This window comes from Nuphar pumila, chromosome 1, assembly GCF_984573655.1.
Source record: "Nuphar pumila chromosome 1, dmNupPumi1.hap1.1, whole genome shotgun sequence".
NCBI lineage: Eukaryota > Viridiplantae > Streptophyta > Magnoliopsida > Nymphaeales > Nymphaeaceae > Nuphar > Nuphar pumila.
This window is the reverse complement of record NC_143249.1, coordinates 55,976,075-56,120,253: the sequence shown is the minus strand read 5'-3', so window position 1 is coordinate 56,120,253 and position 144,179 is coordinate 55,976,075. Positions and strand designations below refer to the sequence as shown.

Here is a 144,179-nt window from a genome sequence, read left to right as displayed (position 1 = left end):
TGATTACTTATAACCATACAATTGTGGAATTTTGAATTTAATAATTAATTAACCATGCATGAAATAACTCAAAGGTCCACACATGTCTAAAATCAATTACATTTATTATTCAATTAAAATTTAAAGATTAATCAGATTCCAAAACATCTTGAAGGCAAAAGAGAGGTAGGCTCAGTCCGCGTCACAACCTTTCACCTTCACATATAAGTAGCTACTCGTTACCTAAAAAACATTAAATCATATAGAATCAAACAAAACATTGAAATTCCACTAGAGGGGGGGTGAATAGTGAAATTCGATAAAGATCGATAAAATAAAATAATCAGGCAATAAGGCACAACACATAAAAACACAGAATTTATACTGGTTCGGTCAATACCCAGACCTACATCCAGTCCCCAAGCAAACCACTTGAGCTTTCCACTATAACATCCGAGTCACCGGATAAATAGTACAACACCTTCTTCCTCAGAGGTCTTCTTCTCTCAACAGAGAAGGGGCACACCCTCTTCCACAAAGGTCTTCTTCTCTCAACAGAGAAGGGCAACACCCTCTTTCACAGAGGTCTACTTCTTTCAACAAAGAAGGAAAACAGTGAATAACAGAGTTACAATACTTCCTATAGGACCTTCAGAATGATATGAATGCACGAATGAAGGATTCTCAGAATGTTTTGTTTGTCACTCCGAGGATACTCTTTGTCAAAGAGCTGGACTTGACTTTTTTTTTTCTCTTTCTTTTCTTTTTCTCTTTCTTTTTCAAGGCTCTCTTTTCAAATATCGAATAGGAATTTTTCTCGTTGTAAGCTCACATGTTCATTCCATTCCATGTTGAATAATTTATTTGAGTGTGTTTATATAGCTTATAAAAAAGTAGTCGTTATATTTTGAAATCGTAGCCTTCTTGAGATGTGAAATGATATGTCATTTCAAAAACATCTTTAGAGAAATTCGAAAAAGTCTTTTTCCATAAAAGCAAAATATAGGGTACACTAGTCGTTGTAATATTTTAGGTAATACATATTTTATGTAAAAGTCTATTTCTTACAATAGTACATTGAACGTTGGATAGTGGTTTTGTCTTTATTCTAATTAATGATTTGAGGTACATAAGTACTTCTTTACTTTAAATGAGTGTAAGTACAATGAGTGCTTTGAGATATTTATTTGTACATAGTCATGTCAAGTGTTTTCTTTATGTTGTGGTTTTCAAAGTCTTCAGAGAGAATGAGGACTACAAGAAAGTCGACATTCTTGAGAAGGATATTTAACAAGGATTTCTTACAGGAGGTATTTAATGCTATACAAAGAGAATGATAACTTCAAGTAAGTCGACATTCTATGGGTTTGTAAAAAGGTAACTAGAGTCTTTTCAAAACCTTTATTATATTTGTTTTCTTTGTGTAGTCGATTTTCATGTTTTGTCTTTTACCCATATTTGAAATCATTTCTTTAAAGATGCTAACTAGAGTCTTTTCAAAACATATTATATTTGTTATGTAGCCGATTTCATGTTTTGTCTTTTTCCTATATTTAAAATAATTTCTTTAAAGAAGGTAACTAGAGTCTTTTCAAAAACATATTATATTTGTTTTTCTTTATGTAGCCGATTTCATGTTTTGTCTTTTTCCTATATTTCTTTTCATGTTGTCTTGTATATGATGTAAGGTACAATTATTACATTTTGAAATCATGTCAAAAGACCTTTTTCATAAAGGGTTGTAAGAAGGTACAATTATTAGTTTTCAAAAAGGAGCTTTTTGAAACTATCGTATACTTTTATGATATAGTTTTTATGAATGAGTATGTAATATGCAATATGCATGTTCCTGAAGGTTCTGTTACATATGACTCTAAAGAAGAAAAAAATCTTCATCTTGAGGTAGCCGATCTCTTCAGTTGAACTTTAGGAATGCATGGCTCATCAAGTTTTTTCTTCAAGAAGTATGATTGCACTGGTTGTACTTGAACAGGAAGTCTCCATCCTTTTTGGGTGAGATATCTTTGCATCAAATACTCGTTAGATTTATGGCAAAACATATTCAGTCATAATATAACATTTTTCAAGAGGACATATTATCATATCATATAAAATCAAATACGACAGTGTATTATATTATGTGACATCAAAATAGAAGATAGGAGATTTTGTTAGCTTTCCAATGCAATAAACCGCTTATCAAAACTTCTTCAGACGAGAAAGTTATAAGCGTTTTACTGGTCGGATGTCTGATCATGAAACTGTAATTTTCTGGTCTATGCATTCAGGGGGGCCCAAATCGGGTCACTCGAATCCGTACACCCAAAGCTTTTTTAATATAATTTATTTAAAAATAATAATATAAATTCACATCTAGGTTTTATCTATTTTAGATGAGACAAATTATATTTTTTCTCAGTTGTTTGGTCGAAAAATTGACTTATCTCTCACATGCACTATTTTCTTAGAAATTAATTCGGGAGAAATATGAAATAAACAAGTAAATCATGAAATTTATAGGCAATTAAAATTCCAAAAAATCTATAAAATTTACATTATATCCACATGGATATATTCTACCATCTACATAAAAAAATTTCATGATTTTATTTACAAAATTCATGATTTCTCTAATTTACCAAAATCTTCTCTAAACAACCTAATTTAACTAAAATTCTAATATCTCAAAATTCTGATCATGGAAATTCATAATTTTTTTTATAGAAGGTCTAAAACATCATATACTACTAACCCAAATCGAAATTTGCATGAAAATATTAGCCTAGTCTTTGCATTAGAAAATTTTATGGTTTTATTTTCTGAGAAACTATTTTTTAGGCAAAACATGTTTTTAAGAGGTATTTTCTCTCAGAAATCTGTTATTTTTCCATGGTTTGATAGCTCTACACCAAACCCACATGTGTGAGGATTTGTTTAGGGTCTATTTTAATGAAAAATCCATGGAATTCATACCACGGATTCCATTTTACGAGCAGAGTATAAATCACCTACATTTTTCATCAAAAAATCACACCTATGTATGTCAATGGGTCTTTTCTCACAATCCGATCTCTATATGCACACTACAACACCATAGACTCCTTACTTAAGCGCTCTTTAGTCACATGAAGCCTTTCTTGTAGACCCAAGAGAGAAAAAGCTATGGGTTTGGGTGAGAAAAGGAGAAAAAACAAAGGGGAAAAAGAAGAGAATTTGGGGGAGAGAGAAAAGCAAAAAAAAAACAAAGGGGTTCAAAATGGGGGGGAGGGGGGGGGGGGCATGAGCCCCTCTCCTCTTTTATAGACTTTAGTATTTGGTCAAGGGCTCGGATAAGTCCTATCCCTTGATCTAATCTAAAAAAATTTCCAAATCCCCATGTCTTCTTCTTGCCTTTTCTTTCTTTTTTTTATATATGACATAATATAATATATTCTTTTCAAACTCTACCTAGTATAATATATGTATATCATATTATCATTATGTGAGGAAGGGTTGGTAGACCCCTCTAGGGGAGCCAAACTTTCTATTTTGCAGGAATTAACAACTTGTTTGCTTGGCAAGCAAGTTGACTAATTCAACCCCCTTTTTTTTGTTTTTTAACCCTTTTTTTCTCTTATTCTTAATTTCCTAATCCCTAAAGGGAGGTCTGGTCCTTTCTGTACGTTTTAGGGTCTTCCAAAATTAATGCCCCACTTATGGGTTTCTTTTAAAAAATTTGGTAAGTTTTGACTTTTCCAAGCTTTGCTTTGATTTTTGGAAACTTTTGATTTTAACCTTAATTTCAAGTTTGTTTTTTGTTTTTAACATTGTAAAACTTTAAATAGGATGCCACATAGGATAGGAGGGCCAAGCTATGGACTCCTACCATTTTATAAATTCTAATTAATTTTTTAAAATCCATTCCATGAAATTCAAGTTAAATTCTTTCTAAATTAAATTTAAAATGCCTTATAAATTAATTCAAAATTCACACAAATTCTAATGAATGTAATTTAAGTAAATTCACACCTAACTAAATTTTATGAGTTTATTTCAAAGTTTTAAGCATCTAAATTATTCCTTTTGATTAATTCCTCTAGTGTAAAAATTTGAATTTTACCGAATTATGACTCGAATTTCCAAAAGCTCTAGGCGTGTAGGGTTAAACTTGTTTTAAATATTTTTTTTCATTCTTAACATTTCTCAACTAACTTCACAAACCCCTTTAGTGCATTTCTAGTTAAACATTTAGAAATTTAAATTTTAGTACATAATACAAAAATTCACAAAAATGTCTCAAAAAAATCACAGATATTACAATACTAGGGGTTAGACCCAAACCAAAATATTGAATATTCTCCCACTTGACCCATTGACATGAAAATGCACAAAATCGAGGTTCATACCGTTATCTCGATTTAGTTCTTCATGTGGGTTCACATGCTATCCGGTATTACAAGATTGAATCGTATGAGTCATGGAGATGAACACTTCGTTATGAAATATCATATTTTTCTATACTATAATATAATTTATTTTCAGTGCTTTAGCATATTATGATTACCTTTATGAATAGGTTGGTCTTTAACCTATTCTATTGGTCCTTTAATATTGTCATTATGATATTCTCTCTAACCAAGTTAGAAATCCTTTATGCAAAATCAATAATACACAAAGCCATAGAGAATAAATTTAGTTTTACAAATGTGATCATATATAACCATAATGTATTATCATACATCAAAAGGAATCAAACAAACCAATCCCCTTTGCATGTTGGGAATACAATCCCAGTGCTAACCCTTTAGTAAGGGGATCCACAATCATTTTCTTCGTATTGATTGTTTCAATACATACTAGATAATTCTCAGTTCTTTCCTTAACAACAAAGTACTTTAACTCCATATGTCAACATGAGGTTGAGCTCTTATTATTCAAGAAGAACACGACTGCTTTATTATCATAAAATTTTTTTAGTGGTCTCTCAATATAGTCCATAATCCCAAGACCCATAATGAAGTTTCTTGTCCAAATAACCTGAGATAAAGTATCGTATAGAGCAATGAATTCTACCTTCATGGTATGATCAATAGTTATAGATTACTTTTTACTTCTTCATGAGACGACACCACCTGCTAGTAGAAAGATGTATCTAATTGTTGACTTTCTACTATCGAGACATCCTCCCAAGTTTGCATCTGAGTATCCAATGGCCTCTAGGTGGTCAACTTTTCTGTTGGTCAACATATATTACTTCATTCATTGCAAATAACACATGACCTTCTTCACTGCCTTTTAGTGCATAATACCTAGATTTGATTGATATCTATCAAGCATTCCTAAAAAAAATGTGATATCAGGTCATGTCCAGGTTTGCACGTACTATAAACTCCCAACCGCAGAAGTATATAGGACAATTGCCATCTATGCATTTTCGTTATCATCCTGAGGACAGTCTTTTAGGCTTAATTTATCCCCTTTCACTATGGGTGACAAACTAGAAGAACAATTCTCCATCCTATATCTTTTAAGAACCTTAAGGATATTGGATTTTTGAGAGTGGCCAATGACACCCTTAGTTCTATTATGATGGATCACAATTCCAAAGATATATATATATATGACCTCACCTATATCCTTCATGTCAAAATAAGAGAAAAGAAACTCTTTTGTCTCATGTATTAGACTCAAATCATTAGTTACAAAAATAACATCTTCAACATATAAAACCAAAATTAATAACTCACTCCCACTAGCCTTAAGGTATGTACATTGATAAACAATGTTTTCAGTGAATCTAAAGTTCATAATTACCTCATTAAACTTTTTATACCTTTGGTTTGAGGCTTGTTTAAGTCCATAAATTGACTTCTTTAATTTGCAAACCAAATGATTTGAGTCATCTATACTGAAACCCGAAGGTTGTTGCCTATATATCTTCTCTTCTAGATCCCCATTTAGGAAAGCAGTTTTTACATCCATTTGTTGTAGCTTTAAATCAAAATGATCTACGAAGGCTAGTCTCATTATAATTAATGCCCTCTATCTGTGTAAAAGCCTTTGCAACGAGCCTAGCCTTGTACCGCTCCACTTGACCTTTGAAGTCTGTCTTGGTCTTAAAGACCCACTAACAACCAATAGGTCTGACTCCATCAGGTCGAGGTATAAGATACCACACTTGGTTCTTTACCATAAAGTCAAGCTCTTCTTTCATGACATTGATCCAATATGTTGATATTTCACTTTCAATGTCTTTTGTAAAGGTGAAAGAATCATCATCAATATCTATGAAATCATTGGGCTCTTACAAATACACCACATAGTCTTGATGGATAGCAGACTTTCTGGTCCTCATAGACCTCCATACAGGTGCTACAGGTGGTTTAAAATGAACTTTTGTAAACTGTTATTGTTGTATATCCACATCAACAATTTATTCTATTTAGGATTGATGTTCATTGATCAAATTTTCTCTGACATTTTTCAAAGGGACAATGATAGGAAAAACTAAGTCTTTATCCTTCGTAGGTATAGAATCTGAATCCTGCATTTTCTCAAATTCAATATTTTGAGATGCATCTATCAGAATAGAACTATTTTCAAAAAATCTTGCTTTATCTATTTCCACTATATGTGGTGTATAAGATGAACAATAAAACCTAAAGCCCTTTTTTCTTTCTAGATAACTAATGAAAAATCCTCTAGTCATCCTAGTATCAAAGGCTTTTATTTGTGGGTTATACAATTTAGCTTTAGCTGGACATCCCAATATGCGAATATATGATAAAGAAGGTTTTCTACCAGTCCATAACTCGTAGCGAGTCTTTTGAACAACCTCTGTAGGAGCCTTATTCAAAACATGCATTGTTGTCCTAAGAGCTTCACCTCACAAGATCAAGGAAAGGTTTGAGTGATTCAACATCATAAGGTTTTTTCTTTAGGCATAAGGTTTTTCCTTTTAGCTACACCATTCTAGTATGCACTACTAGACATGGTATACTAAGGTACAATACATTCTTCTTTTAGAAACTGCGCTAATGGCCATTCTTTTTTTCCCATATCAGTGAAACGATTATAATATTCATCACCTCTATTAGACCTAACCACTTTAATAACATCATTGGTTTTTTCTCTACTTCTTTCTTGAAGTCCACAAAAACCTGTAAGACTTTTGATTTTTTAAATAATAAGTAGAGTTACATATACCGTGAGTAATTGTTTATAAAGGTGACTAAATACTTTTCGCCCGTATAACATGGTGAAAAAGGCCTGCAAATATCCGTATGCACTATCTTCAATCTTCCATTATTGTGTTTGACATCTTTCTTATACATGTTAGATTTCTTAGCCTTTATACAGTCAACACATGGTTCTGTATCTGTAAAATCAAGGGATCCAAGAATTCCTTTTTTCATAAGTCTTTGGACTCTCTCTTTTGAGACGTGTTCTAACCTTCGATGCCAAAGCAAATATGATCGGTCCGCCTTTAGGCCACATTTATTGCTAATTATTATATTTTCAATGAAGTGAGATTCTTGAATTTAGAATTTAGTTTTCAAATGATACAATCCATCACACACATATGTAGAACCTACATGATTTTTTTTAATAATAATAAGCTTAGAGTTTTTAAATTTAAAAATAAAACCAAACTTATCAAGTTTTAAAATTAAAATTAGGTTCCAATTATAGGATGAAATATAAAATGTATCAACCAAATCCAAAATGAATTTCGATTCCAACACAACTCTGCACGTCCCAATGTTCTTGACATGCAAACACATCTTATTTTCTGAGAAGATATTTCTTTCATGCTCTGTTGGTTTCCTTTTGTTTAGAAATGCTTGCAAAGAGTTGACAATGTGCACCGTGACACCTGAATCAATCCAACTATGCAATATAACATTGATCAAATTGCACTTATGAGAAATAAATGACTTATTACCTTTATTCTCGAGCAATTTATTATGCTTCAGGCAGTCACCTTCTTTTGTAAGACCCACAAATTTTTTGGTATTTTAATATGATTCTTAATATGAAAATGTTGATTCTACCTATTACTTATATATCTAGAGTATATAATGCTAAGTTGGTAGGACTAATTAAATTGGATTAGTCATTTTAAATTTTTAGAAAAATATAGCCTTGAAATAAAATTTTGGAAAAATATAACCTTGAAATAGAATTTTGAAAAAATATAGCCTTGAAATAGAATTTTAGAAACATATAGCCTTGAAATAGAATTTTGAAAAATATAACCTTGAAATAAAATTATGAAAAATTATAACCTTGAAATAGAATTTTGGAAAATTATAGCCTTGAAATAGAATATTGGAAAAAAGTTGCCTTGAGATAGAATTTTGAAAAATTAAAGACTCAATATAGTATTTTGAGAAAAATAATATCTAATATAGAATTAACATTAATTGAGGTTGTTAAATGAAATATCTAAGAAATGATAAAATAATAATTAGTTAAAGTAAATAGAAAAGACAACTAAGTAGTAATGATAGTTTGAATCTAAGCAAATGAAATAATAAAGTACTAATTAGTCAAAGTAAATAAAAAAGATAACTAAGTAGCAATGACAAATTTGAATCTAACTATATGCAAGTACACTAGAGAGAGGCAATTTTTTGTAATGATTAGATATTGGATTTTTGAAATCCAAGTAAGATGCACTAAATCTCATGTGAATCTCCAAATATATCATAGGTGAAACAAATAAAGTAAAAGAGTTAGAATCTCTAACTTGCATAGGTTTTCATATTAGAAAAATTCAACATGTGATATGAAGGTCAAGGGTTATGCTTGAGAGAAAATTGTTGAGAATTGAGATGATTTAATCTCAACCCTTTATTCCTTGTATTTGATCCAAGCCCCTGATCTTGGATGCAATCATTGCCTTCTCCCTATAAATATCCAATCAATTGGTGAGGTTGTAGCATCCAAGAGTTCTTCTACTCTTCCTCTCTCGTGTTCTTCAATCCCTTTCATGTTTTTAGTGTTTTCTTCTTTCTTTACTTAAGAGTAGTGAAGGATGCCTCTTAGGAACTCTTCTCTACCCTTCTAGTGACTTAAAAGATTTAAGAGAAGGAGAAACTCAAGCCTAAGTTCTCAAGTCAAGGTAAGTGAATTTATTATTTATGCATCTTGATAATTATTCAATTTTTTTATCTCTCCTAATCTCTCTTTTTCCTCTACTATATAAACATGTGTTTCCATAACACAAGTGGATATGACAAAGGGATATGCATATGATAATTTCTTTCCCTCTTATGTCTCTTTCTTGATCCACACTATTTTGGTATTGTTCATGCTTAATATGGAGAAACACCAATTTCAATGGTATTTTCTCATTTCAAGAACCATGATCAACTATAGTAATTAGCTGAGCCTTATGAAATTTTCATTCTTAAGGAATTAAGCCTCTCACAAATTTTAATTTCACATAAGCCTACTTAAGAAAATAATGCTACTCTCTAAATTAGAAGATTCTTGGAAATCCACGTGAATATGAAAATTTAAAACTTGATTTCATAAAAAATCGTGTAAAAAAGATGAAATTCATGTAAGAGGAATGCTTTCTTGAAGATAAGTAATGTGTGTATGAAAACTGGATTTTTGATCCTCTAAATTTGTGTGAAAGTGATGAAATCCATGCGAGAAAAATGAATTATTGAGATTCCATATGAATATGATTGAATTTATAATTTGGGAGTTGATGTTTGTGTAATTCGTGCATGAGCTAGGATGCATCAATTTATCATTTGATTTCTAAGGTAGCTATATGAATGTGATATGAGCAATTATTTCATGAAGATTAAAAATGGATATGTTAAGATTTACCTATTTAGAATGCCTTCTTAAAGATTTTTCAAAAAAAAGAGGAGAAAATGCTTTTAAAGAATTTATTGATCTTTTGAGGAATTCGTGTGATTAGAATATGATTCATCAAATGAAAATGCATTTAGAAAATTCGAAAGACTATGATTCACTCAATGAAAAATGGATTTGGAAAATTTAGATTGCTATGATTCACTCAATAAAAAATGGATTTGGAAAATTTGGCACTCAATGAAAAATGAAATTGGAAAAATTTGGATAATTATGAGTAACTCAATGAGAATTTTGTGTGAATATGATTCACTAAATGGAAAAGGAGTTTGGAAATGAGTCACTCAACGGAAAGAAGATTTGGAAATGATTTTCTTAATGAAAATGAAATTGTTGGAAATTTGGATGAATATAGATTTCCATAATGAGAAGTGATTGTTTAGAAATCAACTACTCGAATTCCAATTTCAAGTTAAGCCAAACATAAAGGATTCAAGGGATAAAAGACACACTCAACATATTGTTTATAAGATAATTGTAGGTTTATATTGAAAAAATATAAAACTGCAATTAGGAGTTTGCAAAAGGATATGTAGAAATTCGAAAGTGGTTGAATGTATGTACACGACTAGACAAGACCCAGTCCGGACCAGCATGGATCAGATTCAGTTCAGACCTGGATAAGTTAAATGGTTGGCACAGCCAATCGAACCAAATTCAGTTGGTCTGTGCCAGATTGGGCCAAAACTGGCTGGACCAAGTGACTCGATCCAACCATGATTCAAAGGAAATACTGACCTAGATTATCGTGGAAAGACCAACAACCTTTTTGTTTGACCTTGAAGAAAACCGAAATAAGGAAAGGAAAAGAAAAAGAATAAAAAAGAGAAAGAAACCAACATTCGGTTTTGAGAAAATCGCTTTTATAGAATACAAAGGGTTTCATTGCGAAATCCTATAAGATTTTTATTCGAAACTCATACACACTTTAAAAACAAAGTGATACAACCACGAAGAAAAGAAAGAAGCTCGTATTCAATACTCGATTAGGCCCGGGTAACTCGATATAGCATGATCAAAATTCTTGTGAGTGCATAATGTGTTTCCTTCGAAAGACTAGACACATCTATACTAGACTTGCAAGACCCGCAAATATTTTGAGAAAAATTCAATACAAGATGAAATTTTGTAATGCAATTATCTATGTATTTGTATATATATATAGATGCATATGCATGCGTGCACATTCGTCTATATATACATATATATGTTGGAAACCCTAGAATATATATATATATATATATATATATATATATATATATACATGTGAGGATATTACATTGAGTCCGTACATTTTATTCAAAATACATAAAATCACTTGAATTGCACATCAAAATTTTCAGATGCTTAAATTCGTTTCATTATAGACATTTTTACATCAAATGAGGTTTAGAAATGTTTAAGTGGTGTAGGAATTTGTGAAATAAAATAAATTTGGAATTTTGGTCATGCTTGGGCTTAACTTAGAAAAAAAAATTTCGGACCAAGTCGATGCCAACACCTAGCTTGGGCGCACTAGGTGCAACCTTGTAAACACCCCAAAATTTCCACATCCATTCTCAAACAATCCTCCTCAGGCAGTGTCAACCCTGTTAGGTCAGTGTAGGAGTCAAACTCCGAGTCAGTTTCAGAAAATCACCATTTTACCCATTTTTATTAGGAAAATTACCATTTTACCCCTAGGTCATCCCGGACCCCAGTCAGTCGGAGTCAACAAAGCTCACTGGTCAGTTCAGAACAGTTAAAATATCAGTCATCTTAAGCTCATCTGAGCTCACAATGAACAAACCATTTTCATTTCTGAGCATTCCTGCCAAAGTGGGATCATTTCTTCAGAAATGAGCTCATTTCTCACTCAAATCCAAGTCAATTGTCTCCAAGTCAGTCATTCACAGTCAGTCATATTCCCCAGAGTCTAACTTGAGCTCACCAGAAGTTCAAGCACTCTAGTCTCAGTTCAAAACCATTTCCAAGTATCCAGGAGCCCATTTTAGCTCTTTCAGCTGAAATTGAGCTGAGTTCAGTCAATTGAGCTAGTGTTCGAGCTTCGATTTTAGTTCATGTTAGTATTACTGACCTTTGTTTTAGCTCAAAGTCAACTCAGGTTCGTAATTCACTTCGCTTCAGTGACAATTCTGTACTATTTCTCTAAAAATGGCAGCTTTTCTTAAAAATTTAGTCGGAAAGGTTAGTTGAGTCAGTGTCTGGTAAGTTCACATGAGTTCTGAAACTCTAAAACCCAGCTCAATCCAGCTCATTTCAGTTTAATTCAGCTCGAACCCCAATTTTCAGTGTCACTCTAGCTCGGTGGAGCCTGAAAACCATTTCCTCATTCATTTTGCAAATTTTATCAGTTTTTATGCCTTTTGAACTGGTAAAGCTGTCAATCAGGGTTTAACATCCAAAGTTCTTCATTCAGGGTCTGCATTTCGCATGTCATTTCTCATTATTTCATATCATTTCTCAGCATTTCATAACATTTCATCATATTTCATTTCATTTTTGAAGTCCAGAACTCCAATTTTATAATATTCAATCCAGATTGAGTTTTAAAAGTTTTCAGAAATCAATTTCAAACCCCGGGTTTCCAAAATTGACTAGAGAAAAACAATCTGGATTTCTTTCAAAATTACATTTTAAAATTCTACATTGGATTTGCTTCGCAATGGGGTATTGAACTTCAAAATCCGAGCTCATTTCAAAAACTGCCAAAAATAGCTAGTTTCGTCTATAAATTTTTTGAAAAGACTATTTTACCCCTCTAATCGTCAAAATGAATTTCAAAAGTGGAATTTGGACCCACTCTGAGATGGCCCACTCATTTACATTTCCGTTTTATTAAAAAAAAAATTCTTTTATTCCTTTCAATTTTCTTTTTATTTGTTCATTTTTGTTTTTTTTATTTATTTTGCGTTTTAGAGAGGTGGGACCCACAAGAGGGTCAACCAAGCCTCCAGCCCCACTTTCCATTTTTTTTCTCATTTTTCTTTCCCTTTTCCTTTTTCCCTCCTTTTCTTTCTTTCCTTTCTTTTTCCCTTTTCTTCCTTTTCCTTCCCTTCCTTCTTTCCTTCTTCACTTACTTCCTTCTTTTTCCCTAGCCTCCAACCCATTCACGTAAAGGGTGGGATCTTCTTTTTCATTAGGTTATCAAGACTTAATTTGAGGAGAAGATAAAGGCCTAAGTTATCATAAAAGAGAAAAAAAGGAACGGCTGCTCCCCTATCTCTCATCTCACGTCTCTCTCTCTCCCTTTAGCTATATCCCTCTCTCCTTTGCTGCTATACACACAACAACTCCTCCCTTTGTGGCAGCCATTGCTCCACCTTTAAGCACCAGCCAACAGTCATCTTCTACTTCCAGCAGCCTCCACCATCAGCACGCCATCCTCAGCAGGTCTGCAACACCTCCGACACCTCCAGCACTATCTCTAAGGCAGCCTTCAACCAACAAAGAGGCTGCATCTTTTCCATCCCCTCTACAGCAAGAACAACAACCTCCACCTCCAGCTAGCAGCAGCCACCCGCTGCATCCCAGCCATCGGCGCAAACCACCACTACAGCGCCACCTTCAGCTTCTGCAGCGACTCCTTCTCATGCACAACCTTCTCCTATCATCCATTGCAGCAAGTCCAACTCCTCCAAGACCTCCAGCCAACGCTCCATAGCCTCTTCCTTCAGCCGGTTCAAGTAAGGCCACCCTTCCTAAGGCAAATACCGATTCTTCTCATTGTTTGATTATTGTTTTCTTGCTGAATAATAATATAAGGTTCTTCGGTATTGTGTTATGAATACAGTGAGAAATCAAAAATGAAAATTGGATTGACCTTGCATTATAGGTTTAAGCCACATGAAATGTTGGTATGACAAGGCTATACGAATGAGGCGATTCATCCGTTCAAATGGATTGAATCCCTCATTTCAATAGCTAATATAAATATAAAAATTCATATCTCCATGATTTTCTGTTATTTTATTATTGTTTTCATATAGATTACATACTCTAGATACCATACTTAGTTTATGTTATTGTTTTATAAGTATCTTGTTTAGTTTCATTAATATGTATCTTTTAGTTTGTAGAGGTTAGTTTTGGTGTCTAATCCAGTCAGCATTTCATATTTGATTTCTTGCCCATAAATCCTGATAATTTCTTATTAAATGCATCTATGTGTTCCTATTTTCCTATGAAAGACCCAAGTCAAATCGGGTTTTGCAACTCCATTCAATAAATCGAGTCCTAAACTGGATTTTAATCCTTTGGAATTTTCAATTTTTGTTTTATCAGACACAAACCTTCGGATTCACCCTTGTAGGGGATTTGAAGCATTCTCCAAAAATCACAGTGGATTCATAATTGAGTCTACTAATGATCTGGAAATTTTGAGATTTTTCCAATTAGTTTTGGCTTCTGTCAAAAATCAGATTTCCCAGCTCTTTGGGAAAATCTCGATTTTCCTTCATCAGGGTATAGACAGACCCTAATGCACTGAGTCCACCCAATCCATAGCCCTTCCGCAAAAACTTTCAACATGAAAGTTGTTGCTAACATGTTTTTCTGTCATTTTCCAAAATTTTGTAATTTTTAGAAATGTTTCAGTATTTTTCCTAAAATTTTATTTTCTGTCTGACAAATTTCAATATCCCGAAATTCTAGAGATTTAGGTCTCTGTTAACAGCGTGCCCTTTTCCAAACTGTAACCCTAAAAAATACATTTTTTTTTCTGTTTGTCAGGGACATTTTCCCACAATTTCAGACTTTTTCCCATCTGTTTACTATTTTCCCCACATTTTCTACTGAAACCTGTCTGTTTCCTTCATTTACTGGAGTCGTCGGATTTTGATCCGACTTGCCGGAGTTGCACAGCTCCGACCATAGGTCAAAACCAGAAAGTGTAAAATACAAAAATCCTTGCCTTACTGTCCTCTATCACCCCAAAAAATTTGGGAAATTTGTATGAAAGTTTGATATCCTAAATCCCCTTTAGAATCAGCATTTTAGGCAAAAATCACAAAATTTAGGGTTTTTACTTAAATTTCCACATTTAAAAATATAAAAAAATTAGATTTTCGAGCTCCATTCTGTTTCTAGGGTTATTTTAGGTGTCCTTGCCAAATTTGGTTTAATTCCAAGTTTATTTTCTCCATGTGTTAGTTTATCTTTAAGTTCAGAAGCGAAAATCAGGTTAAATTTGATATTTTATGATATTTTCGTCATTTTAAGGTTTTTATCATGTACATGAGCATATAAAATTATATTAGGGTTAATTTCAATGTCATTTGTTTTTCACATTTTTCATTTTTGCAAAATTTATTTCAGAAAACCCTGGTTTCAAGGACATAGTCTTGTTATCAGGGGTATTTTGGTCATTTTGACATAAATTTCGAAATTTCAATTTCTAATTCTCCAAAATTTCATGCATATCATCATATTTTATCATATTATGTTTGACTTATTTCATTTGATTTTCAAAATTCCAAAATTTACAAAAATTCTTTCAGAAAACCCTGATTTCAAGGTCATCATGGGTATTTTGGTCATTTTGACCCCAATTTTGAATTTTCAAGTTTATTTTCGAAATTTATTCATTATTTATCATGTTTATATCAAAGGGAGTATGATTTTGGGTTTATATCTGAATAATATCTGATAATTTCCCATATTTTCGGATAAATTCAGAAAAACCTACATTTTTGTGCTAACCTTGTTTTCTAGTCTTGCATGAACATTCAAGAAGAAGATTTATCTTTTATTTCTTTTATTTCAATTCAATGTAAAAATCAATGTAATATTTGGAATAAGAGTTACTTTTTTGCTTAGAATAGGGCTGCATTGCATATAGTTTAATTTCTGCAAAATTCCAATATCTGATGTATGATCCTTGTGCATTTATTTCAAATCCACTATGGTTTACACGAATGGCACGTGCACAAGCTTTTATGGAGTTTCTAAACTCGGTGGGATTCGTATTTATGGCCATAGTCAGAATACGAAGAAAACCAAGATTTATGATCTTTATATCAGCCACATTCAACCTACACACTTAGGCTAACTTCAAAAATGCACTGCATTTCTCAAAGTTTCAAAAGAATTTTCCAATTTCTCAATGAAATTCCCTTTCAAATTCATATTCATTCATTCACATCATTCAAATTGCATTATTTTCAAATTCATTTTTCAATTTCAATTTCAAAAAAATCAATTTTCCCAAGAATTTCCAAGTCTTTCTCAGGATTTGATTTTCTCAAAATTCTAAATTTTCAAATGAGATTTCAAAGCATTTCTCAAGTTTAAATCAATATTTTCCAATGTTTTAAAATTCTCAAATTTCAAAATCCCAAGTTTTCAGAAATCGATTTTCTCAGATTTTCCAGTTTTCCTGAGAATTCATTTTCCATTTCAAAAGTCATTTTCCAATGAATTTCTTAGATTTTCTCAAAATTCTCAAATCTATTTTCTTATATAAACAAATTTCAAATCTCAAAATCGATTTTCCAAAGTTCAAGTTTTCCTGAGAAATCACTTTCTAATACAAATTTCTGATTTCTAATAAAATTCAATGATTTTCCCAGGAATTCCAATTTCAAACACTTTTCAATCATTTTTCAAGCATATTTCAATTTTCCAAAGCAAACATCTTATTTTCTCAAACTTGCATATTTTTAAAATTTCATAGCACAAGCCTGATTCTTTGTGCATTCTAGAAAAAATAAAGCATAATTTAGATATTTGAGTCAAGTTAGAGCCCATAATTGATCCTTGGTTCAATTACCCCTGGTAAAGGCGCCAGGAACGGTTGAACCTCGTACCGACAGGCGGATCCAATTCCACGGAATTTTTCCGCAAATTTTCAAAACGGAGGCGAGTAATTTTCAAAACCATTTTCAAAACTTTGGTCGAGTTTGACTCGCGAAATTCGTTTCTCTCTCGCAAGAGAGGGAAAAATTTTTGCGATGATAACAGATTTGGCGACCATGATGGGACCTGTCTTCGCCTGATCAATCGTGTGCTTGACTTAGTTCAATTATCAAAATCTTGCTCTATAAAGTGTCAGCTTTTAACTTCTGATATCATGTGAACCTAGGAGCCTAGATCTGAACCTAGCTGACATAGATTGCATGTAGACTAGGCATGGTTTGGTAGGACCATATTGAGGAGAATTATTCATGCTCACTTAGACTTAGGTCTGAAATGCAACACTCCTTAATCTAGGAATTGTATGAAAACAATGTTTGCTTCTTCAAAAATTTTCAAAATTCTATCTCTTTAGGACTTAGAGCCATCTGTTTGCCTGCATGTGCTCATATTTTAAAAACCACCCCACCTATGTCTACCCGATCTTCACGTTGCTGGGCTCTCTTCCAGAACCATAGTTCGGGACAAAGCCTTACAACTGGGCCACTTATTTGGGCTAACGCCCCCCTGCCACGTACCAAGGGCCATAGTCCAACGTATATCGGCAAACACTCAAGGATGTTGGGAAAACACAAGCTTAGAACCGAAGATGAATTTTTATGCCACGTACATCGAGTCTCGGTTCGAGTATATCAGCATAACATGATTGGACACAGTTGATCTGAGCCTAGAGTCAGGATTAGTCCTAAAACTCTTTCAAAATTAATGCATTTAGAGTCAGCTTCTTAGGGAATGTTGTATGTGCATAATTGTTTGTGATTGAATGTATGATATTCATTTCCATCTTATTTTCCCATATTTTTCCCAGTTTTTCCAAAATACTGGATAATTTGCCAAAATACTTCATTTTTCCATTTATAAAGCATTTCTTTGTAAACCCTGGACGAATTTTCCAAATTATTCACTTTTTCTTCAAAACTCTAGGTGATTTTTCATTCTTTCGTTCCTCTGGACTTTGAATTTTCAGCATTTCACTTTATCCTGCCTGAATTTTCAAAATTCTTGTATTTTTTTCAAAGTCTAATTCCAATCTTCTTATCTTTCAGTTTAATGGCATTCAGTCAGTTCGACTCTGTCTTTCCTAAGGGTCACATCTCCTACGAGGTGCGACAAATTCTTCCCGAGCATCAAGCTCTCAGCACCGGACCCTTCCTCCCCCGATGGTACTATATTTGGTTCAAAAACTTCTTTCGTATGTTTCCGGACCATTTTAGCGACTGTGGGTTAGAACTGACATCTACAATGGGAAAATTGACAGTCAACGACAATCTGATCCATGCACTGGCAGAGCGGTGGAATCCGTGCACTTGCACGTTCTGGTTCCCATGGGGCGAGATGACCTTGTTGATGGACAAATTTTTAGAGATTATGGGACTGCACGAGCCAGCCGGTCAGCCTGGAGATCCATTGGAGCAACAATTTTTTGATCAATGTCAAGGGTCTGGACCCTAAAGATGTTGTAGCTCGCATGACAGGATGCAAGTCTTTGCCACTGATTGAAGAAAATGGAAATGACTATGTGAAACTGATCGAGATCTACCGACAGTATGGGGCATTTGCAGAAGTCAGCTCATTATTCAGAACAACTCGAGAAAGAATTCAGTATGCGATGGTCATATGCACTGAAGGGCTCGCTTTCTTCCTAGATATACATATGTGTATGGCAAGCAGTTCAAGCTACTCGGCTCATTTTCCTGTACCTACTACTATCCAGAGCAATGCGTCAGGCAATTTTCTCAAAGACAGAAGCGCGTAGAAGCTCGACTACTATCAGGGGTTATACCAGAATTCAACCTTGCATCAACGCAATGGTCCAGAACATACCATTCTGCCAGATATGGCTGAGATTCTTTCGTCACTCTCACTCTTTTCTCCGGTCCTCGTGTCTCTGCTAATCGTTAAAAGTGATGGCAGACTGTCTATATGCCCCCTCTTTCTCAAGTCTACTATTAATGCAATCAAATTTTTCCTTCAATAAAGAAAAATCCTTCAATTTTCATGGCTTGACGACCTCGCCTAGGTGACAAGGCATATTTGCAATTGTTCGTTGTCCTCGCAAAGAATGGCAACACAATTGTAGTGACTCCAGCGGTGACTCAATCCCTAGCAATGGGATGTTCTTCCAATTATCTACCAAATTCTCATCAAATATTTTTCCTATATTCATTTCTATCCTGAATCTTCATCATCGAAATTTAATCATCGATCTCATTCTGTAGAAAACATCAGTATTCCCAAGTGGTTCAGATCAGATCAAGCAAGAAGACACCACTATGTCAGTGCATCAATGATTTTAGAAGCAGGCAAGAAGAAATGGATTCTCCAAGATATGCCAGAAGATAGATTCCGAATGATAGGGATGACATCAATCCTGTTGCATATCAGATGTTTAAGAAAATGATGATTAGGATGATGTCTGAGTAGGATGAAGGCAGTCTCAGAAAGGCTCTCATCAAGGAGAAGACATTTGCCTCCTTTTCTCAGAATATCACTGGCAAGAGCAACAAGTGATTCGGCTCATGTCAGCCGGATATTTTATTCTCGCCGATGTCCTCTATCATCGTGGATTCAGTTTTGAATATTTCAACTGCCTAGACGAAGATGAAGCCAAAGAAGTTATGCAGAAGGTACACAAAGGCATTTGCGGTGGTCACGTTAGCTACCAAACTTTTATCAAGCAAATCATCCGAGCAGGATATTACTGGAAAACTATGCAACAAGATTGCTATCGTTTTGTGAAGAAGTGTGCTCTATGCCAGATACATGCACCTTTCGTTCATGCGTCAGCTACATATTTGCAATCTGTTATCTCTCCATGGCCGTTTTCTATATGGATCTTTAATGTTGTGGGCCCTATCACTCCTTCTGCTTCAAACAACTACAAATATTTTTTTGCCGCAACAGAATATTTTACTAAATGGGTCGAAGCTATCACTCTACGCATAGTAGAAGGTCGACATGTGGTCTCGTTCATCCACAAGAATATTCTATGTCATTTTGGCATACCGCATGATATTGTGTCAGATAATGGCAGCCATTTCAAGAATGAGAAAATGAGAATTTTCTGTTCGAAGTTCAAAATCCATCATCATTTCTCTGCTCTTTATTATCCTCAAGGGAATGGTCAAGCAGAGGCCACCAATAAGATTTTTGATTCGAATCCTGGAGCAAACTTTGGAAACAGGCCGTGACTGGCATGAGAAGATTCATGATGCATTGTGGGCGTATAGAACCACCATTCGAACTCCAACTAATGCTACTCCGTCAGAACTTGTCTACGGAACTGAAGTAGTACTGCCTCTACATGTTCAGAAACTTGCCTTGAAGTTCGCATCACTGCTGGAGTTATCGCTTGATCAATATCAGCAACAACGACTGATACAACTTGATTTGCTCAATGAAAGAAGGCTCCGAGCAGCAGATCATGCTCAATCATATCGGCAGAGGGTAGCCAGCAATATGCAAAATTTGTCATTGAAAGGAAATCCTGAGTCAATGATTTAGTGCTCATATCAACGACCTATCTCAAGCACCGCCTGGGTGGCAAATGGTCGCCGAATTAGGAATGTCCCTATGTTGTCAAAGAGGCATTACCTCGTAACTCATATCGGCTCATCAATCCTGACAGAGTGAAATTACCAGATCCCATCAATGCTCAACATTTAAAAAATTTCTATACTTAAATTCTCTATTCCATCCTTTATAATTTCTCAATATATTTTCTTCAATAATGGTCAAATTCTTCTTTCCCTATTATATTGGGGCATTATTTTGAAAATTGTCTTCAAAACATCCTATATGCAGGCAGGATCACACAAATCTCTCATTTTGCATGCATGTGCATCCATTTACATCATTTTGCATTCATTTGCATACATTTACATCATTTTGAAATAATTTGCATTCATTTGCATACATTTGTATTTGCATGCATTCATTCACATTCATTTGCATCCATATATATCAAATTCATTTTCCCTTCCAGTTAAGGGATAAACCTGAACTTCCGCTTCAGGTTAAGGGATAAACCTGAACTTCCCCTTCAGGTTAAGGGATAAACCTGAACTACCCATTCAGGATAAGGGATAAATCCTGAGCCCCCGACAGTTGTCTAAGTCATCGTGAGGATGAAGACTGAAAATCTCTCATCAGACTCAGTTGGGTAAATTTTCAAAAATCCAGTGTTCATGCTGGTAAGATTTTCAAAAACCAGTGTTCGTACTAGTAAAATTTTCTAAATCCAATGTTCGTGCTGGTAAATTTTAAAAAATCCAGTGTTCGTGCTGATAAGATTTTCAAAAGCCAGTGTTCGTGCTGGTAAATTTTCAAAAATCCAGTGTTCGTGCTTGTAAGACTTTCAAAAATTCAGTGTTCGTGCTGATAAGATTTTCAAAATCCAGTGTTCGTGCTGGTAAAATTTTCTAAATTCAGTGTTCGTGCTGGTAAATCTTCAAAATCCAGTGTTCATGCTGGTAATTCTTCAAAAACAGTATTCGTACTGATCCATTTTCAAAATCCAGTACTTATACTGGTTCATTTCCAAAATTCGGTATTCACACTGGTACATCTTTCAAAATCCAATTGTTATTGGTCGGACTTTCAAAATCCAATTTTTATTGGTCAAACTTTCTAAATCTGGTTACTGGTTAATGTTTTCAAACCTAATTCATGCTAGTCTAGTTTTCCTTCGGGATTCGAGTTTCGACTAAAATTTCCTTTCCTTCTAACCGGTCTAGTTTTCCTTCAGGATTCGAGTTCCGACTCGAATTTTCTTTTCTTCTAATTAGTCTAGTTTTCCTTCGGGATTCGAGTTCCGACTCGAATTTCCTTTCGTTCTAATCGGTCTAGTTTTCCTTCGGGATTCAAGTTCTGACTCGAATTTTCTTTTCTTCTAATTAATCTAGTTTTCCTTCAGGATTCGAGTTCCGACTCGAATTTTCTTTTCTTCTAATTAGTCTAGTTTTCCTTCGGGATTCGAGTTTCGACTCGAATTTCCTTTCTTAGTTTTCCTTCGGGATTCGAGTTCCGACTCGAATTTCCTTTCCTTTTAACCAATCTATTTTTCCTTTGAAGATTCGAGTTCCGACTCGAATTTCCTTTCTTAGTTTTCCTTCGGGATTTGAGTTCCGACTCAAATTTCTTTCCTTCCAAGTTGATCTACTTTTCCTTTAGGATTTGAGTTCCGACTCAAATTTCTTTTCCTTTCACAATGGATCGAGTTTTCCTTCGAAGATTCGAGTTTCGAGCCAAGTTTTCTTTTCCTTCTGAATTGGTCTAGAAAATTAGAGTTCCGACTCAAATTTTCTTCCAAATCCAAATCAAATCTCCTAGAATTGGTCTTGAAAATTAGAGTTTCGACTCAAATTTTCTTCCAAATCCAATTCAAATGCCCAGAATCAGTCTAGAAGATTAGAGTTCCGACTCGAATTTTTTCCCAAATTTGATTTGTTTAGCTTTCCTTTAAAGGTTTGAATTCCTACTCAAACTTTTCTGCAATTTAGTAATTGGTCTAGAAGATCGAAGTCCTGACTCAAATTTTCTTTCAAAACCCAATTCATTTAGTTTTCCTTAAAGATTTGAATTCCGATTTGAATCTTCCCTCAAACCCCAGTTTAGCACCTGGTCCATTCAAAGCTCACAAGTTGAATCCTTCCTTTTTAAACTATGGTCCTTAGGTTAAATCCCTATGGAATTGATAGTTCGGAGGTTGAACCCCTGCTGAACCGATATGATCCCTAGGTTAAATTCCTATGGAATTGATAGTTCTTAGGCTGAATCCCTATTGAACCCATGTCGTTCCCAGTGAACCAGTGTCGTTCTCAATAGAACCAATGTCGTTCTTAGGCTGAATTCCTATTGAACCCATATTGTTCACAGTAAACCAATTCTCAATTTCGGCCTCAGGTCAACCAAATTCCAATTTCCAATTTTCAATTTTTCAATTTCCAATCCCAATTTTGACCTTCGAGTCAATCGAATTCCAGTTTCGGCCCTCGGACCATCCAATTACCAATATCGTCCCTTGGGCCATCCAATTACCAATTCGGCCCTCGGGCCACCCAATTTCCAATTCCAATTTTGACCTTCGGATCACTCAATTTCCAATTTCGACCTTCGGGTCAATCAATTTCCAATTTCCAAATATCAATTTCCAAATTCCAAATTTCCAATTTCCAATTTCAAATATCAATTTTCAAATATCAATTTTCAAATTTTAAAATTTTAAAATTTCAAAATTTCAAATTCCAACTTCGACCCTTTTGATCACCCAATACCAATTTCAGTCATTTCCTTTTGCGTGAGACCCTTTTTACAGGGAGAGTTCAAGGAAGCTCGTTCTTTTCGCATGCTATCCTTTGTTCACCTAGCCCTTTTCAGGGAGAGTTTGAAGGGACTCGTGTCTATGTGAACCGTTTGCAAAACAAAATTCCAATTTCATACAAGGAACCCTTAGTTCAGGGAGAACTTCGACGGAAGTTCGCTTTCCTTGTGACCATAATTTCGTACTAGGCCATTTCATCGTGAATGACCCTCTTTTCAGGGAGAGTGTGATGGACTCGCTCCTTCATGACCAATTCACCGACCTCACCATTACCGACCCCCTTTCCATAAGAGAAGCCTAATGTTAGGAAGTTTTGACGAAAGCTTAATTTCTCTGCGAAAGTTCATTTTGCAAATACCTCCTCTTCAGGGAAGAGAGGAGTAATTTTTATTTCCCATTTCTGAATCTTCTCCTTTAGGGAAAGGAGAAGAAAATTTCTGTCATGGATGCGTTGCGTTGTGCTTCAAATACTCGCTTCCACAAATGATTTCAAGAAAATCTTGCCAATTTGTCATTAATTATTTGTTGATTTCAAAATTTTTATTGCAGAAAAACATTACCTCAGAATACCTTCAGTATTATTTCCGAAAGGTCAAAGCTTTCATGAAAAAGGACTCAAAATTCAAATTCTTTCTATTGGCCAACCAAAAGGATGAAGAATAAATCCTCGATATCGCCAGCAAAAGGAAAATCAATGTTGTTGCAAAGCCATAAGTGATCGGTATTGATCGCAGTCAATGGCACATTTTTAAAGATCATTCTTGGAAAATAAAGCAGTCGAAATATCATGGGTGATACAGAAAAATCTATTAAATCCCTATATCTCCTCAATCATCTAAGCTGCAATTAAATATCTGCAAAAGAGATCTCTCAATTGTCGTCAATATGAAGGCGAATTAGGCGAGTAGACCCCCGGGGCCAAAGAAGATTTGAATCATCTCCAAGATGACGGAGTTTGTGACGGATCTTTCCAGGGAAAGTTCAGAGCACCGTCAAGATGAAGGCGACTGCGATGAGCCTCCCGACAAACCCTAAAAGATATTTAATTTCCGCTATCATCAAGAGATTTCCAAACAATGAGCCAATAACCGTCAATATAATCCCTGAGAGAAAAGAAGGATCAGATCATCTCCAAGATGAAGGAGTTTGTGACGTACCCTTCCAAAAAAAAGAGAGAGAAAAGTCAGGACATCTCCAAAATGAAGGATGATGTAATAAAATCCCCAAAAGCCCAAGAGAGCTCTAATTCTGCCAATAAAAAAAAAAGTGGGCAGAAAGATCATCATGAGAAAGAATCCCAGGATATCAGACTGCCGAATTTTCCAAAGAATCTTCTTTAAATTTGTGAAATTCTACTATCAATATTCTTTCACCAATTGCTTTCACAATATCAAGAATACTCGCTTTTCTGTTCATATCAAGGAAATTGATAGCTTCCTTGAAAGAAAGTCAATTGTAAGAAATTTGAATTCGAATCTTGATTCTACGGAGTTAAGCCCAGGCAGAGGTAATACTTCAGGTGGAAAAGAGGGAATACTTTCAAACCAATGTGCATCATTTCCAATTATTTTGAATCAATAAACAATTTTTAACATTTTGGCAATATTTTCTTACTATCTTGACATGAAGTGAAGAGCTCGATGTCCATCTTGACACATCCTGGTATCACCTTTTACCTCCTTGAGAGAGTAACCTTTGCCATCTTTCGCGTTGTCAAAAGAATCCAGCTTTTGCGTTGTCAAAAGAATCGCCTTGCTTCTTTGGATCGCCTTGTCATCTTTCGCGTTGTTGAAAGAATTGCCTTGTTCCTTTGGACCGCCTTTGCCATCTTTCGTGTTGTCGAAAGAATCCATCTTTTGCGTTGTCAAAAGAATCACCTTGCTCCTTTAGATTGCCTTGTCATCTTTCGCGTTGTTGAAAAAATCGCCTTGTTCCTTTATATCGCCTTTGCTATCTTTCGCGTTGTCGAAAGAATCCATCTTTTGCGTTGTCAAAAGAATCACCTTGCTCCTATGGATCGCCTTATCATCTTTCGCGTTGTTAAAAGAACTGCCTTGTTCCTTTGGATCGCCTTTGCTATCTTTCACGTTGTCGAAATAATCCATCTTTTGCGTTGTCAAAAGAATCGTCTTGGTCCTTTGGATCGCCTTGTCATCTTTCGCGTTGTTGAAAGAATCGCCTCGTTCCTTTGGATCACCTTTGCTATCTTTCGCGTTGTCGAAAGAATCCATATTTTATGTTGTCAAAAGAATCACCTTGCTCCTATGGATCGCCTTGTCATCTTTCGCGTTGTTGAAAGAATCGCCTTGTTCCTTTGGATCACCTTTTTCATTTTTCGCGTTGTCGAAAGAATTCATCTTTCGCGTTGTCGAAAGAGTCGCCTTATTCTTCTTCTTCAAAAAAAAAATTGTCTTATTCACCATCCAACTTACCATTTTCTATCTTCCCAATCAGGATAAGGGTACAAACCTGAGCCTCCTTTGATGAGGTATTTCATTTTTTGCCCAATCAGGATAAGGGTACAAACCTGAGCCTCCTCTGATGAGGTATTTCACTTCCCGGTCAGGTTAAGGGTTAAACCTGAGCCTCATTCTGATGAGGTATTTCACTTCCCGATCAGGTTAAGGGTTAAACCTGAGCCTCATTCTGATGAGGTATTTCACTTCTCGGTCAGGTTAAGGGTTAAACCTGAGCCTCATTTTAATGAGGTATTTCATTTCTCGGTCAGGTTAAGGGTCAAACCTGAGATTCGTTTCTACACGAAGTATTTCCCGTCCCATCTAGGTTAAGGGCAAAACCTGAATCTCACTTTCTTTTGAAGTAAAATTTTCTTCTTTATTCTTCACTTCATATCTACCATTTTCATCAGGGCTAATTTCTTCATACCCAGTCATATCCTTCAAACTGGGGCATTTTTATGGCCAAAATTTGGTGTGTTTTTCTTTGCCACTAAGCTCGTCTTCAAGCCGGCTTAGTAGCAAAGAGGGGCATCTGTAAACACCCCAAATTTTTCACATCCATTCTCAAACAATCCTCCTCAGGCAATGCCAACCCTGTTAGGTCAGTGTAGGAGTCAAACCCCGAGTCAGTTTCAGAAAATCACCATTTTACCCATTTTTATTAGGAAAATTACCATTTTACCCCTAGGTCATCTCGGACGCCTGTCAGTCGGAGTCAACAAAGCTCATTGGTCAGTTCAGAACAGTTAGAATATCAGTCATCTTAAGCTCATCTGAGCTCACAATGAACAAACCATTTTCATTTCTGACCATTCCTGCCAAAGTGGGATCATTTCTTCAGAAATGAGCTCATTTCTCACTCAAATCCAAGTCAATTGTCTCCAAGTCAGTCATATTCCCCAGAGTCTAATTTGAGCTCACCAGAAGTTCAAGCGCTCCAGTCTTAGTTCAAAACCATTTCCAAGTATCCAGGAGCCCATTTTAGTCCATTTCAGCTGAAATTGAGCTGAGTTCAGTCAATTGAGATAGTGTTCGAGCTTCGATTTTAGTTCATGTCAGTATTACTGACCTTTGTTTTAGCTCAAAGTCAGCTCAGGTTCGTAATTCACTTCGCTTCAGTGACAATTCTGTACTATTTCTGTAAAAATGGCAGCTTTTCTTGAAAATTTAGTCGAAAAGGTCAGTTGAGTCAGTGTCTGGTTAGTTAACATGAGTTCTGAAACTCTAAAACCCAGCTCATTTCAGTTTAATTCAGCTCGAACCCCAATTTTCAGTGTCACTTTAGCTCGGTGGAGCCTGAAAACCATTTTGCAAATTTTATCAGTTTTTATGCCTTTTGAACTGGTACAACTGTCAATCAGGGTCTAACATCCAAAATTTTTCTATAAAATTTTCTATCATTTTACTAAGAAAATTCTCAAAATCTCAGTTTTCCCAACAAGTGCTTTCCTTCTCAAATGTCCATCTTTTCTCAAGAATTCCTTCCATTTTCCTGAGATTCTCATTTCTTCATGGTTTTCTAAGTCTTTCTATACTTTCTCAAACTTTTCCCGAGATTATCATTTCTTCGTAGTTTTCCAAGTCTTTATAACTTTCTCAAAATTTTCCTGAGAGTATCATTTCTTCATGATTTTCCAGATCTTTATAAAATTTCTCAAGATTTTCTCGAGATTCTCACTTCTTCAAGATTTTCTAAGTCTTTATAAACTTTCCCTAGATTTTCAAACCTTCTTCGTCTGAGTTTTTCCTGAGAGATTGATTCCATCTTTTCCTGAGAAATGCTTTTCAACTCTAAATATTTTCTAAGCATACATCATAGTTTTCCAGCTTATATTTTACCAAATCTCATAGCATATGCCTGAATTCTCTGTGCCTATAGGAGAGAATACGATTTCGATAATTTCACTAAGTCAAGCACAATTTTGGTCCTTGGTTCGATTACCCCTATTAAAGGCGGCAGGAACGGTCGAACCTCGTACCGACAGGTCGAGCCCCATCCCATTGATTTTCCCGTAATTTTCAAAACGGAGGCGAGTATTTCAAAACAATTTCCAAAATCCGGTCAAGTTTGAATCGCGGAAGCATTTCCCTCTCTCTTCCGTAAGGAAGGGAAGACGGGGGAAAAATTTTGCGTTGATAACAAGTTTGGCGACCGTGATGGGACCTTTCCTTGTCTGACAAAAAAAAAAAAAATTGTGCTTGACTTAGTTCTATTATCGAAATTGTGTTCACAAAATGTCAGTTCTTTTACTTTTGATATCATGCGAACCTAGGAGCCTAGATTCTGACCTAGCTGACATTTACTGCATATAGCTTAGGCATGGTTTGGTAGGACTATATTGAGGAGATATTTTCATGCTCACATAGACTTAGGTCTAAAGACAACTCTCCTCAATTTAGGATCTGAATGCAAACAATGTATGCTTCTTCAAAGATTTTCAAAAATCTATCTCTCTAAGACTTAGAGCCATCTATTTCTTGCATGTGATCATTTTTTTTCAAACCCCAATTACCTATCATTACCCGGTCTTCATGTTGCTGGGCTCTCTTCCAGAACCCTAGTTCGGGACAGAGCCTTACAACTGGGCCACCTATTTGGGTTAACACCCCCTACCACGTACCGCGGGCCACAGTCCGAAGTATATCGGTAGGCGCTCAAGGATGTTGGAAAACCTTACCTTAGAACCGAAGTTGAAATTATATGCCACGTACCTCGGATTTCGATTCGGGTATATCGGCATAACTAGATTGGACAAAGATGATCTGAACCTAGAGTTAGGATTAGGGTCCTACAACTGTTTTCAAAATAATGCATCTAGAGTCAGCCTTTTAGGGAGTGTTGTATGTGCATGAATGTTTGTGCAGGATGTGATTGTTTGTATGTTACCTCTATTTCCTTACATTTCCCAAAAATATTTTCCAATACCCATATTTTTCGTCTTTTTCCCTTTATTTTCTCAAACCCTTGATAATTTTCTCAAATATCTCATTTCTTTCAAAACTCCAGGTGACTTTTCCTTCTCCCGTTCTACTGGATCTCGAATTTCCAGCCTTATTCCAATCCTGCCTGCAAATTTTTGAAATTTCAAATTTTGCTTATATCTTCAAAAACTTTTCCATATCTTCCAGTATATCTTCCAAATTTTATCCAAAAGTTTTGACATGTCCTTCCAATCCCATCATTTGTTTTCCCTCAAGAGTGTTGGTTTCAAAATTCTTTTTCCCATCATGCTAAACATCCCATGTGGTTCTGCAGAGGGCATTGGCATAATTGTGTGATCCTGACAAGATCAAAGACCGCGCTACTTCAGCACATTAGTTACAGACAGTGAGTGAGAAATGGATTCCATAAAGTCTGTCAAAGAGGGAGCTCAGGCCATCAAGGAGGAGATTGATCCCGCCATATATCGGTTGTTCAAAAGAATGATGATTGAGATATTATCCGAGCAAGCTGAAGCCAATTTCGGAAAAGTTCTTGTTAAAGAAGAGGCGTCCATCACCATCCCTATGAGCATCATTGGAGACCACAACAGGGCAACCAGTTCTAAACCCAGCAACAACAAAAACAGAGGCAGTAAGAGCAGCAAGTTAGAAGAGTCTACAGATCTGAAAGGAAAGTATTCTAGAATCCAGAATAGAACTTTTCAATCCAGCCCTCAGCAAAAGGAAAAAAATCAAGGAAAGCCAAAGCGCGGAAACTGGAGCAGCGATCGAGATTTCACTCCTATAGACGAGCCACTCGACGAAGTCTTTGAATACATGTTGATCAAGGGATTAGTCCGGCTCCCAAAAGCCACAGACCCTCCCACCATCATGGGAAGATTCTTGAACCAGTTTTGCAAATTCCATCGGGCAGTAGGGCATGACATTGATCATTGTTTTGTCCTCAAAAACATTGTGCAAGACTGTATTGATAAGAACCTCTTTGTTAGAGGCAGAGAAGAAGAACATCCAGTAGCCCTAACGAAGCAAGTTCAGTCCAATTCCCAGAAAGAAGTCAAAGGAGTCAGCATTCAACAGAAATCCAGCAATCCGAAGAAGATAAAGCGTGATGGTTGGAGTTATGATCGCGAGTTTACTTCTTTAGGTCAGCCAATCGAAGAAATTCTTGGATATCTGCTCGCGAAGGATATGATCAAACTTCCAAGGATTGTGGATCCTCCCGTCACCATGGGGAAAGGGAAAGATTGTTTCTGCAAGTTCCATCGAGCAATGGGGCACGATACTGAATATTGCTTCGTTCTCAAAAATATTATACAGGACTACATCGATAAAGGGATTTTGGTGCCGGAAGAAAGAGAGGGATGAGTTGCAGTCCTAACCAAGCCTTTTCGAGATCACTCGAAAGAATGACAATACCAATGCCAATGCCAATGCCTTCTCATTTTGTCCTATTTATTCTTTGTCAGGATGATATAGTCCTAGTTGTTTTCCTGTTGTCATCCCTTTTAAGGCATCAATAAAATCATCAATTTTTCTCGTTTACTTGTGACATTCTTCTTTTGATTGTTCTGTTATTCTCACTTCCCCATTACACTGGGGCATCTTTTTGAAAATTTGTTTTCAAACATTCTGTATGCAGGTAGGATCAAATAAAATCCCTCACCATTCATTTGCACTTCATTTGCATTTTCATGTGCATGTGCATGTGCATGTCATTGACACTAATTATGCACTCAATTCACTTCCCATTTAGGAAAAGGGATAAATCTTGAGGCCATGAATGATTTCTCATCCTAATCATCGATCTTTGATTCCAGTTTACCATCTTTGTTCTTCAGATAGAATCCTCTTCCCGCACCGACAATTTGCAAATTTTTGAGCCCCAACCGGGTTCCCCTCTGAAGATCTGAATTCTGATCCAAGCTTCTTTTCTTTCAAACTCCAACTTTCAAGTTGGTCCATATTTTTCTTTTGTTGATCCGAGTTCCGACTCGTGATCTCATTACCTTGTTCGAGCCCTGACTCGAGCTCTTCATCTTCTTTTGTTGATCTGAGTTCCGACTCGTGATCTCTATACCTTGTTCGAGCCCTGACTCGAGCTCTTCATCTTCTTTTGTTGATCCGAGTTCCGACTCGTGATCTCTATACCTTGTTCGAGCCCTGACTCAAGCTCTTTATTTTCTTTTGTTGATCCGGGTTCCGACTCGTGATCTCATTACCTTACTCGAACCCTGAATCGAGTTTATCATTTTCTTTTGTTGATCCGGGTTCCGACTCGAGATCTCTTTATCTTATCCAAGCTCTAATTCAAGCACTTCATTTTCCTTTGTTGATCCGGGTTCCGACTCGTGATCTCATTATCTCATTTGAGCTCTGATTCGAGCCTTCCATTTTTCCTTTGTTGATCTGGGTTTCGACTCGTGATCTCCCTACATCACTCGAGCTCTGATTCGAGCTCTCCATTTTCTTTTGTTGATCCGGGTTCCGACTCGAGATCTCTTTATTCACTCGAGCTCAGAGGCGAGCTCTTCATTTTCTTTTGTGGATCCGGGTTCTGACTCGTGATCTCATTATCTTATTCGAGCTCAGATTTGAGCTCTTCATCTTCATTTGTTGGTCCGGGTTCTGACTCGAGATCTCTTTATTCACTCGAGCCTTGACTCGAACTCTTCATTTTTCTTTTGTTGATCCGGGTTCCAACTCGTGATCTCTTTACATCATTCGAGCTCTGATTCAAGCTCTTCATTTTCTTTTGTTGATCCGGGTTCTGACTCGTGACCTCTTTATTTTATTCGAGCTCTGACTCGAATGCATCATTCTCCTTTGTTGAGCCTCAGGTTCTGTCAACTGCTCACGTTTGATATTTTGCCCTCCAAATTCCAATTTAAATCTTCAAATCAGGAAATTCTCCAAATTTTCGACCCTCAGATCACCCAATTTCCAAATTTCGACCTTTGGGTCACACAATTTCGACCTTTGGGTCAACCAATTTCCAATTTCGACCTTTGGGTCAACCAATTTCCAATTTTCGACCTTCGGGTCAATCAATTTCCAATTTTCGACCTTCGGGTCAGTCAATTTCCAATTTTTGACCTTCGGGTCAATCAATTTCCAATTTTCAACCTTCGGGTCAATCCATTTCCAAATTTTGACCTTTAGGTCACTCAATTCTCAATTTCGACTTTCGAATCACACAATTTCGACCCTTTGGCCAACCAATTCTCAACTTCGACCGTCAGGTCATCCAATTTCGACCTTCGGGTCATTCAATTTCCAACAACCAATTTTCCAATTTCCAATTTCCAATTTCGACCTTTGGGTCAATCAATCTCAATATCCAATTTCAATCATTTTCTCTTGCGAGAGACCCTTTTTAGGGAGAGTTCGAGGGAGCTCGTTCTTTTCGCATGCTATCCAATTCGTTCACTTAGCCCCTTTTCAGGGAGAGTTTGAAGGGACTCGCGTCTCTGTGAACCGTTTGCAAAACAATTTCCAATTTCACACAAGGAACCCTTTCATAGGGAGAGGCTCGACAGAGACTCACTTTTCTTGTAACCCGCCAATTTCATACTAGGCCATTTTGTCATGAAGGACCCTTTTTTGAGAGAGAGTGTGATGAACTCGTTCATTTCATGATCCAATTTTCAGACCTCACTATTATCGGCCCATTTTCATAAGAGAAGCCTAATATTAGGGAGCTTTGACGAAAGCTTAATTTCTCTTTGAAAGTTCGTTTTGCAAACACCTCCTCTTCAAAGAAGAGAGGAGTATTTTCCATTTCCCATTCAGGTAAGGGCTAAGCCTGAGTCTCTCTTTTTGGAGAAAAAGAGAGGAGAATTTTCGTCACGGATGTGTTGAGCCAGATTTCAAATACTCACTTTCACTAAGGATTACAAGAAAATTTTATCAATTTGTCAATCAATTATTTGTTGATTTCAAAAACGTTATTATACAAATCTTTACCTCAGTCTACCTTTAAGCATTACTTCCAAAAGAGCGGAGCTTTTGCAAAAAGAGATTCAAAATTCAAATTCTTCCTATTGGCCAACCAAAAGGATGAAGGATAAATCCTCGATATGGCCAGAAAAGAAGATTCAATGTTATTGAAAAGCCGTAGATGATCGATATTGATCGCAGTCAATGACACATCTTTAAAGGATATTCTTGTAAAAGACGAGGCAGTGAAAATATCCTGAGCGCTAGAAAAAGAGAGTATTCATCAAAACCCTGTCTCCTCAGAGTCACCTAAGCTGCAATTAAGTATCCGCAAAAGGGATCTCTCACTTGTCGTCAAGATGAAGGCGAATTAAGCGAGTAGACCCCCGGGGCCAAAGAAGATTCGAAACATCTCCAAGATGACGGAGTTTGTGACGGGTCCTTCCAAGGAAAGTCCAAAGCACTGTCGAGATGAAGGCAGATGCGATGAACCTCTCGACAATCCCTAAAAGATATTTAATTTCAGCTATCATCCAAAGATTTACCAACCCATGAGCCAATATCATCTAAGAAGGATCAAAACATCTCCAAGTTGAAGGAGCTTGTGACGTACCCTTCCCCAAAAGAGAGCAAGATAGGAAAAAGAAAGAGACAAAAGTCAGAACATCTCAAAAATGAAGGAGAATGTAGCCAAAACACTAAAGAGCCAAAAGAGTGCAGCAAGATTATCATGAGAGAAGCTCCCAGGATATCAAACTGCCAAATCTACCAAGAATTTCTTTAAATTTGTGAAATTCTATTATCAATATCCTTTCATCAACTGCTTTCATAATATCAAATTATCTTTCCTATTCATATCAAGGAAATTGATAGCTTCCTTAAAGAAGGTCAATTGCAAGCAATTTGGATTTCAAGTCTCGATTCTCCGAAGTGAACCTTGTTTGGAGGTAATGCTTTGGGTAGAAAGTAAGAAATATCTTTGCAATAATGTGCAACATCTTCAAAAACTTTGAATCAACAACAGAATTCTCAATATTTTGACAATATTTTCTAGCTATCCTGACGTGAAGTGAGAGCTCGATGTCTGTCCTTGATACATCCTGACACCAATTTTACATCCCTCTTAAGGACTTGATTCCTTCCCTTCTTTGAGAGCATGAACTCTCAGATTGCACACTTCCCTGTGTCCCCACTGTCCCACCATAGACAGTTCCATTTAGGTTTGAGGTCAAACCAACAATCATTTCCCGCAAAAGGCAATTTCAAAAGCTGATTTTAGTCTCAGCAATGAGGCGCCCAAGATCAACCCCTTTTCAAAGCTTTAGGGACCCCATTTTCCTTCCTTTTGCAAAACCCCTGTCGTATTTATTATGCAAAATCCGAAGGTTCCATCATGGTCTCTGCTTTCGAGGATTCCAACCATTTTCCGCCCGATCAGGATAAGGGTACAAACCTGAGCCTCATTCAAAGAGGTATTCCATCTTCCGCCCAATCAGGATAAGGGTATAAACCTGAGCTTCATCCAAAGAGGTATTCCATTTTCCGCCCGATCAGGATAAGGGTACAAACCTGAGCCTCATTCAAAGAGGTATTCCATTTTCCGCCCAATCAGGATAAGGGTATAAACCTGAGCCTCATCCAAAGAGGTATTCCATTTTCCGCCCGATCAGGATAAGGGTACAAACCTGAGCCTCATTCAAAGAAGTATTCCATTTTCCGCCCAATCAGGATAAGGGTATAAACCTGAGCCTCATTCAAAGAGGTATTTCATTTTCCGCCCGATCAGGATAAGGGCACAAACCTGAATCTCATTTCTATGAGATTTTTTCCCCAATCAAGTTAAGGGTCAAACCTGAGCTTCGTTCCATACAGAGCATTTCCTGTCCCATCCAGGTTAAAGGCATAAACCTGAACTTCGCTCTCACAGAGTGAGTTTCTCCTTTTCATTTCTCCATTTCATATCTACCATCTTCTTCGGGCTAACTTCTTCGTACCCAGTCAGATCCTTCTAACTGGGGCATTTTTTTTACATATAGCCCAAATTTGGTGTGTTTTCTTTGCCACTAAGCTCGACCATAAGCCGACTTAGTAGCAAAGAGGGGCATCTGTAAACACCCCAAATTTTCACTCACCTTCTTGACATTGCCCTTAATCGGCATATTTCAGTTCTTCAGAAGCAATGAAGGGCCAAATGGTCATTTTCCAAGATTGAACCTTGCAGAAAGTCCTAAATTTCATTCTTGAGCTTCAAAATTTCTATATTTAGGTTCAGAGACATCTTCAAATTGGAAAATTTCAAATCCTTTTTCTGGAGAAGAAGTTAGAATTTCCAAGTCCGAGCTCAGAGTGACATTTCACTGAAACATGTCTTTGCATCGCATTACATGAACACTTTGCATCATTTCATTGCATAGCATGTCAGTTTGAGATCCAGAACTCCTGATTTTCAAAATTGTCAATCCAGATTTGATTTTTAAACTTTTCAAAACCGATTTTTAAAACCCTGGGTATTCAAAATTACCAATTTTTCCCATTTTACCCCCAGGACTTTGAATTACAAAAAATTTTCTCAACAAAACAATCTGGATATTTGGATATTGATTTTAAAGACTTTATCTCAAAACTGTTTTTGCAAAAATTTTTAAATCTCTTTACAAATTTTGTTTTTACATTTATCCATATTTTTGCCCTGAAAACCCAATTTTTCCAAATTCTTGAAAAACAAATAAGGTTTTATCTCGTATCTTCAAATAAATGGAGCGGGACCCGCCTTTGAACTAGCATCATACTCGGATTCCCAGGTAAGTAGCTTATTCTCAAGTGGGACCCACCCGAAGTCCATACCAATTTGCAAATTTTCCTTTTTATTTTTTTTAAATATTATTCATTTTTAGTTAGTGGGTCCACACACATGTGGCACCCCAATTGAAAATAAAATAAGTTGCCAACACAAAATAAAGCTTTATTTTTAAAAGAATTTTAAAGATGGCTGAGGTGGCATCTCCCATTTATTATTATCATTAATTTTTTTTATGATATCACTATTCATTTTTTTTTAGAAACAGTTTTTAAAAATGCTTAGTTATCTAAGACTTAGGTCAACAAACCCAAAATGATTTTAAAAACCTAAGATTTTGTCCAGCTTCTAAAACGGCGAGTTTTCAAAATTCAGTTACAAAAATTTCAAAAGTTTTCAAAAAAAAAAAAAATTGTAACGGAAGGGAGAGATGCGTTTTCTTGTGAGAAGGGAAAGTTTTAAAAAGAGGGGGACAGGGCATTCACGAGGAGGGGATTTGAATCGGAGATTTTTGGTTTTTGCAGGAGGCTCAAGGTGGAAAGGAGGCAGTTTTCACCTTCTTCAGCCCAGCCGCAGGGAGGGGGCATCTCCAGGATCTGCGTTTCAACCATCTTCAGCCCTAGCCGGAGGTCTTCCACCACCAACATCCGATCCTTCTTTAGCTCCAACCGCAGGAGAGCCACCTCCAGCCATCTGCATCTCCTTCAGCCCACCAGCAAAAGAGGGAGCCATCTCCAACATCTGCGTTTCATCCTTTCTTCAACCCATCAGAAATTGCCGCACACCCTTCAGCCCAGCCTACGTGGTCTTCAACTTCTTCAGCTTCCAGCCATCTCTGCTGCCCCTCGCCCAGCCATCTCAGCGTGCCCACAGCCAACGTCTTCAGCCCACCTGCAAAAGAAAACATCATCCAGCCAGCATGTGGATCTTTCCCTTCAGCCCTTCAGCAGAAACCGCACGGTTGCTGCCTCTTCCTTGAATCTAACAGTAGAGGGCCCAATACAAAAGGGGTCTGCGTTTTCTCTGAGAAGGCTGTGATTTCCTTGGAGAAGGCCCACCTCTAACGGCTGTTTCTCTCTCCTTCAGCAACTTCTATTGAACCAAGGTGAAATCCCTTCCTTTGCTTCTATTTCATTTTCTCTTTTCCATTTTAGCATAACACCCTCTCATACATATCAGTTAGTCAATCTCTATCTGCATTTTTTTTTGTTTTGTTTTCTTTGTTTGCCAAATCTCACTGTCATCTTGCACCTACAGTTCATTGCTGTAACTAATATCATTGAGGGCCTTCTATCATAACACTCATTGTGAGGGTGCATCTATTGAAGTCATTTGTTATTGCTGATTGATCTCATTTATAAGATCAATTCGTTTAGTTTATGATAGTTTTGATAATACATTGTTAGCATACATTTGAGATGTTATATCATTGATGTCCATGTATAGCTTAATATCATCAAGATTGTCAATCATGTTCTGTTATCTCCAAAATTTTGGTTCACTGCTGAACAACAATCATGGATTTAGTTAATAAGGGTTGGTCCACCTGAAAATCAAGTTGATCATAGGGAATAAAGGATCATTGTTTCTGATTTTCATTGTAGATAATTGAAAATCATTCATTTAATAATATAGTGAAGCATACTTTGTCAAAAAGCTGGAAGTTCCTGATTGAGTTATTTGATTTTCTACTGCAAAATAGCAAATATCTTCTCAAACTGTTGAATGTTAATCTGATGGACAACATAATCTAACCATGTTAGTTAAAATCATTGTTGCATTACACGGGACACCCTTTTTGTGGCATCTTCACATCTCCCTTGTGTTTTTCACAAGCATTTTCACAGTATGCTTTTATACCCATACCCTTCCCTTTTCTGCAGGAGTGCAGTCTTGATATTCGGCCACTTTCATGGATGGATATTTTAATATCCATTCATGATCTCTTGACCATCTTTTACAGGTTTTGTTATTGATGTATAGGGAAGCTCCATACCCGATTTTGTTGCGAAATATGTTGTAATTTGGGAAATATGGCTGTGTAAAATCCCTTACAGAAACTGTATATACATATATTTTCTGGTTTTACCCATTATGTAGAATTTCCATTAAACATATATGTCTTCTCATTATATGTATATATGTATCTATATATAGGTATATCTATTGTATATCTACCTATATGTATACGTGTATATGGATATATATATGTATATATATACTTATATATATATATATATATCCCTTCATTTGCTATTACATGTATTTTTCTTTTCTCTTACTCTTGTAAATACTTCATCATTTGATTTATGAGCTTGATATTCAAATTCCTGTTTTATGAAGTTATGTTGGAACACCATCATTTGATTTATGAGATTTTGTCTAGCTTGCTGTTAAAATCCCTGTTTTATGAAGCTATGGCTGGAACATCACCCTTGGTTTTATGAAATTTTGCTTAGCTTAGTGCTAAATTCTTGTTTGCTATATCACTCCATTTGCAACACCAATTATACATATTATTTCATCATTTTCCATGACATTTTCACCTATTCACCAAGCTTTTCATATCCTTTTCATGATATCCTGGAAATAGCCCATGATGCTTCCACAACCCATTTCCTGCACATATTCATTTTCTACTGCAAGTGTGCAGTCTTGATATTTGGCCATATTCATGAACGGATATTTCTATATCCAATCGTGATCTCCCAACCATCTTTGGCATGCTTCATTATGGATATATAGGGAGGCTCCATACCCATTTTTACTGGAAATTGCATTATAATTTGAGAAGCATGGTTGTGTGAAATCACCTACAGAAACTGTATATATCTGTAATTTCTGGTTTTACCTATTATACGTAATTTCCATTAGTATGTACATATTTTCTCATTATATGTATATATATATATATATATATATATATATATATCTTCATGTGCTCTTATTTTCATGTATGAACATCTATATATTTTCTCATATAGTTACACCTCCATTGTTACATGACATTTAGCACCTATTTTAGCATTTTGATATATGTATATGTCTCTTCGTTGTATATATTATATATATATGTCCATTTCCTTGGTTATTTTGTACTAACTCTCATTTTGCAGGAAAATCTAGATGATGCAGATTCCTTGGCTCCATTTCAATTTTCTTTTACTTTATGTTATGCAATGTAACAATCCAATGTAAACCTTGGAATAAGATTTATTTTTACTGCTTAGATTAGGCCGCATCTCATATAGTTTGATTTCAGTAATATCCTGATTATATGATGCATATATCTCAATTTTCCAAATTCACCGTGGATAAACACGAATGGCACGTGCACCAACTCTTAGAGAGTTGATGAACTCGATGGAGTCCATATTTACGGCCCTAGTTGGAATATGGACGAGACCCAGATCCATCTTCTCTCTAACAGTCACATTGAGCCTACACTCTTAGGCTATCTTGAAAATGCACCTCATATTTCCAATGTTTTCAAAATATTGTGAATTAACTCAAATAAACCCTGAATATATTCATGGCCACAGTCAGAATATATGAAGGATTTACTTTGGCTTAATCCATATTTTTCCAATAAAATTTTCAGAAATCTTTTTAAAAGTGCATTCATTCATTCAAATCATCTGCATCATTCATTTTTCACAAGATTTTCTCAAAAGATTTTCACTTCAGGGAATCAATTTTCTCAAGAAACTATAATGATATTCGGAGTTGGATTTCCCAAATCAAATGTTTTCCTGTGATTTTCCTTAAAAAGTTATTTCCTTAAGATTATTTTCAAAGGAATTTCTCATTTTCTCAAGAATACAAATTGATTTTCAGATATTTCAAAAAACCAGATTCTCAGGATTTCAATTTCCTAAGTTCTGAATTTCCTTCTCCAATGATTTTTTCTACAAAATTTTCTTGCATTTTACTAAGAAAATTCTCAAAATCCCAGTTTTCCCAACAAGTGCTTTCCTTCTCAAATGTCCATCTTTTCTCAAGAATTCCTTCCATTTTCCTGAGATTCTCATTTCTTCATGGTTTTCTAAGTCTTTCTAAACTTTCTCAAACTTTTCCCGAGATTATCATTTCTTCGTAGTTTTCCAAGTCTTTATAACTTTCTCAAAATTTTCTTGAGAGTATCATTTCTTCATGATTTTCCAGATCTTTATAAAATTTCTCAAGATTTTCTCAAGATTCTCACTTCTTCAAGATTTTCTAAGTCTTTATAAACTTTCCCTAGATTTTCAAACCTTCTTCGTCTGAGTTTTTCCTGAGAGATTGATTCCATCTTTTCCTGAGAAATGCTTTTCAACTCCAAATATTTTCTAAGCATACATCATAGTTTTCCAACTTATATTTTACCAAATCTCATAGCACATGCCTGAATTCTCTGTGCCTTTAGGATAGAATACGATTTCGATAATTTCACTAAGTCAAGCACAATTTTGGTCCTTGGTTCGATTACCCCTGTTAAAGGCGGCAGGAACGGTCGAACCTCGTACCGACAGGTCGAGCCCCATCCCATTGATTTTCCCGCAATTTTCAAAACGGAGGCGAGTATTTTAAAATAATTTCCAAAATCCGGTCAAGTTTGAATCACGGAAGCATTTCCCTCTCTCTTCCGTAAGGAAGGGAAGACGGGGGAAAATTTTTGCGTCGATAACAGGTTTGGCGACCGTGATGGGACCTTTCCTTGTCTGACCAAAAAAAAAAAAAATTGTGTTGACTTAGTTCAATTATCGAAATTGTGTTCACAAAATGTCAGCTCTTTTACTTTTGATATCATGCGAACCTAGGAGCCTAGATTCTGACCTAGCTGACATTTACTGCATATAGCTTAGGCATGGTTTGGTAGGACTATATTGAGGAGATATTTTCATGCTCACATAGACTTAGGTCTAAATACAACTCTCCTCAATTTAGGATCTGAATGCAAACAATGTATGCTTCTTCAAAGATTTTCAAAAATCTATCTCTCTAAGACTTAGAGCCATCTATTTCTTGCATGTGATCATTTTTTTTCAAACCCCAATTACCTATCATTACCCGGTCTTCATGTTGCTGGGCTCTCTTCCAGAACCCTAGTTCGGGATAGAGCCTCACAACTGGGCCACCTATTTGGGTTAACACCTCCGTACCACGTACCGCGGGCCACAGTCCGAAGTATATCGGTAGGCGCTCAAGGATGTTGGAAAACCTTACCTTAGAATCGGAGTTGAAATTATATGCCACGTACCTCGGATTTCGATTCGGGTATATCGACATAACTGGATTGGACAAAGATGATCTGAACCTAGAGTTAGGATTAGGGTCTGTAAACACCCCAAATTTTCACTCACCCTCTCGACATCGCCCTCAATCGGCACGTGTCAATTCTCCAGAAGCAATGAAGGGCAAAATAGTCATTTTCCAAGATTGAACCTTGAAGAAAGTCCTAAATCTCATTCTTGAGCCTCAAAATTTCTTTATTTAGGTTCAGAGACATCTTCAAATTGCAAAATTTCAAAATCCTCTTTCTGGACAAAAGTTAGAATTTTCAAGTCAGAGCTCAGAGTGACATTTCACTGAAACATGTCTTTGCATCGCATTGCATGAACACTTTGCATCATTTCATTACATAGCATATCAGTTTGAGATCCAGAACTCCTGATTTGCAAAATTATCCATCCAGATTTGATGTTTAAACTTTTTATTGATTTTTAAAACCCTGGGTATTCAAAACTACCAAATTTTCCCATTTTACCCCCAGGACTTTGAATTACAAAAATTTTCTCAACAAAACAATCTGGATATTTGGATATTGATTTTAAAGATTTTATCTCAAAACTGTTTTTGCAAAAGATTTTAAATCTCTTTACAAATTTTGTTTTTACATTTATCCATATTTTTGCCCTGAAAACCCAATTTTTCCAAATTCTTGAAAAAAAAAAAAAACAAATAAGGTTTTATCTCGTATCTTCAAATAAATGGAGCGGGACCCACCCGAAATCCATACCAATTTGCAAATTTTCTTTTTTTATTTTTTTTCAATATTATTCATTTTTAGTTAGTGGGCCCACACACATGTGGCACCCCACTTGAAAATAAAAGATTTGCAAAAACAAAATAAAGCTTTATTTTCAAAAGGATTTTAAAAGTGAATTGAGGTGGCATTTCCATAAAAGCCTCTCATTTATTTCCTTTTTATTTTATTTGTTTTAATAAATTTTTTTTTTTTTTTAGAGGCAGCCTTAAAGTGGCACAACCGAACTTCCAAAAAAAAAAAAAATATATATATATATAATATAATAAATTTATCTAAAACTTAGGTAAATGAAGCAAAGTTTTGAAAAAACCCAAGATGCGCTTTTTTTTTAAAAAATAGCAAGTTTTAAAAATTCGGTTACAAAACTTTCAAAAAGTTTTCAAAAAAAAAAAAGGAAAAGAAAAGGGTAACGGAAAGGAAAACCTGCGTTTTTTTTTTAAGAGGGGAAAGTTTCTTTTTAAAAAGGGGCAAAGGATTCACGAAAAAGGGGGGGGATTGACGGTTTTTCTTTTGGGGATTTCTGCAGGGATTTCATCCTGGACGTGTGCTGGCTTTCCCCATTTTTTTTTTTTTTGATTCAGCCCTAGCCATTTGGGGGGGATCAAGAACCATCTCCAGCCTTCAGCACCATCAACATCCGGTTCTTCTTCAGCTCCAACCGCAGGAGAGCCACCTCTAGCCATCTTCATCCTGCCTTCAGCCCACCTGCAGAAGAAAACACCACCCAGTCTTCATCTTCTTCAGCCAACTGCCGGACATCCATCTTCAGCCCAGCGTTTTCATCCATTTCAGTCCAGCAAAAGCCCCAGTAGCAAGCTGCCCATCATCCACCATTTCAGCCTCCAGCCCCAGCCACGTCTTCATCCTCCCACCATACCATCCTTCTGCTTGCCCTCATCTTTTCCTTCTTCCAGTTTCTTCAACAAAGTTTTCAAGGAGCAGTCGAGGAGTGCACAGTTTTCCTTTTCCTTTTCTTCTCAATCCCACCCAAACCAAGGTAAAGACACTCTCTCTCTCTGTATTTTCTTCATATTGACCTCTTGTTTCATCTCCCCTTTTGATTTTTTTTTTAAGCATAACATACACGATTGATCGGCTCATAGCTACATCGATCTGTATTTGTTGCAATAAAATTTTGGGCCTTTACTAGGCTACATCTTTTTCATCATCGGATTATATACCTCTCATCTTCTGCATATTCCTTATGTTTTTTTTTTTTTTCTGCATCTGATTTGTCCTACCAATTGTGTTTGTTCTTATGATTCACTAAGTTTTACCTCACTTATAATCAGATTTTTGCATCAGGTTTTGCTTTAGCGTCCTGTTAATTTGGATATTGTGGATCTACGATTACCATTTTGTATGTTTTACTTTAGATTTCTACATCATTCCTATGTTGAATGTTCTCTAACATATATCATCTTTCTCTGCTGGTACATATGTATTATTTGGTTTTAGCAGTTCGTATCACATATAATTTGCTTCATCTGTATAGCGCCACATTTTAGATATATATGGTGTTATTCCATACTTTGGTTACCCTCTTTATTGAATAGGCTTGCATATGATAGGTATAGAAGCAATCTCTGTTTTGCAGAATTTTCATAAATTTTCTTCTCTGTGCAATTCTCGTAACACTTGAAGACCATTTGCAGTTATCGATTTATCTGTATTATACCATATTTCCATATCGTCTACATTATATCGTCCTCTTATGTATGTTGCACTCACGTTTTCTGTATTTTATATGTCCTTATGTTAAAATTTTGCATCTTACTGTCCATGTTGCCGATCACTAAATGTCCCTATAGCAACCCATTCTATTTTACAGTATGTCATTAAAATTCTTAATAACACATCCTTGGTAGCATTACTGGGTCTCTTGATAGCCTTTCACTTAACATCCTCTTCACTCTATGCATCACTTTTGCCATTCATTTTCAGCATTACATAATGATATCATCACCCTTACATTTCCTCTGCATACTCAGCATTCATAGCATATTTGCTTCTGTAAATTCACATTGCCTCTTGCCATCACCTTTGCAACCCTGTTTAGGATTTTATATTTTTATTGCACCATACTCATACAACCTGTCACTTTGTCCAGTAATCACCTCTGTGCAGCATAGTATATTTACTGAAGCCATTGAGGACAGTTGCAGAGTTATGCTTTTAATATATCAAGTCGTTGTAAACCATAGGACTGCAAGATATCAGCCGAGTGTCATTAAAAAGTAGTCCATGGAATTACTGCGACAACTTAAGGTGTGTTAAAATCTGTATGACCATGATACTCACTCCATAGCCCTTTTTTTTTTTTGTAAAAAAGTACTTTCCTTCGCAATTGCATGATCCCTTTATCACCTATATATGTTATTTCATGGCATTTGCCTCCAATCTATCATGACCTACACATTTCTCCTTTAGCATAAGTGATATCCTTAAGCATGGTCCTGAAAATCCCTTACTTAGCATACGCATAAACTTTGGTCATTGTATATACATTTCATCATTAGCATAGGTGTAATCGTATGCAGTTTAGTGTAAATGTGAGGTTTTCAATTCCTTTGCCTACTTTGTATTTCTATTTCTCGTATTAACCCATTTTGCAGGAAAATCTAGAAGATGCTGATTCCTTGGCTCCATTTCATTTTTTTTATGTTATGAAATGTAATAATCCAATGTAAACCTTGGAATAAGATTTACTTTTACTGCTTAGATTAGGCCGCATCTCATATAGTTTGATTTCAGTAATATCTTGATTCTATGATGCATACATCTCAATTTTCCAAATTCACCGTGGATGAACACGAATGGCACGTGCACCAACTCTTAGAGAGTTGATGAACTCGGTGGAGTCCATATTTACGGCCCTAGTCGGAATATGGGCGAGACCCAGATCCATCATCTTTCTACCAGTCACACTGAGCCTACACTCTTAGGCTATCTTGAAAATGCACCTCATATTTCCAATGTCTTCCAAATATTGTGAATTAACTCAAATAAACCCTGAATATATTCATGGCCACAGTCAGAATATAGGAAGGATTTACTTTGGCTTAATCCACATTTTCCAATAAAATTTTCAGAAATCTTTTCAAAAGTGCAGTCAGTCATTCACATCATCTGCATCATTTGTTTTTCTCATGATTTTCTCAAAAGATTTTCACTTCATGGAATCGATTTTCTCAAGAAACTATGATGATATTCGAAGTTGGATTTTCCAAATCAAAGTTTTCATATGATTTTTCTTGGAATGTTATTTTCCTAAGATTCTTTTCAAAAGGAATTTCTCATCTTTCTCAAGAATCCAAGTTGATTTTCAGATATTTCAAAAAACCAGATTCTCAGGATTTCAATTTCCTAAGTTTTGAATTTCCTTCTCCAACGAATCTTTCCTATAAATTTTCTATCATTTTCTTAAGAAAATTCTCAAAATCCAAGTTTTCCTGATAAGTGTTTTTCTTTTCAAATGATCATCTTTTCTCAAGAATTCCTTCATTTTCCTGAGATTCTTATTTTTTCATGGTTTTCTAAGTCTTTCTAAACTTTCTCAAAATTTTCTTGAGATTCTCATTTATTCATGGTTTTCCAAAGACTTTATAAACTTTCTCAAGATTTTCTTGAAATTCTCATCTCTTCAAGATTTTCTAAGTCTTTATAAACTTTCCTGAGATTTTCAAACCTTCTTCGCCTGAGTTTCCTGAGAGATTGATTTCCATCTTTTTCCTGAGAAATACTTTTCAACTTCAAATATTTTCTAAGCATACATCATATTTTCCAATTTACATCTTCCAAAATTCTCATAGCACATGCCTGAATTCTCTGTGCATTTAGGATAGAACATGATTTCGGTAATTTCACTACGTCAAGCACAATTTTTGGTCCTTGGTTCGATTACCCCTGTTAAAGGCGGCAGGAACGGTCGAACCTCGTACCGACAGGTCGAGCCCCATCCCATGGATTTTCCCGCAATTTTTAAAACGGAGGTGAGTATTTCAAAACAATTTCTAAAATCCGGTCAAGTTTGAATCGCGAAAGCCATTCCATCTCTCTTCCGCAAGGAAGGGAAGATGGGAAAAATTTTGCGACGATAACAGGTTTGGCGACCGTGATGGGACCTGTCCTTGTCTGACTAAAATTGTGCTTGACTTAGTTCAATTATCGAAATTATGTTCACAAAATGTCAGCTTTTACTTTCAATATCATGTGAGCCTAGGAGCCTAGATTTTGACCTAGCTGACACTGATTGCATATAGACTAGGCATGGTTTGGTAGGACCAGATTGAGGAGATATTTTCATGTTCCCATAGACTTAGGTCTAAATACAACTCTCCTCAATTTAGGATCTGAATGCAAACAATGTATGCTTCTTCAAAGATTTTCAAAGTCTATCTCTCTAGGATTTAGAGCCCTCTATTTCTGGCATGTGATCATTTTTCAAAATCTCCATTACCTATTATTACCCGGTCTTCACGTTGCTGGGCTCTCTTCCAGAACCCTAGTTCGGGACAGAGCCTCACAACTGGGCCAATGATTTGGGTTAACACCCCCCTACCACGTACCGCGGGCCACAGTCCGAAGTATATCGGTAGGCGCTCAAGGATGTTGGAAAACCTTACCTTAGAACCGGAGTTGAAATTATATGCCACGTACCTCGAATTTCGGTTCGGGTATATCGGCATAACTGGATTGGACGAAGATGATCTAAACCTAGAGTTAGGATTAAGGTCCTACAGCTATTTTCAAATTGATGCATCTAGAGTCAGCCTTTTAGGGAATGTTGTATGCGCATAAATGTTTGTGCAGGATGTGATTGTATGGGTGTTATTTCTTCAATTCTTTATATTTCCCAATATTTTTCAACTCATTAGGTCTTTTTCAAAATATCCTTATTTTCCACAAGGTCTTTTTCTCAAACCCTGGAAGATTTTCCCAAATATCCATTTTTTTTCAAAACTCCAGGTGATTTTACATTCTACCTTTCCACTGGATCTCAAATTTCTAGCTGCATTTTATCCTGCCTGCAAAATTTTTCAAAATTTCTCATATTTTCCTAAGTCTCATTCTGAGTCTTTCTCTGTTTTCAGTTCGATGGCATCCAGTCAAGTCGATCCTATCTTTCCTGAAGGTCACATCTCCTTCGAGGTGCGACAAGGTCATCCTGAACATCGAGCCCTTAGCACCGGAACTTTCATTCCCCGGTGGTATTATTCCTGGCTAAAGAGCTTTTCCCGAATGTTCCCGGACCATTTGAGCGAGTGCGGATTAGAACTGGCGTCAGCAGTCGGAAAGCAGACCATCAATGGCAACTTGATCCATGCAATGGCGGAGCGATGGAATCCTCGGACGAGCACCTTCTGGTTCCCATGGGGAGAGATGACCGTTTTAATGGATGAATTTTCAGAAATCATGGGGTTGCCAGAACCAACCGGTCAACCAAGCGATCCATTAGAACATCAATTCTTGATCAATGTCAAGGGTTTAGACCCCCGAGACTCCTTAGCTCGTATGACAGGCCGCCGATCTTGGCCCCTGATCCAGTTAGAAGGAAATGAATATGTTGACCTACTAGAGTTATACCGCCAGTACGGGACCTTCGTCGAAGTCAGCTCGCTATCAAGAACAGCCAGAGAAAGGATTCAGAATGCAATGGTTCTGTGCACTGTAGGATTATCCCTCTTCCCAGATGGACAGAATTACATGGACATCAGAATAATCCAGCTTATGAGAAGATGGGGAAGTCGGCAAACCAATCGTCTTTCTATAGCCATGGCAGCGCTCGCCTTCCTATATCGAGGTCTGACTCGATTCTCACTTGGAGAATCTATCTTAGTTGAAGGATGTATCTATGCGCTTCAATCCTGGTTCTTTCAGCATGTTCCAGCCCGAGCAAGCTCTTTTAGATACAATGGACAAGAGCTCCTTCCAGTGGCCCAGTACCGGTCTATGATCAACAACATTCAAGAAGATGATGTGGTATGGGACTATTTTGATCGACAACTATCTCCTCCTAGATACACCTATGCTTATGGTAAGAGGTTCAAGTTACTGGGCCCATTCTTCTGCACTTACTACCAACCAGAGAGGTGTGTCCGGCAGTTCTCCCAGAGACAGCAGTACGTCGAAGCCCGATTGTTATCAGGTGTTGTGGCAGAGTTTGATCTCACTTCCGCGCAATGGTCCGGGGCCTATCATTCTGCCCGCTACGGCTGGGATTCCTTTGTCTCTCTTAAAATTTTTCCTGGTCCTAGAGTGTCTGCTGATTATCGTGAATGGTGGCAAATTGTCTGTCCTCCACCTCTTTGTCAAGATCAATAAAATCATGTTTTCTCATTTTAATAAGATTCTCTCTTTTTCTATTATGGCTTGATGACCTCGCCTAGGTAACAAGGCATATTTTCGTTGTTTGTTTCTCGTGCCAAGAATTGACAACACAATTGTCGTGATTCTCGCAATGGGATATCTTCTTCAAATTGTCTACCATATTTTTCCAAAAGCCAATTTCTTCATAATCTAATCAGGTCTTTGCCCTACAGGAGAGCATCCACAGCAAAATCTGAGAGCATCCATAACATTTGATGGTTCAGACAAGATCAGGCAAAAGAACAACGGCATCGCAATACTCGTCAGCCTCAGAAGAAGAAATGGGCTCTCCCCGATTCGAGAAGAGTCAAGAGCAGCAACGAGAGGATGATGGCATAGACCCTCAAATGTACGCCATGTTCCGAAAGATGATGAATAAAATGATGAATGAACAGGCTGGAACTAGTGCAGAAAAAAATCAATTCAGAGAAAAGTTCCACGGACATAAGAATGAGAAAGCTCCCAAAAAGCAGATTCAGTCAGAAGAAATCTCAGATGAATCCGAATCAACTGAAGACACTGAGGAAGAATATGAGGTGCCTCCGGCATTTCAGAAACGTGGCCGAGAACAAAGGAGGAGCCGCAAAGCAAAGAATCAAGTCACAGAAGAACCTCTGCAGTCACAATTCAGGGAAATGGCCCGAGTTGTTAAGGATCTCCAAGCCCGCGACAAGGGCAAGAAAGTCTTCACCAGTGAGGACTTCTATGACGGCTTCGAAGGGGATGACGATCTCGAAAATCTTCCCCGAAAATTTATCAAGTTCGATGGTTCTGGCGATCCGAAAGCCCATCTCGCCACTTTCTTCGCAGAGTGCTCAAGATTCAAGAGAAATAACAGAGCACTGTTCCTGTGTTTCCCTCGTAGCTTGGAAGGAGTTGCAGCTAAATGGTATGCTGAGCATATCAATCCCATCGAGCTCAAGGAGTTCGATAAAGTGGTGAATTTATTTATTGAACGCTTTTTGTTCAATACAGAAGCGCTCCCGACATTAAGTCATCTCTGCAGTCTGAGGCAGAATGAGAATGAAAAAGCACGGGATTTCATTCACAGGTGGAGGTCAGCCTGTAATAAAATGAGAGATCCCATTTCAGAAAGGCACGCCCTGTCCCTAATCCTCAATAACTTTTCGCAGCCGTTAAGAGGATTAATCTCTACCGCACCGTCCAGGACCTTCATTGAATTAACTGAGCGAGCAGAATGGCTCGAGCTGAGCGTAGAAAATGGAGTCTATGAAGGCTTCACTTTTTCCAAAAATAACCCCCAAGGTGAGCAGAAGAAGAAAGCTCACTTCACCTTCTCTGCCAACAATAATAACAACAATAGCCGAAATCAGTACAAAGGGCAGAAGAAAGATTACTGTTACGGCGCAGGCAATCCCAACAATAAAGGAGATCAGAAAATGAAGCCTGTTCCTCAGTTCAGCAAGCCTTCTCAGCAAGACCAAGGGCCTAAATTGCGTGAAAAAGTTAAACATGAAGGATGGAGTTATGATCGAAAATTCACTCCTCTCGATCAATCACTCGAAGATGTGCTCGAGTATATGTTGTCGAAGGAAATGGTCAAATTACCGAGGTTGGCTGATCCCCTTGTGCCTATGGGGAAATGGAAGGATCAATTCTGCAAGTTCCACAGAACAGTGGGACACAACACTGAGAATTGTTTCGTTCTCAAGAACATTGTGCAGGATCTTATTGATAAAAATCTATTGGTAGAAGGAGAAGAAGAAGAAAAAATGGACATTCTTAAGCAGCCTTTTCCTTCACACACCACAGCAGTAGTATCTGCCCAACCATTTCTGCCACATGAGCGCATCAAGCCATGTTCTGCACAAGATCTTCAAGTTCAACATCAGGTATCAGTACTTCGACAAGCAACTCCTGATTCTAAGAAAATGGATCTAATCTCAGCATTGGGTAAGATGAAAGTCTCTGAAGCATCGGTAAAGTCAGTCCCCAAGTCAAAGGGACTTCCTGATTTTCTCAATCAAATCATCAAGCCCAAGCCGGGGAATTCAAGTCAGAAGCCTCTGACCGCTTTGTCCAATATTTCCATTTTTGACTTGGCCAAAAGTTCCTGCAAGCATCAGCAAGTACTGGACGATCTGCTCAGAAAAATCAAAGTTAAGCCCAGTACCACTCCTAAAGACATGGCACAAATTGTGAATTCAGCCATGACTAATGCGCCGATCACTTTCTCAGATGAGGACCTTCCAAAGCCTCATTCCTTTCACAATAATGCTCTTTACATCGTCGTTCGGGTCAGAGGAATGACAGTACCCCATGTGCTAGTAGATGGAGGTAGCAGCCTCAATATATGTCCTGAAATGACCGCAAAGGCGCTAGGCATTAAGGAAGAAGAATACATTCCAGACCCTATTACCATCTATGGGTTTGACAATCATGGTCAGACGGCTAAAGGGAAGATATTCCTGGAAGTATTCATTAATTATTCGGTACATTCCGTGCTTTTTCATGTGGTCAATGTGCCACCCACCTACAATTTGCTGCTCGGAAGGACATGGATTCATAATGCAAATGCAGTGCCTTCCACCTTACATCAATGCGTAAAATGGTCAAAAGGTGGAATGATTACAACTGTGCTCGGAGAGGACCCAGAAGAAAGGCTCCCACAGCCTATGATACCTCGACCATCATTTACTGCAGATATTCCTAGCATCAGAGAGAATGAAGAAATCAGTCTCAAAGAAAGTCAGGAGATATTCCAGGCAACATCAGAATTATCCTTGCACACTGTAGCCATGACCCGATGGAAAGGTCCCAAGTTCTTCAAAGTTGGAGGTCGTGTCAGCTACGACACTGTCAAAGATCATCCATTGTTTCCACAATTCATGAAAGCAAGAAAGGGATTTGACTTACTTCTGAAGCATGGTTATCAACCGTTTAAAGGACTGGGCAAAAATGAAGATGGTCGTGTCGAGCCAATAATCCAAAAGCATCGTCCCCACAGGGCAGGATTAGGGTTTTTCGGCGGAAACTCACCAAAGAAGACTGTTTTTGTCAGAGGGGCACATTGAGAATCGTTGTTGCATTTCCTTCTATTCCTTTCAAAATAAATGTCTCCATGTCTTTTATCAATTCAAATCAATAAAATGTCAATTTTCTCTGTTTATCTGGGTGCCATCTGCCTCTTTTGTCTCTACATTCTCATTTTATAACTCAATGTCATTTTATGCATAATTCTTTTTGAGGGTTTGTCGTATGATGGACGATTTTTCCTGAATCACATTTCTTATCCAAAATTTCAGGAATGTCTTCCCGAGCAATCAAGAAACTCGTTATCAATCCAAAGGTTTTCCAGAAATCGGCAGCAATTCACCGAGTCAAAGCAAGCACAGGAGACAGCAAGGTTGCAAAGCAGTTAGATGATTATGCAGAATTTGACCCGTCTCTTCAGGAATTACCAGAATTCACCTCAGTTCAGAAGCAAGATGAACCATCTGCTCTAGTACAAGATCCTACTGAAGATGTCAATATCGGCTCAGAGGAATATCCCAAGATTCTCAAGATCGGTATCAGTCTAAGTCCGGAAGAAAAAGAAAGACTTACAAATTTTCTCAAGCAGCATGAAGAAGTGTTCGCATGGACATATGAAGATATGCCGGGTTTAGATCCCAAATTGGTCGAACATCGACTCGTTTTGAAGCCGGATGCTAAGCCAGTTAAGCAAAAGCTGAGAAAAATGGATCCTAGAATAGAGCAACAAGTCAAAGAAGGACTTGAAGATCTGCTCAAAGCAGGATTTATCCGACCTATTGACTATCCAGATTGGTTAGCCAATATCGTCGTTGTCCCAAAGAAAAGCGGCAAAGTCAGGATTTGTATAGACTTCAGAGATCTCAATAAGGCAACTCCGAAAGATGACTATCCACTGCCAAGCATTGATCTTTTGATTGACAGCACAGCAGGACACGCCATGTTCTCCTTCATGGATGGATATTCCGGCTACAACCAGATTAAGTTGGCCGCCCGCGACCAATCTAAAACTTCCTTTACTACGCCTTGGGGCACTTTCTGCTATACGGTTATGCCTTTTGGGCTCAAGAATGCTGGAGCAACATATCAACGGGCAATGGCTGTTATATTTCATGATCAAATGCGCAAAATCATGGATGCGTATGTTGATGATATTCTCGTGAAATCTAAAGAGGGAGAAGATCACCTCGAAGCCCTTGATCAAGTCTTTAAGAGACTCATTCTTTACAAGTTAAGGCTTAACCCGCAAAAATGTGTCTTTGGAGTCGAATCAGGCAAACTGTTGGGTTTTCTGGTCAGTAAAAAGGGAATTGAAGTTGACCCGGCCAAAGCCAAGGCTATCATTGATATGCCACCCCCGAAAAATCTCAAAGAGTTGCGTAGCCTTCAGGGACGCATGCAATCAATCCGGCGATTTATTTCCAACTTGGCGATGAGATGTGAACCTTTCAACCACTTGCTCAGAAAAGGAGTGAAATTCGAATGGGGACCAGAATGTCAGCAATCGTTCGATAGAATCAAGAAGTATCTTCTCAATCCTCCAATCCTGAAGCCGCCAGAATTGGGAAAACCTCTTCTGTTATACATCTCAGTCAATCAAGTCGCATGTGGCGGATTCTTGGCACAATACAAAGAAGGCAGCCTGATAGAGCACGCCATTTATTATGTGAGTAAGACTTTCATAGATTATGAAAAGAAATACTCTCATATAGAGAAGACCTGCCTAGCTCTGGTATGGATGTGTCAGAAGCTAAGACACTACCTGTTGGCATCAGAAGTCAAAATCTTGTCTAAACTCAATCCTCTCAAATACATCTTGGAGCAACCTTTTCTCAGCGGACGAGTCGCCAAATGGCAAGTCTTATTGATGCAGTATGACTTAGAATATGTTTCACAACAATCAATCAAAGGCCAAGCAATTGCAGATCAATTGGCAGATTTTCCTCTAGTAGAAGAGGTGAAAGCCGAAGATGACTTCCCTGATGAGCAAATTTGCAATATCCAGCAATCTCCAGTCTGGAATCTATTTTTCGATGGTTCTAAGAATATGGCCGGAATAGGCATCGGAATTTTATTAATCACTCCTGAGAAGGAGATGATTCCATTTTCCCTCAAGTTAGATTTTCAATGCACTCATAATATGGCTGAATATGAAGCCCTAATTCAAGGTCTAAAGATTCTACTAGACTTCAATGTCAAGAGAGTACATGCCTACGGTGACTCATTACTTGTTGTCAATCAAGTTCGAGCCGAATGGCAGGTCAAAGATCAGAAGTTGTTTCCCTATCAAAAGATTGTTTCAGCTCTTGTCAGCAAGTTTGAAGAATTTCAGTTATTCCACATCAAGAGAGATTTTAATCAAGTAGCCGATAGTCTCGCCAGTTTAGGCTCCATTATAGCATTCAAAAATGGAGAATCTTGTCGCTCTTTTGAAATTGGCAGACTTGACCAACCTGCTTTCATTCCAGCGGAACAAGTAAACCAAGCTGAGCAAAGGAAAAAGCCTTGGTATTACAACATCAAAACTTTCATAGAAACTGGCGAATTTCCTCCAGAACTCTCAAAGAAAGAGCAACGAGCAATCCAGCGTATGTCTACTCGATATTTTATTTTGGCCAATGTCCTCTATCGTCGTGGATTCAGTTCAGAGTATTCCAGATGTTTAGACGAAGATGAAGCCAAAGAAGTCGTGCGAGAAGCACACGAAGGCATTTGTGGTGGCCACGTCGGTTACCAAACCCTTGTCAAGCAAATCATTAGAGCAGGTTACTACTGGAAGACTATGCAACAAGACTGTTATCATTATGTGAAGAAGTGCGTGCAATGCCAGATACACGCACCTTCCATCCATGCTCCGGCAACTTATTTACAGTCTGTTGTCTCTCCATGGCCATTTTCTATGTGGGCCTTCGATGTCGTAGGTCCCATCACTCCTTCAGCTTCAAATGGCCATAAATATTTCCTTGCTGCAACAGAATATTTCACCAAGTGGGTAGAAGCTATCACTCTTCGCACAGTAGAAGGCCGACACGTGGTCTCTTTTATTCACAAGAACATCCTTTGCCGTTTCGGCATCCCACATGACATTGTGTCAGACAATGGCAGTCATTTCAAGAATGAAAAGATGAAAACATTCTGCTCAAAATTCAAGATCTATCACCATTTTTCCGCTCCATATTATCCTCAAGGGAATGGTCAGGCAGAGGCCACCAACAAGATTTTAATTCGTATTTTGGAGCGAACTGTGGAAACAGGCCGTGACTGGCATGAGAAAATCCACGACGCACTATGGGCCTATCGGACCACCATTCGTACACCAACGAATGCTACCCCATCAGAACTGGTCTATGGAACAGAAGTAGTGTTGCCGCTACACGTTCAAAAGCCCGCTTTGAAATTTGCATCGCTTCTGCAATTACCCCTTGATCAATGCCAGCAGCAGCGACTGGTACAGTTAGACTTACTCGACGAGAGAAGGTTAAAAGCAGCAGAGCATGCTCAATCTTATCGCCAGAGAGTAGCCAGGCAATATGCGAAGTCGGTCATCGAAAGAAGATTCAAAGTCAATGAGTTAGTGCTTCGATCCACAGCTTATCTCAAGCATCATCCTGGCGGTAAATGGTCGCCAAATTGGGAAGGCCCATATGTCGTCAAAGAAGCATTACCCCGCAACGCATATCGGCTCATCAATGCCGATGGGGTAGAATTGCCAGATCCTATTAACGCGCGACATTTGAAAAAGTTTTATACTTGAAACATTTATTCTTCTCTTGTAAATCCTTCCTGTTTCCTTCAGATAATGATCCAACCTTCTTTCCCAGTTACACTGGGGGCATTTTTAAATTTTTGTTCTGTATGCAGGCAGGATAAACAAATTTCTCATTTCATGCACTTGTGCATTCATAGGCATCAATTCATATTCATTTGCATTCAACTGCATGAACAACAATCCAGTCAGTATTGAGATTTCAACAAACAGTCCCATCACAATTCCTAACGATTCAAAATCAAAAGGTCATCACCAATACTGAACCAAAAACCCAGCGCTCGGACTGGTATTATTCCAAAATCCAGTACTCAAACTGGCACATTTTTAAAATCCCAATTTTTCAGAAAACCGAGTTCCGACTCGGGTTTTATTTCAAATCATTTTCATTGGTTGATCCGGGTTCCGACTCGTGATCTCTGTATTTCATTCGAGCTTTGACTCGAATTCATTATTCTCATTTGTTTATCCAAGTTATTTCGATCATCAGAGTCTGTCAGTTGCTCAAAATTCGATGTTTTGCCCTCTAAATTCCAATTTAAATATTCAAATCAGGCAATTCTCCAATTTCGACCTCTGGGTCACCCAATTTTCAATTCTCAATTTCAAATACCAATTTCCAATTTTGACCTTCGGGTCAATCAATTTCCTACCTTCAACTTTCGGGTCAATCAATTTTTGATCTGTTGGGTCGCCCAATTTCTGAAATTTCGACCTTTCGGTTAACCAATTCCAAATTTTCGACCTTCGGGTCAATCAATTCTCAATTTCGACCGTTAGGTCATTCAATTCCCAATTTTGACCCCAGAGTCACCCAATTTTCAATTTCAAATTCCAATTCTCAAATTTCGACCTTCGGGTCACTCAATTTCCAAATTTCGACCTTCGAGTCACATAATTTCGATCTTTTGGTCAACCAATTCTCAATTTCGACCGTCAGGTCATCCAACTTTGACCTTCGGGTCAATCAATCTCAATATCTAATTTCAATCATTTTCTCTTGCGAGAGACCCTTTTTAGGGAGAGTTCGAGGGAGCTCATTCTTTTTGCATGCTATCCAACTCGTTCACTTAGCCCCTTTTCAGGGAGAGTTTGAAGGGACTCGCGTCTTTGTGAACCGTTTGCAAAACAATTTCCAATTTCACACAAGAAACCCTTTTAAAGGGAGAGGCTTGACGGAGACTCGCTTTTCTTGTGACCCCCCAATTTCATACTAGGCCATTTTCGTCATGAAAGACCCTCTTTGCAGGGAGAGTGTGATGGACTCGTTCCTTTCATGACCCAATTTTCAGACCTCACTATTTTCGGCCCCCTTTCCATAAGAGAAGCCTAATATTAGGGAGCTTTGACGAAAGCTCAATTTCTCTTCGAAAGTTCGTTTTGCAAACACCTCCTCTTCAGGGAAGAGAGGAGTATTTCCCATTTCCCATTCAGGTAAGGGCCAAGCCTGAGTCTCTCTTTTTGGGGAAAAAGAGAGGAGAATCTTCGTCACGGATGTGTTGAACCGGACTTCAAATACTCACTTTCACCAAGGATTTCAAGAAAATTTTGTCAATTTGTCAATCAATTGTTGATTTCAGAATCTTTATTGCACAAATCTTTATTTCAGTTTACCTTCAGCATCATTTCCAAAAGAGTGAAGCTTTCGCGAAAAGCGATTCAAAACTCAAATTCTTTCTATCGGCCAGCCAAAAGGATGAAGGATAAATCCTCGATATGGCCAGCAAAGAAAATTCAATGTTTTGCAAAGCCATGGATGATCGATATTGATCGCAGTCAATGGCGCATCTTTAAAGGCTATTCTTGTAAAGACGAGGCAGTTGAAATATCCTGAGTGCTAGAAAAGAGAGCATTTACCCAAGCCTTGTCTCCTCAGAATCATCTAAGCTGCAATTAAGTATCCGCAAAAGGGATCTCTCACCTGTCGTCAAGATGAAGGCGAATTAGGCGAGTAGACCCCCGGGGCCAAAGAAGATTCGAAACATCTCCAAGATGACGGAGTTTGTGACGGATCCTTCCAGGGAAGGTCCAAAGCACTGTCAAGATGAAGGCAGATGCGATGAACCTCTCGACAATCCCTAAAAGATATTTAATTTCAGCTATCATCCAAAGATCTCTAGCCAAGAAGCCAATATCGTCAAAGAAGGATCGAAACATCTCCAAGTTGAAGGAGTTTGTGACGTACCCTTCCCAAAAGAGAGCAAGAAAGGAAAAAGAGACAGAGAGAAAGTCAGAACATCTCCAAAATGAAGGAGAATATAGCCAAAACACCAAAGAGGCCCAAAAGAGTGCAGAAAGATTATCAAGAGAGAAGCTCTCAGGATATCAAACTGCCAAATCTATCAAGAATCCTCTTTAATCTTGTGAAATTCTATTATCAATACTCTTTCATCAACTGCTTTCACAATATCAAATTCTCTTTCTTGTTCATATCAAGGAAATTGATAGCTTCCTTGAAGAAGGTCAATTGCAAGCAATTTGGATTTCAAGTCTCGATTCTACGAAGTGAACCTTGTTTGGAGGTAATACTTTGGGTAAAAAAGAAAGAATATCTTTGCAACAATGTGCAACATTTTCAAAAATTTCGAATCAACAGCAAAATTTCCAACATTTTGACAATATTTTCTAGTCATCCTGACGTGAAGCGAGAGCTTGATGTTCGTTTTCGATGCATCCTGACACCAATTTTAATCCCTCTGAAGGACTTGATTCCTTCCCTTCTTTGAGAGCATGAACTCTCAGATTGCACACTTCCCTGTGTCCCCACTGTCCCATCATAGACAGTCCCATTTCGGTTCGAGGTCGAACCAACAATCATTTGTCGCAAAAGGTAATTTCAAAAGCTATTTAGTCTCAGCAATGAGACACCCAAAATCAATCCTTTTTCAAGCTTTAGGGACCCCATTTTCTTTCCTTTTGCAAAACCCCTGTCGGATTTATTGTGCAAAATCCGAAGGTTCCATCATGGTCTCTTCTTTCGAGGATTCCATCCATTTTCCACCCGATCAGGATAAGGGTATAAACCTGAGCCTCATTCAAAGAGGTATTTCATTTTTCGCCCAATCAGGTTAAGGGTGCAAACCTGAGTCTCACTTCGATGAGATATTCCATTCCCCAATCAGGTCAAGGGTTGAAACCTGAGCTTTGTTCCATACGAGATATTTCTGTCCCATCCAGGTTAAGGGCATAAACCTGAATTTCACTCTCACAGAGTGAGTCTTTTCTCTCCATTCTTCGCTTCATATCTACCATTTTCCTCGGGCTAATTTCCTCACACCCAGTCAGATCCTTCTAACTGGGGCATTTTTTTTATATAGCCCAAATTTGGTGTGTTTTCTTTGCCACTAAGCTCGGCCATAAGCCGGCTTAGTAGCAAAGAGGGGCATCTGTAAACACCCCAAATTTTCACTCACCCTCTCGACATCGCCCTCAATCGGCACGTGTCAATTCTCTAGAAGCAATGAAGGGCAAAATAGTCATTTTCCAAGATTGAACCTTGAAGAAAGTCCTAAATCTCATTCTTGAGCCTCAAAATTTCTTTATTTAGGTTCAGAGACATCTTCAAATTGCAAAATTTCAAAATCCTCTTTCTGGACAAAAGTTAGAATTTTCAAGTCAGAGCTCAGAGTGACATTTCACTGAAACATGTCTTTGCATCGCATTGCATGAACACTTTGCATCATTTCATTACATAGCATATCAGTTTGAGATCCAGAACTCCTGATTTGCAAAATTATCCATCCAGATTTGATGTTTAAACTTTTTATTGATTTTTAAAACCCTGGGTATTCAAAACTACCAAATTTTCCCATTTTACCCCCAGGACTTTGAATTACAAAAATTTTCTCAACAAAACAATCTGGATATTTGGATATTGATTTTAAAGATTTTATCTCAAAACTATTTTTGCAAAAGATTTTAAATCTCTTTACAAATTTTGTTTTTACATTTATCCATATTTTTGCCCTGAAAACCCAATTTTTCCAAATTCTTGAAAAAAAAAAAAAACAAATAAGGTTTTATCTCGTATCTTCAAATAAATGGAGCGGGACCCACCCGAAATCCATACCAATTTGCAAATTTTCTTTTTTTATTTTTTTTCAATATTATTCATTTTTAGTTAGTGGGCCCACACACATGTGGCACCCCACTTGAAAATAAAAGATTTGCAAAAACAAAATAAAGCTTTATTTTCAAAAGGATTTTAAAAGTGAATTGAGGTGGCATTTCCATAAAAGCCTCTCATTTATTTCCTTTTTATTTTATTTGTTTTAATAATTTTTTTTTTTTTTTAGAGGCAGCCTTAAAGTGGCACAACCGAACTTCCAAAAAAAAAAATATATATAATATAATAAATTTACCTAAAACTTAGGTAAATGAAGCAAAGTTTTGAAAAAACCCAAGATGCGCTTTTTTTTTAAAAAATAGCAAGTTTTAAAAATTCGGTTACAAAACTTTCAAAAAGTTTTCAAAAAAAAAAAAAGGAAAAGAAAAGGGTAACGGAAAGGAAAACCTGCGTTTTTTTTTTAAGAGGGGAAAGTTTCTTTTTAAAAAGGGGCAAAGGATTCACGAAAAAGGGGGGGGATTGACGGTTTTTCTTTTGGGGATTTCTGCAGGGATTTCATCCTGGACGTGTGCTGGCTTTCCCCATTTTTTTTTTTTGATTCAGCCCCAGCCATTTGGGGGGGATCAAGAACCATCTCCAGCCTTCAGCACCATCAACATCCGGTTCTTCTTCAGCTCCAACCGCAGGAGAGCCACCTCTAGCCATCTTCATCCTGCCTTCAGCCCACCTGCAGAAGAAAACACCACCCAGTCTTCATCTTCTTCAGCCAACTGCCGGACATCCATCTTCAGCCCAGCGTTTTCATCCATTTCAGTCCAGCAAAAGCCCCAGTAGCAAGCTGCCCATCATCCACCATTTCAGCCTCCAGCCCCAGCCACGTCTTCATCCTCCCACCATACCATCCTTCTGCTTGCCCTCATCTTTTCCTTCTTCCAGTTTCTTCAACAAAGTTTTCAAGGAGCAGTCGAGGAGTGCACAGTTTTCCTTTTCCTTTTCTTCTCAATCCCACCCAAACCAAGGTAAAGACACTCTCTCTCTCTGTATTTTCTTCATATTGACCTCTTGTTTCATCTCCCCTTTTGATTTTTTTTTTAAGCATAACATACACGATTGATCGGCTCATAGCTACATCGATCTGTATTTGTTGCAATAAAATTTTGGGCCTTTACTAGGCTACATCTTTTTCATCATCGGATTATATACCTCTCATCTTCTGCATATTCCTTATGTTTTTTTTTTTTTCTGCATCTGATTTGTCCTACCAATTGTGTTTGTTCTTATGATTCACTAAGTTTTACCTCACTTATAATCAGATTTTTGCATCAGGTTTTGCTTTAGCGTCCTGTTAATTTGGATATTGTGGATCTACGATTACCATTTTGTATGTTTTACTTTAGATTTCTACATCATTCCTATGTTGAATGTTCTCTAACATATATCATCTTTCTCTGCTGGTACATATGTATTATTTGGTTTTAGCAGTTCGTATCACATATAATTTGCTTCATCTGTATAGCGCCACATTTTAGATATATATGGTGTTATTCCATACTTTGGTTACCCTCTTTATTGAATAGGCTTGCATATGATAGGTATAGAAGCAATCTCTGTTTTGCAGAATTTTCATAAATTTTCTTCTCTGTGCAATTCTCGTAACACTTGAAGACCATTTGCAGTTATCGATTTATCTGTATTATACCATATTTCCATATCGTCTACATTATATCGTCCTCTTATGTATGTTGCACTCACGTTTTCTGTATTTTATATGTCCTTATGTTAAAATTTTGCATCTTACTGTCCATGTTGCCGATCACTAAATGTCCCTATAGCAACCCATTCTATTTTACAGTATGTCATTAAAATTCTTAATAACACATCCTTGGTAGCATTACTGGGTCTCTTGATAGCCTTTCACTTAACATCCTCTTCACTCTATGCATCACTTTTGCCATTCATTTTCAGCATTACATAATGATATCATCACCCTTACATTTCCTCTGCATACTCAGCATTCATAGCATATTTGCTTATGTAAATTCACATTGCCTCTTGCCATCACCTTTGCAACCCTGTTTAGGATTTTATATTTTTATTGCACCATACTCATACAACCTGTCACTTTGTCAAGTAATCACCTCTGTGCAGCATAGTATATTTACTGAAGCCATTGAGGACAGTTGCAGAGTTATGCTTTTAATATATCAAGTCGTTGTAAACCATAGGACTGCAAGATATTAGCCGAGTGTCATTAAAAAGTAGTCCATGGAATTACTGCGACAACTTAAGGTGTGTTAAAATCTGTATGACCATGATACTCACTCCATAGCCCTTTTTTTTTTTTTGTAAAAAAGTACTTTCCTTCGCAATTGCATGATCCCTTTATCACCTATATATGTTATTTCATGGCATTTGCCTCCAATCTATCATGACCTACACATTTCTCCTTTAGCATAAGTGATATCCTTAAGCATGGTCCTGAAAATCCCTTACTTAGCATACGCATAAACTTTGGTCATTGTATATACATTTCATCATTAGCATAGGTGTAATCGTATGCAGTTTAGTGTAAATGTGAGGTTTTCAATTCCTTTGCCTACTTTGTATTTCTATTTCTCGTATTAACCCATTTTGCAGAAAAATCTAGAAGATGCTGATTCCTTGGCTCCATTTCATTTTTTTTTATGTTATGAAATGTAATAATCCAATGTAAACCTTGGAATAAGATTTACTTTTACTGCTTAGATTAGGCCGCATCTCATATAGTTTGATTTCAGTAATATCTTGATTCTATGATGCATACATCTCAATTTTCCAAATTCACCGTGGATGAACACGAATGGCACGTGCACCAACTCTTAGAGAGTTGATGAACTCGGTGGAGTCCATATTTACGGCCCTAGTCGGAATATGGGCGAGACCCAGATCCATCATCTTTCTACCAGTCACACTGAGCCTACACTCTTAGGCTATCTTGAAAATGCACCTCATATTTCCAATGTCTTCCAAATATTGTGAATTAACTCAAATAAACCCTGAATATATTCATGGCCACAGTCAGAATATAGGAAGGATTTACTTTGGCTTAATCCACATTTTCCAATAAAATTTTCAGAAATCTTTTCAAAAGTGCAGTCAGTCATTCACATCATCTGCATCATTTGTTTTTCTCATGATTTTCTCAAAAGATTTTCACTTCATGGAATCGATTTTCTCAAGAAACTATGATGATATTCGAAGTTGGATTTTCCAAATCAAAGTTTTCATATGATTTTTCTTGGAATGTTATTTTCCTAAGATTCTTTTCAAAAGGAATTTCTCATCTTTCTCAAGAATCCAAGTTGATTTTCAGATATTTCAAAAAACCAGATTCTCAGGATTTCAATTTCCTAAGTTTTGAATTTCCTTCTCCAACGAATCTTTCCTATAAATTTTCTATCATTTTCTTAAGAAAATTCTCAAAATCCAAGTTTTCCTGATAAGTGTTTTTCTTTTCAAATGATCATCTTTTCTCAAGAATTCCTTCATTTTCCTGAGATTCTTATTTTTTCATGGTTTTCTAAGTCTTTCTAAACTTTCTCAAAATTTTCTTGAGATTCTCATTTATTCATGGTTTTCCAAAGACTTTATAAACTTTCTCAAGATTTTCTTGAAATTCTCATCTCTTCAAGATTTTCTAAGTCTTTATAAACTTTCCTGAGATTTTCAAACCTTCTTCGCCTGAGTTTCCTGAGAGATTGATTTCCATCTTTTTCCTGAGAAATACTTTTCAACTTCAAATATTTTCTAAGCATACATCATATTTTCCAATTTACATCTTCCAAAATTCTCATAGCACATGCCTGAATTCTCTGTGCATTTAGGATAGAACATGATTTCGGTAATTTCACTACGTCAAGCACAATTTTTGGTCCTTGGTTCGATTACCCCTGTTAAAGGCGGTAGGAACGGTCGAACCTCGTACCGACAGGTCGAGCCCCATCCCATGGATTTTCCCGCAATTTTTAAAACGGAGGCGAGTATTTCAAAACAATTTCCAAAATCCGGTCAAGTTTGAATCGCGAAAGCCATTCCATCTCTCTTCCGCAAGGAAGGGAAGATGGGAAAAATTTTGCGACAATAACAGGGTCCTACAGCTGTTTTCAAAATAATGCATCTAGAGTCAGCCTTTTAGGGAGTGTTGTATGTGCATGAATGTTTGTGCAGGATGTGATTGTTTGTATGTTACCTCTATTTCCTTACATTTTCCCAAAAATATTTTCAAATACCCATATTTTTCGCCTTTTTCCCTTTATTTTCTCAAACCCTGGATAATTTTCTCAAATATCTCATTTCTTTCAAAACTCCAGGTGACTTTTCCTTCTCCCGTTCTACTGGATCTCGAATTTCCAGCCTTATTCCAATCCTGCCTGCAAATTTTTGAAATTTCAAATTTTGCTTATATCTTCAAAAACTTTTCCATATCTTCCAGTATATCTTCCAAATTTTATCCAAAAGTTTTGACATGTCCTTCCAATCCCATCATTTGTTTTCCCTCAAGAGTGTTGGTTTCAAAATTCTTTTTCCCATCATGCTAAACATCCCATGTGGTTCTGCAGAGGGCATTGGCATAATTGTGTGATCCTGACAAGATCAAAGGCCGCGCTACTTCAGCACATTAGTTACAGACAGTGAGTGAGAAATGGATTCCATAAAGTTTGTCAAAGAGGGAGCTCAGGCCATCAAGGAGGAGATTGATCCCGCCATATATCGGTTGTTCAAAAGAATGATGATTGAGATATTATCCAAGCAAGCTGAAGCCAATTTCGGAAAAGTTCCTGTTAAAGAAGAGGCGTCCATCACCATCCCTATGAGCATCATTGGAGACCACAACAGGGCAACCAGTTCTAAACCCAGCAACAACAAAAACAGAGGTAGTAAGAGCAGCAAGTTAGAAGAGTCTACAGATCTGAAAGGAAAGTATTCTAGAATCCAGAATAGACCTTTTCAATCCAGCCCTCAGCAAAAGGAAAAAAATCAAGGAAAGCCAAAGCGCGGAAACTGGAGCGGCGATCGAGATTTCACTCCTATAGACGAGCCACTCGACGAAGTCCTTGAATACATGTTGATCAAGGGATTAGTCCGGCTCTCAAAAGCCACAGACCCTCCCACCATCATGGGAAGATTCTTGAACCAGTTTTGCAAATTCCATCGGGCAGTAGGGCATGACATTGATCATTGTTTTGTCCTCAAAAACATTGTGCAAGACTGTATTGATAAGAACCTCTTTGTTAGAGGCAGAGAAGAAGAACATCCAGTAGCCCTAACGAAGCAAGTTCAGTCCAATTCCCAGAAAGAAGTCAAAGGAGTCAACATTCAACAGAAATCCAGCAATCCGAAGAAGATAAAGCGTGATGGTTGGAGTTATGATCGCGAGTTTACTTCTTTAGGTCAGCCAATCGAAGAAATTCTTGGATATCTGCTCGCGAAGGATATGATCAAACTTCCAAGGATTGTGGATCCTACCGTCACCATGGGGAAATGGAAAGATTGTTTCTGCAAGTTCCATCGAGCAATGGGGCACGATACTGAATATTGCTTCGTTCTCAAAAATATTATACAGGACTACATCGATCAAGGGATTTTGGTGCCGGAAGAAAGAGAGGGATGAGTTGCAGTCCTAACCAAGCCTTTTCCAGATCACTCGAAAGAATGACAATACCAATGCCAATGCCAATGCCTTCTCATTTTGTCCTATTTATTTTTTGTCAGGATGATATAGTCCTAGTTGTTTTCCTGTTGTCATCCCTTTTAAGGCATCAATAAAATCATCAATTTTTCTCGTTTACTTGTGACATTCTTCTTTTGATTGTTCTGTTATTCTCACTTCCCCATTACACTGGGGCATCTTTTTGAAAATTTGTTTTCAAACATTCTGTATGCAGGTAGGATCAAATAAAATCCCTCACCATTCATTTGCACTTCATTTGCATTTTCATGTGCATGTGCATGTCATTGGCACTAATTATGCACTCAATTCACTTCCCATTTAGGAAAAGGGATAAATCTTGAGGCCATGAATGATTTCTCATCCTAATCATCGATCTTTGATTCCAGTTTACCATCTTTGTTCTTCAGATAGAATCCTCTTCCCGCACCGACAATTTGCAAATTTTTGAGCCCCAACCGGGTTCCCCTCTGAAGATCTGAATTCTGATCCAAGCTTCTTTTCTTTCAAACTCCAACTTTCAAGTTGGTCCATATTTTTCTTTTGTTGATCCGAGTTCCGACTCGAGATCTTTCTATTTACTCGAGCCTCGACTCGAGCCCTTCATTTTCTTTTGTTGATCCGAGTTCCGACTTGTGATCTCATTACCTTGTTCGAGCCCTGACTCGAGCTCTTCATCTTCTTTTGTTGATCCGAGTTCCGACTCGTGATCTCTATACCTTGTTCGAGCCCTGACTCGAGCTCTTCATCTTCTTTTGTTGATCCGAGTTCCGACTCGTGATCTCTATACCTTGTTCGAGCCCTGACTCAAGCTCTTTATTTTCTTTTGTTGATCCGGGTTCCGACTCGTGATCTCATTACCTTACTCGAACCCTGAATCGAGTTTATCATTTTCTTTTGTTGATCCGGGTTCCGACTCGAGATCTCTTTATCTTATCCAAGCTCTAATTCAAGCACTTCATTTTCCTTTGTTGATCCGGGTTCCGACTCGTGATCTCATTATCTCATTTGAGCTCTGATTCGAGCCTTCCATTTTTCCTTTGTTGATCTGGGTTCCGACTCGTGATCTCCCTACATCACTCGAGCTCTGATTCGAGCTCTCCATTTTCTTTTGTTGATCCGGGTTCCGACTCGAGATCTCTTTATTCACTCGAGCTCAGAGGCGAGCTCTTTATTTTCTTTTGTGGATCCGGGTTCTGACTCGTGATCTCATTATCTTATTCGAGCTCAGATTTGAGCTCTTTATCTTCATTTATTGGTCCGGGTTCCGACTCGAGATCTCTTTATTCACTCGAGCCTTGACTCAAACTCTTCATTTTTCTTTTGTTGAACCGGGTTCCGACTCGTGATCTCTTTACATCATTCGAGCTCTGATTCAAGCCCTTCATTTTCTTTTGTTGATCCGGGTTTCGACTTGTGACCTCTTTATTTTATTCGAGCTCTGACTCGAACGCATCATCCTCCTTTGTTGAGCCTCAGGTTCTGTCAACTGCTCACGTTTGATATTTTGCCCTCCAAATTCCAATTTAAATCTTCAAATCAGGAAATTCTCCAAATTTTTGACCCTCAGGTCATCCAATTTCCAAATTTCGACCTTCGGGTCACACAATTTCGACCTTTGGGTCAACCAATTTCCAATTTCGACCTTTGGGTCAACAAATTTCCAATTTTCGACCTTCGGGTCAATCAATTTCCAATCTTCAACCTTTGGGTAAATCCATTTCCAAATTTTGACCTTTAGGTCACTCAATTCTCAATTTCGACTTTCGAGTCACACAATTTCGACCCTTTGGCCAACCAATTCTCAACTTCGACCGTCAGGTCATCCAATTTCGACCATCGGGTCATTCAATTTCCAACAACCAATTTTCCAGTTTCCAATTTCGACCTTTGGGTCTTTCAATCTCAATATCCAATTTCAATCATTTTCTCTTGCGAGAGACCCTTTTTAGGAAGAGTTCGAGGGAGCTTGTTCTTTTCGCATGCTATCCAATTCGTTCACTTAGCCCCTTTTCAGGGAGAGTTTGAAGGGACTCGCGTCTCTGTGAACCGTTTGCAAAACAATTTCCAATTTCACACAAGGAACCCTTTCATTAAAAGTTATTTCCTTAAGATTCTTTTCAAAGGAATTTCTCATTTTCTCAAGAATACAAATTGATTTTCAGATATTTCAAAAAACCAGATTCTCAGGATTTCAATTTCCTAAGTTCTGAATTTCCTTCTCCAATGATTTTTTCTACAAAATTTTCTTGCATTTTACTAAGAAAATTCTCAAAATCCCAGTTTTCCCAACAAGTGCTTTCCTTCTCAAATGTCCATCTTTTCTCAAGAATTCCTTCCATTTTCCTGAGATTCTCATTTCTTCATGGTTTTCTAAGTCTTTCTAAACTTTCTCAAACTTTTCCCGAGATTATCATTTCTTCATAGTTTTCCAAGTCTTTATAACTTTCTCAAAATTTTCTTGAGAGTATCATTTCTTCATGATTTTCCAGATCTTTATAAAATTTCTCAAGATTTTCTCAAGATTCTCACTTCTTCAAGATTTTCTAAGTCTTTATAAACTTTCCCTAGATTTTCAAACCTTCTTCGTCTGAGTTTTTCCTGAGAGATTGATTCCATCTTTTCCTGAGAAATGCTTTTCAACTCCAAATATTTTCTAAGCATACATCATAGTTTTCCAACTTATATTTTACCAAATCTCATAGCACATGCTTGAATTCTCTGTGCCTTTAGGATAGAATACGATTTCGATAATTTCACTAAGTCAAGCACAATTTTGGTCCTTGGTTCAATTACCCTTGTTAAAGGCGGCAGGAACGGTCGAACCTCGTACCGATAGGTCGAGCCCCATCCCATTGATTTTCCCACAATTTTCAAAATGGAGGCGAGTATTTCAAAACAATTTCCAAAATCCGGTCAAGTTTGAATCGCGGAAGCATTTCCCTCTCTCTTCCGTAAGGAAGGGAAGACGGGGTAAAAATTTTGCGTCGATAACAAGTAAGCAAGAGAAAACTATCACATACTTACCAGTTACACTTGTTTCTTTATGATAGGAATGTGTAGTTACTTGTGCTTTTCTTCTTAGTACATATCTTGTGATACGCTTCTAGAGACACCTTACCTTGGTTAAATGTTTCTAACTGTCTCATCACGATGCACATAGCTTTGTATTGCTACACTTGCTAGTTCTCGTACTCATCACACGATGCACATATATGCTCACTTGCACATATACTTTGGTTGCATGTTTTTAACAGTTCCATCTTGTTAGACATAGTTCTGCTACGTACTTTCGAACCATGTCCTAATTTCTATCTTGTTCATGCTTTCCTGAAAATGGTATATTGTGAATGATTTATCTCACCACCTCGCAAGAGGTCTGACCCCGTTTTATGGGGATACAGGTGATTGATAGGTTATGCGACGAGGCTCGATGTGCTGTGAGGATTGGATCCCACACTTCTAGACTTCTCACGATTCAGGCAATTATTTGGGGAAATGTCTCATCTTTTTGAGAGACAATTTATAAAGAAATAAATTGTAAATCTTTCAATCTCATTTTGTAAACCAATGACAATGTGTTGTTTCTACTTGTTGATTTTTCCTATAATTTGCTCAGAATTTTCAACTCTTTTCCCATTTTGATTTTCTGCTTTGCGCAATGTTTAAAAAAAAAATTACTCTAAAAATCTAAGGATTTTCCAAGTTGGGATTTTGGGACGTGACAAGACTTTAGTCAATGAAATTTAAAAGAATTCACAAGTTTATACATGTACAAGAAGCATGACCAAACCCTACAAAGTCTATGGCAAAAGCTAGGCGACAATGCGGCGAAAATTCTTAGAAGATTTGCCAAACTTTATGTACATATGCTCATGAATGTGACATTGCACATTAACATAGAATAACACACTTATGCTTGATATCAATATGTGAATGGCCATGCAAAGGCCGAGTGCAAATTATATAACACTTGTGTGATAGTGTGCTATATTGCCTACAAAATAAAAGATTAGGCGAAAAAGAAAATGCATATAACATATACATGCATAAGTAGCGTATGTTGCATAAAGGCGAGTGATTTTGATGTTTATATTTCTTATGAGTTGTCTCTATATGAGTATGATGCCTACATAAAATGATATTCGCATCTAAACTGTTATGCTATGAATTGATGAAAGGAGGCATGATGAACATCTCTTGACTTATGTGATAAATAAACTAATTGTGAAAGGCATTAGTGCTCTATTGAGAGCTTGGGTGGACTACGACCCCATGTCGTGAGATGAAGTCTCACTACATATACTAACTGTAAAACCCAAGATTTTCTTGATAATTAATAAATAAACGATAAATTATCAGTGCATTCATGACTATAATCACGAATTCTTAATTTTCTTGATATTCTTGATATTCTTGATTTTGATTAATTATAACCTTTGTCTCAAGTTATGAAGATTATTTTAAGAATAGTTAAAAAAACTAAAATATGTGAACGAAAAAAGAAAATAAATAATTTGTATATTTTTAGATTATGGATTTTGGATTTAGATCTAATCTTATTGGATTAGACCCATAGCATCGAACACTCCGAACACCATCAATATTGTTTTGATAGAAATTTTAGCCATTCAGTGCGTTACCTATTAAATTGAATTTAACCTTGATGTTCCTCATTTTGAGGGCATCAAAATTGACTATCTATATGCCGAAATTGGTGTTGATTTGAGTGTTTTATTATCAACCAAAGTTCATGCCTAATTATAAGTTGAAAATTAACATTTTTCGATATTGACTAAATTTTATTGTCAATTCGTGTGTGCACGTATAAATCTAAGACTCTCATGAAGATCTACGTTTTGAGAGCTATCAAATTGACTATTTAAATGTCTAATTCTAATGAGTCTTTGAGTCTATAGGCCTCTCAGAAGGTTACCGTATCACTAGATCCCAAGCTAGGGTAAGAAGTCCCAACTTTTCTTTTATAGCTTAAGTAATTTCAAAATTTAATCTATTAGGTACCATAATTTAATTTTTTTATTTTATTAATAAAAAACAAATAACTATTAACTTCTTATATTAAAGATGAGACTCTTGTCTAAGCTCATCTATAAATAGAGGCCCTCATGAGAATGATTAACAATGTTAGTTCTCTCTCTTTCTTTCTCTTTTTTTTCCTTTTGTTTTTGGTTTCTTCTCTTCTCCAAAACCTTTAGGAGGTCTAAAGAACTCTTGTACAACCATTAGACATGTACTTAGTCATTTGGTGGTGGTGGAATAGGAGTTGGGTAGTTCGTTTATCCATTTTAACCGTGAAAATCGATCGTAGACATGTAAGATTTTCATAGCCGATGTTCTTTATGCACTTGGAGCATGTATGATTTGATTATTTTGATTTTCAGTAACTTTAAATATATTCTTGATCTGTTCTTTATGTTTTCATGGTTGAAGAAGCTGTTTCTTGGATCGAAAAATCGAAATAATGAGTTTTCCTTAAAAATAATTTTGAGAAACATGCAAAATTAGGGCTTTGTTATTATTTCATATTAGATCTAATCATCATATGATTCTTTGTGGTGTTATTCATGTTTTAACCTGTATTAAGTTAGATCAAATAATAAATAATAATATTCTAAAGGTTTTATAATTTTTAAAAAGGTTTTTACAAAATCATTTTCTGAGAAACCTAAAGCTATGATGTGTGATAAATTTTTTCCAACCAGTTTAAAAAAAAATTTAACAACTCTATGAATACCGGTCTGACAAATTAAAATAAAATTACTACGATCATCTACACATCTTGATCTTAAATTTAGAATCTTGTTTCACTCATTTTGGATCCATATTGTTGAAGTTATGCCTGTTTTAACAAAGCTCTAATTTTTGGCCCTATTTAAAGGATGGTTTTGACCCATCTTTGATAAAAGTTGTAAACGCCCTTGAAAAATGACTCCAAATATTTTATAAAAGTTTTTTAGTGAATCTTAATACATGATAACAGACTGTATAAAAAGGGTTTTGTCAAAAACATTATGTATAAATTTTAAAAAATATCTTAATCTGATCAACATCCTACAGATTACAGATTCTTGATAGAAACTTTGTCATAATAGGGTTTCATAAATGATTTTTAATTATTTTTTTGTTTATTGTTTTTGAGTGTTTATTGGGTTGTATTCTTAACAAATAGAGATAATCGTGGTAAAAATATCACAATTGAACATGCCCTTTGTGATTTGTAAGAGATTTTATAAAATTAGGTTACTAGAGATCCGAATTTGTTTCAACAACGTATACTTGTTTTTAATTAACGTGTTAGAAACTTATGATTTTGATATATTTTTGACATGCATTTGATATTATTAGGATTTTATGTCATATTGTATCATGATTAATAAGCTAGCTATTTGGGAAGATCTGATTGGGATTTTTTTGTGAATCGTATGTGTAATACATGACTCCTTTCATATTTTTTTGCAAATATATTATTCTGATCGATTCTAAACGACATATTTCATTGAGATATGAATTGTTGGTAGTTTGTATGGCATGGACTGAGTTTAAGTAATGCGTATTCATTTTGTTAAGCATGATTACAATTGAACACAATTATAAATATGTGGGTCTTTTTGATTGAGCTTATGGGGGCTTGAATAAGGAGAAAAAGACCTGTGTTTTTAGTTACATGCCAGTTGTAATGAGTTCTTTAATGTGTATGCTACCATAGATATTTTAATTAGGTCTGATATGATTTGAGAACTGAAAGGTCAAGATATTAATTACGGCCATATCAATTTGATCGATAAAGGTTTATATGAGCTCTTATCGGGAAAGTCAAGTTTATGGTTATAAGCCAGCATGCATTGAATTTAATGCAATGAGAAATAAATATCAAGTAAACACCCATGATAAGTATACGTGATGTAAATGTATCGCATAATAATTTATTTTATTGTATGCAACACCTTCATGCTCACACACTTCACTTAGTTGCGGATATCTAGGACTCTTGTGATTATTGTTTGGAGATCATGCTTGTCATGATTGTATATAGCAGAATATGAAGTGTGTTTGCTGCAGGTACACCTATGTGTGAGTTGAATGCCCGTGCACTTATGAATGTGTAATATGTACGCAATGTGTGCCGTCATACTTTGATTTGTGTATGCTAGGTTGTTTTGTATGTTTATATGAATTTGATACATGGTGCACATATAACTACTATTGTCGTGTCATATGTTGGTCAATGAGATTTTGACCTACTTTTTTATGCAATTATATTTAAGGTGATATATTGATTTATGTGGTGAAATAATATATATATGACTTTCATCTTGTGTGCATAACTTGAACTACATAGGAGTTATGTATGTTGAAGTTTAGTTGCTTTGTATTATGAAATATGCATGTTCACGTATGCATGCACAAAACTCATGTTTTGTTTACATATGCTTCGAGGTTCAATTTATAAAAATAGAATGTTTTGTGTGGCGATGATTGATGTATAGGATAATATTCTTCTGTATGATATAATTTAAATGCCACGTGATGTGAAATTTTGAATGCATGCAATAAATGTCTAAGTTCAATAGTGAACTATGGTTTATGTAACCTTATTTGGTTAAATGTATGATTTTATAATTTTAATACCATATGAAGTGATGTATGATGCAATGCTTATTTATTATATACATGCTTGTGCCTGTGTTGGTGGCTATAGACTTTGAGAGTGATCAATTGTATTGATGCATGTATGATAGTAGTTTTCACAGTATATGATACCCGTTGAGAAACTGTTCCCAAAGGATTCTCTTGGAGGGTGTGTATGACCACATTAGGTAATCAGGCTAGAGTGGTAAGTCCTTGTGAGGAAGTGCATTGTCCAATAGCAGGTAGCCCGTGAAGATGGTATATTTTTGTAAGGAAGTGCATTGTCCAAGACCAGACAAGCCATTTGTCTAGGGCGGTAACTCCTTATGATGTCATACATTTCCCAAACCAGGTGATCTGACATGGATCTTGTAAATCTTTATTATGAATAAATGAAATATTATGATAAATGGTGATGATCTTCTAAGCTGATTGAGATAGCTAGTTATGAATCTATAGATTTGACTTTTCTGTTGTAGCATGATTATATGTTGAACTTAGATACGATAATCAAAACCTTATTGATTTTAGATTTTGATATGAGGTTATGATTGTGACGCTTATGTCAGCATATAGGTGAATGACACATCATGCCCACAAATGATTAGGTTGACTTATTAGGTGAATGACGCATCACACCTATATTGTTTTGTTACAAATGATTGTATTATGATTGTCTGATTCTAATATATCACACCTATGTATCATGATTAATGTGTATCATGAATATCTAACAGATTTACTTAGAAAGTTGTGCATGTGTTTCACACTCGAATGACTAAATATGATTCGACCTATTGTTTATAAGAATTATGAATGCATATAAAAATGATGCAATGATTTAAATGTATGAGAGTACAAGTGAGTGATCATGATCATCATTGTGACACAGACATCACACCCTCGAGTAGAGTTCTCTTAGAGCGGCCGTTTCCTCTCATGGTTTTGGGCTCCGTCCTTGGGAATACGACTAAGGAGGCTATTTGGGCATAATAAAAAACATAGCATAATAAAAACCTGAGCTAGTTACTCTGTTTTAGGTTGGTCTACGTCATACCTAGGTAGATCGGTGATGCAACTTTTTCAGTAAAGCATTTTAAAAATAAATTTTTAGTAAAAATGTTTGTGCAAACCGTGCATCAAATAATAAAAACCGGATCGCATGAGTGGTGGAGTCCGGGTCAAACTCAAAGAACGGGAAAAATACTTTGTATTCCATAGAAAAGCTAAACTACTTTTATTGCCTGGAAAATAAAAATTAATTCACTAAATAAATGAGAGTCGACCCTTGCAGAGGGCTCAAACAAATAAAAATAATAATAAGTGCCTTATTACAAACCCAAATTAATTGAATTAACTCAAATAAAAACCTATACTAAAAGGAAAAGTAAAGAGTTTTCAGTGCTCTCAGCTTTTAGTCCCTTGGTGTTTCTTCAGTTGCTTATTGTCCTTTCTCTATTCTGAGAGCTCTCTGAGGGGTTCTTTGAGAGCCTAAAGGGTCTTTTGAGGGGACTTTTTCGGGACCTCAAAGGGGTCTTTAGGGGTACTTTCAAGGGCTCACCACATGTCTAAACGCTTCTCCTGCAAGAATCAAAAGATGAAATACAAAAAAAACACAAAACTCACAAAAATTTAGTGTTTGTTTCAACTAAAAATCATAAAAATGTGAATTGAACTATCATGAAATAAACCAACTACATGAAACTAACCACTACACTAAAATATAAAATAACAAAACTAACTAACTAACAAGAACTAAACCAATCTATAACAACTAATCTAACAATGTAACTAAAAGAACAAGAAACTAAGTAACTAAAAATCAAGAAAGGAATCAAACTAATATGAATAACTAATCACTAATCTAACATGAATAAATAATAAAGATTAACAATAACTAGCTAATGAATAAAGTTAACTAGCTAACAATAAATAACAAAAGACAAGGAACAATGCTAAATGAATCATAATAATCAATTAAAGCTAACGATTAAACAAATGACCAATAACCAACATGCTGGACAAACTTTATGTCTAATAAAAATAATAACACTGACCTATGCTAACTATTCTAATTAACTACTTAATAAACAAAAATTGGCTAATTAACTACCTACCCTAATTCGACGGTAGTAAAAGAAATAAAAAACAATAAAAACAATGCTAGCTAATGGAAGTCGATTACTTACATATTGAATATTGTAACAAAAAAAAATCATGACATTAACTGCTGAAAAATAAATAAGTAAAATTAGAACTAGACTACTTGGCTGAATGAAGGAATAAAGAAAACTAGCAACTACTATTGATCTAACCGATTAATCTATGCTATTCTAATACCAAAAAAAGTAATACTTCAAACAACTAGCAAACATAAAGAATTACCAACATGAAGTACTCTGTTATCCTACTGACAATAACATGATTAAAAAAAATGTCTAACTACACATACCAACTCAAATAAAAAAATAATTTGGTATAGAAACCAAGAACTCAACTAAGACTAGAGATTAAACTATTCTATTTTTATATATATATATATTTATTTTTCGATGATAACACTAAAATTAATCTAATCTATATATAATGAATATGCATTGATCAAATTGACTATATGCAATGATATGGTTTATGAAATGCAAAAAAACTAAAACTACGGTAAAATGGGGAAGAAGAAGGAGTTGGTTTTTACCTATGAAACTGAACAAACTCTGCTCTCTCTCTGACAGAGGGGATGTGAGGAACCGACAATGATGAGGTTTAGAAGAAGGATTAAAAAGCACAAGAAGCAAGAAGAAAGAGGTAGGCAACCACTCGATCAAAAAAGGGGAAGAAAGGAAGAAGGGGAGGCAGAGAGGAGAGAGGGGGGGGGGGCTACTAGAAGGAAAAATGTGTGCTACCACTAAAAAATTAGGGTAACACATTTTTTTAGATGACTCCAATATATATTTTAAAATTTCACAATAGTGTTTTTGAAAAACATGTTTCACAAAAGTACCTTTCTTAAACCAAATAAAATATGATTTAAACACTTCTATGCTAATTAAAACACTAATTAAAATGTCTTAAACAAAATCAAGCATTGAAAATTGTAGGAAAGTATTTAAAAACATGGTTTTTTTATTTTTAATTTTAATACAGTTTCTCGAAAATATCGATAAGATTGGATTTTTAACACGATTTTTCAATAGATCATGAATAAAATTGAATGAATAAAATGCAAAATACATGCTTGATCAACAAAAAAATTAAGATAAAACATAAATTACTTGCTCATGTTACTTTATTTCACTTTGCTTTACTTTACTTTATATTATTGCAAATCATTCTTGTTCCTCAAAGTTGGTAAATTCATGCTCATTGATATATGTCTTGTTCTCATCTGGAGTTGATGTTTGCATGCTTAAGACTGTTATTCTATACTTATAAATTTTGAATTCATGAATAGCTTATAGAAATTTTATATCTGCTTTGTTGATAGTTGATGAAAATTCTGAGATATTTATATCATGCAAGCTTTAGGTGTTGTACTTTACATTAGCTATGTGAATTTTACTGAGACTTTTTAAAGTCTCATTCTTTCAAAATAAATATGTTTTCAAGAAATATGTGATGGTCTGAGTGAGTGCAGAAAGCTGAAGGGGGTTATGTACACTGATGTCTTCAATGATCTCAAGGGCTCCTTTATTTAAATTTGATTTATTTCTTAATTTTTAAAGGACTATTTAATTGGACATTCGATTATGAGTTGAATTCTGAATTTCAATTACTGTATGCATAGTCAACTTTTATTTCTGGATGTGATGGTAGCAGTTCTCTTAATGTAATATGTACAAAGATTTAACAAAGAAACCATTTTAAAAAATTGATTCCAAAAATCAAATTTTTTTATTGTGTATACTCACCTAATAATGACATAAGGATTTTATTATTTAGATGCTTTAACTTCTGTGATCATCGCAAAATTTTTCCTCTCGTTCTTCTTTTCCTTTCTCTTCGCCTTTCTAACCTCTGTTCCTCTTTTGAAGGGGAATAAAAGATAGAAAAGAAAAGAGAATGTGAAAAAGGGAGAAGAGGAAGGAACTCTTTTGCGGGGTCTCACTTGACCTTAATTTTGAAAATATTGTTGAAAATTACTCGCCTCCATATTGAAATATTTGCGGGAAAATTGGGAGACGGGATTCGCTCGTCGGTACGAGGTTCGACCGTTCCTGGCGCCTTTACCAGGGGTAATCGAACCAAGGGTCAAATTTATGCCTTTTTGCTTTGCTAAAACATTATCTAAGAATTTATTCTAAGTCTAAATGCACAAAGAATCATGCTTGTGCAATGCAAGGATGTATGCTCGTTTTAAAAAATGATTTGGAAATCTCCAAGTGTTTTTGAGATGAATTTGATAATAGAGTGAAGAAATGGTTTCTAACTTAGAACTTGAGATAGATTTTGGAAAGATGTTTGAAGTTCTAAGTTTTTTTGGAAAAATTAGAGTTTGGGAGAATAAATCTTTGACTTTGAAAAGAATGATTTTGAAGCTGAGAGGAAAAGAAAGGAAGTTTCAAAAAATGGACTTTGAATTTAGAATTTTGAACCTGGATTTAGGAGAGGAAATGAATATTTGAAATGGAATTGAATTCTATATTTGAAGTTTGAAATCATAATGAGATTTGAGAAATCCAAATAGAATTTGGGTTTAAGAGATCAAGATGGGATATGAGAAATGGAATTGGTTTTTAGGAATTTGGAAATCAAGATAGACTTGGATTTGAAATCTGGCATCCTAAGTGGATTTGTATCTGAAGTATGGAATTCTAAATAGAATCTGGATCTGAAGCTTGAGATCCAGGATTGAGTTGAATCTGAGATCTGGAATTGAATTGGGTCTGAAGTCTGAAACCCAAAATGAGGTTGAAGTTCTAGAACCCTAAATGGAATTGGATCCAAAGTCTGAGATCCAAAAAAAAATGAAGTTGATTTCTAGGATCCTAAATGGAATTGGATCCGAAGTCTGAGATATAAAATGAGGTTGAATTTTGGAATCCTAAATGAAATTGGATCTGAAGTCTGAGATCCAAAACGAAGTTGGATCAGAAATCTGGAATCCTAAATGGAATGAAATCTTGATCCGAAGTAGAATTGGGTTCTAATTTTTGGATTTAGGAAGCCCAAAATAGGACTTTTGAAGATGGATCTGGGTTTTGAAAACCCAGATTGATTTTAAAACTTTAGAAAAGAATCGAATCTTGAGATTCAGAATCAATCTCAAAACTTTGATTTTGAATTTGAGAATCAAGATTCAATGAGAAATAAAGGATGAACTTGATTTAAAGCTGGAGTTTTAAATTTAGAAGATGAATCAGGAATTTCAAAGTTAAATTTGAACTTTGAATTTTGAGATGTTAAATTGAATTTGAAATTGGATCCCGAAAATGAATTTGGAATTTCAAAGTTGATTTGAACTTTAAAATTTGATTTGGGTTGGAATTTAAAGTTTGAATAAAAAAGTGAATTTTCAAAGTCAAATTAGGACTTTGAAATTGAATTTTGAATCTTGGAATGAGATAGAATTGAATTTGAATCTAAAAATAAGAACTGATTTGAGAAATCACTTGGAGTTTGAAAAAGGAAGTTTGAAAATATGGTGCAACTCCATCCTAAATGATGAATGAATTTAAAGAATTTAAATTGGATTTGAAAATTCTTATTTCATTCTTTAAGTGAATTAAAATAAGATTGAAAATATGATACATCCCTGACCATGGTCATTGAATGTATTACATAATAATCATATTTAAATTCAGATGAAGAATAAAACACATTTTTGGTGCTTTTATAGAGTTTAATGCAATTAACTCTCAATATATCCTGACTATGGCCATTGATATATATGTTGAGTTAATTTTAAGTTAAACCCTGATAAAAGAAGAAGATATATATATATATATATATATAATATAATATATATATATATATATATATTTAAAAATATGATGATTTTGAAGAGGGATCCAGTGTGGATCCAATGTTATCCTATAAAAGATAAAAATTCTAAGTATTGCCCACATTTTGACTATGGCCATCAATGTGAGTCATTTGCTTGGGATTAATTACCTCTCATTAGAATGGTGCACGTGCCATTTGTGTTTCCCCATTAGTGTATTTTCGAGAAATAAAGAAAAAAATGGCATGAAACAGAAAATTTATGATATGCTCATATGTTCTAATCTAAGACTGGAAATGTAAAGAATTCTTATCAATACCTAACTTATTGCAACTTTGAATCATAAAATTCTTAATTTAGATAAGAAATTTAACAATTCCATATGTTTTCTGCAAAACAGGGTTAATATCAAAAACACGATATTACATCAAGAACCTATACATTTATATATGTAGACATATATATATATGTATATGTATATACATATGAAGTATTTACATGAAGAGAGTACATATATACCTATATTCACACACAAAAAAAAAATGATGATGCCCATGTGATATGAGAATGAGATAAAGTATTATCATACATATGGACCAGACCCTATAAAATCCAAAAGAAAGGATGCTTAATTTCATGGTGATCCAAAAAAAATATGACTGTTATTACAACAAACATGTAGTTGATGAAAAGGAGATATATAATAGCGAATGACTGTTGTGTGGTTTAGTGAAGAAGGCTGTGGCTATACACAGTGCAAAAGATAATAAAAAAAATGTGGGTGCCATGTAGGGAGTGTGAAGGTGGGTTGTGAGCATGAAGGCGGTGAGTTGTTGGCAGTATAACATGTGGTAAGCAACAATAGATATATTAAATTTCCAAAATATAATTATTATGACATATACCATTTATGAAAAGCATAGGTGCAAAATGGGGGTGTGCTATATAACAATACACATTGCAGGAAAAACTTTTAACAGCAAGTACATGGTGTGGGCTAAGGGACAGATGCTGGGCATTGGTGGTATACAGGGAACCACAACAGTGTTTACCACTGTTGTGAGCATACAGAGGGTGTGATGGGCAACTGGGAAGTTGTTAAGGGAGACTCACCTAAAGAGGCTATAGGGCTTGCATAGCCTTTCAGTACCTCCGAGCTGCATCTGGATGCTAGCTCTAACAGTTGGAGGAATCTGAGAAGAGATTCTGTTGGTATATTGCAGTGCTATTTACAGATGTTGGGAAGAAGGAATACAACAAAGAAGGCTGTTGTGGAGAGACCGAATTCATGCCAAACCCTGCCCTACCAGCCATGGTTGTAATGGGATGGTGGTTGTGCGTGTGTGGAAAATGGGCAACATTTCAATGGTTCTTATATGTAAAAAATGCTATTACAATTGTACTGCTGTTCTCAAATTAAATTAGGTGATTAACTGTTTTAGTGAATATTAAATCACTATGAGTGGAGATAGACAATTTAAATAATGAAAAATCCAATAATGGCAATGCAGAGACAAAATCAATAATGTTAAATGCACAATGATGAATTAGCATAGCAACAGGACAAGATGACCAAGCAAGTAAAACCACCCAAAATGTACATAACACAATTTGTTTTGGATTTGGCATCACTTCAGTATTTATTCTAAAATAAAGAAAGAAAAATAGACAGTAATCAGACATTTATTATACAGAAGAAATTTCACAAACACAAAAGAATAGAGATCATTATGAGACTGTACATACCTGGAAGTATTCGTATTCTTTATGGTAAGCTGTCATTCCTCATGATGGAACAAAGGACTTTGGGGAAGCTTGCCCTTGTTATTCAAGTAATGAACCCAACACGCCTAGCAGCAAGACTCAAAGCACTCGTACAAAATTTTTGGGTTGCTGATCAATGCTTTTAGCATCTAACATATACCAATCCTCCTGTTGCATCAGGTCCAGCAGGACCAAGCCAGAGTTGCCTTGAAGCAGAGAACATGTCTATGGCAGCAAGATCTCTATGAAACATAATCAATGGGTGCTGAATAGGACATAATGACCTCAATTTTCCCTTGTCTGCAGAGCTAACCATTGGTTCGTTATGTTTCACATTTGCAAGCGCATCAGACAATCAACTGATAAGCTTATCATCCCAATTGGAAGGCTTATCAAGCCAAATAATCTCGTTTAAGAAAATATCTGATATTGAACATTTAAATAATGTCTCCTTATAATGACTGCCTTCAATCATACCATCCAAGAGGAACCATTTGAACGAATCAACAACAAGACACCTTGAATTCCACAACAATAGAACAATCGGCTAGTCTTCTGACCATCTTAACTTCCAAAGAGCAACCCACATATCCTGCTTTTCCACTGGCATCCCCACTTGAAATCTAAGCATCACTTTGCACAAAAACTCCATGATCTCATAGCTTTCTGCAAGATTTCAATCCTGTTTCCCAGATTTCAGCGAAGTAGCATCATTCTCGAAGATTCAAAGATATAATTTCAGTGATTAGCATATCATTACTGAGAAGACAAGAAGTTTCACAACACACATCTTAGACTAGCATATGAAATGGAATCACCATCTCCACTCCAAATTTCCAAAACAGGATTAGCAGAATGTTTAACCAGGAACACATTGTGGTCTTTCAAGAAATTGTGAACATAACCTGAGAATGCTTGTTCCACATCCATCCAACAAGAACGAATCCCACTTGATGCTACAATACTAGTGTCTCCATCAACTGTGCATCTATTTCACATGCATCATGAGAAAATTTTCAATAATGGGAGGTTTGGTACTTGCACAGAATGAAACTGAATACACGATAAATAGGTGCTTGTCTTTTGCTAGTTAAACAATGGAGCATTGAAATTGATAATGTGACATTACAAAAAGAAAAAAAAAATTCATCAGACAAGTACATGTCCTCTTCCATATAATACTTCAAAGCAACTCCAGGAACATGTAACTTTTTTAATTCACCTCCTTTGAGAGTGATAAATTTGTCATATGTCAAGTATGCATGCATCTCCACCCACTCAGGGAAATAATAGGCCATTCTTGAGCTTATAAGATACATGAAGACTGTCAAGAAACAAAAGAATAAAATAATATGCTAAGCAAGAAATCGATCAAACCACCAAGTGTTACCACCTGGATCAGTCCCTGCAAAATGGCTTTATCAGCAACCATCAACTGACATTTACAACAAAGATTCAATATACTGGATATTCAGATTTGCCGCCATCACTGATCGTGGTGCCTTTCATTAACAGACCCCAGATGATATATATGGATCATAACTTTGACGACCTCACCAGACCAGATCTGTGTACCTTATTCTCCACCGCTTGATTTGGCATATCCAATGGAAACAAGTCAGGAGGGTTGTTTTCAATGAACCAACGAAATGTGAAAAAGTTGTGAAAGGAAAAAGGGGAAAATGCCATGGTTTCTAGGGAAAGATTAATATGATGTAAAACAGATGTTAGAAACTAACGATGATAAAAGGGTGTCGTGAGGCCAACGATGGTAGCTCGTGACATCCAGATGAATCAGTGGTGTCTTGGCAGGACATCAACGATTTCTAACAGAGAAAATTTCTATGGATGCAGGGCACTTCCCTTGATGTGAGAGATCCGCAATGGGTAACAACAAAAAAATAAAAAATAAAATAAAAAAATATCAAATCGTAACTACATATGAGATGATAACACTATCAGATCAGGGAGGATTGGAGTAAATATCATAAAGCATATCAACAAGATTTTATCATACAAAAACCACAATCGGATCGAAAGAAAAAAAAAGAAAGAAAAAAAGGAATAAAGAAACAAATATTGGAATTTGATGATTCCTATTAATATCGCAATTGGTGGGTCGACTCTGCTTATACGCAGATCGATTCCACCACGGTTGCCTTACGATGAAGAAAGAAAATAAAATAAACAAAAAATGAAATGAGAAAACAAGATTAAGCGATAAAAGTTTTACAAAAATTAACATGGAAAGAAAAGAAAACTTAGGAAGGCAGATTTCGAGAAAAGAATGACGTAAAACGGAAAAGAAGGGCAAATGATATAAAAGAGTGGAAGAAAACGAAAAGAAGGAGGAGAAATCACTTACCTCCCATTGTTTTTTTTTGCTGATGGTTGAAGACCCTGCGGTTCACCAAAGGAGAGACTCCAGGGAGGAGGCACCAGAGGGAAAGAAGGATGAAGAAGGGTTTCGTGAAAGAGAAAAGATGAGGGGTGCGGGGGTGAAGAGGCGGTGCCGACCCTCTTCCCTCTGTACCCTTTTATAAAAAGGGGGAAGAAACTTCGAGAAAAGAAAAATTTCAAAAATCTTGAGAAATTTTTAATAAAAATCAAAGGGGCGGCTCTTTTAAGAAAATTTGCTAAAAGAGGGTTTTACTAAAAAAACAATTTTTGTAAAAAGAGGCTTACTTGATCAATTTTTGTATTTTTCTTTTCTATTTTGATTTTTTTGCTCTTTTTCTTTATTTTCTTTATTTTTTTTGATATTTTTGCAAATAAAACTCTAAAACTATGGGGTTTTTTAAACTATTTATAAGATTTTACAAATATTTACAAAAGAAGGCTTTACTGAGAATTCAAGTTCGTCTTTTGGAATTTTCTTCAGAAAAACAGGTTTAAATCCAGGATTTTGATAAAATATTTGATTTTTAAACCTCAAATCGAGAAATACAGAGTAGTGGATCTAGACGGATGCCAGATGGACTGTCCGAGCCATTCAAACTATTTTTTTGGTATTTTTGTAATTTTAATTTGTGAATAGAATAAAGAGACTCAGATTTGGATTTTAAACACTGGTTCCGGATCCAAAATCGAGTTGGATATATCAACATGGAATTTAATCCAAAATTTTTGAAGAATAACTGAAATTTGGCTTTGAAATTGCTTTGATTTTCTCAGAAAATGGGGCTAGGGGCAAAAAGAGAATATTTACAAAACTTTGAGAAATTTGGGGTGTTCACAACTTCGAACCTTGTTCTAAGAAGTTACTAAACACCGGTGCATACATAGGCTAACTCCCTAGAGCTTGATTCGATTAAGGTGAAGCCAATGATTAAAAACTTGGTATATTAATAATTTCTTTTATGTAATGGTTCAATCAGTTTCGTTAATGCATGGTTCCATACTTGATCTGATACTAGGAGGCTAAGACACGTTTATGCTTGCGCTCAGGCAGGCCATTTAGTACTTGGTATAATTAGAACGAGTCTGTTGATGAGACTGTTGTATTATTATATTTTAGAAAGAAAAAGAAAAGAAAAGAATATATTCAACCTTAAAAGAAAAATATGGTATTTTTGGTCGGAAATCGTTTGGGCCTTTACACTAACTACTACATATTAAATCTTGGATATACACCTTCATTGGCAAGGTGCTTGTTTGAGAAGCACGTGATCTAGGCTGAGCATATACCTTGTCATAACATACTACCCTGCGGGGAGTATGGTGCTATTGAGCCTTGACACTTCGTATGACGCGAGAGCATGACTACAAAAATTATCCATAATGAAGATGGAGCAGCCCACATCACCCATTCATACAATGGTTCACCTAAGAGTGGGTGAATGGTATAACCTCGAGTGACATAGTTAGTGGTGATTTATTTGAGACTATGAGCATGTTATTCTTATTATTATTTTTGAGATTATGATCATATGATTCTTATTGTTACTTTATTAATATGAACATCCTATTCATGTTATTATCAAGATTATTAACATGTCATTACATATATGAGATTATTGTCATGCTAATCATACTGATATTGCATAACCAAAATCATAATAGATGCTTTTGATTACTTATTATAATGCAAAATACTTAAATTTGCTTACTGGCTTGCAAGAGTTTTGACCCTGTTTCATGGGGTGCAAGTGACAAACAATGATGCGGTAAGAATGCTTGGTGCACGACGAGGCCCAGATCTAACATTTCCTAACTACATTCCCGATCATGAAACAAGCTGTCAAAGCTTCATTTTAATGAGATGTTTTATTAAACCTTTGAAGTTGTATAATGTAACGCCTCGAATTTTCAAAACAATTGCTAAGTCAAAATTTCATGGATTTTTTTTGCAGCAGAACTGAGAAAAGGTTTTAACAATGAAAATGGATGATAATGAGTCATCAATTTTAAAAAATACTAGGCAAGTCATAGGTATGTGATCAAGCACTCATTGACCACCAATGTGTTCTATTTATCAAAAAAAGTTATTTATAAAGCAATATTTAGTTTTATAAAGGAAGTAGTGCAACACTGTCTGGAGAAACCCTGAAACTTGATGCCGCCTTGCTCTGCATATCGCATCGCAGGTTCAACACCTGTATTCTTCATTAAACGGGGTTAGAACCATTGCTGGTCTGGTAAGAAAGCAATCAATCACATCAAGCATAACTCATGGAAATGCACAAACCACTCAGGGTCACAGTTTGCAACAACAACACTCAAGTCTTCATGGCTTGGCGTATATCACGGGAGCCTCCTTAGAGCTACGAGTTGAACATTTTGCTCAAGTCTCCAAGACTTGGAATATATCACGTGAGCCTCTTCTAGGCCTCAATTAGAACATCCTGCTCAAGTCTCCAAGACTTGGCATATCCGTATCCCACGAATCCGAGCAAGAACTCCTTGCGCTTAGCTCAGTCGTGCAGATACAACACAGGTCTTTCCCCTATCAGTCCAATAGTATACCGATCTTGACACCTTTCACAAGGTTTTGTAGGACTTGTTAAAGCAACATACATCCATTTATGCATTTATACATTGCTGAACCTAAAACTAATGCAATGTTTCGATATTAATCGTTTACCCCCTGGTACACATGAGAATCTTGAACTTTGACATCAATGTGATGTTCTGGGGGTTTATTATTTTATGTATTTTAGATACCCTAGAGGCCTATTGACCCTGTCCATGATAGGGCGGTAGAACTCATACCGGGATAACCCTATTAGGCCGGTTCAGATGCATCCACTACTGCAGTAGTTCAGTTCAATCCTCAGATCTTAAGGATAACCTCGACCTCCAAACCTTCTGAGTGACGGGAGGTCCCTTGAACTCTTTGGTTCATGATTGATGCAACTTTTTGATAATGTATTTTTAAAAGATAATTTTAAATAAAAGTATGCATGTAAATCGTGCATCAAATTATAAAAACCAGCTCACACTAGTGGTGAAGTTCGGGTCGAACTCAAGGAATGAGTTTAATGACTTTTGTACCCCCACACAAAGATGAACTTTGTTGCCTTTCAAGAAAAGAAAAAAAAAAAACTAATTACAAGAGTTACCCTCTGCAAAGGGCTTAAAAATAAAATGGCCATATTACAAACCCAAATAATTAAATGAACCTCTGGTCCAAAAAAAATAAAAATAAAAAAGTAAACTTTTGTAGGGCTCCTTCTCCTTATGCTCTAGCCTTCTTTTTGTAGTGTGTGCACAACCCTTCTAGCAATTGCGCTTTTAGTCTCAATGTGAGCCCGCTTGCAAAACACAGAACAAAGCACAAACAAAGAAAGCAAAAGGGACAATTTTCTAAACAAAGAGGGTTAGTTATATAAAAGAAATAAAGACAAAGCTTAAAGCTATTTGCTCTAAATTTTCTACTTGTAAAAATTAACTAGAATGAAACAACCAAAACATGCACTACTTTCAATTCAAAACACGTCTACCCTAACTAATGCTAACAAGCTAAGAGACAAATCTTAACTAATGAGGTTAATTTAGCCACCTAATTTGGTACCTATAACTAACTCATGATTAACATGTAACAATATAAGAGAACTTCTAATCTAACTAGCTAACCTGATTGAAAACTAACACATAGCAGAATTAAGTTAACAAAAGAAGGAAAACTTTATGACATCTATCTACTGCTAATTATCAACCGAAAATACAATCTAACTAATGCTGAACACATCTAACTAATTACACAGTTGGTGAAAAAAAGTAGTGGGTGCCGAAGAAGACCGTCTTAATTCAATCATGTTGGCCTGCATGATCCTCAACAACACAGAATCTACGTGATCCAGTTTAGAGAAATATTTTTGCTGAGCACAAGATTTATGATAAAAAAATATTCTGTCATTTACTGACGTCATCAGCAACATGAAAGATTATATACATGTTAACTGCGGTTTGATCTGCGTGATCTAATACGACAGTTAAAGTATCTTGCGATTCATGCCCAAAATTAGCAAACAAAGAAAAGAACACAGATTAGCGTGAAATCTGAAATTGAAAATTCTCATGAACTGAATCAAAACATGACTAAGAAAATCTGTTGATGATTTCGCCTGAGTTGCATAAACTACATAGTTTGCTATGATTCCAACGTCAATAAAAGATGAACACAAATTTTAAGACTGTTTAATCCCATAAATATTTTTGAAAATTGAGATCCACAACCCCAGAAAATCGACAACAAATAGATCAGTTAATGCGTGTCGTGTTTTTCACTTTGGATTTAGCAAGCCAGCGTCTCACATGATCTGCACCTCCCATGATCAAATGATCTGCGTGAGCGTACCAACTCGATAGCCTGGCACACAAAAGAACTAAACCACCCACTGCATTTTCTAAAAAAAACTGAATAATAAATAAAAAATATGCATGTTATTCTATGAAGATATAAAATCAACTAACCTAGACATTATGAGACTGCAAAGAACATGAAAACAATACTAAAGTATGTTGTATGCAGAAAAAAAAACTAAAAAATAAAATAACTATGAATTTAGAGAGGAGAGGGAGAAGAAGCTTACCCGAGAGTTGCTTCCAACAGAGGGGTTGAGAAAAGAGTACGGCCTTTCTGCTTGTCATGTTACGCCTCCTCGACAAAAGGGAACGAAGATGACAACAAAGAAAAACTTGCAGAGGAAAGAAGAGAAGGAGGAAGAAGGTAGAAGAGTGGTAGAGGGAAACCGACATAGAGATGAGAGAGAGAGAGAGGAGAAGCATGAGCTTCAAGATGGGAAAAGATGCCCCCTCGCTCCTCACTTAATGTTATTTAAAGAGAGAACTTAGGGTTAATCACACTTTTCTAAAACATCATAATAATTTTCAAAAATTCCAAAAGCCACACTTCTAAAAAAAATGCATTTCCAAACAAAACAAATTTTCTACATTAATTAAAATACTAACTAGAAACTCCTAACCTAATTAATACACTCCAAAAACATGAAGAGGGGGCTAGCCTACATGTTTTTCTTGCATTTAGAATTTAAAACTATATCTTTGAAAAATGTTAACAAGTATAGGTTTTTAAATTATTTTTCTGATGGATCATGCATAAAAACATGATTTTAAAATGCCTAATTTATGCATGATCAATAATCAAATACATGTCACTCGCGGTTGTACCATCACCGTCTGCCACAGTAAGCAATAGTCCTAAAGAAGTCCGGCGGTCTAACCGTTACTTATTGGACATTCAAATGCCACTAGGGCAAACTAGTACATCCCATACTAAGGAAATATATACGCCAACCACATTCAATATTCAGAAGCATGGTCCAACCTTGTGGTCTCAAAGACCTTTAAGTTTTATTCATATGCATGCTTGACTCTGCTCTTGGCATCTACGCCCATCATGAACACCTCACATCTTTCGGGTGGACATAAAACTCTGGCTCTCTGGTCCTTATGAGTCTAGTTTGTACAACAATATTTTCTATGAGCATGCATATGATATGATCTCAACTGATCTACTGCTCGGCGTATATAACCGCAATGAGTAATTAGTCTAGTCAAGGCGCAACCACTACTATGGTGCTTCGGCCCATATGAGTAAGGTGCCCTTACAGGCAAACATAGGAATGAGCCATTTTGGCAGCATTTTGACAACAGGGCATTATCGTGCAATTCAACCGATTCAGACAATTCTTTTGTCAATCATTTCGATAACACTTCCCCTGCTTTGATGGTAGAAGTGTGACGACCCTTTATACTTTATAGAAAGTACTTGACAAAATTTCGGCAGCACCTCCTCTTTATGATAGAGTAACATGCTACGTTCTTTATGAGCTTTGTTAAACTTCTTCAGAAATTTTGGCAGCCCTTCCTCTCTTTGACGGAGAAAGCGTGTGTTTCTTTTAAGCTCTGTGAGCATCTTTTAAGGAATTTCAGCAATACTCTCTCTTTGACGAAGGAATGCTACGCTTAACTTGGGGATGGATGGACATGTTGTGCGTACTTTGCATCCATCGAGCTTCGTTGAAACCTTGGGCCTTAACCAAGCCATGCATAAGTGACTTAGGGTTTTATGAAAAAACAATTTTGCGTAAAAGCAAAGCCTTTTCAATAAGGGCTTCTTTCGTAAACCAAAATCATGATCAAGGAGAGGCATAAGAAATCACATCGGCGATTTGAAATTGATCTCCATTTGAACGCTCATTTATGCGTAACTATATATAATATAAGGAAACTCCACCTGTGTATAACTGTTTAGTTATACACTGCCGGTCCCAAGCCCGGATAAAGGAGGAGGGTTGCGGTAGGCCTGTGACAGCCAGCATAAAAACTTAGTCATACCCTATGAATATGAACCAATATTAGAATTTCGTTGGAGCGTTCCCTACTGAGCGACGCACTGTACTCTATAGGCCCGGAGGCAGTGATAAATGGGCAAGGGTTGCTAGGTCGTCGCCCGGAAGTGACGCGTCACACCGGCGCCCGGGTGTGGTGTCAAATAGGCAAGGGTTCCCTCACTTTGTTGGACGGGTGGGGGTAAAGAAGTTAGTCCAAGACCATAAAATTAGGTTAGCCACTTGGAACATAGGGTCTTTAACTTGTAAGTTGGTAGAGTTAGTAGATGTTACGTGTAGGAGAAAGATTGATATTTTATGTCTACAAGAGACCAAATGGGTAGGTGAGAAAGCAAAAGTGATAAAACCTTGGGGATATAAGATTTGGTATACAGGAATAAATAGGAATAGGAATGGAGTAAGGATTGTTATGAGTCGTGAGTTTATAGATAATGTAGTTGAGGTCCGTAGGAAGGGTGATAGGATTTTACTTATTAAATTAGTATTAAGTACAAATATTATTAATATTATTAGTGTTTATGCACCTCAAGTAGGTTTAGATGATTCCACTAAGCGTCAATTTTGGGAAGATTTAGATGGAGTAGTACAAGGGATATCTTATGAAGAAAGGCTTTTCATCGGCGGTGACCTTAATGGGCATGTAGGCATTAGTAGGGATGGATTTGAGAGTATCCATGGAGGCTATGGTATAGGAGAAAGAAACGATAGTGGAGAAAGGATTTTAGATTTTGGTTTGTCCTATGATATGATCTTAGCAAACACTTGGTTTAGGAAGAGGGAGTCTCACCTAGTAACATTTAAAAGTGGGGTTAATACGAGTCAAATAGATTTTTTCCTACTTAGAAAGAGAGATAGAGGTTGTTGCATCGATTGTAAGGTTATACCGAGAGAAAGTGTAGCTACACAACATAGAGTCTTAACTTTAGGTCTTAGAATTAGACAATGTCGCAAAAGGGATAAACATAGGATAGATCCTAGAATTAAGTGGTGGGCACTGAAAGGAGCTAAACAAGGAATGTTTGTAGAGTGGGTAGTTAAGGAAGTTGATTGGTGTCTCAAGGAGGAGTCAGAATCTATGTGGAATAAGATAGCGGGTGGAATGAGAAAGGTGGCTAAGGAGGTATTGGGTGAGTCTAAAGGCGGTGCACCGCTAGGTAAGGATACATCGTGGTGGAACGAGGATGTCAAATTAGCTATTAGGGTTAAAAAAGAGTGTTATAGAAATCTAAGTAAAAGTCGTGATATTGAGAATTTGGAGAAGTATATGATAGCGAAGAAGGAAGCTAAAAAAGTAGTTTGGAACGCGATGGATAAGGTATATAAGGAGGTTTATGACAAGTTGGATACCAAAGAGGGTGAGAAGGATATTTATAGGATTGCAAAAATGAGAGATAGGAAATCGAGGGATCTGGGTATGGTTAGATGTATCAAAGATGAAACACAAAGGGTTTTAGTCAAAGATGAGGAGATTAAGGAGAGATGGAAAGATTATTTTGATAAGCTATTTAATGAAAGTCATGCTCAGAATCTTGGAGACTTTTCCATTCCTTTTCATGAGATGAATCGTGACTTCATGCACAAGATTCAAAAGAAAGAAATTGTAGAGGCTTTGAAGAAAATGAAATCAAGAAGGGCAGTTGGCCCAGATGTTATACCTATCGAGGCTTGGAAATGCTTGGAAGAGAAAGGTTTAGAATGATTGACAAATCTTTTTAACAAGATTTGGCGGACAAATAAGATGCCTAATGAGTGGAGGAAGAGTACTTTGGTGCCTCTATATAAGAATAAGGGTGATATACAAGATTGCACAAACTATCATGGTATAAAACTCATGAGTGATACTATGAAACTTTGAAAGAGGGTGATTAAGTCTAGGTTGAGGAAGGTTGTCATGATATCGGAGAATCAATTTGGTTTTATGCCTGGAAGATCTACTATGAAAGCTATACATCTTCTTAGACAACTTATTGAGAGAAATAGAGAGAGGGACAAAGATTTGCATATGGTTTTTATTGATTTGGAGAAGGCTTACGATAGAGTACCTAGGGACGTTCTCTGGTGGACAATGATGAAGAAAGTTGTTTCTCTCAAGTACATTAGTATAATTAAAGATATGTATGAAGGAGTAGTAACCAATGTCCGCACTTGTGGAGGGGTGACAACCAATTTTCCTATAACAGTTGGGTTACATCAAGGATCTGCTTTAAGCCCTTTCCTATTTGCTATAGTGATGGATGAGCTTACGAGATCAATTCAAGAAAATGTGCCGTGGTGTATGTTGTTTGCTGATGATATTGTTTTGATTGATGAGTCTAGAGCTGGGGTTAATGCTAAGTTAGAATTATGGAGACAGACATTGGAAGCAAGAGGTTTTAAGTTGAGTAAGAGTAAGACAAAATACATGGAATATCGATTTAGTAAGCAACGGAATAGAGATGGGAGTGTAGTGAAGCTTGGTGAGCAAGAAATACCGGTGGATGATTCTTTCAAATATTTGGGATCTATCATTCAAAAGTATGGAGAAATTGATGGAGATGTAAATCATAGGATAAAGGTTGGGTGGATGAAATGGAAGAGTGCAACTGGAGTGTTGTGCGATCGTAGAATGCCATTGCGGTTGAAGGGAAAGTTTTATAGAACGACTATTAGGCCCGCTTTACTATATGGTGCGGAATGTTGGGCTGCCAAGAGACATCATATTCAAAAAATGAGTGTAGCTGAGATGCGTATGCTGAGATGGATGTGTGGAAATACAATAAAAGATAAGATTCAAAACGAGGAGATACGTAAGAAGGTAGGCGTTGCACCCATTGAAAATAAGATGAGAAAGAATAGTTTACGGTGGTTTGGACATATTCGACAAAGGCCTAATGATGCTCCAGTTAGAAGGATGGAGAAATGGGAAAATATATTAGTTAAAAGAGGTCGGGGTAGGCCTAGGAAGACATGGATGGAGGTGATAAGAAAGGATATGAATGCTTTGAACCTCACCGAGGACATGGCATTGGATAGAAATGAATGGAGGAGAATGATTCATGTAGAAGACCCAGAATGATTTTCTTTGTTGGTTCATATCACCGACCCCAATTGTTTTGGGATGAAGGCGTAGTTGTTGTTGTTGTTGTTGTTGTTGTATATATAATATAAGGAGTCTGTGCTTTATAGTACGATGACATAAATGAAGACATACTTAATGTTTAGTGGGGGAAACCAAAATAAATAACTTGCAAAAAGCAAATGCATATATATTTATAGAAAGTAGGAGCCTTGGCATCGTTCGACACGACGACAATCTTATATGTATAAAGTAAATTATAGAAAGCACGAGCCTTGACATCATTCGATACGACGATAATCTTAAAAGCATAATGTAAATTGCAGAAAATAAGAGACTTGGCATCGTTTGATGCGACAACAATCTCAAATACATATATATGTAATATACAAAAAGCAAAATCCTTAGCATCATTCGATGCGACAACAATCTCAAACACATATATACTATAATACACATAAGCTTTTATGATAAAATATCCAATGATAGTCGCAAGGAGACACACGTGAATACTGAAGTCTCCTAGGGGGCATAAATCAAGGACTAGGGTCAGATACTATGTTCAGAACGTATATGATATATATCATCACATAACTCAATAAATACTTGAGAGAGAGTGATCAGTGAATCAAACTTATGTTCTAATCAGTGAAGAACATCTCTGATGTGCTTTGTCTGCTTCAAACTAGGTTCAAACCGCCTTTCAAAAGGCTAAACTAGGTAAGATGAGTTCGACCTAGTTAAGAAAAAGGAAGAACATGTCAAGTTGCTAAACCCAAGTGGTTTGAACGAATCTGGATTCAGTCCTAGTCAACTAGGTCAGGTGGGTTCAGACTTAGCCCAAGTAGGCTAGGTCTAGGTCAGGTGAATCAAACCTATGTTAGGACTAAAAGGGGTTTGACTTTGACTAAAATTAGCTGGGCTCAAGCCAAGTCAAGTTGGTTTAGACTAGGTTAGGCAGGTTCAAACAAAGTCAGACAAGCCTCAGACCAGGTTAGGCAGGCTCAAACCAGGTCAGGCAGGCTCAGACTAGGTAGAGAAGGTTTTAGAGAGAGAAGAAGAAGAGGAGAAAGAGGGGGGTTGAATTTAAAGGAGAGAGAGGGGGGCCTATTTATAGGCCAAGGAAGCCCCTTTTTGAAGTTTCCAGAAAGCCCTCTTTTCCTTTTCTATCCTTGGCTTTAAATTTTTTTTAAGAGGTTCCTTTGGTGTAGGGCCCACATAGAATATTCTCTAGAATATTCTGTGGGTCCCACAAGATATTTTTTGAGGAATATTTTCGTGGGGCCTGCCAACATTTTTATGGGTGACATAACAATTTTGGGTTTTTGGTAAATTTTTTTCAAAAAATTCTTAGTATGCCATTCTTTTTGTGTCAACGAAACTAAGAAATTGGCTCATACAAATCTACAAAAAATTCTTAGTATAACTGGTTTGTTGAAAACAATTCGTTTCGCATTTCGGGTTCATATGCTATTTTCGCATGAAAATGCCTTATGAATTTATTCAGAAACTTTGCTGAAAATTTATGGGTCTTACATCATTATCACCTTAAAAAGAATTTCGTCATCAAAATTTCGTTGAGAGTACTACATAAATAACTCGAGATATTTCTCTTGCATGTTGGATTCATAATGTTATCAACAAGAAGACTAAGTAGGCATGATGTTTCTCTCACTAGTATGTCATTCACCTAGTTTGACATCGCTTTCATTCCAATCATAACCTCATATCATAATATATGATTGATGAGGGTATGTTTCTAATATTTGAGTTCAAATTATGCTACAACAATGGCTGCTTTGTTAAATCCATGTTCATTTAACTGGCTATCAATCATAGCCATTATGTGTAACTATTTCATATACCCTGATCATCATTACAAGGATTAACCATATTGAAACAAGTCCCTTGTCAGATTACCTGATCTTGAAAATATACTTCTTCACAGGTTTGTCCTCATCAGACTCACGTGATATTGGGTCAGTACACCCACACAGAATCATACTAGCCAAACTAATGGTTTTGGAACATGTACACTCACGTGGTGTTGTACATCCTCACATGCTCGCCTTGTCTAGACTATTCAATCTTGAATATGTAAAACCTTACAGGATTCTTTTCTTGGGAATAGTTCCTCAACGGTTTATGAATTTTATTAAGTGACTTTTAGCGTTCTAATAATGCAAGCTCAATTACCCACTCATAGAAATTCGATTTGACAAGCCTAAGATTTCTTTAGAGAAGAAATACATATCAATTCAGATGACTATACACAAGGTCATGAGCTACTTGTCTAGACTTGAGCATTCATTTGATTTTATCTTCCGATTGCCTTTTTCCCCAACATAACTCTACCCATCAAGGGTATCCGGATGCCTCATTACGGTTATTATCCATGAGTTATTCAGTTAACATCGCATAAACATGACTCGCCATGGGTTTCTGCTCTGTCATAGGTAATGGCAGCTATTGGAATGGGGGACGTTGCTGTGTTTGTTGGGAGGGTCCTCCAGATCCCATATTTCTTCATTGATGATGTAAGGCCTTTTTGCAACATTCTCTTATATGATGGTCTGGTTTGCCACAATATACCCTGCAACACAGAGATAGGCCCCTCTTGGGTGATCTAAGCTACACCTCAGGCAACAAAATTTGGACTGTTGGTAGGGCTGATTAGCTTCCTCCATATGCGATGGCCGTTCGGCCGGTGGAGCGAAGTTCTTTACTTGAAAATTCCTCTTATGAAAAGGTGGTCGTGATTTCTGCCTACCTGAGAATGTCTGCTTGTTGTTCCCATTACTTGTTATTGGTCACTTTCCTGCAACCCTTTTGGATTACTCCCAGTCTGCGTTAATCTTTGAAGCTACTGCCATATCAACTTGGAATGTCTGGGGCATACTGGTTATCACACGAGACCGTAGCCCTTCCCATAATCCATTTATGTATTTGTCGGCCCTCTCTTGGTCACTCTCAATTAACTGGGAGCAGTACCGCTCAAGATTTTGAAATTTGGTGGTATAGTCGATAAGACTTATATCACCCTACTTTAATTCTAAAAATTCCATCTTTTTCTTATTTCTAGAGTGCAATGGAAAGTAGTTGTCCATGAATGTTCTCCGAAAATCATCCCAAGGGATGACCACATGCTGTGAGAATTGGATGACCTTGGTGGTATCCCACCACTTTCGTACATTGTCCTTCAGCCTATACTTGTCAAAATTAGTTTTTTTATCATTAAGTACTCCCAATACTAGGAATGTATATTTTGTTTCCTCGATCTGACTTTCTGCAAGTTTTCGATCAGCTTTATCAGTAAAGACTAATGGGTAGAGTTTGAGGAACTTCTCATAAGTTATTCCTTCGATGTTCTCGTTGTAAGGCTAGGCCAGTTCCTGCCTCATTTTATGGATGGCTGTTACAAGTTGGTTGAGAGTTTTCAACAACAACCCCTACGTATGGGACTCCTCGCTCGACATGGTTCTCATCATTATAGGAGCAATTTATCTAATCACATAAAATAACGTGGTTCAATTTCTCGATATATATATATATATATATATATATATATATATATATATATATATATATATATATATATATATATATATATATATATATATATATATATATATATGAAAGAAAAATTTATTTACTTTTATATATACACTGCATCACAACATATATACATCACCTTTAAATATAAGCGTCATGCCACACCGGTGAACATTGGTGGTGAGAAACCATACATATGAGTCTGTTGACTCCAAACATAACCAATATGAGTCCATCGACTCCAAACATAATAAATATGAGTCCGTCGACTCCAAACATAACCAGTTTCTAAGAACTAGGTTTTTTTGTCGACATAAATGACCTTAAATTGGTCCGTCGATCACCACATCACCTTGGCTTAGACACAATTGGAGTTGGCTCAGGCGATACTTCCGCACTCTTAGGTGAAGCTGGTGGGTAGGCTAGTGATGCTCACTCATTCTGTGGCATAGCAGCATCATGACTTAGAGAATTCGAAATCATAATGGGTGAATAAAAGGAATTGTATCCTTCATTCGAGCCATTCAGACTAGGCGTATATGATGCCGGGTGATATCTTGGCGAGTGATAGAATTCTATAGAGAATAACCAATTATTACCTCCCAGACTCGGTGATCCTATCGAACTTGATGAGGTATTGCTGCTCCCCACACTTGAGTGATGGGGTCCACTGATGCATGAGGTCCCATCTTTAAGACCAAGTGATGTCCATCGACCCATATCGACAGTGTATTTCCTTTGGCATTCGTTGGTGGAATGCCCATCTTCGCCACAAAACTGGCAGTCTTAGATTTCATACGGGCAAATTCATTCATCATGCATGAACATGCATCGATAACAGTAGCCTTGTGAATCATGGGTTGCTATCTATATTTGACAAGGGTTTACCCAATTAGAAAGTATGAAAATAATACTTATAGTGCGATATCGCGAACATAATGGATCTTGAACCATGTTTCTCAGACACAGGCTCTGATTCCAATTCTGTAACACCCCAGATTTCCAAAACAATTGCGAAGTCAAAATTTAATGGATTTCTTTTTTTTTTCTTTGCAGCAAAACTTAGAAAAAGTTTTTGCAGTTAAAATGGGCGATAATGAGGTATCGATTTTAAAAAACACCGGGCAAGTCACAGGTATGTGGCCAAGCACTCATTGACCACCAATGTGTTCCATTTATCAAAACAAGTTGTTTATTACAAACATCGTTGCTTGAAAAAGCAATATTTAGTTTTATAGAGGAAGCATTGCACTGTATGGAGAAACCCTGGAACTCGATGCCGCCATGCTCTCCATATTGCATCGCAGGTTCAACACTTGTATTCCCCATTAAATGGGGTCAGAACCATTGCTGGTCTGGTAAAAAAGCATTCAATCACATTAAACATAACATATGAAAAAGCACAAACCACTCAAGGTCACAATTTACAACAATGATGCTCAAGTCTCCATGACTTAGCGTATATTGCGAGAGCCTCTTCAGGGATATGAGTTGAACATTTCGCTTAAGTCTCCAAGACTTGGCATATATCATGTGAGCCTCTTATGGGCCTCAATTGAAACATCGTGCTCAAGTCTCCAAGACTTGGCACATCCGTATTCCACGAATCTGAGCGAGAGCTCCTCGTGCTTAGCTCAGTTATGCGAATATAACACAGGTCTTTTTCCTATTGGCCCAATAGTATACCAATCTTGACACCATTTACAAGGTTATGCAAGACTTGTCAAAACAACGTACATTCATTCATATATTCATACATCGCTGAACCTAGAACTAATGTATTGTTTCGATATTAACCATTCACCCCCTGGTACACAGGAGAAGCTTGAACTTTGGCATAAATATGACATTCTGGAGGTTTATTATTCTATGTATTTTAGATACTGTAAAGGCTTGTTGACTCTGTTCATGATGAGACAGTAGAACTCATACTGGGATAACCCTATCAGGTAGGTTCAAATGCATCCTCTATTATAATAGTTGGGTTCAATCCTGAGATCTTAAGGATAACCTTGACCTCTAAACCTCCTGAGTGACGGAAGGTCCCTTGAACTCTATGGTTCATGATCAAATACATGTCACTTATGATTGTACCATCACTGTCTGCCACGGTAAACAATAGTCCTAAAGGGGTTTGACAGTCTAACTGTTACTTGTCAGGTATTTGAAATCCACTCGGGCAAACTAGTGCATCCCGCAATAAAAAAATATGTACCCCGACCTCTTTTAGTATTCAGAAGTATAGTCCAATCGTGTGGTCCCAATGACCTTTAAGTTTTATTCATATGCATGCTTGACTCTGCTCTCAGCATCCTTGTCTATCACGAGAACCTCACCTCTTTTGGGTGGACATAGAACTCTGGCTCTTTGCCTCTTACGAATCTAGTTTGTACAACAATATTTTCCATGAGCATACATATGACATGATCTCAACGGATCGACTGCTCGGCGTATATAACCACAATGAGCACTTGGCCTAGTCAAGGCACAACCACTACTTCGATGTTTTGGCCCTTACGAGTAAGGTGCCCTTACAGGCAAACATAGGAATAAGCCATTTTGGCAGCATTCCAAAATCTTGAATTGGTTATATTCTTGATTTTCTCAAATTTTTGGATTTTCTTGAATTTCTTAATTTTCTTGTTTTTCACAATTTTCTTGATTTTCTAGATTTCAAGTAATTATAAATCTTTGTCTTAATATGTGAATAATATTTCAAGAATAATAAAAAAAGATAAGTCATAAAGAAGTTTTGCGGGTTGTGTTTTGGATCTCGAATTTCGGTTCTGGATCCAAAATCACTATTTGGATCTAAGTTGGATCTGGGGTTTAGTTTGGTCTGGATACAATTCTAATTAGTATTTGGACCCAATGGATGTGTTTTTGACCCTCATGGGGGACGTCTAATGTAGATATCCATTTGGATCAAGAGCCCACATAGACTCTATAACCTCTAGTTTCAAATTCATAAAAATTTAAATTAAGCAAAATAAAGGGGGGATAATTAAGACCTTTAAATTAAATGTTTTTAAAGTTTTAAATATAAGGGACGCCCCACACATCTATAAGAACCCACATGAGTTTACAAGTTGGAATCAAATGTTGAAAAGTCAAATTTTATTGTCTTATAAAATAATAAAATAGAAAAAAATCAAAATAAATCATAATTAGGAGTCTAGAAGTTGTTTTTTTTTCAAGAATAGTCCTCTCTCCCCCTCCACACATTTTTGGAAAGGGAGAGTCTATATCTTATTGATCTAGGGCTTGGGAGGGTATAAAAATACACCCCTTCCATATGCTCCTCACATTTTGAGAAAAAATCTCTCTCTTTCTTCTTCTCTCTTATTTTCCATTTTCTTCTTTTTTTTTGGATTTTCTCTCTCCTTCAAAATGTGTAGGAGGATTGGAGAACCCTAGTGCAGCCATTATACAAGCACTTAGTCATTGGGTGGTGCTAGAATAGGAGTCAGATCACCCATTTTCTTTGTTCTAACCGTGAAAATCGATCGTAGATAGATAAGATTTATATAGCTGATGCTTTTACACACTGGGAGAATGTATGATTGAAGTATTTTAATTTTTAGCAACTTTGAATATGTTCTTGATCTGTTCTACATGTTTTCTGGTTGAAAAAAATCATTTTTTGAATCAAAAAATACTAATATTGCATTTTTTCAAAAAATGAATTTGAGAAACATGCAAAATTAGGGCTTTGTTATTATTTCATGTTAGATCTAATCATCATATGATTTTTTATGGTGTTATTCATGTATTAACTTGTATTATGTTAGATCAAACAAAAAATAATCAGATTCTAAAGGTTTTATAATCTTACAAAGGGTTTTTACAAAATAAATTTTTGAAAAACCTAAAGCCATGATGTCTAATAAAATTTTCCTGACTGGTTTTGGAACAAAATCGATAACTCTATGAATATCGATCCAAAAAATCTAAATAAAATCACTACGATCATCTAAATTCTTGATCTTGAATTTAGAATCTTGTTTCACTCGTTTTGGATCTGTAGTGATGTAGATATGCCTATTTTAATAGAGCCTCAATTTCTGGTTCTTTTTACAGGATGATTTTGATCTATCTTTGATAAACATTGGTAACACCTATGAAAAACGACTCTAAATATTTCATACAAATTGTGAGTGAATCTTAATACCTAGTATCTGATTGTGTAAAAAGGGTTTTGTTAAAAATGTTTTGCAAAATTTTTAAGAAATACCTTAATCTGATTAAAATCCTGCAGATTACAGATTCTTGACCAAAACTTTGTCTAAACAGGGTTTCGTAAAAGATATTTAATTATTTTGGTATTTATTATTTTTGAGAATGGTATATTAAGTTGTATTCTTGACAGATACAGGTAACCACGGTAAAAATACTACAATTTTATCGATGTTTTGCAATTCTTGGCAGATTTTATAAAATGAAGTTGCAAGAGATCTAAGTTTGATTCAGCCACTTATACTTGTTTTTATTTAGCAATGTGTTAGAGACTTATGATTCTAGTATATGTCTGACATGAATTGCATATTATTAGTGATTATATATCATATTGAAGCAAGATTAATGAGTTAGACATACAAAAATATCTGATTGTGATGTCTCTATAAATCATATGTGTAATACATGAGTCTTTTCACATTTGTTTTGCAAACATATTATTCTAATGGATTTTAAGGGCATATTAACGTGAAATATGAATTGTTTATTGTATGAATAGCAAGAACTGAATTTAAGTAATGCATATCAATCTTTTTTAAGCATGAAATACAATTTAGCATATTTAGAAATATGTAAGCCTTTCCGATTTTGGCTTATAGGGGCTTGAATCGAGAAAAAAGACTTATGTGTTTTTAGTTACGAGTCAATTGTAATGAGTTCTTTAATGTGTATGCCACCATAAATATTTTAATTAGGTTAAATATGATTTGAGCATTGAAGGTTCACAATATTAATTATAGTTATATTAATTTGATTGGTAAGGGTTTATGGGAGCTCTTATCGAGAAAGTCGAGTTAATGACTTTGATTATGTTTTGACGTTTCTTTAAACTTTTAATAATTTCAGTACTTGAATCATATTTGATCTAAGATAAATATTTGTGATAGAGTTAATGGTAAGATTTATTGTTTCTATACATGTTGCTAGTGAGATTTGTGGACCAGTTCAATTATAGCAGTTTGATTATTTGATTTTTTATGATCAATCGATTATAAGTATGACTGTAATTGCAAAACATGCAAAAAATGAATAGTGAACATGTTAATGTTGTTTCATGTTGGCCATATATGCAGATGGATAATGATGTATATATGATATTGTTGTATGTTTATCTTGAAATATTAGAAATAATATGATACCGCATGAGTGAATTGCTGAATTACATATTAACATGATTCTGGACTTTTGAGAATACATGCTATGATTTTGGTATGCGGTATTTGTAAATATATGCATGAAATATGATATCCCACAGGGTTTGATGGGCACTTGGTGTGCTGGATGAAATTAAGATAATAATGGTTCCATAAGAGGTAACAATGAGATGAAAAGTGCACTAACCGAAATGGTAGTTGCATGTATTACCTATGGCCTAATTTAAAGATACCCTATGATAGATCTTCTGGGTATGCCTTGTTTTGTCGAGGTATGCTTCACCGGTTGCTTGGCAGCAATTTACCATAGAAAGGGTAAAAGGTATGAAATTCCCTGAACCCTTCATTTTGACTCGTGAGAGGCAATTCGTCACCAGGTCCTCCAGCCCGAGAGATTAGGGAGACCAGGACTGTCAGTTCATCCTAGGTGACAGTTCCCAAGTACTTCTGCAGAAGTGAGTGATCATGATCATCATTGTGATGCAGATGTGATGCCTCTGAGTAGAGTTATCTCATATCAGTCATTTTCTCTCACGGTTTTGGGATCCGTCTTTAGGGATTATGACCCAGGGGGATACTCGGGTATAATAAAATACAAAGCATAATAAACACTCAAGCTAGTCAGCCTATTTCGGGTTAGTCTACGTCATTCCCAGGTAGACCGAGAAATCAAGATGAAACATAAATTTCTTGCTCACATTACTTTATTGCACTTTGCTTTACTTTACCTTTTATGAATGCAAACTATTCTTGGTCCTAAAAGTTGGTAAATTCATGCTCATTGATATATGTCTTGTTCTCATCTAGAGTTGATGTTATCATATTTAAGATTGTTATTACTTGCTTATGATTTTTTAATTCATGAATAGCTTGTAGAAATTTTATATATGCCTTGTTGATAGTTGATTCAAATTCTCAGATATTTATATAATGCAAGCTTTATGTGTTGTATATTGCATTAGCTGTGTGAATTTTACTAGGACTTTTCAAAGTCTCATTCTTTCAAAATAAAATATTTTTCAGGAGATATGTGATGGTCTAAGCGAGTGTAGAAAGCTAGAGAGGGTTGTGCAAAATGATGTTTCGATGATCCCAAGGGCTTCTTATTTGAATTTTAATACTTTCTTAATTGCTAAAAGTCTATTTAATTAGACATTTGATTATTAGTTAAATTCTGAATTTCAATTACTTTGTGCATAGTCAATGACTATTCGGTTATGTGATTGTAGCAGTTCTCTTAAAGTAATGTGTTTGGAGATTTAACCAAAAAATAAGTTTATAAAATTGATTTAAAAAATCAATGCTTTTCCGCTATGTTTACTCACCTAATAATAAGATAAGGATTTTATCAGTTGGATGCTTTAACTTCAAACCTTGTTCTAGGAAGCTACTAATCACTGGTGTATGCGCATGCTGACTCTCTGGAGCTTGATTCAATTAAGGCAAAGCCAATGATTAAAAACTTGGTATATTAATAATTTCTTTTATATAATGGTTAAATCAGATTCGTTAATGGATGATTTCGTACTGGATTTTTTTACTAAGAGGTGATGTCTCTTTTAGTGAAACGATTTTAGAAAAGATTTTTAATTAAAAACAACGTGAAAGCTAGACCCCAAAAATAAAAACCGATTCGCACGAGTGGTGGTGTCTGGGTCGATCTCACGGAACGGGGGATATTTGTATTCAAACACGCAACTAAACTACTCTTTATTGCCAAAAATAGAAAAGTATAAGAAAAATAACTACTTAGCTATTACATCAAATGTTTACCCTACGCAGAGGGTTTAAAATGGTTTTATTATAACCCAAGAATTAAATGAAATTCAAATTCCTAATTCTAAAAGAAAAGCAAAAGTGTCTTCTAGGCTCGTGCCTCGTGTTGCTTGTCGGATGCACGCTACCACGTGTCCCACTCACTTACCTTCACTCCACGCTATCCTGCAAAACACGAACACACAAGCCACGAAAGACAGAGACTAACACTGTGCTAAAAATGTAAGATACACAAAAATAAAAGATATGCAAAACTTAAAAATCAACAATACCTAAAATACCAAAAATGTCTAAAATGCAATACCTAAAATAAAAATACCTAAAATGCATAAAATTCAATGCCTAAAATGAAAATACCTAAAATGCATAAAATGCAATGCCTAAAATAAAAATACCTAAAATGCAATGCCTAAAATAATAATACCTAAAATGCAATGCTTAAAATAAAAATACCTAAAATACATAAAATGCAATGCCTAAAATAAAAATACCTAAAATGCCTAAAATGCAATGCCTAAAATAAAAATACCTAAAATGCAATGCCTAAAATGCCGTGAAGATGCAGAATGAAGTGCTACCGTGAAATTAAAAAAAAAACAATGCCGTGAATATCAAAGGAACAAGTTGCCGTGACATTCAAAGTGAAATAGCTTGCCGTGAAGTTTAAAATGAAACAACCATGAAACTTAAAATGATTTCACGGTAGAGCATTTTCATGGCAAGTCCATATGAGTGATTCCGACAGGCCTGATTCTCGGTGGATGATGAGGGGTTTCAGAAGGCAGAAGAAGAATCCGGCCAGTGAAGCAAGTGAATCCGGTGGCTGCTCTGCCTTTGAACTGATTTCACGGCAGACCGTTTTCTAATTTCACGGCAGATCAGATCTGAGATGATCTGATCTCATAGCAAAGTTCCAACAGATGCAAATCAAATTCTCGACAGATCTGAGAAGATCGAATTTTCATGACAGTTCATGTAACACCCCAAATAATTAACTTGAAAATTTTGGAATAATTTTTTTTTAAAACATCAGCGGAAAAACTTTATTAAATCCTTAGTCAATTTATTTGGCCGGGTTACAAGTAATAGCATAGACTCAATGCATTAACTAAAATAAACTCTTGAATTGAAATACTAGAAGTTTAAAATTACAACTTAATGATTTATTACAAGTCATATTCCTCAGGACATCCAAAGAAGATATGGTCACATGGCACTGTCCGCAACGACGACCACAATTGCTCACCTTTATCTATTTCCTGAAAATATTAATTTAGAAGGGGTCAGACTACTCCGTATGAGTAAGAAGCATAATATCCATATGAATGAGCTCAGTGTCATGTGTACAAGTATATGTGCTACACAGTTATATGGGTAATAACAAACTTTGGAACTAATTTGGATATACACTTGACTTAATTAAAGTATTTCATGTAAAGTCTACATAAAGCATAGACACCAATGTACAACACATCATATTTAAGGTATCATATTTTTTTATGTAAAGGAAAATAGATCTGAGTTACATACCACATGAATCACAACATACTCTAACAATTTTAATATCAAGCATTATGCAACTACTTGAAGATTTTTTAGAAATGCTTTTACTTTATGTTTCATCTTGTTAATTACCCTGTGGCTACACACAAGCATTCGACATCGTAGCGGATCGAGACCATTCGGGGGTTGGTTATGCCTTTTCAATTGTTACCCCGTATGACTAGCCGTACGGAGGTCCAAAGGGAATGGTTCATGACCGGGAGAGTACTCTCCAAAGGTTAGAACTAGAATTAGGATGCACCTTGTACTTCTGCAGAAGACTTGGATCTACCACCTAGGACGAATTGATAGTCCTGACCCCGTAACTCCGAGGACTGGGTACCGGGTGAGATGCCTAGCTCTCACAAAAACTAGAATATCCAACGAAGTTTGTACCATCTACCCTCTCCAAGGTAGACCATGGGTCCAATAACATACACCATCTTTTAGGTGTACCCAGAGCCTTGGGAACCTGTAACATATACTGTTTTCAGGTATACCCAGTATCCCGAGAAACCAGTAACATATACCATCTTTCAGGTATACCCAGAATCCCACAGTTATTTTATATGTGCATATTTTTCATTCACGTTTGTTTGGGTCCAGTAACATACACCGTCTTTCAGGTATACCCAAAACTTTGGGGAAATCCAGTAACATATACCATCTTTCAGGTATACTCAAAATCCCAAATAGAAACTGGTAACGTATACCATCTTTCAGGTATACCCAGAGTATAAAATTTTCATTTATGTCGCTATGTATTAGTTTAGCCTTTCTTTTTGGTGCTTGGGAATACATATCGTACCCCACTGGTTGTGCCGCCACATGGCATAACCCAACTTTAACAATTCATAAGTGCTCATTAGGGCAATATCAGCTTTCTAAGGAGCTATAAGCTCGATTTTAAGCTTTCACATGATCATGGCATGAAAATGTCCTTTATTATGCAAGCTTTTCAGAACACACATAGATCAACCAACACGTAAACATGTCATAACATGAAATCATGATTCGATTATATGCAATTCACATAGCATCATAGGTGTCCATATGGCACCACAAGGATTTGACATACCCGGTTTCAATTTGTATCATCGTGCCTTTGTAGTTTTTCTTTTATTTGTGCCATTATAACAAAAATATGTATTTAACCATAAACAATTCATGCATCAAAACATTAGTCATAACCTTCATTTGGCAATTACATATGCAACCCATGTATAACATGACTATGTCATGGGTATCTCATTCATGTGCTACATTCATTGACACATAACTCTCTTTGCACAAGCATATGATAAATTCATCATGCTATTTCAACATGTGCACTAAAGTGAGTCTCACATGTAGCATTCATATGTAGGGAGAATAACAAGTATAAGTCGAATTTCACAGTTCAAGAACAAGCTAATCATCCGTTTCAAGGACCAATAGTGCAAAAATGCAACTTTTGAAAAAGGGTGTATGTGTACGCTATGGTGGATAAAAAGCCCACCAAATTTTCATTTTTCTTTAGATCGTCAATTAGAACAAGATTATGTACACGCTTGACGTTTGCTGAATATAAGTATTTTAGCCTTTTTAAGATTGCACTAAGCCTTTAGTCTTACAAAATATTGTATTATATATATATCTATTCTCTTTATATCAAAATCCATGATTACAGTTTTAGTTTCAGGCTATCGATCATTGAACACTTTTTATCGCTTGATAACACATGTTTCGTGTGTCATGGTAATCCAAACATTTGCTTGAAGGACACTCTGGACCACTTAGCATATACCTTCCAAGGTACTACTTAGGTTTTAGTTGGGTTCACGGACCCACCGAGGTCACTTGGTCCAATGGGATTTTCAATTTATAATCACATAAGGTAATTGTTGCCTATTCCTTATTTGTTTTGGCTCGGAGGATGGCTCGTGGCAACAAAGCCATAGTTCCAACCATAGGTGTGAACATTCGACCAGTCCAACTAGGATCGGTCCCAAGGTTGTTGAGTCAACTAGGTAGTTGTTCGGATCTGGATATGACATGCCACAACTGCGATTGCTATGGTCCACAGTCGGCTTCACTGAATAGGCCAATAACAATCCAGATATGCATATGAGGTTGTGGGTCCCCTGCTGAAATACGTCAGCAGCCCGCAAGATGGAGGCACCACCCCCGCCACTAAAATTCTGGGTTAGTAAACAACAACTGTAAGCTGGTTGCCACTTACTCGAACCCCTATAGGTACAAGAATTTTTCTACATACATTCATATATGTGCAGACATTTTATCGCACAGGTAAGTGTAAACACTCACGTCTATGTATGAGTGTGGACTCTATGAACACCCAAAATTTTTCAAAAATTTGTAAATATTCTCTTTTTGCCCTTTATCTTCATTTTCTGGGTAATTGAGTCACTTTTACATCTAAATCTCATTTTATTTCTCAAGTTTCTGAAATTAAATTCATTTTTGTATATCTGACACAATCCAGATAAAAGATCCAAACCTGAGTTTCATTTTCCAATGTTTAAAATCAAATTCTCGAAATTTCCAAAATAACTTTTTGAAAAGCTTAGATAGTTTGTCCGACATCCATTTGGATCCATCATGTTGTATTTCTCGATTCGAGTGTCAAAACTTGAACATTTTCTCAAAACCTGGGTCCAAACCCATTCTTCTGAAGAAATTTCCCCAAAATGGTTTGAAATTCTCAGAAAAATACTTTTTGTAAATATTTCTTAGAAAAATACAAAAAAATTAGTGTTTAATCTTTGTTTTCTCATAAAATCTTAGATTTTATTCCAAAGATACAAAAAAAAAATGAAAAATAACAAAAAAATCAAAAAATTGGGAAAAAAATAAAGAAAGCAAATGATTTTAAAACTTGAAAGAGTTGAACTTTGCTAAAAACCTCCCTTAAAACCCCTTTTTGAAAACCAAAAGCCACTTTTTAGAAAAATCCTGAAAAGGGATCCTCTATTGGGAATTTGAAAAGATTTGCAACGGCCACTCCCGTTCGCACCATCCATCGCTCTCCTCCCTGCTGAGTGGCCATCCATCTCCAACAGCCTCCCTCTCTGGAATCCTCCTTTTTCTCCTTAAAAGGGGAGCACGCAGAAGGGGGAGGGATTCGTCTCCTACCTCTCCATTTACCCCATCCTCTGATCCATTCTTCACCTCTTTACTGCATTTCCTCATCCACGATTCACCTCTTTGTTGCATTCTCCTCCTTCGCCAGCATCCATTACGCTTACCTTCACCCTCTTTACCTCTTCTTCTTCTTCGTTTTCTTTTTCCTATCTCCTCTCGGTTTCTTCTCTTTCACTCCCTTGGTAAAAAGAACGACCGAGTCTGTGGTAATAAAAGGAAGACCTATCCTCCTTCAGCTAAAGGCAGAGAACCCGACTCCTGGCTTTTTATCCATCCGCTGAGGGAGGTTGATCCTGTAACAGAAGCTCTGCCAAAGTGAGTAATTCTACTTTTGCTTCCCTTTTAGCTTGTTTTAATCCTTATCTGTTTGAAGCAGAATAATGCATTTGCTGATATGCTTATGGCAGCACCAACATGCATTCTACGATATAAATTGAGCCCCATCGATGGCTACATTTTTTTTATTCGTTCCTTTATTTCGGCCATTATAGAGTTTATTTTCTGTGTCGATTTAAATCATTGCCCATTAGCATCAATCTCCTTCTGGCACAATACATTTTCTATTTTCTTTTCGTGTACCAGGGCATTCAAGGATAGATTCATGATCTATGTAGCCTTGCAAGGAGATTGAATCTATCTCAGACAGAGAATTCATTGTATATTTACAGACTGCGGTCTCTTTGCAACTTCTGGTTTATATTTGACATCTGATTAGTATAAATCAATGTTTAATTTCCTATGCTGTCTTCTTTTCTCCATTTACATATCGATTCTTTTATTTTATTTTATTTTATTTTTTTTTGTTCCTATTCGTTTCTATTTTCTGTATCATCGGTAGAATCTGATCATTTGGATCATCACACCTAATTCAAGTTATCAGGATCATTTGACATTTGTTTATATGTTTCGATCATTGTCATTTTTTTTTGTATTACCTTATTTGTATATCAAGCCTTCTGCAATTTCGTTTGGTCATTTTTTTTATATACATCATTGTCTGTTCTCAAACTCCACTTTGATTCTTATAGCACATCCCCTGCACAAATGGTCTCTCGCACATTGCCAATGTGGCTTGGTAGTCGTCCAATCCTGCTGCTATCACTTGTATCGATTCCATCTAAAAAGGGGGGCAACCACCCATGAGAAATCTATATGTGTCTATAGCAGTAGCTTGTATAGCCCAGCAACAACGTTTTTTTTTTTTTAATCTATATTTACGACCCCTTGAGAATGGCCGTGATATAAAACCAGACTCAAAGCAGATCAGTAAGTTTTCCTTTTCTTGCAGTTTCTTTTTTATCTTCAACGATTCTCTGCAAATCATTATCATTTATATTCATTAGTGGTGCCTCTTGCTGCTATATACATACCATCGATTTCCTGCATCCCATGATTTTTTTTTAGCTCTCACGTCGTAAGACAACATTGCTTGGTTTCCCATACATTTTCGCATCTCCGGTTGCATTGCATTCTCTCTGTTACTTGCAGTCATCCTGTATTTCCACACTTGTTTTTTTTTTGCATTTCAGCAGTTGGAATTTTGCATATTTTTGGTTAGTTATTGGAATTTATAACATGTTGCGATCTCAATGTTGTTACATTACATCCTATCCTGCTATGGAATTAAATAAATAAAAATCCCTTCATCATCCATCCCATTTGATGTTTCATGAGCATCGTCGCGGGAGAGTATGGAATCCATTGGCAACAAAAGTTTGCAGTCATGTTAAGGGGCATGACTCCATGACTAATAGAAGGAAGCCACAAAGCTAGATTCAAGGAAAGCCCGCACTATCTAAACATCTTTCTGGTAAGAGAGCCACCGGCAGAGGCCCAACTCCTGAGATTTTATGAAGAACACTGGCTGGCTGCAGTTGGGAGACTAGATCACCAAGTATTACACAACTGGTTCTAAAAGGAGAATAATGGTATCACCCTGTCATAAGCATTGAAGGAGTACAGTTTCTTGGAACATTCTAAGCTTTTGCAGTCTGACTTCTGATAGATGGATAACCTGGAGATCCCCTACAAAGGAAACAATAAAAAATGTGATGGACCTCATATGACGATATAATCCCTTTGTCTCCTTCCACCGACTTCTTATTCTTCTTCATATTCACCATCACTGTTGCTGGTGTTGGTTTCTTCCTTGTGATTGTTCATTAGTACTTCCTTGTGATTGTTCATTGTTTGTTTTGCCTTAGAATTCTGTGTCTTGTGCTTCTGTCTCTCGCTTCATTTCCCCAGATGGGAAACCAAGAATCTGTACAAGATTACTCTGTGGATAAATAATCTGATACTTATCCTGATCCAAGTGGAAGTACTGTGAACCCTATCAGTCAGTGGAAGCAGCAGGTTTCCTTTATTGCTGATAATTTCAGCTCCCTTAATCAGATTATTTCAGCCTTGAGAGATGCTGGACTTGAGTCATCAAATTTAATTCTTGGAATTGACTTTACCAAGAGCAACGAGTGGACAGGGAAGCATTCTTTCCATAGGAGGAGCCTTCATGCAATTGGAGATATTCCTAATCCTTATGAACAAGCAATTTCTATAATCGGCCGTACATTATCTCCTTTTGATGAGGACAACCTGATACCTTGTTTTGGGTTTGGTGATGCATCTACACATGATCAGTATGTGTTCAGCTTCTTTGAGGATTACCAATGTTGTCATGGTTTTGAAGAAGTTCTGATCAAATACAGAGATATTGTTCCACACTTGAAACTATCAGGCCCAACTTCCTGTTCTTCTGTAATTAATGCATCTATTGACATCATCGAGAGAAGCAATGGGCAATATCACGTTCTTGTCATCATTGCAGATGGGCAGGTAGCACGCTGTGTTGATTTAGAACCTGGAAGTCTCAGTCCTCAAGAAAGTGCAACTATTGATGCTGTAGTTGCTGCAAGTCGGTACCCACTTTCAATTGTTTTGGTTGGTGTTGGAGATGGGCCATGGGAAGAGATGCAGCGGTTTTGATGATAACATTCCCAATAGATTATTTGACAACTTTCAGTTTGTAAACTTCACAAAAATAATGTCAGAAAACAAAGATATAGCTAAGAAGGAAGCAACATTTGTGCTTGCAGCTCTCATGGAAGTTCCTTTTCAGTATAGAGCGACTCAAGAACTCAATTATCTGGGTGGGCGAAAAATTAGAGTTCCAGGCCCTGCACCACTTCCTCCTCCCCCTGGAGTCCTCAATCATGATAAGGCTGTCCATGCTTTTCCACAGTACATGAACTACCAGCCAACCATTACTTCAGCAACCAATACTTCAACAGAGCAGGTTTGTCCTATCTGTTTAACAAATCCAAGAGACATGGCTTTTGGATGTGGACATCTGACATGCAGGGATTGTGGCAAAACATTGTCGTTGCGCTCAATATGCCATCACCCACTTGCGGCAACCCTTGCTGCACTACATCACCATCACGTCCTATCATTGTAAAGGCAATTGCAGTTTCACCACTGCTGCACTTATCTCCAGCCCTCACCCTTACAGCTCTATGCAGCCACAGCCTTCCCTGCATCATCAGCATGCCATTCCCTTGTCATCCACCATTAGAAACTTACACAACACTGCCAGCATGGCCTCATCCATATTGTTATTTCTACATCCCCATATACATTTCACCCTTTTCTCCACCAGATATCACATAGAATTTTTCACCTTCACAACACATACCATGTATACACACAACCTTGACTATGCTGAACCTTTTCTATTGGTTGGGTATATGTATATCCACTGCTACTATTCTTACACTTACCACTGTTTACACCCTTCACATTCACCATTCCACTTATACATACATATATATATATATATATATATATATATATATATATATATATATATATATATATATATATATGTGTGTGTGTGTGTGTGTGTGTGTGTGTGTGTGTGTGTGTGTGTCTATATACATTCATGTCCACATACATATATGTATATAAATATACATACACATATGCATGTATATACGTATACAAATACATATCAATTTCATCTTTTCCACAATTTAGACCTCAAATATTTTGACATGTGAACATTTTCGCCGTTGACATCTATATAACATGTGCAGTTTTCTTCCATTTTTTTTTCATATTAATTCAAGTATTTTGCAGGGGAATATGTGGAAAAGGTCATTATTTGGAGTTGTAAATTCCATTTCATGTATTGTAATAGTTAGTTTTTTAATGAGAATTTACATTTCTTGTTTTAGATAGAATGAATGAGCATTATAAACATCATGAATTGCATGTTTTTCATGCATTTTTTGCCTTTATCTCTCAAATTCTCACAAGTAGCAACACGAATGGCATGTGCACCATTTCATAAGAGGTGATTAAATCCTAAGTTGATGATTTACATCAATGGCCATAGTCAGGATGTAAACAAGACTTAGGATTTTCATCTTTTATGAAATAACATTGGATATACACTGGATCCTCTTAAAAAATCATCATATTTTCAAATATTTCTTCTTTTATTAGGGTTTAACTTAAAATTAACTCAATATATATACCGATGGCCATAGTCAGGGTATATTGAGAGTTAATTTCATTTTAAACTCTATAAAAGCACAAAAATATGTCTTATTCTTCACCTGAATTTAAATATAGATTATTATATAATACATTCAATGACCATAGTCAAGGATGTATTATATTTTCAATCTTATTTCACTTCATGTAAAAGATTGAAATACGATTTTCAAAATCCAATTTCAAAATTTAAAATTCATTCATCATTTAGGATAGAACTGCATCATATTTTAAAAAAATTCTTTTTCAAAACTCCAAGTGATATAAATATCTTCTTCAATCAATCCTCAAATCTTATAAAATCCAATTCATCCTTTCATTTTCAAATTCTATTTCATTTTTCAATCTCAAAGTTCAAATTAACTTTGAGATTTCAAATTCATTTTATATTCAAATTCAAAAGTTCCAAATTCATTTTATATTCAAAACTCCAATCAAATTCAAAGTTCAATTTTACTTTGAGATTCTTTATTCATCTTCTAAATTCCAAAATTCAAGTTTTCAAATTCAAAGTCAAATTTGACTTTGAAATTCATTTATATATTCAAAGTTTAAAATCTCAAATCAAAATTCCAAAAATAGATCCTAATCTCAACTTGGATCCAGATTTTCAAGTATAAATCTCCATTCTTTGGATCTCATATTATAGATCCAAAATCCATTCTAGGATCCCGAACCCGATTCTACTCTGAATCTCAAACTTCAGATCCACTCCATTTTAAGATCCAGAATCCAATTCTACATTGGATCTCAAACTTCAGATCCAAAACCCATCTTAGGATACAGAGTCCAATTCTACATTGGATCTCAGACTTCAGATCCAAAATCCATCTTAGGGTCCAAAATCCAATTCTATCTTGAATCTCAGATTTCAGATCCTAAACCCATTTTTAAGATCCAAAATCCATTTTAGGATTTAGAATCTAATCCCGTCTTGGATTCCAGATCTTGGATCCCCTTCTATTCAGAATTCAGAATCCAATTCCATTTCATTCCCAGATTTCAAATCTAAATCCATTTTACAGATCACATCTGGATTTCTTAAATTCATTCCTATTTTGGATTTCTCAGATCCATCCTGATTTCAAAACTTCAAAATTTGAAATTCAATTCCATTTTCATTTCCTTTCCTAAATCCAAGTTTAAAAATTCAACTTCAAAAGCCCATTTCTGACTTTGAAGCCTCATCTCTCATCTTCAAATCTTTCTTTTCAAAATCAAGATTTATTTTCCCAACTCTGATCACTTCAAAGACTTAGAACTTCTCTGATCTATCTCAAGTTCTAAGTTAGATTCAATCATTCAGAAACCATTTCTTCATTCTATTATCAAGTCTATCTTAGAAAAACTTGGAGATTTTCAAAACATTTTTTTCAAAAGAGCATACATCCTTGCATTGCACAAGCATGATTCTTTGTGCATTTAGACTTAGGATAAATTCTTAGATGATATTTAGGCAAAGCAAAAGGCATAAATTCGATCTTTGGTTCGATTACCCTTGGTAAAGGCGCCAGGAACGGCCAAACCTCGTACCGACGAGCGAATCCCATCTCTCCATTTTTCTCGCAATATATTTTCAAAACGGAGGCGAGTTATTTGCTAAATATTTTCAAATTAAGGTCAAGTGAGACCCCGCAAAAGAGTTCCTCTCTCTCTTCTTTTCTTTCTTTTCTCTTCTCTCCTCTTTTTTCTTTCTTTTATTTTTCTCCCTTCAAAAAGGAGGAAATAGAGGTTAAAAAGGAAAAGAGGTGGAAGAGAGAGAAACCATATGAGAGGAAAAATTTTGCGATGATCACAGTTTTGGCGACCGAGATGGGACCCGTCTCCGTCTGGTCGAATTTGTGCCTTTGCTTTGCTTTAATCTTATCTAAGTCTTTATTCTTTTATGTTAGCTTCATTTTTCATGCAAACCTTAGGAGCCTAGACTTTGTCCTAAGCTGACATCATTGCATATAGGATCTAAGTATGGTTTGGTAGGACTATATTGAGGAGATTATTCCATGTTCACATTAGACTTAGGTCTGAAATACAACTCTCCTTAATTCTAGGGATTGAATGCAAACAATGTATGCAAGTGTATGCTTCTTTTCATTTAAATTCTATCTCCTTAGGACTTGCATTAGAGCTTTCTGGTTTTATCTGCATGTTGATCATGTTTTTGAAAACATCCATACCTATATTGTCCCGGTCATCACGTTGCTGGGCTGTCTCACTGAACCATAGTTCGGGAGAGTGCCTCACAACTGGACCACTTATTTGGGTTCGCGCCCCCCTACCACGTACCTAAGGGCCATAGTCTGAGGTATATCGGTAGGTGCTCAAGGATGTTGGGAAACCTTACCTTGGAACCGGAGAGATATCTTATATGCCACGTATTTCGAGCTTCGGCTTGAGTATATCGACATACCTTGATTGAAATCAGATGATCTAAATCTTAGAGTTAGGATTAAGGTCCTATCAGCCATTTCAAATATTGCATTTAGAGTCAGCTTTAGGGAGTGCTGTTTGTGCATCCTTGCTTGTATATCTGTGATTGTATGATATTTTATATCTTCCTTATATTTTCCAAAAACCTGGGTATATATTTCAAAATTTCCTCTTTGTTTTTTTTTTTAAACCCAGGTGTATTTTTCTTTCTCTTCTTCTTCTAAATTTCTTCAAAAAATTCTTCTGATCCTGCTTGCAAGTTCTTCAAATTTTAAAATCTTTACCATTTATTCTCTTATTTTCTTCTGATTTTATATTCTTGTTTTCATAAGAATCTCTTTCCATCAAGAGATATCCTTTTCAAAATGGTATTTTCTTTCATATTTTTGGTTACTCTCCCTTGTAGAGTAAACAACACAATTGTCAGAAATTTTGTGACGACTCAATCCCTAGTAAAGGGATACAACTTTTTTAGATTTCAACCTAATCCTTCCTCTTTTCAAAACTTCTCCAAAAGTTTCTTCGGTCTAAAACCTCCACTTTCCTCTACAGAGAACGCTGATATTCAAAAAATGGTTCAGACAAGAGCTGGAAAGGAAACAGTTCCTCAACACAGCGACAGTGAGGCGGAAGGGATGAGCTCTTCTAAATCAGTCAGAGGACAGGGTCAGAACATGGGAGATGACATTGACCCCGCTATGTATGATACGTTCCAAAAGATGATGGCGAGGATGATGTCGGAGCAAGCCGAGGCTAAGCTGAAAGAGGCAGTTCCTAAAAGCAAATTGAGGAAGAAGCCTGTAAAAAAGCAAGTCAGAATCGTCAGAAAGAAGGTACAACCAGACACTGCTTGTGAGGAGTCAGAGTCAGTCGAGGAAGAATCAGAAGAGGAAGAGCAGATTGTTTACCAACAGAATCCTCCGAGACAGTCCATAAAGATAGCTGCAGAAGAGCCCGAATCCGTCAACAAGCCCAAGTCTGGGACTCCAGCAGAGGACCTGATGAGCAAGCAGATGAAGGAGATGAATCAAGCAATCAAGGATATTCAAACCAAGGGTAAGGGCAAGCAGACCTACGCTGGCGAAGATTTTTAGGGTGGTCTAGATGGGGACGATAACCTAGAGAACCTTCCTCGTAAATTTCTCAAGTTTAATGGAACTGGCAACCCTAAAGCTCACTTAGCCACCTTTTATGCAGAATGCTGTCGTTTCAAAAAAGACAACAGGGCTCTGTTCATCTGTTTTCCCCGCAGTCTAGAGGGTGTAGCAGCCAGGTGGTATGCTGACCACATCAATCCTATCGAACTACGAGAGTTTGATAAAGTGGTAAATTTGTTCATTGAGCGCTTCTTATTCAACACTAAAGCTTCACCTACGCTCAATCACCTTTACAACTTAAAGCAGAATGAGACTGAAAGAGCAGGAGAATTCATCCACCGGTGGAGAAGCACCTGCAACAAGATGAAAGTTCCCATTCCAGAGGAGCATGCATTGCAGATAATCCTCAGCAATTTCTCTCAGCCCTTGAGAAGCCTCATTGCCACTTCTCCAGCAAAATCCTTTATCAAATTGATTGAGCGAGCCGAATGGCTCGAGGCAGGAATATAAAGCGGGCTTTACGAGGGCATGCCTCTGACCAAAAATATCCAAGACCAGAAAAAGAAAGCGCAGTTCACTCATGCAGCTAATACCTCTGACAATGATCATGGCAGCAGTAAAAGAGGTCAGAACCACAACGCAACTCAAGGGAAAAAGTCTTCCAAGCAGAATGACAAGCCGTCTCAGTCTCACTTTCCGCAAAAAGAAAAGATAAAGCGCGAAGGTTGGAGTAATGATCGTGAGTTCACTCCTCTGAAGCAAACGCTCGAAGAAGCCCTTAAATTCATGCTGGCCAAAGGATTGGTTAAACTCCCAAAAGTCGCGGATCCTCCCTTGGGAAGGTTCACAAATCAGTTCTGCAAGTTCCATCGAGCAGTGGGGCATGACACCGATCACTGCTTCGTCTTCAAAAATATTGTTCAGGATTGCGTCGACAAGAGTCTTTTTGTTGAAGACGAAGAGGAAGATGACCTAGCCGTCATGACCAAGTCTCTCCCCGGCTACTCAGAAGACTGAAGATGTCAGAATTCTCCTACTTTTCTCCCTTTTTTTTTGCCAGTCACCTTGTGGATGGCCAGTCAGTCCAGTCCTTTTGTGACCTTTTGGTCAAAGTACTTGTAAATATTTCAGTTCTTTTGTTATCAGTTTTGCTCATCAATGGAATGTCAATTTTCCTTTATATCTCTGATATCACAATATTTCCTTCCTCTGCCACCTAGGGGCATTTGCTTTTGAAAATTTATATTTCAAAAATCTCTTCATCGGCTTCTATTAAACCCACATTTTTCCTGTTCTTCTCAGAATGCGGGACAAATCCTGACATCATTCACGAGAGAAATGATATTACCTATGAGGGTTCTTCAAAAATCATAAAATTTTAAAAGTCTTCATAAACAAAAAGTTCAAATATTCTTTTATCCAACTTTTGTCAAAGATCAACTCTCGTGTTGATCATATTTTCAAAAATAGGTTTTGAACCATTGCATTGAAAGATCAACCCTCGTGTTGGTCACATTTTCTAAAAAATTAATTTCGAACCACTGCATTGAAAGATCAACCCTCGTGTTGATCACATTTTCTAAAAAAATGATTTCAAACCACTGCATTGAAAGATCAACCCTCGTGTTGATCACATTTTCTAAAAAATTGATTTCGAACCATTGCATTAAAGGATCAACCCTCGTGTTGATCATATCTTTCAAAAATAGGCTTTCAAATCATTATATTCAAAGATCAACCCTTGTGTTGGTCTTATCTTCCAAAATGGGTTTTAAAACATTATATTCAAAAATCAACCTTTGTATTGATCTTATTATCAATTTTAAATTGTTATTTTAAAAAATCAGATCTATTGTTGATACGCTTTTTAAAAAATTGGTTTTCAAACCATTGCCTTCAAAAATTAACCCTCATGATGATCTCTCTTGTTTGATTTAAAGGATCAGATCTTGCGCTGATCATTCTTCTTATGGTGGATTTTCTTCCCCCAAATGATTTCTCACTTATCTTTTAAATAAACATTTTTCCTTTCAAGATCCCATATGCAGGCAGGATAAAAAACACTCATTTTTCTTAAAATCTTATAAATTTTCAGCTAATTTTGTTATCCTTATCAATTTCATTCGTTTTATTCATATTTTTATCAAGTTTATATCAATTTTATCAAACTTTATCAAGTTTTATTAAATTTTTCTCAATTTTATTAGATTTTATCGAATCTGAACCCTTTCAGGATAAGGGATAAACCTGATGCCTCTTTCCCATGAGGTGTTTTCTTTTTCCTTCTTTTGCCCCTTTTAGGTTAAGGGATAAACCTGACCCTCGTTGTCCGAGGTGTTCCCATTCAGGATAAGGGAAAATCCTAAAACCCCTCGTAGGAGCAATAATGCTACCTATGGGAATTCTTTTGCAAAATACAAGTTTTTATCAATCTTTATTGATTTTCTAGATTTATATCAATTTTCCTTCATTAAATTTCCTTAAATTCTATTCTTTTTCCCCTTCAGGATAAGGGATAATCCTTAAAACACCGACAATCATTCTTGCTTAATTCTTAAGTATCTTAGAATGTCGGTGTCCCTTTTTCTTCAAATCTCCGCCAGAAAACCCAGTACTCATACTGGGGCATTTCTTTTTCCAATATTCATACAGATAAGCCTAGCACTTGCGCTAGTGTCTGGCTGACCGATCAGTTAGCCCCTCAAGTTCAGTCTTTGCACTAACCATTCATAAAAAATCAAAGCTCTAAATCCAATGTTGATCTTTGGGTTATTCAAATATCAATTTCAAGCCTTCAGGTCACAATCTTTCCTCAATTTTCCTTAAAATCCTGCCAGTCTTCTCCTATCCCTTCTCATCAATTCTCCTTTGAGATTCGAGTTTCGACTCAAACTTCTAACTCTTTCCTTTAGATTCGAGCCTTGACTCAAATTTTTTAGCTTTCCTTTAAAGATTTGGGTCTTAACTCGAGTCTTCTTTCCTTCAAAAATCTGAACTTCCAAGTTTTCCTTCAAGATTCAAGCCCTGACTCAAACTTTCCTGTTTTCCTTTGAAAATTTGGGTTTTATCTCGAGTTTTCTTGCCTTCAATAAATGAACCTTCAAGTTTTGATTCGAGCCCTGACTCGAACTTTCCTGCTTTCCTTCGAAAATTTGGGTTTTATCTCGAGTTTTCTTGCCTTCAATAAATGAACCTTTAAGTTTTGATTCGAGCCCTGACTCGAATTTTCCTGCTGTCCTTCAAAAATTTGAGTTTTATCTCGAGTTTTCTTGCCTTCAATAAATGAATTTTCAAGGTTTTCCTTTGAGATTCGAGCCCCGACTCGAACCTTCCAGTTTTCCTTTGGAGACTCAAGTTTCGACTCGAATTTTCCTGTTTTCCTTGTAGAATCCGAGTCCTGATTTGGTTGGTCTTTCAAAACCAATTTTTCGGGTTGGACTTATCTTCAAAATCTCGTTTTATGCCAAGCTTACCTTCAGAACTTTAAAGTTACATTTATCTTCAGAATTCAGCCTCATGTTGGATTCCTCCCCAGAATCCCACTGATATATCAAAGTTCGATGTTAAGCAAAGGTTTCGTCATCAAGGATTTCAGGAATATCTTACCAAATTGCCATAAAATAGTTGTTAATCTCAAAATTATATAAAGAATTTCCTCAAATCTCCTTAGTATTCCTTCCAAAAGGGTGAAGCTTCTGTGAAAAAAGGCTCAAACTCCAAATTTTCTGTTGGTCAACCAAGAGGATGAAGAAAAATCTTCGACATGACCGGTAAATGAAACATTCAATGATGCTGAAGAGCCATAAATGAGCTGATATTGATCATAGCTATGGCACATCCTTAAAGATTATTCTTTTTATAGTAAGACAGTGGAAATATCCTGGGCAGTAAAAAAAAGAACCTACCCAATCCATGTCTCCTCAAGTCAGCTAAGCTGCAAATCAAATATTCGCAAAAGGGATCTCTCAATTGTCGTCAAGATGAAGACGAATCATGCGAGCTAGATCTCCGGGGCCAAAGAAGATTTGGATCATCTCTGAGATGAAGGAATTTGTGAAGGATCCTTCCAGGGAAAGTTCAGATCACCATCAAGATGAAGGCGAGTGTGATGGACCTACCGACAAACCCTAAAAGATATTTGATTTCTGCTATCATTTTGACCAATGAACCAATATCATCAGCCTAATCTCTGAGAAAATGAAGGATCAGAGCATCTCCAAGATGAAGGAGTTTGTGACGTACCCTTCCCTGAAAAAGAGAGAAAAGTCAGGACATCTCCAAAATGAAGGATGATGTAAAAGCCCAAGAAAGCCCCATGACTCAAAAAAGTGCAAAAAGATCATCATGGAAAAATGCCCAAGATATCAAACTGCCCAAACTGCAAAAAATCTTCTTTATCTATGTGAAATTCTTCTATCAATATCTTTTCATTCAATTACTTTTATGAAGCTAAGAATATTTCCTCTCCTTTCATATCAAGGAAATTGATAGCATCCTTGAAGAAAACCAACAACAAAATTTGACTTTAATTCTGGATTCTATAGAGTTAACCTAGTTGGGGGTAATACTCTAGGTGGAAGAGGGAACATCTTATGAAAGTGCTTACCTTAAAATTACCTTGAATCAACTATAAATTTTATCATTTTTGGCAAAATTTTTCAGCTTTCCTGATAAAGAAATAAGAACTTGACATCTATTTTGATACATCTTGGTGTTGCCTTCTCCGTCTTTCGCTTTGTCAAGAGACTCGCCTTCTCCTTGATAAAAGGATTGCCTTCTCCGTCTTTCGCTTTGTCGAGAGACTCGCCTTCTCCTTGATAAAAGGATTGCCTTCTACGTCTTTCGCTTTGTCGAGAGACTCGCCTTCTCCTTGATAAAAGGATTGCCTTCTACGTCTTTCGCTTTGTCGAGAGACTCGCCTTCTCCTTGATAAAAGGATTGCCTTCTCCGTCTTTCGCTTTGTCGAGAAACCCGCCTTCTCCTTGATAAAAGAATTGCCTTCTCTGTCTTTCGCTTTGTCGAGAGACTCGCATTCTCCTTGATAAAAGGATTGCCTTCCACGTCTTTCGCTTTGTCGAGAGACTCGCCTTCTCCTTGATAAAAGGATTGCCTTATCTGTCTTTCGCTTTGTCGAGAGACTCGCCTTCTCCTTGATAAAAGGATTGTCTTCTTCATCTTTCGCTTTGTCGAGAGACTCACCTTCTCCTTGATTAAAGGATTGCCTTCTCTGTCTTTTGCGTTGTCAAAAGATTTACCTTTCTCCTTGATTAAAGGATCGCCTTCTCAGTCTTTTGCGTTGTCAAAAGATTTGCCTTTCTCCTTGCTAAAAGGATTGCCATCTTCATATTTCACTTTTGCCTTCTCCTTGCCAAAAGGATTGCCATCTTCATATTTCATTCTCACATTCTCCTTTCCAAAAAGATTGCCCTCCTCATCTTTTTGCTCTGATCGAGAGATTCGCCTTCTCCTGTCAAAATGATTGCCTTATTCATCTTCCGCTTTAAATCAATTTTTTTTTGCCTTCTCCGATTGTCATCTTCATCTTTCACCTTGTCAAAAGATTCGTTTCCTCAGATCGCCTTATTCATATTTTGCCTTGTCGAAAAATCACCTTTCTCCTGTTACAAGGATCACCCTATTCATCTTTTGACACCCTCGAAGGGTTTGCCTCCTGTTACTTTATTCATCGTTCATTTTGCCGAAAGAATTGTCTCACATTTTCCATCTCTCACATTTCCAGAAGAGTTGCCTCATTCAGCTGAAGTATCTCTCCTGTCCCATCACGATTTCTCCATTCGAGAATTCTGTATGGTCGTTCCCGCTCAAGATAAGGGTTAAACCTGAACTTTTTGCAAAAGGTCTTTTATTGTCAAAAACTATTTTCAGTCTCAGCAATGAGGTGCCCAAGAACAACCCCTTTTCAAGCTTTAGGGACCCCCATTTTTCTTCTTTTGCAAACCCCTCTTGGACTTGTTGTGCCAAGTCTAGAGGTTCCATCACAGTTTCCTCGCTCCTCGAGGATTCTGTATCCATTCAGGATAAGGATTAAACCTGTTACCTCGCTCCTTGAGGTATTACCCAAACCTTCTGCGAGAGGTCGTCTGTTTTTAGAAAGTTGATTTAGTCTCAACAATGAGACGCCCCAGATCATCCCCTTTCCAAGCTTTAGGGAATCCCTTGTTTTTCTCTTCTCGCAAACCCCTTCTGGATTCATTCGTCCAAATTCTGAAGGTCCCATCATGGTTTCTTCACCCGAGGATTCCGTATGGTCGCCCTTATAGGTTAAGGGATAAGCTTGAGCCTCGCTCTGCGAGGTATCTTCCGTTCAGGTTAGGGTTAAACCTGAATCCCGCTCGACTAGATATCCTTTCTAGTCCCACCACGGTCGCTTCATTTGATGACTTTGTGCGATCCCCCCCCCACTCAGGTCAAGGGTAAAACCTGAATCTCGCTTCGGCGATGCATTTATTGTCCCGTCACGGTTTCTTCACTCGAGGATTCTATATGGTCGTCCCTTTTAGGATAAGGGTAAAGCCTGAATCTCGTTCCATGAGATATCTTCCTTTTCAGGTTTTGGTCAAACCCGAACCTTGTTTCGATGAGGTAATCCTCCCGTCCCATCATGGTTTTCCCCACAAAGGAATCCATGCTCTTTGTATATCCATTCAAGAAAGGATCATGCTTGAATTTCATCTCACGAGGTATTTCTCTCAAAATGTCCCATCGAGATCCGCTTACATTCCTTTTCCCATTCAAATTACCTTGATATATCTTCGTCCCATCCAGGTTAAGGGCTAAACCTCAGTCATTCCAAAAAGCTGATCTCACCTCATTCATGAGAATTGATCAAAATTCTTATCTTTCATTATGTTAGGACCTTCAATCAAAGTCCCATCACGATTTTCTCATTTCTATTATTCAGTCAAAATCATTTTCGAGGATTTCGTCTCCCCCAAGCCATTCAGGACAAGGCTTTAAGCCTGAAAAGCCATAATTCTTCCACACCCAGTTCAGGTTTGCTAAGCTGGGGCATTTTTTTTCAAAATTTGGAGTGTTTTCTTTGCCACTAAGCTCGGTTTCTTATCGGCTTAGTAGCAAAGAGGGGCATCTGTGAACACCCCAAATTTTTCAAAAATTTGTTAATATTCTCTTTTTGCCCTTTATCTTCATTTTCTAGGTAATTGAGTCACTTTTAAATCTAAATCTCATTTTATTTCTCAAGTTTCTGAAATTAAATTCATTTTTGTATATCTAACTCAATCCAGATAAAAGATCCAAACTTGAGTTTCGTTTTCCAATGTTTAAAATTAAATTCTCAAAATTTCCAAAATAACTTTTTGAAAAGCTTAGACAGTTTGTCCGGCATCCATTTGGATCCATCATGTTGTATTTCTCGATTCGAGTGTCAAAACTCGAACATTTTCTCAAAACCTGGGTCCAAACCCATTCTACTAAAGAAATTTCCCCAAAATGGTCTGAAATTCTCAAAAAAATACTTTTTGTAAATATTTCTCAGAAAAATACAAAAAAATTAGTGTTTAATCTTTGTTTTCTCGTAAAATCTTAGATTTTATTCCAAAGATACAAAAAAAATGAAAATAACACAAAAATCAAAAAATTGGGAAAAAAATAAAGAAAGCAAATGGTTTTAAAACTTGAAAGAGTTGAACTTTGCTAAAAACCTCCCTTAAAACCCCTTTTTGAAAACCAAAAACCACTTTTTAGAAAAATCCTGAAAAGGGATCCTCTATTGGGAATTTGAAAAGATTTGCAACGGCCACTCCCGTTCGCACCATCCATCACTCTCCTCCCTGTTGAGTGGCCATCCATCTCCAACAGCCTCCCTCTTTGGAATCCTCCTTTTTCTCCTTAAAAGGGGAGCACGCAGAAGGGGGAGGGATCCGTCTCCTACCTCTCCATTTACCCCATCCTCTGATCCATTCTTCACCTCTTTACTCAATTTCCTCATCCACAATTCACCTCTCTGTTGCATTCTCCTCCTTCGCCAGCATCCATTACGCTTACCCTCTTTACCTCTTCTTCTTCTTCGTTTTCTTTTCCCCATCTCCTCTCGGCTTCTTCTCTTTCACTCTCTTGGTAAAAAGAACGATCGAGTCTATGGTAATAAAAGGAAGATTTATCCTCCTTTAGCTAAAGGCAGAGAACCCGACTCCTGGTTTTTTATCCATCCACTGAGGGAGGTTGATCCTGTGACAGAAGCTCTGCCAAGGTGAGTAATTCTACTTTTGCTTCCCTTTCAACTTGTTTTAATCCTTATCTGTTTGAAGCAGAATAATGCATTTGCTGATCTGCTTATGGCAGCACCAGCATGCATTCTGCGATATAAATTGAGCCCCATCGATGGCTACATTTTTTTTTATTCGTTCCTTTATTTCAGCCATTGTAGAATTTATTTTCTGTGTTGATTTAAATCATTGCCCATTAGCATCAATCTCTTTCTGGCACAATACATTTTCTATTTTCTTTCCGTGTACCAAGGCATTCAAGGATAGATTCATGATCTATGTAGCCTTGCAAGGAGATTGAATCTATCTCAGACAGAGAATTCATTGTATATTTACAGACTGCGGTCTCTTTGCAACTTCTGGTTTATATTTGACATCTGATTAGTATAAATCAATGTTTAATTTCCTATGTTGTCTTCTTTTCTCCATTTACATATCGATTCTTTTATTTTATTTTTTTTGGTTCCTATTCGTTTCTATTTCCTGTATCATCGGTAGCATCTGATCATTTGGATCATCACACCTGATTCAAGTTATCAGGATCATTTGACATTTGTTTATATGTTTCGATCATTGTCATTTTTTTTTGTATTACCTTATTTGTATATCAAGCCTTCTGCAATTTCGTTTGGTCATTTTTTTTATATATATCATCGTATGTTCTCAAACTCCACTTTGATTCTTATAGCACATCCCCTGCACAAATGGTCTCTTGCACATTGCCAATGTGGCTTGGTAGTCGTCCAATCCTGCTGCTATCACTTGTATTGATTCCATCTAAAAAGGGGGGCAGCCACCCATGAGAAATCTATGTGTCTGTAGCAGTAGCTTGTATAACCCAGCAACAACGTTTTTTTTTAATTTATATTTACGACCCCTTGAGAATGGCCATGATATCAAACCAGACTCAAAGCAGATCGATAAGTTTTCCTTTTCTTGCAGTTTTTTTTATCTTCAATGATTCTCTGCAAATCAATATCATTTATATTCATTAGTGGTGCCTCTTGCTGCTATATACATACCATCGATTTCCTGCATCCCATGATTTTTTTTAGCTCTCACGTCGTAAGACAACATTGCTTGGTTTCCCATACATTTTCGCATCTCCGGTTGCATTGCATTCTCTCTGTTACTTGCAGTCATCCTGTATTTCCACACTTGTTTTTTTTTTTGCATTTCAGCAGTTGGAATTTTGCATATTTTTGGTTAGTTATTGGAATTTATAACATGTTGCGATCTCAATGTTGTTACATTACATCCTATCCTGCTATGGAATTAAATAAATCAAAATCCCTTCATCATCCATCCCATTTGATGTTTCATGAGCATCGTCGCGGGAGAGTATGGAATCCATTGGCAACAAAAGTTTGCAGTCATGTTAAGGGGCATGACTCCATGACTAATAGAAGGAAGCCACAAAGCTAGATTCAAGGAAAGCCCGCACTATCTAAACATCTTTCTGGTAAGAGAGCCACCGGCAGAGGCCCAACTCCTGAGATTTTATGAAGAACACTGGCTGGCTGCAGTTGGGAGACTAGATCACCAAGTATTACACAACTGGTTCTAAAAGGAGAATAATGGTATCACCCTGTCATAAGCATTGAAGGAGTACAGTTTCTTGGAACATTCTAAGCTTTTGCAGTCTGACTTCTGATAGATGGATAACCTGGAGATCCCCTACAAAGGAAACAATAAAAAATGTGATGGATCTCATATGACGATATAATCCCTTTGTCTCCTTCCACCGACTTCTTATTCTTCTTCATATTCACCATCACTGTTGCTGGTGTTGGTTTCTTCCTTGTGATTGTTCATTAGTACTTCCTTGTGATTGTTCATTGTTCGTTTTGCCTTAGAATTCTTTGTCTTGTGCTTCTGTCTCTCACTTCAATTTCTCAGATGGGAAACCAAGAATCTGTACAAGATTACTCTGTGGATAAATAATCTGATAGTTATCTTGATCCAAGTGGAAGTACTGTGAACCCTATCAGTCAGTGGAAGCAGCAGGTTTCCTTTATTGCTGATAATTTCAGCTCCCTTGATCAGGTTATTTCAGCCTTGAGAGATGCTGGACTTGAGTCATCACATTTAATTCTTGGAATTGACTTTACCAAGAGCAACGAGTAGACAGGGAAGCATTCTTTCCATAGGAGGAGCCTTCATGCAATTGGAGATATTCCTAATCCTTATGAACAAGCAATTTCTATAATCGGCCGTACATTATCTCCTTTTGATGAGGACAGCCTAATACCTTGTTTTGGGTTTGGTGATGCATCTACACATGATCCGTATGTGTTCAACTTCTTTGAGGATCACCAATGTTGTCATGGTTTTGAAGAAGTTCTGATCAAATACAGAGATATTGTTCCACACATGAAACTATCAGGCCCAACTTCCTGTTCTTCTGTAATTAATGCATCTATTGACATCATCGAGAGAAGCAATGGGCAGTATCACGTTCTTGTCATCATTGCAGATGGGCAGGTAGCACGCTGTGTTGATTTAGAACCTGGAAGTCTCAGTCCTCAAGAAAGTGCAACTATTGATGCTGTAGTTGCTGCAAGTCGGTACCCACTTTCAATTGTTTTGGTTGGTGTTGGAGATGGGCCATGGGAAGAGATGCAGCGGTTTTGATGATAACATTCCCAATAGATTATTTGACAACTTTCAGTTTGTAAACTTCACAAAAATAATGTCAGAAAACAAAGATATAGCTAAGAAGGAAGCAACATTTGTGCTTGCAGCTCTCATGGAAGTTCCTTTTCAGTATAGAGCGACTCAAGAACTCAATTATCTGGGTGGGCGAAAAATTAGAGTTCCAGGCCCTGCACCACTTCCTCCTCCCCCTGGAGTCCTCAATCATGATAAGGCTGTCCATGCTTTTCCACAGTCCATGAACTACCAGCCAACCATTACTTCAGCAACCAATACTTCAACAGAGCAGGTTTGTCCTATCTGTTTAACAAATCCAAGAGACATGGCTTTTGGATGTGGACATCTGACATGCAGGGATTGTGGCAAAACATTGTCGTTGCGCTCAATATGCCATCACCCACTTGCGGCAACCCTTGCTGCACTACATCACCATCACGTCCTATCATTGTAAAGGCAATTGCAGTTTCACCACTGCTGCACTTATCTCCAGCCTTCACCCTTACAGCTCTATGCAGCCACAGCCTTCCCTGCATCATCAGCATGCCATTCCCTTGTCATCCACCATTAGAAACTTACACAACACTGCCAGCATGGCCTCATCCATATTGTTATTTCTACCTCCCCATATACATTTTACCCTTTTCTCCACCATATATCACATAGAATTTTTCACCTTCATAACACATACCATGTATACACACAACCTTCACTATGCTGAACCTTTTCTATTGGTTGGGTATATGTATATCCACTGCTACTATTCTTACACTTACCACTGTTTACACCCTTCATATTCACCATTCCACTTATACATATATATACATATATATATATATGTGTGTGTGTGTGTGTGTGTATATACATTCATGTCCACATACATATATGTATATAAGTATACATACACATATGCATGTATATACGTATACAAATACATATCAATTTCATCTTTTCCACAATTTAGACCTCAAATATCTTGACATGTGAGCATTTTCGTCGTTGACATCTATATAATATGTGCAGTTTTCTTCCATTTTTTTTTTCGTATTAATTCAAGTATTTTGCAGGGGAATATGTGGAAAAGGTCATTATTTGGAGTTGTAAATTCTATTTCATGTATTATAATAGTTAGATTTTAATGAGAATTTACATTTCTTGTTTTAGATAGAATGAATGAGCATTATAAACATCATGAATTGCTTGTTTTTCATGCATTTTTTGCCTTTATCTCTCAAATTCTCACAAATGGCAACACGAATGGCATGTGCACCATTCCATAAGAGGTGATTAAATCCTAAGTTGATGATTTACATCAATGGCCATAGTCAGGATGTAAACAAGACTTAGGATTTTCATCTTTTATGAAATAACATTGCATCTACACTGGATCTTCTTAAAAAATCATCATATTTTCAAATATTTCTTCTTTTATTAGGGTTTAACTTAAAATTAACTCAATATATATACCGATGGCCATAGTCAGGGTATATTGAGAGTTAATTTCATTTTAAACTCTATAAAAGCACAAAAATATGTCTTATTCTTCACCTGAATTTAAATATAGATTATTATATAATACATTCAATGACCATAGTCAAGGATGTATTATATTTTCAATCTTATTTCAATTCATGTAAAGAATGAAATACGATTTTCAAAATCCAATTTCAAAATTTAAAATTCATTCATCATTTAGGATAGAACTGCATCATATTTTAAAAAATTCCTTTTTCAAAACTCCAAGTGATGTAAATATCTTCTTCAATCAATCCTCAATTCTTATAAAATCCAATTCATCCTTTCATTTTCAAATTCTATTTAATTTTTCAATCTCAAAGTTCAAATTAACTTTGAGATTTCAAATTCATTTTATATTCAAATTCAAAAGTTCCAAATTCATTTTATATTCAAAACTCCAATCAAATTCAAAGTTCAATTTTACTTTGAGATTCTTTATTCATCTTCTAAATTCCAAAATTCAAGTTTTCAAATTCAAAGTCCAATTTGACTTTGAAATTCATTTATATATTCAAAGTTCAAAATCTCAAATCAAAATTTCAAAAATAGATCCTAATCTCAACTTGGATCCAGATTTCCAAGTATAAATCTCCATTCTTTGGATCTCAGATTATAGATCCAAAATCCATTCTAGGATCCCGAACCCGGTTCTACTCTGAATCTTAGACTTCAGATCCACTCCATTTTAAGATCCAGAATCCAATTCTACATTGGATGTCAGACTTCAGATCCAAAACCCATCTTAGGATACAGAGTCCAATTCTACATTGGATCTCAGACTTCAGATCCAAAATCCATCTTAGGGTCCAGAATCCAATTCTATCTTGGATCTCAGATTTCAGATCCTAAACCCATTTTTAAGATCCAAAATCCATTTTAGGATTCAGAATCTAATCCCATCTTGGATTCCAGATCTTGCATCCCCTTCTATTCAGAATTCAGAATCCAATTCCAAATTTCGAATCCAATTCCATTTCATTCCCAGATTTCAAATCTAAATCCATTTTACAGATCACAGATGGATTTCTTAAATTCATTCCTATTTTGGATTTCTCAGATCCATCCTGATTTCAAAACTTCGAAATTTGAAATTCAATTCCATTTTCATTTCCTTTCCTAAATCCAAGTTTAAAAATTCAACTTCAAAAGCCCATTTCTGACTTTGAAGCCTCATCTCTCATCTTCAAATCTTTCTTTTCAAAATCAAGATTTATTTTCCCAACTCTGATCACTTCAAAGACTTAGAACTTCTCTGATCTATCTCAAGTTCTAAGTTAGATTCAATCATTCAGAAACCATTTCTTTATTCTATTATCAAGTCTATCTTAGAAAAACTTGGAGATTTTCAAAACATTTTTTTCAAAAGAGAATACATCCTTGCATTGCACAAGCATGATTCTTTGTGCATTTAGACTTAGGATAAATTCTTAGATGATATTTAGGCAAAGCAAAAGGCATAAATTCGATCCTTGGTTCGATTACCCTTGGTAAAGGCGCCAAGAACGATCAAACCTCATACCGACGAGCGAATCCCGTCTCTCCATTTTTCTCGCAATATATTTTCAAGACGGAGGCGAGTTATTTGCTAAATATTTTCAAATTAAGGTCAAGTGAGACCCCGCAAAAGAGTTCCTCTCTCTCTTCTTTTCTTTCTTTTCTCTTCTCTCCTCTTTTTTCTGTCTTTTATTTTTCTCCCTTCAAAAAGGAGGAAATAGAGGTTAAAAAGGAAAAGAGGTGGAAAAGAGAGAAACCACAAGAGAGGAAAATTTTTGCGATGATCACAGTTTTGACGACCGAGATGGGACCCGTCTCCGTCTGGTCGAATTTGTGCCTTTGCTTTGCTTTAATCTTATCTAAGTCTTTATTCTTTTATGTTAGCTTCATTTTTCATGCAAACCTTAGGAGCCTAGACTCTGTCCTAAGCTGACATCATTGCATATAGGATCTAAGTATGGTTTGGTAGGACTATATTGAGGAGATTATTCCATGTTCACATTAGACTTAGGTCTGAAATACAACTCTCCTTAATTCTAGGGATTGAATGCAAACAATGTATGCAAGTGTATGCTTATTTTCATTTAAATTCTATCTCCTTAGGACATGCATTAGAGCTTTCTGGTTTTATCAGCATGTTGATCATGTTTTTGAAAACATCCCTACCTATATTGTCCCGGTCTTCACGTTGCTGGGCTGTCTCACTGAACCATAGTTCGGGAGAGAGCCTCACAACTGGACCACTTATTTGGGTTCGCGCCCCCCTACCACGTACCTAAGGGCCATAGTCTGAGGTATATCAGTAGGTGCTCAAGGATGTTGGGAAACCTTACCTTAGAACCAGAGAGATATCTTATATGCCACATATTTCGAGCTTCGGCTTGAGTATATCGGCATACCTTGATTGAAATCAGATGATCTAAATCTTAGAGTTAGGATTAAGGTCCTATCAGCCATTTCAAATATTGCATTTAGAGTCAGCTTTAGGGAGTGCTGTTTGTGCATCCTTGCTTGTATATCTGTGATTGTATGATATTTTATATCTTCCTTATATTTTCCAAAAACCTGGGTATATATTTCAAAATTTCCTCTTTGTTTTTTTTTAAAACCCAGGTGTATTTTTCTTTCTCTTCTTCTTCTAAATTTCTTCAAAAAATTCTTCTGATCCTGCCTGCAAGTTCTTCAAATTTTAAAATCTTTACCATTTATTCTTAAATTTCATTTATTCTCTTATTTTCTTCTGATTTTATATTCTTGTTTTCATAAAAATCTCTTTCCATCAAGAGATATCCTTTTCAAAATGGTATTTTCTTTCATATTTTTGGTTACTCTCCCTCGTAGAGTAAACAACACAATTGTCAGAAATTTTGTGACGACTCAATCCCTAGTAAAGGGATACAATTTTTTTAGATTTCAACCTAATCCTTCCTCTTTTCAAAACTTCTCCAAAAGTTTCTTCGGTCTAAAACCTCCACTTTCCTCTACAGAGAACGCTGATATTCAAAAAATGGTTCAGACAAGAGCTGGAAAGGAAACAGTTCCTCAACACAGCGACAGTGAGGCGGAAGGGATGAGCTCTTCTAAATCAGTCAGAGGACAGGGTCAGAACATGGGAGATGACATTGACCCCGCTATGTATGATACGTTCCAAAAGATGATGGCGAGGATGATGTCGGAGCAAGCCGAGGCTAAGCTGAAAGAGGCAGTTCCTAAAAGCAAATTGAGGAAGAAGCCTGTAAAAAAGCAAGTCAGAATCGTCAGAAAGAAGGTACAACCAGACACTGCTTGTGAGGAGTCAGAGTCAGTCGAGGAAGAATCAGAAGAGGAAGAGCAGATTGTTTACCAACAGAATCCTCCGAGACAGTCCATAAAGATAGCTGCAGAAGAGCCCGAATCCGTCAACAAGCCCAAGTCTGGGACTCCAGCAGAGGACCTGATGAGCAAGCAGATGAAGGAGATGAATCGAGCAATCAAGGATGTTCAAACCAAGGGTAAGGGCAAGCAGACCTACACTGGCGAAGATTTTTACGATGGTCTAGATGGGGACGATAACCTAGAGAACCTTCCTCATAAATTTCTCAAGTTTGATGGAATTGGCAACCCTAAAGCCCACTTAGCCACCTTTTATGCAGAATGTTGTCATTTCAAAAAAGACAACAGGGCTCTGTTCATCTGTTTTCCCCGCAGTCTAGAGGGTGTAGCAGCCAGGTGGTATGCTGACCACATCAATCCTATCGAACTACGAGAGTTCGATGAAGTGGTAAATTTGTTCATTGACCGCTTCTTATTCAACACTAAAGCTTCACCTATGCTCAATCACCTTTACAACTTAAAGCAAAATGAGACTGAAAGAGCAGGAGAATTCATCCACCGGTGGAGAAGCACCTGCAACAAAATGAAAGTTCCCATTCTAGAGGAGCATGCATTGCAGATAATCCTCAGCAATTTCTCTCAGCCCCTGAGAAGCCTCTTTGCCACTTCTCCAGAAAAATCCTTTATCAAATTGATTGAGCGAGCCGAATGGCTCGAGGCAGGAATAGAAAGGGGGCTTTACGAGGGCATGCCTCTGACAAAAAATATCCAAGACCAGAAAAAGAAAGCGCAGTTCACTCATGCAGCTAATACCTCTGACAATGATCATGGCAGCAGTAAAAGAGGCCAGAACCACAACGCAGCTCAAGGGAAAAAGTCTTCCAAGCAGAATGACAAGCCGTCTCAGACTGACTTTCCGCAAAAAGAAAAGATAAAGCGCGAAGGTTGGAGTAATGATCGTGAGTTCACTCCTCTGAAGCAAACGCTCGAAGAAGCCCTTGAATTCATGCTGGAATGAGATGAACAAAAATAATGTGATGCAAATTAACTGAAATGTAAATTCAAAAGGAACAAAATGAACAAATCAAAGCAACGTAAACTAAATGAAAATTCAAAACTAGATGAAATGCATATTAGAAACAATATAAATGGATTTTGGAAGGGTTGAGAGGAGATTTGGTGGCCTCCACCGTGTGCGCCACCGCCGGATTGGGCTTCTCCACCGGAGAGGAAGGAAAGGAGAAAGTGAAGAAGCAAGGAAGGGAAAAGAGAGGGAAGGAAGGTGTGATCATCGCAAATTTTTTCCTCTCGTTCCTCTTTTCCTTTCTCTTCGCCTTTCTAACCTCTATTCCCTTTTTGAAGGGGAATAAAAGATAGAAAAGAAGAGAGAATGAGAAGAAGGAAGAAGAGAGAGGAACTTTTTTGCAAAGTCTCACTTGACCTTAAATTTGAAAATATTTAGAAAATTACTCGCCTCCGTTTTGAAATATTTGCTGGAAAATTGGGAGACGGGATTCGCTCATTGGTACGAGGTTCGACCGTTCCTGGCGCCTTTACCAGGGGTAATCAAACAAGGGATCGAATTTATGCCTCTTTGCTTTGCTAAAATATAATCTAAGAATTTATTCTAGGTCTAAATGCATAAAAAATCATGATTGTGCAATGCAGAAATGTATGCTTTTGAGAAAAACACTTTTGGAAATATGAGATTTTCCAAGTGATTCTGAAGTAAATGTGATGAAGAAATGATTTGAAATAATTGAATTTATCTTAGAACTTGAGATAGATCAGGAAAGATATTTTGAAGTTCTAAGTCTTTGAAATGATAAGAGTTTTGGGAGAATAAATCTAGGCTTTGAAAAGAATGTTTTGAAGCCGAGAAAAGAGAAAAAGGAATTTTCAAAGTCAGAAATAGACTTTGAACTTGACTTTTGAACCTGGATTTAGGAGAGGAAATATTTGAAATGGAATTGAATTCCAGATTTTGAAGTTTGGAAATCAGGATGGAATTTTGGATTTAGAAATCCAAATGAAATTTAAAAATAGAAATGGATTTAAGAAGTTCAGATGGAATCTGAAAATAGAATTGAATTTGAAATTTGGCATCCTAAATGGATTTGGATCTGAAGTCTGAGACCCAAAAATAAAGTTGGATTCAAAATCTGGAATCCTAAATGGAATTGGATCTGAAGTCTGAGATCCAAAATAAAGTTGGATTTGAAATCTGGAATCCTAAATGGAATTGAATCTGAAGTCTGGGATCCAAAAAATGAAGTTGGATTCGAAATTTGGAATCCTAAATGGAATTGGATCTGAAGTCTGAGATCCAAAATGAAGTTGGATTCTTGAATTCTAAGTGGAAATTGGATCCAAAGTCTGAGATCCAATATAGAATTGGATCCGAAATCTGGATCCAAAGTGGAATTGGGTTGTAATTTTGGATTTAGAAAGCCCAAATGAGACTTTTGAAGATGGATCTGGGTTTTGAAAACCCAGATTGAATTTAAAACTTTAGAAGAGAACCAAATTTTGATATTCAGAATCAATCTCAAAACTTTCATTTTGAATTGAGAATCAAGACTCAATCTTTAGGTATAACTTTGAAGATGAAGAATAAGTTTGATTTTGAAGTTTGAATTTAGGAGATGAATCATAAATTTCAAAGTTAATTTGAACCTTGAAATTTGATTTGAATTTGGAAATTGAATATATAAAAAATGAATTTTGAAATTTCAAAGTCAAATTGGACTTTGAAATTGAAATTTGAATCTTTAAAATAAGATAGAAGAATGAATAGAAATTAAAGATTTGATGTTCAAGATCACTTGGATTTTGAAAAAGAATTTTGAAAATATGATGTCATTCTATCCTAAATGATGAATGAATTTAAAGAATTTGAAATTGGATTTGAAAATCATATTTTATTCTTTAAATGAATGTAAATAAGATTGAGGATATAATACACTCCTGACTATGGTCATTGAATGTATTATATAATAATCATATTTGAATCCAGGTGAAAAATAAAATATATTTTGGTGCTTTTATAGAGTTTAAAATGAAATTAACCCTCAATATATCCTGACTGTGGCCATTGATATATATTTTGAATTAATTTTAATCTAAACTCTGATAAAAGAGGAAAATATTTAGAAAAATATGATGATTTTTGAAGAGGATCCAGTGTAGATCCAATGTTATTCTATAAAAGATGAAAATCCTAAGTTTTGTTTACATCCTGACTATGGCCATTGATGTAAATCATCAACTTAGGATTAATCACCTTTTATAAAATGGTGCACGTGCCATTCGTGTTCCCATTTGTGAATTTTCAGAAATAATGCAACAAATGATATTTATATGCTCATTCATTCTATCTAAGGCTGTAAATTAAAATTCTCATTAATATCTAACTATTACAATCTTAAATTGAAAGATCAAAGATTCCTGATCTAAGGAAGAGAGTCTAGATCATTCAGGCTTTCCTTGTAAAAAAAGAAGAAGAAAAAAGAAACGGGTTAGCTTGAGGCAAAAATGGAAAACACTCATGCTTAGGACCAACATGCACATGGCTAAGCATGATATATATATATATATATATATATATATATATATATATATATATATATATATATATATATATATATATATATATATATACGTGCAAAAAAATGTACGATGAGGCTAAGGAAGGAAAGGCCTATATGGATGCATATGTACTAAAGGATGGGATGCTTAGGTAAATGTTCATGTTGAAGAGATGATGCATATACTATAGAATTGCAGGGAGTGGGGTATGGTGTAGGAAAACAATAAGGCAGTGAGATGTTATGGCTGATGACGCACTAAATGCAAATGCACAGGTAGTAAAGGTGCCTAAGTATATGAAATGTAAGCATGGCAATTGCACTGATTAAAATTAGTATCTACATGAATGCAGAAAATGAGATAATGTATTCTGTAGAAATGCAGCCAGCAGTCTAATGCAACTTCAATACGTATTTGAACATGGCAAAATGTGAACATGGTAATAAAGGAAATTGCTTTGATGTGCCATTTGCACAGAGCCATTGAATGTAGTTATAAATGACACCTTCTACATCTCCCTACGGATCAAGAAATGAAGTAATGTAGCGGCAGGAGATTACAACAATCTCTTAATCTGCTGGGTCATGAACACACAGGAGATCACAACAGCCATGGGGCTTGTTGTGCTATGAAGACACAAGGTGCCACGATGTTTGTTATGTTGTGAAGGCACAGAAAATCATAACAATTAGCCTCTTTTCTTCCCCCCCCCCCCCTTTTTTTTATGCCAGGTACCGTATGTCCTTCCCAGAAATCTAATGAACTCACCATGCCTTCTTGGTTGGGAATGACCCAAGCAAATCTTATAACAGATATCAGTCTCATTTTTGCAGTAAAAACCAACATTTTCTAAGCAAATCATGATAAATTCTAAGTAAAGTTTTATAACAATTTCAAAACAGAAATTCATATTAAGTCAAGAAATTAATAACAAAAAAAAATGGATGCTGGAAGGGAAGTTTTCAAACCTGCTGCAGGCAGATACTATTCGTGGATTATTGATAACCTGCAGCGAATAGACATTCACCCAATCAGAAATCAATTTGCAATGGTATTAGCAAGATGGGCTCCAACAGTGTTAACATGTGGGTTTTTGGTAATGTAAAGGTGTGCTGTGGGGGATGTGATTACAAATGGAATATGGCATGCTGATATGTGAATGATAGGTAAGTGGGAAATGTGAATGTGAAGATGGTGTTATAACAAGTGACAGTAGGATGAAACAATGGTGAAATGTTGCTAAAAAAATCATACTGTAATTATCAGTTTGATGTGAGCTAAGCAAATACAATGGAAAAAGTCTATGGCCTTCAGACTTTTGAAAATAAAAATCTAGTCCCTTGAGCTAGGGAAACTTTCTGGTGAAGAAACTTTGTTTCCCAGTGAAGCCTGATTGCTTGAATTCGGGTCATATGGATTAGAGTCAAGTTTTAATTTACCAGAAGACATTGATGCCATGCCATTTATCCGGCTTCTCCCACTGATCTGTTGCCCACCATAAATGCCCCTTTTAGATCCTGTAATGCCGCTCCAGACAATTCCTCTAAACCAGTTTTGTCCTTTTTCACTCTTGCAACCCATTTTGACATTCTAGAATAGAGCATCAATAGGCATGCGATTTTGAGAGATATCATGAAATATCCCATTGAAATGTGTACAATCCTAGAGCTCTAGATGGTTCACACTATTTCTGAGATGATTTATTTGAAATTTATTATGCCTCCAGTCCTGTCTTCAGTAGGTCCAGCAGGACCATGCTCAGAGATATTGACATATAACATTCCAGAAATTTCTTCACAACAAACCCCTTTCTTTAGATGGAATAAGCAATCCATAGTTAAAAGAATGAAAGTATTAGATGACAAGTAGTACGAAATGGAAGGTAGAAATAATGTGTATGCTCACAATACAGGATGAGATGTAATAGAAATACAGTACGTGGATATACTCCTGTTACTGTAATATGTGCATTAGTAATATGATAATGAAACATAGCACATATATGACCTGTAGATATACTCTCCTTGCTGGAACGTGTGAGTTATTTCCTCAGTGATGCTGGAATAAAAACATATACTAGCACCAACCTTCCTTTCATGATTCTCCACAGAGGGCAGGCAGGCATCAACCATGGATGCGCATCCAGATATAGTTTCAAGCTGTGGGACAAGTGCTTCCGGTTGCAGAGGCGCAGATCTGGAGGTGGGAAAATTTACTTGACAAACTATGTTCAAGTGGCTCTTCTGACCAACACCATCCATATCATATTTGAAAGCACGAAGATTCTAATTCAGTGATCATGGTGGGTCCAGGAGACGAGGATCTCCTTGAAGGCTACTTGCTAGATCTAACCACTTGGTGGGTATGATCATCAGACACTACTTGGTATTGGAGATCTCATAAATTTGCTGGAACGATTCTTCCGGAAGGCTTGTTGGTGAATGGATGATTTTTTGGAGATGAGAGGTGGACGATTTATGAGGGCCACAACAGTGTGGCCAAACTCCACACGATCCAGCAATATTCAGAAATGCATTTCGTCATCATCAAGATGTAGATCCTATCAGCGTTAACCCACTAATTTCTGGAGGAAATTTTAACGTAGTCTCACCAAGATAGCAACAACAAATGGGTAAAGCCACTCTCGACAATGTTGCATCGATTTGTGGTGGGTGGATTATCAACAAATCCCAAAGGGGGATACATGAAATACCGTGAAAGAACGCTGAGTCTAAAAGGAATAACTTGGGGAATTCACAATAAGTTATGAAAAAAAAAGAGGGGAGTTAAAATTCTAAAACATGGGACTAATCACAGATAAGGGAAAAATGGGAATTCACCAATAAGCCTATGACAACAAATATTAATTAAACATAGCTAAAATCATGACAATAAGAACGCAGTAGGAGATTAATCAAATAACGAGGATATTGCAAAAAGTTATCCAAACAACAGAGGCGACAGGAAGCCAAAATCTGAAGATGCAGTTACTACAACTCAAAGACATAGAAAATGTAGGTCGTGAAAACAAAATAACAAAAAAAAAAAATGAGAACTGGACTTGACAGGGAGGCCTTATCACATGGAGACTCTCGAGCAGCAATGGAGATATGTCCGTTCCTGCTGGTGGACTAACCATCTCGGCTTTGGATCAAGCCTCATTCAGATCCTAAGAGGTATGTAATACACATAATGGGATGTGGTGACCCTCTATAATGACAAAATCCCAAAATGGTAGGCTAAACTGGGCAAGGCATCAGGCCTTATGAAAATATAATGAATCAAAGGGTAAATCCGAACGGATAAAATGCCATGAACCCAAAAATACTATTGGGAGGATAACTGAAATCACGTAGAAAGCAGAAATTAAGCATTAAATCGGAATTAAAAAGGTTAAAACAGAACATCAGAACCTTTGTGACCATCGGGATCGATTAATCATTTGGATGAGAATGGGAATTCGACAATCAACAGATAATAAACAGGAATTCTATCGTTATCCGATGATCAAATACTCACCGATTATGAACAGAGAAAGCAAATATATTAGCAAAATAGGAAAAAGAAAGAAACGAGAAGTACTGGAATGAGAATTTCGATGAATCACGTAAATTTACTGAATCTGATAGCACAAAACAGGATGAAATAAATTACTTATAAATCGAAAAGAAAATGTTGGAACATATCCATTCCTTTTGATGTCGCATATATATACATAGATCGATACTTGCTATATGCAAGATCGATGCTATGCAGATGCTTTAATGGATCAATCAATTGGAAAATAGGGAAATTAAAATTACGAAAGGAAGAAAAGAAAATGGGCTCTTACCGTTTGCTTGAAATTCCTACGATGGGATAGATTTTCTTCAGTTGGTGAGGGAGAAGGCCAGAAAAAGAAGAAGTAATGAAAGAGGGAAATGGGAGGTGAATGGCGAAGGCAATCGATCGTGAAGGGTTGATGGCTGCTGAAGGAAAAAAATGGATGGATCCGAAGGGGCTTGGAGGGCCTCTTCTTAAAGGGAGGCTGAAATGCTTGAGAAAGGGATTCAGTTGAGGATGGACGATGGAGAGGGGAAGGGTCCGTTGAGGATGGACGATGGTGAGAGATGAAGGCTTCCAGAGGGGGAGTGCGCGGGAGAGAGGCCGTTGCATATTTCCAATTTTTCCAAAAAGAGGATCCCTTTTAAAACAATTTTTCCTAAAGCGGTTTTTTTAAAAAGGAGTTTTTACTAAAACAAGCTTGAAGAAGTTTAAAACCACTTGTTCTTCACATAGTTTTTCCGATTTTTTTTTGTTTCTTTTGTTGTTTTTCCGTGTTTTTGTATTTTTGGAATAAAACCCTAAAATTTACGAGAAAACAAAGATTTAAAACTATTTCTTTTGTATTTTTGAGAAATATTTACAAAAGAGGGGTTTTTCTGAGAATTCAACGCTATTCTTTTGAAAAATTCTTCAGAAAGTGAGTTTGGATCTGAAATTTGAGGTGATATTCAAGTTTTGGACCTCGAATCGAGAAAATATAAAATAGTGGCTCCCAATGGATACCAGATGAGCTGTTTGAGCCATTCAGAAAATATTTTTGGCATTTTTATAATTTCGATTTGTAAATTGAATAACGAGGCTCAAATTTGGATTTTAAGCACTGGGTCCGGATCCGAAATCGAGTTGGATATATTAACATAAAATTTAATCCAGAAAATCTGAAGAATAACGGAAATTTGGTTTTGAAATTGCTTTGATTTTCTTAGAAGATGGGGCCAGGGGCAAAAAGGACATTTTTATAAAACTTTAAAAAATTTGGGGTGTTCACAGATGCCCCTCTTTGCTACTAAGCCGATTGAGAGCCGAGCTTAGTGGCAAAGATAACACTCCAAATTTTGAAAAATGCTCCAGTCAGCAGATCTGAACTGGGTGTGGAAGAATTATTTTGGAAACATGGCTTCTCAAGCTTAAAACCTTATCCTGAATGGTTTTGAGGAGACGAAATCCTTGAAAATGGTATGACTGAATAATAGAGGATAAGGAAATCATGATGGGACTTTGGGTGAAAATCCTGAAATGGTGGAAAATCAGAATTTTGATCCAGTCTTTTATGAGTGAGACAAGATCAACTTTTTGGAATGACGCAGATTTAGCCCTTAACCTGGATGGGACGAAGATATATCAAGATGAATTGAATGAAGAAAGTAATACATGAGGACCTTGATGGGACATTTTTGGAAAATGCCTCTTGAGATGAAGCTCAAGTGGGATCCTTTTCTGAATGGATATACAAAGCATGGATTCCTCGATGAGAAGAACCATGATGGGACTAGAAAAAAACATCTCGTAAAAAATGAGGAACCTCGTCGGAATGAGACTCAGGTTTAACCCAAACCTAAAAAAGGAAGATGCCTCATGGCATGTGGTTCAGGCTTAACCCTTAACCTGAAGGGGATGACCAAATGGAATCCTCAGACGAAGAAACCATGATGGGACCTTTGGAGTTTGGACGAACAAATCCGAAAGGGGTTTGCGAAAGAAGGAAGATGGGGTTCCCTAAAGCTTGGAAAAAGGATGATCTTGGGCGTCTCTTTGCTGAGACTGAAATAGCTTTTGAAATGGATGGCCTTTCGCAGAGAGTTCAGGTTTGACCCTTAACCTGAGTGGGAACAACCATACAGAATTCTTGAATGAGAAAACCGTGATGGGACAGGAAGAGATACTTCTCCTGAAGGAGACAACTCTTTTGGAAAATATAAACAACGCTAGGTTGCATCAAAATGGATATTGAATATTAAATTCATTCTTAGAATAGCTAGAAAATTTTGCCAATAAGATAAAATTGTAGTTGACTTAAATGCTTGAAAATGTGCATGTATGTGCAAAAGATATTCCCTCTTTTACCTAGAGTATTTCCTCCAACAAGGTTAACTCCTCGGTCTTAAGAGTCAAATTCAAATTTTTAGCGCTGATGATTTTCTTCAAGAAAGCTATCCATTTCCCTGATATGAGAATAGAAGAAATATTCTTAATTTCATAAAAGCAAGTAATGAACAGACATTGATAAAAGAATTTTGCGTGAGAAAAGATGATTTCTGGCAATTTTGGCAGTTTGATATATGAGTGTTTTCTCATGATGATCCTTTTGCACTCTTTTTGAGTTATTGAACTTTCTCGGGTTTATAACACCATCCTTCATTTGGATGTGTCCTGACTTTTCTCTCTTTTTTCAAAAAATGGTACGTCACAAACTCCTTCATCTTGGAGATGCTCTGATCCTTCTTTTTATCTCAGGTATTCTTATTGATAATATTGGCTCAAAAGGTCTTTAGATGATAGCAAAAATCAAATATCTTTTAGGGTTTGTCGGTAGGTTCATCACACTCGCCTTCATCCCGACGGTGATTTGAACTTTCACTGGAAGGATCTTTCACAAACTCCTTCATCTCGGAGGTGATCCAAATCTTCTTTGGCCCCGGGGGTCTAGCTCGCCTATTCGTCTTCATCTTGACGACAGTTGAGAGATCCCTTTTGCGGATATTTGATTGCAGCTTAAATGGTTGAGTAGACATGGATTGAGTGGATTCTTTTTATAGCTCAAGATATTTTCACTGCCTGATTGCCAGATAGCCGTCTTTAAACATGTGGCATAGCCATGATCAATATCAATTCGCCTCTGGCTTTTCAACATTATTGAATATTTCTTTCATTAATCATATCGAGAACATTTCTTTCATCCTTTTGGTTGATCAACAGAAAAAAGATTTGAATTTATCTCTTTTTCGCAAAAAGTTTCACCTTTTTTGAAAAGAATACTAGAGGTAATCTGAGGTAATTGTTTTGTGTAGTCATATTATTGGAATCAACAAATGTTTTTAGCAAATTGGCATAATGTTCCAGAATCCTTTTGTGAAATAATCGCTCAATATAGATTTTGATGAGTCCTTTAGCTGTAATTTAGAGGGATGGTGTAAAGATCAGACTTTGGAAAACTCGACTGATGAGAGAGATTAGATTTTGGAAATCCCGACCAGTTATAAGAAACTGAATTTTTGGTAATCCTGACCAGTTATGAGAAACTGAATTTGAAATCCTGACCAGTGAAAACACTGGATTTGAAATCCCGACCAGTGAAAACACTGGATTTGAAATCCCGACCAGCGAAAACACTGGATTTTGAAATCCCGACCAGTTATAAGAAACTGGATTTTGAAATCCTGACCAGTGAAAACACTGGATTTGAAATCCCGACCAGCGAAAACACTGGATTTTGAAATCCTGACTAGTTATAAGAATCTGGATTTTGAAATCCCGACCAGTGAAAACACTGGATTTGAAATCCCGACCAGTTATGAGAAACTGGATTTTGAAATCCTGACCAATGAAAACACTGGATTTTTGAAATCCCTACTAGTTATAACACTGGATTTGAAAATCCCGACCAGTTATGAAAAACTGGATTTTGATAATTCCGACCAGTGAAAACACTGGATTTGAAATCCCGACCAGTTATGAGAAACTGGTTTTTGAAAATCCCGACCAGTGAAAACACTGGATTTGAAATCCTGACCAGTGAAAAACACTGGATTTGAAAATCCCGACCAGTTATGAAAAACTGAATTTTGATAATCCCGATCAGTGAAAACATTGGATTTGAAATCCCGACCAGTTATGAGAAACTGGATTTTGAAAATTCTGACTAGTGAAAACACTGGATTTGAAATCCCGACCAGTGAAAAACACTGGATTTGAAATCCCGACCAGTTATGAAAAACTGGATTTTGATTTGAAAAGGTTTTGAAGGTTTGAAAATGATTGAAATGGAGAGATTATAACCCGAGGGTTGAAAAAATGATAGATTTGAGAATTTGAAACCTGGAGGTTCGGAAATGATAGAATTGAGAGATGAAAGATCGGAAGGTTTGGAAATGATAGAATTGATAAATTACACCCTGGAGGTTTGATTTGTGGAACAGATTGATTTGGGATTTCGACCATCGTGAGCTGGAGTCTTTGGAACACATGACCAACGAGAGCTGGGTCTTTTTGAAATATGCGACCAGCGAAAGCTGGATCGTTTGGAATACATGACCAACGAGTGTTGGATCTTTTTGAAAATACATGACCGACGAGTGTTGGGTCTTTTGGAAATACATGACCAATGAGAGTTGGGTCTTTTTTGGAAATACATGACCAACGAGTGTTGGATCTTTTGAAAATACATGACCAACGAGGGCTGGGTCTTTTTGGAAATACATGACCAACGAGTGTTGGATCTTTTTGAAAATACATGACCAACGAGTGTTGGATCTTTTGAAAATACATGACCAACGAGAGCTGGGTCTTTTTGAAAATACATGACCAACTAGTGTTGGATCTTTTTGGAAATACATGACCAACGAGTGTTGGATCTTTTGAAATACATGACAAGCGAGCTGCTAGATCCTTTGAAATACATGACCAGCAAAAGCTGGATCTTTTGGGAATACATGACCAATGAGAGTTGGGTCTTTTTGGAAATACATCAAATTGTGGAAAGTTCAAGACAAAACTTGGATATTTAGAAGGAAAGACTTTGATCAGAAGGTTGAACTTAGAAAGTTACCGGTGCGAGGACTGAATTTTTCAAATAAGCTCAATATATGATTGAAAAGTTTTGAGAACTAACCAGTGCGAGGACCGAGTTTTAAAGATGAGCTTGATTTTCAAGAAAAAATTAGAAAGCAAAGATTCTTGGTGAAAATTCTGAATTCAATGAACCATCATAGTTTAACTGGCGTGGTCCGCTTTCAGGATTTATCCCCTTATCCTGAATAGGGAAATAATAAAAAGAATACCTCATTGAAAGGAGGCATTAGGTTTATCCCTTAACCTGAAAGGGTATTAGAAATAAAGATTAAAAATTGACGAAAAATTGCTAAAACTTGACAAAAATTGTCAACAGTTTGATGAAAATTTGATTAAGTTGATAAATGAATGAAATTAATACAGATCATACGATGAATTGAAAATTGGTAGAATTTTGAGGAAAAGAGTTTTTGTCTAATCTTGCCTGCACATGATGAAGGAAGATAATTATAGATCAAAACAAAAATGCCCCAATATTATGGAGAAGAATGTGAGAATTGATAGAAGATCATTGTTTTATTGAAATGACCTTTTTGAATAGTACAAAAGGCTTTAGAATGAACATTTCAAGTATAAAACTTCTTTAGATGCAGAGCATTGACAGGATCTGGTATTTCCACCCCATGAGCGTTGATCAGACAATATGAATTGCGAGGCAGTGCTTCCTTAACCACATAAGAGCCTTCCCAATTGAGTGACCACTTGCCTCGTGGTCGATGCTTGAGATGAGCTGTCGATCTGAGCACCAAATCGTTAACTCAGATTTTTCTCTCAATGACGGACTTGGCATAGTGTCGAGCTATCCTCTGACGATAAGCTTGAACGTGCTCTGCTGCCTTGAGTCTCTTTTCATCCAGTAGATCCAACTGCACCAATCTCTGCTGCTGATATTGATCAAGTGGAAATTCTATAAGGGAAGCAAATTTGAGAGCAGACTTTTGGACATGGAGAGGTAACACTACTTCAGTTGCGTAAACAAGTTCTGAAGGAGTGGCATTGGTCGGAGTCCGAATGGTGGTTTGGTATGCCCAAAGTGCATCATGAATTTTCTCATGCCAATCTCGACATGTTCTCACGGTCCTTTCCAAAATGCGGATCAGAATTTTATTGGTAGCCTCTGCTTGGCCGTTCCCTTGAGGATAGTAGGGAGCTGAGAAATGATGACAAATTTTGAATTTAGAACAGAAGGTTTTCATCCTCTCATTTTTGAAATGGCTTCCATTGTCTGAAACAATATCATGTGGTATGCCGAAGCAGCAAAGAATGTTTTTATGAATGAAAGAAACCACATGGCGGCCTTCTATCGTGCGTAAAGTAACAACTTCAACCCATTTTGTGAAATACTCTGTCGCAGCCAGAAAGTATTTGTGGCCGTTGGAAGCAGAAGGAGTAATAGG

At 36.5% G+C, this 144,179-nt stretch overlaps 2 pseudogenes; both read left to right on the top strand.

Moving 5' to 3' along the window:
• The first annotated feature begins 93,836 nt into the window (after positions 1–93,836).
• Positions 93,837–110,235, top strand: LOC149848947 (E3 ubiquitin-protein ligase RGLG3 pseudogene; annotated as a pseudogene).
• Positions 110,236–121,457: 11,222 nt separating this feature from the next.
• Positions 121,458–126,211, top strand: LOC149848946 (E3 ubiquitin-protein ligase RGLG3 pseudogene; annotated as a pseudogene).
• The last annotated feature ends 17,968 nt before the right edge of the window (positions 126,212–144,179 follow it).